This window comes from Biomphalaria glabrata, chromosome 7 (assembly GCF_947242115.1).
Source record: "Biomphalaria glabrata chromosome 7, xgBioGlab47.1, whole genome shotgun sequence".
NCBI lineage: Eukaryota > Metazoa > Mollusca > Gastropoda > Planorbidae > Biomphalaria > Biomphalaria glabrata.
The window spans coordinates 20,466,238-20,589,144 of NC_074717.1; the positions used below are offsets into that span (position 1 = coordinate 20,466,238).

Below are 122,907 nucleotides of genomic sequence, written 5' to 3' on the forward strand. Positions count from 1 at the left end.
GCGCAGACAGAAAATCATTCAACATTATAGATAATATTTGCATCTCCAAGCGATGAAAGTCATCTCTATTGGACGTGCACATATGACACAAAGACCCTAAAGACATTGTATTGTCGATTTCAGTGGAGCAAAGAGTTGATACGAAGCACCAATAAAGATAAACAAGGCAAAACTTTGCTAACGAAAGAACAGGATGCAAAATGGGTAGAGCACTTTGGAAAGTAGTTAGAGAATATGACATCCCTGAAAAATCCGTCAAGATCCTACATTTTACAAATAAACGTGATCATTTAAACTGTGGAAAGGGATAACTCTATTGAATAAACAAAAGTGGTACTAGAATCCCCCTATCAAAAATGTGTGTGTGTGGGTAAAGGAACTTTTAATATGAACAGTTCCATATAGAGTGGAAAAAAGTGTTCTGGTAAATTAATTAACATTAACTATTATAATGAATATATTATAAATATATATAATTTTTAATGAATGTTTAAAAAAAGACAACATTCTTTTTTTTAGTTTATTTTCGCTGTAATATAATTGTTTAGTGTTTTGTAGTCTTGGTTTCAATTGTTTGATATTCACACAAGTGAATGTTGACAGGTGTAAGCTTTCCAATATTACATTTGCAGTGAGAAAAAATTTTAAATGTTGGCAGGGTGTAAATGTTTGTATTTTGACCATTCAATCTAAAGAGGCGACTCAAAAACAAATCTGCACAACTTTGTATAAATTATTATGTAATGTATAATTGTGGTAAAGTTGTTCATTATTTTCTATACTCAAGTAAACTGTGTTGTTGTATCAATAAAACTTTTGCTCAATGTTTTATTCTAGCACAATAAAATCTAACATTTTCTGAATAGGTATTTATCTTATCTTGAAATTCTAAATACTAATATTAAATTTTGTTTTCAAAACATTTACAGATAATTAAAAAGAAAAGACAAAGAAAAAAAAACAAAAAAAAACTTTATTTACACAGCATCAACAATTGTTTCTAAACTAATTATCTTAAAAATCCAACTGGTTCCTCAATCTTAGCCTCCTCCTCTTTTAAAATGTTTAGCAAACATTTATTGAGTTCAATCCCAACGTTTTTGGCACTCTGTTTAGAAAAGAAAAATATTCTTGGTTAAAAGAAAACAAAATGAATTCAGTTGCAGGAAAAAGCAGAAAACTCTCAGCAGTGTTGCAAAAGTTAGGCGTGAGTGAGAGGTTATGGGAGAACTGAAACAATGCTTCATACTTGAAGGTCAAGTTCAATTAGAAAGTGGATCTATATTTATATTACTCTAAAACCTCTTTTTCAATGTGATCGTAGGCTCTTACATTGGTAGTAAAAATGTTATTAACTTCAATTCTAAAAATGAGTTCTTATAAATGTTTAAAAGTTTTTATCTGGCTTAAACACCTAGAATATCAGGTCTATCCACTTTCATTATAATGTTGACCTTATAAGATATCATCAGATGGAAGCTAAGTCAATTTTTTCTATTTTTTAAAAATAATTTTATTTAAAACTAAAATCTACCTTCAGCCAACAAAAAAAAAAAAAGATGATTTTTCAGCTGCTTTCACTACTGGTAGTAAACACATATGCACATAAAGCATTTTATTTTTTTGGACGAAGCCAATTACTAAATTTCATTTTACTCTCTTTGTTATTTTCCTTTCTAAATATTATATTTTACAGTGAAATGAATGGAACAGGACTATGAGGTAGTAGGGGATTTAGAGTGTTAAGGGTTAAGAAAGAAAAAATAAAACCAGTGAACTCTGATACTTCTGAAATGCATAAGTACAGCCTCGCCAGACATAATTGTTGTTATGTTAAAAAACAGCCAAACATTTACAAGATCTGGGGTATGATAAGCTAAGTGAAAGCCATGCCTTACTCCCCAAAGAAAAAATCCTGGTTAAATGAATGTATAAATCTTAATAGGCACAAAATGTTCCTAAAAATCTATCCATTAAACTCTTCAATGAATACAACTAATAAAGCCTAAATGCAGAAATACCAGAAGATGTATTGATAAATATTTTGAAGTTCTCTAGCCTTTTTATACTTTGAAAAATAAAATTGATAAGTGTCAAACTAGAGTTTTCCCAGTGTGGCCAACAAGCTAGTAATACTTTTCCCAACAATATAAATCAACTGTCAAATTGCTAGAAAAATTGTTAGAGCCGTTTTTGAGATTCCTGTCCACCCAATTTTGAGCCTACTCACTCAGAAGTGTTCAGTGTCCACGAAGGTATGAGTTGAATAGAGGTATTTAAGAAACATTAATGATTATTTTGATTCATTTAATTGGAAAATATAAATGAAAATTAATTATATTATTTCTACATTAGGAATAACAATCATATCAATTACTTCTTTGTACTATTATTGTATTATGGTTTCATAATCAAATCCCCTGTGGTAATGAATGAAATGCAAACTACATTTCCCCAAATTGCTTTACCTTATTCATTGTCTTTCCTAAAGATACATTTTCCTATCAAATAAATTACATCTATTCCTCTCACCCAAAAACTATTTTAGTAAGTTTTGAAGAACAACTCTCTTTATATCTTTGTCTTGTATCCCATATTAATATGCTATTTTCAATGATTTTAAAAATTCTATACCAAAATTGGCTCATTCTTTTACATTCAAAACCATTTTATTTTATCTGGATATACTTAAGGCTCCATCGTAACAGGACTTAAAAAAGTTAAATCACTAGAACTAGAGATTTTCATAAACTTTATTCAAATGAATCTTACCTCAATCATTTCTGAAATGCTCTCAGAATCTAAACTTCCAGACCCTTCTTTTTTCATTGCAGTAACAGTTCCCTTCTCTGTAATGCCCAGCATGACTCTAAGAATTAAAAAAAAATTGTTTAAAGCATATAAATTACCAGCATTTTGACTAATATTCCCCACATTCAAGGATTCAGTATTTACTACACCAAAGCAAGTGTAATATCTCAGAACAGTTAAAAAAAACAACAAATGCAAATTTACTTAGCTAAACTGCAGGCTTCCTCCTTTTCACTAGCATCTACAACATGTTGGTGACCTATCTAAATGAAAAGAAGATGAAAAATATTAAATGAAATTATGAGCAAATTAGCGCTATACAGGAATTAAATTTTATTTTTAGATTGTTTTAAAAATAGAATGAATATTTCCAATACTATCTATTATCTGAAATTTAAGCAATAGTAAAAAAATACTTTTAAAAATGCATTTTAATGTAAAAATTCCCCAAGAATAACCAGCACTAGAACATATCAGCTTTAAATTAGTTTACTGAAAGAAAAGAACATATAAATCAACATGTACATTTCTCTAATCAATGAGATGGTAATCATTTTCAAAAATCAACTGATTTAAAAAAAATGGAATTTAACTAGAAAAAGCAAGAAAGTATGATTGACTGAAAATGATCAAAACATTTTTTTTTTAAATTGCAACCTGCAAATGACAGGAACAAACAAAGTAAAAAAAAAAACTGTAAAAAAATGTTTGTTGACCTTGTTAACTGTGACAATAACTGGTGCACCACTGACGTCTAATCTTTTAAAGTCAAAGGGGTCATCTGAAACATCCAGTTCTATGCCACCTTCATCTTTTGTCATTGTGACATTAGGAATCCTTCAAGTATTAAAATCAATTTTAATAGCAAAATAAATTGTGAGTTAAATATGTCTTATCTTAAATATTACAGACATTACTTCAAAAAGGAAGATAATTATGTACTACGCATTTCATGTGTCAATCTAGTCATGCATGTTAATCAATTACTTAAACTCTGCTAAGTCGTTGGTTTATATGGCTGATTCAGGCAACCCATTCCATTCTCTTAGGCAATAGGGAAGAAGAAGCACTTGTAATAATTTGTTCTAGCATATGGAATAAGAAATGTGCCTCTATCTTTATGTCATTCTGAGTATTTCATTAGTGGTTTTCATTTCATTTAGGTTTTATTTTTCTATTGTAAATTATGGTTTAGTGTTTTATGTATTATAGCTACTTACTAAGTTTAGTGATTTTACTAATGGTGTTACTCTAATCAAATTTGAATATTTGTTATAAATCTCACTGCTCTATTTTGTATTTGTTCTAGTTTCTGTATGTTTTCTTAGTTAAGTTAAGTAGTTTTTATTTCTTTCAGTTTTTTGTTACTTTGTTACAACTGGCATTTTTATGGGTGGAAAGACATGCTCCAAGTTGATTCCCATTTCTGCAATTCATCCAATTCTTTTTGTAAAATTTCAGTATCTTGTGTTGTTTATATTTTTCTACAATGTATGTAATCGTCTGCTGATAATCTGACTTATGTTTCTAAACTAATGAAATTTGGTAGGACAAAATGTTAGAAACAGTTGTGGACCAAAGACTGTTCATTGAGATAGACCTGAGTTTACTAATATTGGTGTTCATTTGGAGTCATTTGTTATTACAGCTTGTTCTCTTCCTATTAGGAAATCCTGAATCCATTAATGCCAAAGTATTTTGTTTTCTTTTAATTAAGCAGGCTATGGTGGTGATGACCTTTGGTGAACTTTGTCAAATGCCTTAGAAAAGTCTAATAGAATTAAATCTATTTGCTCACTATTATCTAATCCCTTTGAAAAATCATCAATTAATCTTATTAGTTGAGTTTCACATGACCTATATTTCCGAAAGCAATGTTGGTATGGAGTGAGGACAATATCTTTATCTAAGTGGTTTATGATGTTGCTACATATTATGTGTTCTAGTATTTTACAAGTGATGATAAGTAGATACTGCTAGCATTATTCTCTGCATTTTAACAAGAGGTTTTGGAATAGTAAGGTTTAAGCCATTTCTGGAATTTCCTTTTTTGATTGATTGTGGTATATCTTTTATTTATTTTGGTATAAATTATTTAAATATATTTCATTTTCATATATTGAACTAAGTGTATTAAAATTTATTTCACACATAGCAAATAATTACCTGAGATTGAAAAGTGCTGCCTTCACTGCTATAGAAACAGCATCAAATAAATTTCCTCCACATTCTAGTAGCTGGTAACAAGCAAAATATAGAAATATTAAGAAAACAACAAAGCCGCAGCCAATCTAACCAAAAGAACTCTACATTTACAACTGCATCTATTAATAATGTAGAGGTTATTTCCTTTTTTATATCAAACAAAATGATTAATTACCAATAATTAATTGACTGGTTAATTTTTAAATTGATTCATGTCTTGTTCAGTACAACAAATGAATGTTTAAAGTTTCAACATGATCTGAGAATGGGTGTTGGAAAAATAATGAGTACAATTATCTATTATATAAGCCATATCTCTGAATAATGAATAATTACTTTCCCTTGTCTGTATCAAACAAAATGATTAATTACCAATAATTAATGACTAATTGTTTAATTGTTTTTATCAATTTATATATTGTCTTCCCCAAATGTATAATAAACAAAGTTTCTACTTGATCTCAGAATAGGTGTGAGAGAAATAATGTGTTCAAACTTTTTACCAGACAGATAGATAGAGTGAGTTGATATAAGCTTTGTGAAAAAGAATTAAAACTAAAATTATAATGAATTATCAGACTGACCAACAAAAACAACAATAAGAAAAGGTTAGAAGTAAATGTTACTTACAAGTATATCAATGTAGAGTAACCAACACTGCTGCCCAGGAAGTAAACACAGGGAAGTGTAATCGATGGCACTGAAGCAACTGTAAGAGCGTGTCAACATGGCAGTTATTTCTGAGGCAAGTCCTTCTCCTCCACGGCCTTCAAAAGCAGGCGTGGCATTGGCTGAGCTGTGATATATGCAGAAATATAGGTTAGACTTGTGTGTGTATATATATATATATATATATATATATATATATATATATATATATATATACATATTGTAATGAATCTCCCTATTCAGGCTCTCTGCAAACTGCATCACATAGCACCACCAACTTAAAGAACTTGACAATTCATGGCTCCAAATAACGTAATAGTTTAATGTCAAATAAATAACAGCCAATACTGTACAATTGGCAACACGTAACACAAGACTTTACAAACACCATAGCGCTTATCCACTCTTGCACTGGCCTCTCCGTTTTGTCCCGGACTTGTACTGAGCTGTCGTACTGAACCGCAGATCAGGAAGTTGTGACTGATTGGACTCTGATACATCCGCTCTTTATATGGGGTCCCTTGCTGGCCTTCTAAAACCGGACGGAACATTGTTCGACCATTCTGGTTAAATCACATAACCACATCCTTTGTGACGCCCCTGAGCTCTACTCACAAGATACATGTCACGGTTGAACGCTCATCTATCGCTGGCCTGGGGCGATTAGCGTCGGCTGTCTACACACACTACACCCATCTGTGTCACCACCAGGCGTATTACAATATATATATATATATATATATATATATATATATATATATATATATATATATATATATATATATATATACATATATATATATATATACATATATATATATATATACATATATATATATATATATATATATATATATATATATATATATATATATATATATATATATATATATATATATATATATATATATACACATATATATATATATATATATATATATATATATAGTAGTAAACAAATTCTTTTTTTTTTAAGTATTAGAAAATTAGTATTTTAATTTTAAAAGTTCTAATGAAGGATTAAGTAAATATTGCTGTAATATAAACACATGAGGCAATACCCCAGGTTGAGGCATTTTCCACAAATAATTTTATATTATATAATTGTGTTAATTAAATATAATTATTCTTTTAAGAATTAAATACTTAGTAATGATAAAAAAAATCACTTATAACAAAACGCAAACATATCTATAGTATAATAGTCTAAATTACCAATCTAAGAAGAATTCGATTCTCCCAACATTCGGTTTTTTAGGATCAACTGGTGTCAGCTGAACTTTTATTCCTACCAAAACATCTGTGCTTGCCTTAGGATGACAAAAAAAAAAAAGAAAATATTTTTTTTATTACTAAAAGTTTCGAAAAAAACAACAACACCAGTTTATTTTAAATATGTTATATAAGAAACATAAAATTTGCCCTACTATAATGATGTCCTGTTAGAGATTAAGCACCAGAAAGCATACTTTTCAAAATATTCTTCCTGTTAAAAAGGATCCCATCAATTAATTTGAAATTAATAAATACTAAAATGCATAGTCTTAAAAAGAAAAAGAATTGCAACAAAATGTAAGTTTGTGTTGTAGAAACTCAAAAGACTGTCCAAGTAAAACAGTTTTACATATACATTATGTAACATATCAATGCATCTATTAATGGTGACAAATCTTCACATAATAATCTTTATTATGGCTTATAACCAAAAGAATAAAAGAAATTTTTATTTATTAGTTTGGTTTGGTTTTGATTTTGGGCACATCGGCACAATTTAGGCCATGTCGTGCCTGCAGTCCCTCAAGGGCCATTCTCCCTCCACACAACAAGGGCCAAATTCCATACAGTCAAATCATTAAAATCAAGGTCTATTCACAGTTAAAATAGTAGAGGTAGTAAAAATTTAATAATTTGGTAAAAATCTAATGTAAATAGTACATGTTTACAAATTCATAAATCAGATCTTTGTAGACAACCCCACTTCCCGGATAAAGCCCAGTACCTTCCCAGGGTTGACATTATTGAATAGTGTTTTTAAATTAGTGGCTCTAAAATATTTCTCCCTGACATCCTGGTATCTGGGGCAGTCGATGAGGATATGTTCCACGGTGAGGCGAGAGTCACAATACTCACAAAGTGGGGGCTCTTCTCTCTTCAGCACAAAAGAGTGTGTGATGTAGGAGTGGCCAATCCTAAGTCTGGACATGGTCGTGCTACCACGCCTTGTCAGACCCTTAGATGTGGACCGCCACCTGACATCCGCCACAATCTGCCTGAGTTTATTGTGAGTCTCAGCCTCCCATCGGTCCTGCCACTCTTGATAGGTGGCAGAGGCAATACTTTGTCTCAGGTCCAAGCAGGGAATTTGGGTTCCTGACACCGCATGATTTAGGGCTCTCTTTGCTTCTCAGTCTACGGCTTCGTTTCCCTCAATGCCCACATGGGAGGGGACCCAGATGAAGGTGACATCCCTATGGATTTTGATTTTTTGATTTTTGATTTGAGGCACATCGGCACAATTAAGGCCATGTCGTGCCTGCAGTCCCTTAAGGACTACTCTCTCTCTAAACAACAAGGGCCAGATTCTATACAGTCATATAATTAAAATCAAGGTCTATTCACAGTTAAAATGGTAAAGGTAGTAAAAATTTAAATATTTGGTAAAAATCTAATGTAAATAGTGCATGTTCACAAATTCAGAAATCACATCTTCGTAGATAGCCCCACTTCCCGGATAAAGCCCAGTACCTTCCCAGGGTCGACATTATTAAATAGTGTTTTTAGATTAGTGGCTCTAAAATATTTCGCCCTGACATCCTGGTATCTGGGGCAATCAACGAGGATATGTTCCACGGTGAGGCGAGAGTCACAGTACTCGCAAAGTGGGGGCTCCTCTCTCTTCAGTACAAAAGAGTGCGTGATGTAGGTGTGGCCAATCCTAAGTCTGGACATGGTTGTGCTACCACGCCTTGTCAGACCCTTAGATGTGGGCCGCCACCTGACATCCGCCACAATCTGCCTGAGTTTACTGTGAGTCTCAGCCTCCCATCGGTTCTGCCACTCTCGATAGGTGGCAGAGGCAATACTTTGTCTCAGGTCCGAGTAGGGAATTTGGGTTCCTGACACCGCATGATTTAGGGCTCTCTTTGCTTCTCTGTCTGCGGCTTCGTTTCCCTCAATGCCAACATGGGAGGGGACCCAGATGAAGGTGACATGCCTACGGTCGGCTGTTATTTGGTCCAACAGCTTCAGGCTCTTATGTACCAATGGGATGTCAGTCTTCATCCGCCCCAAAGCTTGCAATGCAGATTTGGAGTCGGAGCAGATTATAAATTTACTCCTTTTTGATGCTTTTACGGCCATAAGTGCAAGCAATATTGCGTGCAATTCGGCCGTAAAGATGGAGCAGCCATCGGGGAGTCTACGGGAGATTGTTTTGTTCCGAAAGGAGCAGGCACACGCGACCTTTCCCTCCATTTTGGATCCGTCTGTGTAGATGGTGCCACAATCTCCGTAGCTCTCCTGCAGTTCCCTAAAGTGGACTTGTAGTATGCTTGGGTCTGTATTTTCTTTTTTGAAATTAAGGAGGGATAAATTTAATTTGGGTTTATTCATTAGCCAAGGAGGATTCTGAGGGGTTTCTATTTTAGAGATTTGGTCAATGGGTGGGGTTAAATTTTGGATGGGTTCTCTCATTCGAAGGCCCAACGGCTGTATGACGTTAGGCCTTTGATTGTATAATTCTACCTCTGTGGGGTTAAATATGGAGTCGAAAGCAGGGTTCGTGGGGTTGGATTTTAGCTTGACTATATACTGCATTGCAAGCTTTTTCATTCTTATATCCATGGGGAGTTCTCCAGCCTCCACATGGAGACTTGGGATAGGTGATGTACGAAACGCGCCAAGACAGAGACGCAGGGCAGCATTTTGTATTGGTTCCAGTGTTTTTAGGTACGACTTCCTTGCTGCTCCATATATTATGGATCCGTAGTCTAGCTTGGATCGAATTAGACTCCGATATAGCAGCAGCAAGGTATCTCTGTCAGCTCCCAAGTCCGTATGGCTGAGTACTCTTAGTATGTTTAATGACTTTTGGCATTTCTTCTTAAGTTCCTTAATGTGGGGGAGAAAATTAAATTTGGAATCTAGGGTGAGGCCTAAAAATTTTGTAGTTTTCACGACAGGGATCTTCTTTTTGTGTATAAATAGTTCAGGGTCTGGGTGGAGTCCCCTTAAATTACAAAAATGCATACTAACTGTTTTGGAGTCCGAAAATTTAAAACCATTATCGTTTGCCCAACCCTGAATTTTGTTTAAACAAAACTGTAATTTTCTTTCTAAGGTGTTCATGTTTTTCCCATAAGTAAAAATGACAAAGTCATCAACATACAAAGAGCACTCTATGCCAGGGGACAGAGCATTTATGATGCTATTTATTTTAATGTTGAACAGGGTGACTGACAGAATGCTGCCCTGGGTACACCCATTTCCTGGTCATGAGTGTCAGAAGCGGAGTTGCCCACTCGAACCTGATATTTTCGGTCTTTCAGGAATTCCCCCACAAAACGGGGGAGGTGTCCCTTAAGGCCCATAAGCTCCAGGTCACGTAGAATGCCATGTTTCCAGGTTGTGTCATAGGCCTTTTCTATATCGAAGAATACAGCTACTAGATGTTCTCTTCTGAGTAATGCATTTCTAATATAAGCTTCCAGCCTTACCAGGTGGTCAGTTGTTGTCCGCCCCTGCCGGAATCCACACTGGTAGTTGGAGATCACTTTATTCCTCTCCAGGTACCAGACCAGCCTACTGTTAATCATTCTTTCCATGGTTTTGCAGATGCAGCTTGTTAGTGCTATTGGTCGATAGTTAGCTGGGTCAGAGCCGTCTCTTCCCGGTTTAGGTATCGGTATTACTGTGGCTTTCCTCCAGCTGTTTGGGAAAGCGCCTGTTTGCCACACACAGTTATAGACCCCTAGCAGGACTGCCAATGAGGGTTCGGGAAGGTGCTTGAGGAACTGGTAAGGGATTTCGTCTTCTCCAGGCGCTGTGTCATGTGACTTGTCCAGCAATTCCCTCAGTTCCTCAAGCGAGAACGGTTTGTTGTAGTCTTCATTGTTCTCTGACCTGAAATCAATGGGGTGTCTTTCCTCCCTGGTTTTGACTTTTTGGAACTCTGGCGTGTAGTGTGCAGTGGATGATTTTTCTGCTATTGAGGATGCAAGGCAGTCAGCTATTTATCTGGGGGACCTGACAGTTCGTCCTTGGTTTTTCAGATGCCCTATTGCATTTGATTCTTTCCATTTGATTTGCCTTACTGCCTTCCAAACCGCTCTAGCAGAAGTTTTGGCATCCAGACTGCCGACAAACCTTCTCCAGGAATTCCTTTTGGCTGACCGTATGGTTTGTCTAGCCTTTGCTCTAGCTATCCTGAATAGCTTTAGGTTTTCCTGGGAAGGATTCTTTATAAATGCAGCCAGTCGTTTTTTCCTATCGCCAATAGCGCTTTTGCAAGCTGTATCAAACCATGGTTTGCTAGGCCGTTTTGGATTTGCGGAGGTTAGGGGGACAACTTTCCTGGCTATACTAAGTAGCTTGCTAGCAAAGGTATCAGCTGGGTTCGGTTCATCGAGGATATTTTCTGTGATATTCTCGGAGCATCTTTTTTTGAATTGTTCCCAATCGGCCTTATTCAGTTTCCACCGCTGAGGTCGTCCCAATGAGGGGAGATTGTTAGCAATGATGATCGGGAAGTGATCACTTCCCCGTAGATCATTGCTAACTGACCATTTAAAGTCATCCAGAAGTCCAGGGACGCATACAGTGAGGTCAATGCATGTGAGAGATCCAGTTCCTGGATGCAAGTAGGTCAGTGATGCATCATTAAGTATGCATAAATCATGTTGGAGGAAGATATCCTCCAGCATACGACCTCTTGTGTCGGTATTGTTGGATCCCCACATGGTGTTATGGGCATTGAAATCCCCAAGGATTATATAAGGCCGGGGGAGTTGTTTCAATAGGTCCTCCATGTCTGTTTGGTTTAATGGAGCACCTGGTGGTAGATACAGGCTGCAGCAAGTGATAACCTTGTGAAGGGTTATCCTAGCTGCTATGGCCTGTAGTGTGGTCTGTAGTTCTACCCTCTCATGGGGGATGCTATCCTTCACAAGGATACAGACTCCACCTGATGCTCTCTCTGCATCCTCAACGTTCTTGCTGTAAGCACTGTAGCTTCAGAAGCTGATGCTATCTTTCAGAAATGTTTCCTGTAAGCAGACAGCTACAGTAGTCTCAGAGTCCATCAGTAGCTGCATTTCCTCATAATTGGCCTTGAGGCCTCTACAATTCCACTGTACAATTCTGGAATCCATGGCTTATTCTAGATGACCTACTTGGAGCTATTTGGCCTTGGGAGGCCCCCGGAGGGGTTTCCCTTTATTCCACTGACCTTGGTATTTTTATTCTTTGGTTTCGATGGAGAGGAGGACAACCCCCTTTTGGGGGAAGTCTTTCTCTCTGGAGAGGGGAGATCCCTCTGGTTAGAGCGGAGGTTATTTCCTCACCTCGGGCATCTTCTCCGCTTTGATTTCTCCCCTTAGGGAGTTGGTCAACCTCTAATTCGGTAGAGGTTGGGGTGTCTGGCTGGGTTCTCTGAGGAGACCCTGTGTCAGACATGATGTCTCCAGGTTCTCCCGGAGTATTGGTTTTGACATGCAGCTCAGTCTCCATGCTCTCATCAGCGAGCACAGAGAACCTGTTCTTTAGCATGACAACAGGGCTTTCTTGTTTCTTCAGAGGTGTGTTCTTTGGCTGTGTTTTTTTCTGAGTTGGAGGAGGAGGAGGGGGTGGTGGGGTCAATGTGTCCGTCTGTGTGGCTATGGGTCTTCCTATCTTAGCAACAGCCTGGGCGTAGGTCTTTGTCAAGCCGAATTGGCCCTTGGGTAGGGCCAATACAGCCGATTTCGCCTGGCTGAAGGTACATCCATTTCTTGCCTTGTACTCCTGCACGGCAACCTCCTGTTTCCGCACAGGGCAGTCCTTGGAGTAGGCTGAGTGGCCAGCATGACAGTTTGGGCATTTGAACTGGGCTGTGCAGCCCTTGTCCTCATGACCCTCTCCAGCACATCTGGCACACACAGTGTTCCTCTTGCAGACTGCCACGCCGTGTCCATAACCCTGGCACTTGAAGCACCTCATGGGGTTCGGTAAGTAGGGCCTCACTGGAACTCATAGGTATCCTGCCTTCACATACTCTGGCGGTGTCCTAGTTCCAAATGTGAGGATAATGATTGATTTGATTTTTGATTTGAGGCATATCGGCACAATTTAGGCCATGTCGTGCCTGCAGTCCCCTAAGGATCCCTCTCTCTCTAAACAACAAGGGCCAGATTCTATACAGTCATATCATTAAAATCAAGGTCTATTCACAGTTAAAATAGTAAAGGTAGTAAAAATTTAAATATTTGGTAAAAATCGAATGTAAATAGTGCATGTTCACAAATTCATAAATCAGATCTTCGTAGATAGCCCCACTTCCCGGATAAAGCCCAGTACCTTCCCAGGGTCGACATTATCAAATAGTGTATTTAAATTAGTGACTCTAAAATATCTCGCCCTGACATCCTGGTATCTGGGGCAATCAACGAGGATATGTTCCACGGTGAGGCGAGAGTCACAGTACTCACAAAGTGGGGGCTCCTCTCTCTTCAGTACAAAAGAGTGTGTGATGTAGGTGTGGCCAATCCTAAGTCTGGACATGGTCGTGCTACCACGCCTTGTCAGACCCTTAGATGTGGGCCGCCACCTGACATCCGCCACAATCTGCCTGAGTTTACTGTGAGTCTCAGCCTCCCATCAGTTCTGCCACTCTTGATAGGTGGCAGGTGAGGATAATAGTGGCGGTTTTGACCTCCTCACCATCCCTGTGCCTGGTAATGCGCCGGGCATGGGTGACTCCTTCAATGCCCTCCACTATTTCCTTCTCGGAACATTCCAGTAGGTCCCTAGAGCTGATTACACCTCTGCTGGTGTTCAGACTCTTGTGTGGCATGACTTCCACTTGGAGATCACAGAGTCTTCTGCATCTTAAAAGCCCATAAGAGAGTGTCTTGCCATCTACTTCTACAAGAAGTTCCATTGATTTGTGTAGCTTAGACACACTCTTGGGCTCTCCCACTACTGACTTGAGTCCCTTATAGATAAGGAAAGGGCTCAGCTTTGTCAGGCTTTTCCCCTCCTCTGTGCACCTGACCACCAAAAATAATGGCCAGGTAGTACAGCTTTTTGTGGCCTCCTCCTTTTTTGCCTCAATACGGCGTCTCTTGCCCAGACTTAAATCTGGGGCAAGTAGTTTGTTAGGTTTTTTTTTGTCCATATATATTCTTGTTAGTTCGGCACCTGTGCTCCCCACCCGCCATCGAGTCCAACAAGGGAATGGGCCATTCGGAAGTCCAGAATGAGCCCGCCAGGGCTACACAGGTGCTATACTCAGTCAGCTGCTGCATCGGACATGTGTCCGATACAGCAGCTCCCTGATTGTCCCTCCAGCCACCGCTGGCTCGGCATGACCAGCCGGTTGACCCAGAGCGGGCCATCTGGGCCTCAGGTCTAGGGGAACATGGAGCCAAAGTATTGTGTTGTGGTGGTTTATCCTCAGATAGCCACCACTCAAACACCAGGATCTCTTTATCCCCCCTTACCCGTCGCAGTCTACGGCAAACGGACTGGTCTAGGACGTAGTGAGATATTTAGAGATAAGGAGACAGAGTGATGATCAATGAAGGCAGACTGAGGAAAAGAGGAGGCAGACACAATGATAGAAAAGAAGTAGGGCACTTTTGAGCTCCAAAAGTGCTAAGGAAAGAGGAGCGCAGTTTAACATCATGTCTCGGGACGATTTATTTATTAGTAAAAAATATCTAGCACAAACAATATAAACACAATCCATAGTAATATTTAAACATCAACGTAATGATTTAACTTAAAGGACAGAAATGATATACTTTACAAAAAATATTGTAAGCAATTAGATGATAGAACTCTGAATGTTAAAACTTATTAATTGGAACAAAAAGTGTTAACTCTTTCTCTCCTAATTAACGATATCATAATTGGTTTGACCTCATTAAATTAATTTTTTGTTTTATAATTTGTGTTAAATATAAAAAGAGCATGCATTCTCCAATAATTCTATAACAAAATTACGTTTTCTGATTACAAACAAAAATGTTATTAAAGTTTAATCATAACAGGGTAGAATGTACAAATGTGGAAAATGAACAATTCTGTCAGAACTGGAAAAATAATTACGGAGATAAAGAGTTAAAGACAGCAACTTTATTTTTTTTTTAAAGGTTCTACATACCAGTCTAACACGAGCAGAGCCATTTGTATTTGATATAAGTCCTGTTTCCACCTCCATATGACGAAAGTCTTCACAGCCTCGCCCATCCTCTCTCAAATTTTCCTATAATAAAACAAAATTTGTGTAATTTTTAAAATACATGAAAAATGACATTGAAATAAGTCATATGCATCCGGGCATCCTTTTTTAAAATCCCTATTTATTGTGCAATGGATGAATTTACAGACAGGGTACCATACTTTAAATTTTTTTCATAGTCTAACTATTACGGAGCTATAAAAATTCAATTAATTAATCATTACACTGTTGATTTATGTTTAATGGCTATAGCCTAAAGATCAAATAGCTAAAGTATTTAATAGATGCATTTTGTTTTTGTCTTTAATTAGCATCTTTTTCTAGCTTTTTAGTAGTGACAATGAGGCACAAAATACTAAAGAATTCATAATTTGTTACATTTTATGCATCATCTAAGACTTAAAATATATAGAATCTAGTAGTTGTAAGGTGTAGCTGTTGCATAGGCCTAGATATAATATATATAAATTAATTATTATATAAAACTAACCAGATATTACATGCAGGTCTTAATTTACATACATCACTGGTATAGTCACTGATATAGTGTATTAGAAACAATTAAACAAAATAATAATGTTATAAGTAGAGCGAAAGCATGAATATAAAAATATTAGAAATGGAGTCATGACGCCGTGATGCATTGCCTTGGTAAATAAGGTAGGTGATAAAAAATATTATATATATGCATAAATCTAATTGTTAAAATAACATTTGTAGTTTAATTTGTGTAGATCTAGATAAAGAATCTAAGAAATATAAATGTCACATGACTAAACATTATGAACTCATGTCGACCAACATCCAATGAAATCCGAAATAAAGACTTATAATTAAAGGCATAATATACTTGCAGACCTAGATTTAAATTAGATTCATTTGTTTAAATTAGGCAAAATACATCTACTTTCAGTGAACGTTCTTGATCTATTGGTTTAAGAGTGAATTGAAGGGCACAATAAGATTATTAATTAAATATTTTTTATGTTAGTATTATTAATATCCCCCATATAGCCTCATTTCAACTTATTGCAGCGCTAAATAATATTGGCGTCATCTTTCACAAGATCATATTGTGTTTATGAATCTATTAAAATACATGGGTAAATCTAGTCACAGTTATAGTGAACATATTGTTGTAAATATGTTTTTGAATCACAAATTTGAAGGTTAATTTTATTAAATTTAATCAAATAAATTGACTTTATTTTATAAATACATGCATAAAAAGAAAAAAAATTATCTAAAAACTTGCATTAAGTAGATATTAGAATTAGATTTAGCCTTGGCAAATCAAAAAGTCACGAGATGGTCTGCTCTGTGCATACGTGACCATGTGGTTGTATTACATGCAAACATGACTATTCGACCTAGATCCACAAAATTCTAATACTTTCATAGAGTTGGGCAACTTTTCTTTTTTAGTATCTTCAGTTTGTTGTAGGACTACTTTACAATGCTAGTTTAGTTAGTTAATGCAAAGTTTTATCAAGCGGTTTTGATTTAAAGTCAGGACATACATACGCCTAACTTTGTGATCTATATTACAGTTATAGAATTTTCCCTTTAATGATGATGCCTTCATCTTAGTTATTAACCATCCATTCTATTCTATAATTTTTTTAAAGTTTCAACTTGATCCGAGAATGGGTGTGGGAGAAATAACATGTGTTGTGCAAGTCATAAATTACCCAATGGGAAAACCGCCACATATTTAGCCATATCTGTGAATACTGATTAATTTCCTTTGTTGGTATCAAACAAAATAATTAATTACCAGCAATTAATTGACTAGATCTAAATCTAATTGGTTATTTTTTTCCTACAGATTAATTTCCATACATGTATTTATTAATTTATAATTCAAATTCTGCAGTTTCAACTTGATCCAAGCAAGAATCAGAATGGGTGTGGGAGAAATAGATATAACATTAAAATTTTTATGAGACAGAGTAATTTGATATTGATATAGTACTAGAATATTATATATATATACTAGTCGACCGGCGTCGTAGCATACGTTGCTATTTTTGTAGGGCGGGCCTTAGGCCACTGCAACCTATGCGTCAGCAGTGTGCCCCGCACTTTCATAGGACCCGCGCTAATTCTAGGTGTATAAATTATTAAATTAAACCATTTTCTAACTTATACCAGATTTCCTGCTGCCTCCTGATTTACCAGGAGCTCCTGGAAATCTGAAATTGCAAAATATACAAAAAAGTCCTGGAAATATCCAGAAATTATTAAAATCTTTTGAAAACTCATACAAATCTCCTGAAATATATAGACGAAAATTGCCATTTTGGGATGTCATTCAATATGGAAAATGCCAATCCTATGCGCCATAAAAAAAATGGCATTATGCATTACCCGTTATTAAAGAATCCAGTGAAAGAAGCTTCTCGCGCCTCAAACTAATGAAAAATTACTTGAAGTCAACAATTCTCAAAGATAGATTGAAACATTTGGTAATTCTTGCTATTGAGCATGATCTATGTAGGAAACATAATTCTTATGATATAATATATGACTTTGCTACCAGTGGCGTAACTAAAGGGGTGGGGGGTGGGGGTGGGGGGGGGGGAGAATTTTAAAATCCCCCCGGGGGGGGGCCCCCAAATGGGTGTCCGAAATTTATTGTAAATACATAAATTAATAAATTTGATTGACAAATAGTGTCAACGGGTGTCTTTTTTTTTTAACATTTATGGATTAAATTTATCACAAAGACTAAACCTAGATCTAGGTCTATCAGTACGTTGACTTTGTTGACATTTTAAAAATATTTTTTCCCACAGAGATCAAAGTTTTTTTTTAAAGTTGGTTTACATTTTAAACTTTGTTGCCACGAATAAAACTGCACGATATACAGCGAATTCCAGGTATCTTGTTACCTTTACTAATAATAGATCTAAATGTCGAGTATTTTATGGCTACACTAATTAACCTGGAATCAAAAAAATTTACAGAATCGAGTATAACAGATCCAAAAGTTATTCTTAATAATGCTAGAATAGTCCAGTATTCGGGTTTGGCGTCTATAATTTCAGAATTAAACTTCAGACTCGAGTTATTACCCCTCTATTCATCTTTCCTCAATCCAATGGAAACTCTATTTTTATTTCCATCTAATCCTTTTGCTTTCGCACAAAACATAAACAACAAACAATGACGTAATATCATATAATATTAGCACATCATTCCTTTAGAAGTTATTATCACACCCTTCCTTTTAAAGTTCTTAAAAGTGATAGCAGGGTCGCCCTAGCATTTGCGGGGCCCTATGCGAAACGGATCGCGCGGGGCCTAGTCTGGGTAGGGATGAGCATAATGTCAAAATTATTTTTTTTTTTGAACTAGAAAATAGGCCTACTTTCGTCTTTGCAATAAATTTTTATCAAATGAAAACTTGCAATACCACTTTTTATTTATTGGCACCCAAAAAGGTCAATTTCGTCTATTCTTCAGGAGATTTGAATAAATTAAAAAAAAAGTTCAGGACTTTATCGTCTATTTTGCCTTTCATGAGATTTCCAGGAGGCCCTGGAAAATCAGGAGGTCACAAAAACCCTGTTATTTTATATACGTTATAATGGTTTCATTTAATAATGTACACTTAGAATTAGCGCGGGTCTTATGAAAGCGCGGGGCACACTGTGACCGCATAGGTTGCAGTGGCCTAAGGCCGGCCCTGTCTACTAGGAACTTTAACAATTCGTCCACTTCTGGTTGTCTTGACTGGCACAACAAGTTCTCTAGACGTTGGTCTATAACTGTCTGTTTCGTTTGTTCCAACAGTTTGCAGTTCATTGTCTCCATCGGTATCACAGTACCCAGAGATGTCTTCATCGTAACTCTTATTCAAAAAACGTTGATTTCTTCTGTATGTTTTTCCGTTTGTCTTTATGATGTAAGATCTGGGTGCTGAATGTTTTTTTAATGACAACTGCTTTCTGCCATGTTTGACCTAGACGAACTCTCCGACAGAATAATCTTTAGGTAGTCTTGCTTTTGCATTGTATTTCACTTTGCTTTTCATCTGTCGTTCGTTGAGTAATGTCTCTGCATTTTCAGCTACCGATGGTTTCAATAGTTTGGGATCAGTTGGAATGATTCCCTGAGTCTTCTACTCGTCAGCAGTTGTGATGGTGAATACGGCAGTCCACTTATCGGAGTATTTCTATACTCGAGCATAACGAGATATGGATCTTCCCCACTTTTGTATTCTCTGAATCCTTTTTCTTGAGCACAAAACATAAACAACCAACAATGACGTAATACCATATAATATTAGCACAAAATCTTCTTCATGCAGTGGAAAATTAAGAATTTTTTGCCTATCTTGAATTCTGGTCAAAGCTCTTGCGCCCAATTAATATAGTTCAGAAGAAACTACAAAATTCTGGACTGCATTTACGGGAAGCTGCTAAAGAAATTAGCACCTTTTCATGCTTTCTGTAAAATGATGAGAAACTGACAAAAAACCAATCCATCGAAAAAGCAAAAGAAGGTAGTGAATACTATGGATTCCCTGTAATCAAAACAACCAGATGAAAGAAAAGACTTGATGGGAAGTTGAGTTATAATGTAGGAATGTCAATAGAACTGCAATTCAAACGTGTTGCGACAGAAGTGCTGGACAGATTTCATATGGAGATGATGAGCAGATTTCAAAGGTTGGGTTTCTTCTTGAACCAAGACACCTGTTAGATGAAGACCCGCTTATGACAAACTGCTACTTTTCCTGTTTGTATGATGAAATAAATGGCAAATCGCTTTTTCAATGATGTCATTGATGCACGAGCACTTTTCATCAACAAACCAGTAATACAACCACCAACAGACATATTGAGGAAACAGGCTTCATATGGTAATTACGTGTGCTCAAACTTTGCAACCTCCTCCGAATACTGCTAACTCGGGCCACTTCCATTACGTCATTTGAGAGATCATTCTCAAAGCTCAATTCATCAAAATCTATCTCAGGAGCACAATGACACAAGAAAGGCTTATCATGGCTTTAATGTTAGTGAAGTCACAAATACTAGAAAGTATCGATGTAGTGGATGTTATAGATGTCTTTGCTGCACAGAATGCACGACGTGAAGCGATATCAATTTAGATTTGTCACTTGTGCATTATTTAACTAATAAATAAAGGTACTATTCATTAAAAGAGTCTTGATTACTTTTTGTTAAGTTTACTGACATACTGAACCAATTGGATTTGGGGCGTATATATTTTTGCGTACATTATCCCATGTCATATGTCGAATGTCAAAATGTAAGGGGCCCCCAAAGAGGTCAATCCCCCCCGGGCCCCCAAATCCCTAGTTACGCCCCTGTTTGCTACACGCAAGGCTCATGTAGTAATTCTGTGTGTAGTAAAGAATTCATGAATAAAGTGCAAAGACGAATTTATTTTCTAATACAAATTCTTAATTTTCACTTATTATCCGTATCCCTACCCTAACTGGGCCCCGCGAAATCCCTTTCGCATTGGGCCCCACAATGGTTAAGTCCGGCCGTGCTATTTAGTGACAGGTGAATACAGAGTAGATTACTTGTTCTCTTTCCACGACTTCTTGGTCAAATGGTCCAGCCCTACTATTTAGTGACGGGTGAATACTACTTGTTCTCCCCCCCCCCCCTCTTTTTTTTTGCCTCTTATATTACGTGGGGAAACTCTAGTCCGTCCGACTTGCAGAAATAAAAGAGTGATCTTTCCATTACTTGGTGTCCAAACTCTTGAGCCATGAAGAGAATTATATTATATATATTATATATATATAATATAGATACTACAGAATATAGATTTAGTCTAAATCTATATTTTTTAGTCACATGAAACACAAGACAAAATGCTTAAAACAGTACTCAGTAGTGTCTAGATAGTAATAAAGTAATCATAAGATAAGTAATGTAATAAACAAACACTGCAGTTACTATGAGTTACTCAAGTTACTGTCACTAGTCTAGTCTAGTGTCATTGATTCTGAGTAATTTCGAATAGATCTCACTCAAATCTCAGACCTAATTCACTAATTCAAGTAATTCCTAATCTAACAATACTAATAGTAATTATTAGTAACAATCTGATTAATCTAAATAGTAAATCTAACCTAACCCTAACTCCACTGACTAACTGTGAGTACTGTGACTAACGGTGCCGCCTAAACTAGCTAAGTCTAAGTAACGGGGGTAACGGCCGCTAACCTGTACACTGTGCAATATGTACACTTTTTCTGGTTCGCTTAGATCAACATCTGCCATAACTTGACTTAGATTACCCTCTAGATCTATATTTTTTTTTTTATATGTATTTTCAAGATCTATATAGTAGGAGGAGTAGTAGATCTAGTATAGTCAAGTTCTAGTCTAGAGATCTCTGTGTTTATAAATTGTCTATTAAAAGCAGCGGAAGTCGAAAAACGTCATCAAAATTTGTTGACTAAAATTATTATTTTCTTTACAGGAGAGCTATTTAGAATTTATTTTGTTTTATTTTGTAGGCTAACTTCTCCTTGAGTTGAAAATGGCCTCACGAATATGCCAATTTATGCGACCGTTAGCTTATTCTGTAGCTAGAAAAAATGGTACACGCAGTTTTGATTAGTATAAATAATTTAGTCTATAGAGGAGAGTCTATATAAAATAATAATATAAAAAACGTTTACTTTATCATTTAGAATGCTATCATCAATCTATGTCATTTATGAATAAATCTCTAGTTACTAGTTTAATTAATTAATTAATAGTCTTAACTGTCTTAACTCATAACTCATATATATCAAACTGTGTTAACTCAACTCAGTCAACTGCTAACTACTCATTTAGAGTACATATTTACGAGTCTAGACAGCCATATTAACCTAGATATATGTTGTCTTATTACTAATTACTAGATCTAACTATTAATCTATTACTCAGTATTAGCATCCTTTTAAACATATCCTCCACCTTTCCTATATAGATCTACTAGACATATGTTACCCGCGACCCGCGGGTCTTTATTTGCGCATTACTGTCGATATAGTCACTGAGAGTGTTTTGTAAACAATTAAACGAAATAATAATGTAATAAGTAAAGCGAATGTGTCAATGTAAAAATAGTGTGAATGAAGCTATCAAATCAAAATAGCTAATTGGCTTAAATCCATTTTTTAAAATTAAAACATTTGCTTTTGAATAATCTAGTGGATTGGATTTAGATGTATGTTAAACGTAGCTAATGATCCTTTCACGTTATTTCTCTTTCGCTACGAAAATAAAATTAGTTTTGCGAAAATGGGTTTACCCAAAGTCGATACATTCTTATATATATAAAAAACGAAAAGAGCGATAGCTTTGTTAAATAAATGGGATTATAAAGTGAACAATTAAACGAAATAATTTTTAGTACGCGATTCATGAATGAATATAGATCTAGGCCTATCTCAACTCGGCTTCGCAGCTTTCGTAACATATGTGTTAAAGTATAAAACTATCTGTGCGAAGAGAAGTTTTATCATCTTAGAGTTGAATTAGAGTTTTAGATCTAGGGATGGGATTATAAAGTAAACAATTAAACGAATTAATTTTTAGTACGCGATTCATTACGGTATTGTCTAATGAAAGAATGTTCGTCAGGAAATCTGTAGTCACAGATATAAGGAACTAATTAATGTAAAAAATGCTTTTGAAACACAAAATTGAAGGTTAATTTTATTATATAATGAAATCAATGGATCTTCTTTTGTCTTTTCATGTGTCAAAGTAAAAAACTATCTGCGCAAAGTGTATTTCTTAAAATTAGATCTAGGTCTAAATCCTTTCTATCTTTTCTCATGTCAACATTGTAGACATGGCCTAGATCCATAAAATACTATAGCTTTAATAGAGTCGGACAACTTTATTTTTTTTGAGGGTCTTAAGTTTGTTTTAGGGCTACAATACATACACTACGGTCTAAGTTGGTACCCAAGGAACATTCCTGCCTAGTTTTATCAAGATTGGTCAAGCGGTTTTGATGTCTATAAGTAACATACATACATACATACCCCTCACATCCTACTTTATAATATAGATATTATATATTTGCAATGACTATGACACCAGAGACCTCTTCCTTTTTAGAATCTTTATAGAGTCTAGAATTCTAGAAGCATTTGTTATGTCTGAGGCCCCTAGCCTAATGATTTGTTAACAATTCCATTAGATTATTAATATTATATACTAATATAGTCCCACCCTCCCTTCATGGGAAAGGCTTTGAGAGTCAAGGGGGAAAATTAGGAGTCCGAGACCCTTAGGCTTTAGCCTAGGCGGCTTATTACTTATTAAAGGTAGGTTGCAGTACTCACTCAGTGCTACACCCTGGCAAAGCCTGCGATGCCGCTGATCCCAAAATGTATCAACATTTACCATATTTTGTTTATGTTTGAAAAATCTTTAAATAGCTGTGTATTGCTTGTTAGTCTTTGCTTCATTGAAAGTCATAGTAAAACAGTGACAGATCATAATCTTTGAAGATTGTTTTAAATCAAAATATCATTTTGCCTTTTTTTTTTTTTTTTTCCAGTTCTCAATTCAATACCTATAGTGTATCATAAGTTTCAAGTTAGGAATAATAGTGGTGCAGCCACTACAACACCAACAAAATACAGTAAGTAAAGAATGAGTAATAAGTAAGGAAGTAAACCAGTATTTAACAAAAACAACAATAAAAGGCACTTAATAAATAAAAAGATGAATTAGTTTTATTTCCAATGAATGCTTAATTCTAAAAAAAAAATGGAAAAGAAACTCTTGAGTTTTGGCTTGCCCTGATTGCAAGTTTTCCATGCACAGAAATAAAAATAAATCCAATTCTTTCGTCCAGAGTGTCAGGAGTTAGATTGTATAAATGTTGCATTAGTATATATATATAGCAATGAAGACAAGATTGAAACATGTGTAATCAAAATAAGTATGTGCCTTTATTCATGTTGTCTCATCAATCAAACTTTTTATCAGTTATTTCAATAGTTATAAATATATATATAGTGTTTAAAACAAAACTTGAAGAAATAGATTTACTCATTTTAAAAGAATCATAATACTTTGTCCTGTTGTATCATCATCATCATCTGTCCCTTGTCTTAGGGGTGCTGTGACAGTTCGTGTAACCAAAACCCTCTATTTCCCAGTTCTTAGTTGGATATGAAGAGAGAGGCCAATTCATTCTTTTACATTGTCTAGCCAGCTTTTCTTTGGATGACCTTTTCTTCATGCTCTCTCCACTGTACCTTGAAGGATGACTTTAGACAGTGAGTCATGTCTTACCATATGACCAAACCAGCTTACCTTATAAATGTCTTTTCATAGTATTGAGGAGTTCCTTCTTTTTGCCAATCAGAGTTTTGACTTGTAACAGTAGTCTTCTTTTCTTAGTATCTTATACCCAACATTTTTCTGTAGCATTTACTCTCAAAGGCTTGAATTCTTCTTTCAGCCTCAGCGTTCAGTGTCCAACTTTCACAACCATTTAGAAATACAGAGACCACGAGTGAAGAATACAGCTTTAATTTTACTTGAAAGCTGATGTTACTCTTGCAGATGTTCCACAATTTGCTCATGGCAGCAGATGCCAAGCGGGTTTTATCTCTTATATTGATCCTCCATCTTTTGCTATGATGTATTCATTTACAAAAATATTTGAATGACATTGACTTTACATTACTTTATATTACTATACAATAATTAAAAATATATTTTTGCTTCATTGCTTACCCAGGTACTATTGCTACTCGCAATGAAGCCATTAGACAACACTTGACTCAGTTTGGAGCCTATGTTGCTGAATGTTTGCCTAAATATGTGCAGAAAGTGGATGTCTACCATCATGATGAGCTAGAAGTTTGTTCTTTTGAAATATTATCTTTGAATTTGTTCTTTGATTAATTATGTTATTCAAAGTTAATCCTAGAGCCTAAAAACACACACTTGTCAGTTATGCTGTTCTACATTAATTTATAAAAGGACTTTTTAAATTATACTTATATAAGATATTTACTGGCTTACAAGCTACTAGAAACTGTTTTGAATGTAGTAATGCTTGAGTTAATTAGGCTTTGATTGGGTATAATGTTCTTTTTAAAACATTTTTGTTTACTGATAAGTAACTTGAGTCAATATCATCATCAGTCTCTTAGCCTTGATTATGTCAAGAAGTTTTAATATGGAGCATCATTTACCTTCATTATTTTTCATTTTCCTGTCCTTGTTTCCTTAAGTCTAAAACTTCCTTTCATTTTCTTTCTGCGTGAAGCTGTGTGTTAATATGCTTGTTTCTGTTTTCATCCTGAAGAAATTACTTAGATCTCGTTCTTCAAATCAATATAGAATTGAAATAAAAATATTGGCAACAGCCTCTTATTTGATTGATATTCAGCATAAGTAGGCTGTTAGAAATTAATAATATTTATTCAAAGTATTGTTTTGGAATATCATCAAGTCAACTTTGATCTTTTTTTTTTGTTCCAGATAATGATCCATCCTGATGGTGTCATCCCTGTGTTGACATTTCTCAAAGACCACACCAATGCCCAGTTTATGAACATTGTTGACATTGCTGGAGTAGACAAACCAAGTTTAGAAAATAGGTTTGAGGTAATTTATTTTTGGCTTCTATCAAGCTATTGATTCAGCTATAACATGATTGTACAAAAAAAAAAGAAATTGCAATTTGCAGTCAACTATTTTTCATTTTCAGACTAAGTATGGAATGCCAAAAAGAAAAAAAGTTATCTCAACAAAAGTTAAAAAATGAATCTTACACATTCTACAAGTAAAGTAAAGTTCCCCTTTCTGACCTTGTGATCATACAAATTCTACAAGTAAAGTTCCCCTTTCTGACCTTGTGATCATACACATTCTACAAGTAAAGTTCCCCTTTCTGACCTTGTGATCATACACATTCTACAAGTAAAGTAAAGTTCCCCTTTCTGACCTTGTGATCATACACAGTCTACAAGTAAAGTAAAGTTCCCCTTTCAGACCTTGTGATCATACACATTCTACAAGTAAAGTAAAGTTCCCCTTTCTGACCTTGTGATCATACACAGTCTACAAGTAAAGTTCCCCTTTCTGACCTTGTGATCATACAAATTCTACAAGTAAAGTTCCCCTTTCTGACCTTGTGATCATACACATTCTACAAGTAAAGTAAAGTTCCCCTTTCTGACCTTGTGATCATACACATTCTACAAGTAAAGTAAAGTTCCCCTTTCTGACCATGTGATCATACACAGTCTACAAGTAAAGTAAAGTTCCCCTTTCAGACCTTGTGATCATACACATTCTACAAGTAAAGTAAAGTTCCCCTTTCTGACCTTGTGATCATACACATTCTACAAGTAAAGTTCCCCTTTCAGACCTTGTGATCATACACAGTCTACAAGTAAAGTTCCCCTTTCAGACCTTGTGATCATACACATTCTACAAGTAAAGTTCCCCTTTCAGACCTTGTGATCATACACATTCTACAAGTAAAGTAAAGTTCCCCTTTCAGACCTTGTGATCATACACATTCTACAAGTAAAGTCCCCCTTTCTGACCTTGTGATCATACACAGTCTACAAGTAAAGTAAAGTTCCCCTTTCTGACCTCATGATCATACACATTCTACAAGTATAGTAAAGTTCCCCTTTTAGACCTTGTGATCATACACAATCTAATTCAGATAAATATCTGAGAGTTAAAATATTTGGTCTTTATATTGCATTGTCTAATTAGTATATGCATTGCTTTGTCAGAAGGCTATAGCCATGTGAATCAAATATATATAAGCTTAATAGCAATGATTATTTTTGTTGAGGCACCTAGTGACCTTAATGTAAAATAAATTTGACATGGAAGGAACAGAATGAAGTGACCCCAGAAGAATAATGTATTGTTAGAAGTTAATGTGATTCTGAGTATCCCATGCTTTTAAACCATAAACATTGACTGTTCATGTGACTGGAGCATTATCCTAATAAACTCTAAAGATTCTTTAAGGGAAAAAGATTGTCTCATGTCAGAGAAATATATTATAGTTCATTATAGATGAAATTAAGCCTTCAATGTTAGTAAGCCTATAACAGTTTAACAATTCATTTCAGATTGTGTATATGCTACAGTCCATCCAATTCAATTCACGTATCAGAGTCAAGACCTACACAGATGAACTGACTCCTATTGAGTCTGCATGTTCTGTGTATCCTGGAGCAAACTGGTATGAGAGAGAGGTATTCAAGGTTTCTTATTTTCAGAACAAAATGTACTCATCAAAAGCATTTTTTTTTTGGCTTTGGAATCAATAATTGCCAGACTTTTTTTTTTTTTGAGCGTCAGATTTTATTGAACTCTTTTGAGATAGGTTACTGAAATTATTGTTGCTAGATTCAGTGTGTCTGCGGCATCCTGAAATTCCAGGTTGTCCTGGAATCTCCTGGAATTAAAAAAAAAACTAAAAAAGTCCTGTAAATCTCTTGGAATTTTAAAATATCTCATTGAATGTCCTGGAATTTCGCCAATCAAAAAAAAAAAACAGCATTAAAAAAATTCGGCACCATTGCAGCGGATAGGCAGTCGTGCCAGAAATAAATTCAAAATTATCGTTTATGAGTTTGCGCAGAATGTGTTTACTGCTCTTTGAGAATAGATAGATCTAATCTAATCAGATTGATTTTTCAATGAACACTTTGATTTTCATCCTAATTGGAACTAGATCTATGTTACGTATCATTTTAGACTTAATTTTCCAGTTTCATTGTGTGCCCTTTTATATTACTTCTGTGCACTGACAATTTGATAAATACATCTAGTCTAGTGACCTAGATCTGTGTCCTAAATCTAGAATGATAGAATCTAGACTAGATCTATGTGTCTAGAATCTAGATCTAAATCTAATCTACAGATCTAGATGTAATCTTAGTTTCTTATTGTGTGTGGCACTGTGTTCAATCTAAGCTAGATCTAGAATCTAGTCTTATACAAGAATCGTAGATCTAAACTAGTTTTAAAAGACTTGATTGTTCCATTATTGGACTGTTCTTGAACACTAGATTTTGTATTAAAATACCTAGATTGCCCCTAGATATGAGACATCGTTAATGCACTGTGCCAGACTGTGGCTTGAAAAAGATGTAATCTAGATGTAGATCTATCTAGATTTCTAGATCTTCAAATCTTAGCTTCAAAAATCGTCCGTCAGTGATACTAAAGCTTTTAGAGTCTGTTAAATCAGATGGCTGCCATATTTGTCAAAAGGGCTGCCCCAGTCACAGTGACTGTCACTTATCCTACACCCACAGCTAAGCCAGTAACCCAACAAATTCATATAGTCTTAAATTACTGCTAAGAAGTTTAAAGAAGGCAATCAACACAAAGTCTATTGAGCACCTCAAAGGCTGTTTGCAAAAATTGAAAGCTTCCTCTCAATTGCAAAGGTTTTACAACCTTTTCTAAAAAAAAATATCAATCAGATGCACAATTGTTGGTTACTCTTTAATGTTTTGTGACCCAAGACCTTTTTAGCAAGCTTCAGTCATTTTAGCAAAGATTAATGACACCAGCTGTTTTCAAAGAATGTACCTCTGTTGCAGCACTGCTTATTGTAGATTTGACAGGCACCAAAAACTTTCTTAATTAAAACTAAAGCCAGCGCTAGGGATGTTTTAAATTACTAGATGGAAAGCAGAAAGTTTCTGCTGACAATTTTCAAACTCGTTAAAAAATCTCCATTGAAGAATGCTTTTCTCCAGAGTTTAAAATGGCAAAAGCCCAAATACCCTTTGCAAAATTTTGATAGCTACTTAAATGATTTATAGGTTTGAGCATCTTGGTTCTGCTTGGCTGTATCAGTGCAGACGACTTTGATAGCATTAAATCTGAATTTACACAATGGCACAATTCCATTTGAACCACAAGTTCTGCTGCCTCCCAGTTCTTCAGTCCTCTGATAGACTGGATACTTTCTTTGACCAGTTTTTGAACACTGAATTTTCTAACCTCTGAAAAGTGATGACAGGAATTTTGTATACCTTAAGTATGGTAATTTAATTTAATTATTAAACCTAAATAACATCAACTTTGACTATTGTTATATAATATTTTGGCGCAAATTTCCTGGAATTTTTAAATTTCTCCTGGAAAAGTCCTGTAAAACTCCTGGAATTTAATATTGACTTAGTGCAGAAACCTGTAAAGATTGGCAGTAATGTGTTAATTCTATTCCTATCTTGTCAAAAGTTAAATATTTTTAGTGCACATTTGATGATTTCCTGTTGAATGTTAATGATTAGAAAAAATTGTTGTAGAAAGGTCTTTTTATTCTTTAATGTTCCATTTTGTTTTATTTGGAAATTATTTTCAAAATTAACTTTAATCACCCAGATCTTAATCACCTTCAACTTTCATCGTATGGCCATCTAAAACTTTTTACTTTACACTTGTAAACAAGATCTTTATATTTTTGTTATAGATCTGGGACATGTTTGGAGTCTTTTTTGCTAATCATCCAGACTTGAGACGTATCCTGACCGATTATGGATTTGAAGGACATCCTTTTAGAAAAGATTTCCCACTTTCAGGCTATGTTGAGGTAATTTAAATATTACAATTTTTTAAGCATTGCATACATCGTTTGTTTTACTTAACATGTAACATAGTTTTAAAAAAACCTTTTCAAAGTTGATTTAATTTGATAATTCTTTTGATAGGTTCGTTATGATGATGAGGTCAAGCGTGTAGTTGTTGAGCCTCTAGAATTAGCTCAAGAGTTTCGTAAGTTTGAGGCCAACACACCTTGGGAAACTTTCCCTTCTCATAGACAGCTGGAAGGTAAATACCAGAAAACGACTAAACCAGAAGAGAAGAAATAAGCTGATAGCAGTTGTGTAAATATCAGTGTACTACAAGTTTTTTTGTTATCAGACTGATCTAAATGATAGCAACAGATCAAGATGAGATGTTCTTTAATGGTGAAGTCCATTTGGCAAAGTCTGTTTGAGAGCCTCTTTATTGAACAGTTTTTCTTCTGTTAGTTTAGGTGTGTAAATATAAGAAACAGATAAAAATAAATGGAATTTATAATATACAATTTTTCTAGTTTTTTTTTTTTTTTCTAGTAAAATAGAAAGAAAAGTTCATTTTTGTTCTTAAAGTACTGGGACCATATTTCATTGTTTACTTAGTGCTCTACCAAACAAGCAAAATACAAAAAAAAATACTTAAAAAAAAAAAACAAAGCTTATATTAAGTGTACTTGTATCAATTAGCTTGGATCAATCATGTAATTAAATTTGCAATAGATATAGACTAACAATAATAAATCTGTGTGATTAGAAATATTTTTATGGATTGTTTTTGTTTAGCGCAATTTCATGCTTTTAGCTTTGTCTGTGTGCTATGATCCTATTACTCGGAAAGGGGGGGGGGGGAGAGAAAGGGTTATCTTGTTGGTCACTCTTTAAATGTATTTATAAAAAAAATTAATTAAAACGACCTGAATTTGAACTTGTGGGCTCCTCAGGCTTCTTAATGCTGCGGAAAGCTTGTGAACATGGAAGATTGTATAGTTATCTATTGTTTCTATAGTCTCATCCTATTTGATGTTTGTGTTTACTGAGACTCAGATGACGACCTATAAAGGGGACTTTTTCAGCTTACACCACCACTTGAGTCAAGTACAATTTCTTTCCCTTGTTAATTCAACGTATACCATCACATCTGTAAAGTACTATTTCTTTCCCTTGTTCAATACCAAATACAAAATAATAATCAATAGTTAATTAACTAACTGGTTAATTTTATTTTTCTTGTGTTGTCAGGTAAAAGAATTGATTGTGCAAAATTTCAGCTTGATCCGAAATTGGGTCTAGGATAAAGATTTTTACAAACTTGTTACTAGACAGACAGAGTGAGTTGATATAAGCTTTGTAAATACTTAGTTAATAAAAAGTTCTACAATAAGAAATGAACTTAAAAATGTAGTGCAAGTGGGCAAGTTTAAATTAGTATAATCCTTACATCAATTGAGATGGCATAATGTATCTTGTTTAGAATTAAAAAAACAAAACAATAGAAAAAAGATCACTTTTAAAAAACAAAGCTTATTTAAGGGAAAGAACTGCTAATTACTGCAAATGGCAGGGTTTTACTCCCTGTCTGCTATATAAAGAAAATTAAATACTACTAATTGAATAATTTTTGGATTGGTTCATGTATTGTCATCGACAATGAATAATTATGCAACTTGAATCGAGAATGGGAAGTGGGAGAAAAAACGTGTCGAAATGTAATAAGGTAATTAAATCCATATATACATCTACATCTCTCATTAAGAAGAATTTATTCCCCTTATTTTGATATCAAACATAATAATTAATCACCATAATTAATGAACAAATTGGTAAATTTTTTTAACATTGTATCATGTATTGTCAGGTACAATGAATAACTGTGCAATGCTAACTTCATCCAAGAATGGGAAATGGGAGAAAAAACATCCAAACTTTTTACTAGACAGACAGTGAGTTGTTATAATATTTGTAAAAAAAAACCTCTGTTCTTAAAAAAATATATACTGATATAAAGGTGAATTAAAAAAAAATCCCCATGTAACACTATATGCTATATGTAGATTTTCCTAACATTACATCCCGGTAAAGTAAACATAAAAACCACACAATATTAGATATAAAAATAATTTTATTAATAAAGAATTAGTTCAATTTGAATTATAAGATCGTAGTAAAGATTGAATGTAAAAATTAAAAGGCTGTGTGTGACAAATATTTTGGCAAGAAAAAAAAATATATTCATAATATCAAGAGTTTGAACTGATTTAGTTTTACATTACATGATACAATAGAACTATGGTACAATGAAAACAAGGCACTTAGTAAAAAGAAATTTTTTTTTTTAGATGTTTAAGTTTAAAGATTTATTAGGTTTAATGAGGCACAAAGGAAGACTTTTTTTATAAGGTAAAAGTCTGAGGATGAATTAAGAAATTTCTGGGAAGCAAAACACAGGCCCCAGAGAGTAATCATATTATTATTTGGGCTTGTAAGGTTGTAACATATTTGTGCATGTTAATCTTAGATGTATGTGCACATAAAAAAAAATGTGTAAATAAAAGCCTTGTACATAAAAGCAAAGTGTTTAAAGTAACAAAAAAATTCTTTATAGCATTTGTATAGACTCCCTGGCAGACAACAGCTCTGTCTGCATAATGTGTGACAAAATATGCATGTTGGAATTGGGTCTACGTAGCCACATGAAATACTGAACCTATCTTATATATTAAGACATGAAGACAATGCCCAAATACATTGTAAAAACTAAAATGGACACCAGAAAGACTTTAACAAAGACAAAGTTCTTAGTAGCCTGCAGAAAAGTTTGTAACCAAAAGGTTAGTACATATGTATGCAAGGTGACAAGTAAAAAACTAATGAGATTAAATTATCTCGTTCTACATAGTGGATGATTGTTTTTTTTGCCATGCACTGTGCCAGATATAATAATAAACTGGCTAATTATTTCTAAAAACTACTGTTATAATTAGTGAATAGTTGTGTCAGTATGGAAGAAATATAATGGGAAATTCACGATAAGCTAATCAAAAGAGAACTATGGTGCCTGAGCACTAAAAAAAATGATAGTGCTACAAATGAATTTGTTATTTGTATGTTTAGCAAATTCTTTAACAAGAAAACAAAACCCCTGATGCAACATCAAACATTACTGAGTGCTCTATTTATTGTCGAGCAGAGTGTATGACTATGCTTAAGTGAATAAGAACAACGGAGAGGGCGTCGCCATAGTTATCCCAATGTTAGCAAACAAAGCTTACAGCGAAGTTTGAGAGCAACAGTTTTGTTGATGACATTTTTCCAGAAATATGCAACTGATAGAAATAAACAGTTACCTGATACAGGAATTTTGACTACATTGAAAGATCTGTTGACTCCACGAAATATATGTGAAGCGGTGGTCATGGTTAGGAAACAAAGGACAATCAAAGGGGCAAAATCAAAACAAAGGTACAGAAAAAACATGCAACTATTCTAATGACACCAGATATTGACATGTGTAAAAAATACACACGTAAATGTAGTCCAATATAGAACGTAAAGAGAAAGATTACTTGTTCTCCCCCCCCCCCCCCCTATTTTTTTCTGAGCCGTGCTCTCTGTAGCCACGAAAGTTACTTGGGGTAACTCTAGTTTATCTTGCAGAAATAAAAGAGTCATCTTTTCAAGACCCTTTTTATAATGGGGTTAGAGAGTCGGCGTGCGTGTGTGGTGTCCCACATGGTTGGGCGACGAAGAGAATTATATATATTGAATATATCTAATAATTTACTGAACAAAAGGACATTTTTTTTTGGATTTTTCATTAAAAAAAATGACAGAACAAGTTAAAAAAAAATCTAAAATAAACAATAAAAAGGCCTGAAGAAATACATTTTTTTTTAAAGATTGATTGTTAGAAGTTTGAAAAAAAAAATGTACCCTAGAGTAAAGTGCAAAGTTCGAGCAGCCCCGATTTGTCAAGAGGTTCGAACAGTTCACTTTTTATTGCTAAAACTTTTTTATTTGAATGTTTACCAAATTACTACTATATTGGTACTGCGCATGCACCTTTTTTCTTTACTTCCGACACATACTATTTCCTTTTCCTTGTAAAGGCTAAGTTCATGGTGAGGTCAAACTCAGGAGGTGTGGAATTATTCTTTTTTACTACCTGGTAGTGAAGGAAATGGGTAATGGGCTTAAGGCTATTTTTAAGTCTGATTGCTCATCAGCTTAAAGAGACTATTTGAAGTTGTGGAGGGTGAGAAATGGTGCAATGGATGGTGTTCTTGCGCTGGAGTAAAAAGAAAATGACTTTATAGTGAAAATTAAATATTAAAACATGTTTTTAGATATATTTTCTTTGATCTGTTCGAACCTTCCATCAACCCATTCGAGCTTACTAACTGGGGAAAAATCCGCTCGCGGTAAAGCACGCTTGGTGATACCTACCCTACACCTCTTTGAACTCATAATTAATTTTAACGAAGCCTAGTGATACATTAAATTCGATCTATTTTTATAGAAAAAAGGACGAGGAATTCAGAGATACCATCAGTTTTTTCATAGGTCAGACCGTTACGGTGCTATAAAAATCCAAACGTGAAAATTGCTGCCTGCGGGCTTAATAATTTCGAACTTTGCACTTTACTCTATATGTAAATGAAATTGTTGAATTGGATATATATATATATAAAATCAAAAATTAAATATACAAAAGATTTTGTAATGTTGCTACAATAGTTTGTATAGTAGCCTATTCACAAAACAATTATTAACAAATTTCTTCATAACAAAGGAAATGCTAAATTCATGAAAAAAAAAATATAATAAAAAAATGCAGCATGGAAAGTCCATTTATTTAGACATTTAAAACTGTCAACATCTAATTCATTGAGGACAATGCTCAGGTTTCAATGCCATCATGATTACAAAATTACTCTTTATATACATTGGCCACATTGGGAGATGATTCTTTTGGTCCTAATAACTCGCTGGTCTGTTTAAATGGAATCAACTGTATAAAAGGATTTGTTTTGGTACCGGTACTTTATGATTTGGTCCTAATAATCAAAAGTAAATTTTCCCTTTCAGACCATGTGGTCTATAGGGCAGATGATGTAAAGGTCATCTGTTTCTGTGGCCTACAGTTAACGAGGGTGTTATGTGGCCATCACAATGACCAACCGCCTTTATTTTTCCCCAATTAATGTCAGGTATCATTAGAGCTGAGTGGACTCAGAGGTGCCCAAAGATCCAAAAATTTAAAATCCCAGTCCACCAGGATTTGAATGCGGGGACCCCCAGTTGGGAAGCCAAGTGCTTTACCACTCTGCCACCGTGTCCCTTGGTCCTAATAAGAGGCTGGTCTAATTAACTACAATTGACTGTAGTATCAATTAAAGGTACAATATTTCTTTTAAGTTATGGCATAGTGTTTCATTAACTATATACACACAAAGCACTCAACTGTATGATTTTATTTCAGTACTGCTACATAAATACAAAGATACTCAACCTTAAGCCAAAAACAACTCAGAAACTTTATTTTCTTATTTATGATTTAAAACTAAACTAGAAACAAATTAAGAAAAATAAAAAAAAGTTTATTTTGCAGTCTAGTGATTAATAAACTGTCTGTACAATGTGCATAAGAAACTATTAAACTAAAGATATGGGCATTGCTGATAAAGATTATCAAATGTAGTGAAGTTAACTCTACACTGACTGTAAAAAATTAGTTCAGTTTTTTGACAGATGTGATGTGTTCTATAAATTTTGACATCCATTTTATAAATACATACATGTTAGACCTCTGTACTTATCAATTATAGCTGCTGTAAAAATGTGCAATAGATTCTAAATAAAGTTTAAAAAAAAACAAACTAATGAAAATTGCTAGATCTTCTTTAAGCAAGTAACAATAAACTTCAAAAATGTCCAATAAGAAATAGGAGCTCAGTAAGTCCCCATGATTCCTGACTGCTGAGAAGGATTTCTGTCAGCGGAAAGGTGTGAATTAGGAGCTCTTCACCTCTAGTCCTATCTGAAGGTTCCACAATGGATGAGACCATGACTGGGTTGGGTCACACTGTGGTCCAGGAGGGGCCTTATAAGAGTGACCAGAGACAGTGCAACTACAGGGAATTTCTATATATTCCTAGTAGGTGACCACCCTGTGAAGTGGAAGGACTGTCACTCTAGCTTACAGGTACAAAGAAAACCAGAACTTAATGTTTATTCCATCATATAAGAAATATATTTGTCTACAAGAGACATGTTTGCTTTCAGAGTTAAAAAAAAAAAAAGGAGGATTTACCTCATATTTACAAAATCTTGTAACAAATTTAAGATGCAGGAAAGAACAAGCAATAAGTAGACATAACTTTGATAAATCTATGAAAAAGAACAGGTTACTGCCCCTAGGTACTTACTATGCTTGGTTCTGGCAAATTTAGAATTCCCTTTGTGTCCCATTCCATTATGAGTTTCCTCAGAGTGTTAAAAGGAAATGTGTCTGCTGTATATTGTATGGAAGCTATGAAGTGATCAGCAGAGCCTCTTTCAAGGACAAGAAGATATAGACATTTTACACGGAAGCTAATTGTTCTTATCAGCTGGAAAAACGTTCCTATCCTATTTTGTTCTCTTTACTTGTGGCTAAAGCTATTTAATACAACTGAAGAAAATTTCAATCAAAAATTGGCGAATAATAATATGTGTAAATCATACAGAATATCTTTCTTCATATCTGTGCCACTGACAGTAAAATTAGCACAAGAACCGAATCTATTTACAAATAAAATGTATATCACATAAACAAATATACATGCAAAGAAAGCAAACATTTGAACAAATATATGATATGAGGAACATGATATTTGTTTGTTCCAGTAATATACAAACACTGGTAACAATATTTACACTTCACTGGCACTAAAGGGCCAACATTAAACAAAAATAAAATATAAAAAGGGTAGAATTATATATTTAAAACCAGGTCTGGTCATCAAACTTCCATCTTCATTTCAAGGACAAAAGAATTAATATATAGACATATTTTATTATTACTCGGTAATATATATTTTTGTGTGTGCAACATTTAGAAACAAACTAGCGGCATATGACCCGCAGCCAGAGAGCCTTAGTTTGGGTATTACTGATCTAGTGGATTAGATATATGTTACACATAGCCAATGTTCCCATCACATATTTTATTTAATTTTATCACGCAAATAAAAGCAGAGTGCACAAATGGGTTTAAACATTTAGATGACATATTCATTTCAAATATAAAATACTGGGAAAACAGGTTTACCAGATTTGTTAAAAAGTTAAATTTAGGTATTTTTTTATTTTTAGGGCCAACGGTTGTGGGAGGGATATTGAACATACACTACACTCTCTGCCATGATCTAAGGAACATTAATGCCAAGTTTGATCAAGATTGCTTTAACTGTTTTGATTTCTTTGCTGCGAGACATACATATATTCAATTATATATAATAGATATATCAACAAGCATGGCTATAAAATACTTAGTGTATATCACAGAAACAAAAGTAACTTGATAACAGTAGAACTTTGAGCAAAATAGTTTGAACATTTACAATTACCCCAATATCTTTCTTTTGCTTTTTAAAAAAATTAGCTAAAAAAAAATATCAAAAGTAAAAACATAAAGGTCTACAACTTCAAATATGAACATTGCATGGGAAAACAACTATGGGAAAAACATTTAGAATGCAACTTGTTTTCTGTTACAAAATAAAGCAAAAAAAAAAAAAAAGTTTTGATATGCATTGAATGGTACTAGTTAGTGCTTTTAAGTTCAACCTTAGATTCTAAAAGTTTATGTTTCATATGAATAAGTAACTCTTGTTTGTAGGAATTAAAGAAAGCTTTGGATTACCATTCAGCTCTGATGACAAAATCTGTTAATAATTTGACAATGGAAAATAAATTCAAAAATACAATTAGCAGAGTACTGAGTTACATCCCTTTATATACAAAAACAAGATTACTCCAATGGAGATATTTCACTAAAACTAATTTTAGTTCATCAAAATCACTAAGTCTATGTAGGTTTAGTGGCAATCTTTTTGTCTGAAATAAAGAAAATAAAGTTTAAACAATATTTCATCTCCTGAGAGGGTTATCATTTCATTGATTAGATTGCAGGAAAGCAGAAAAGGTTTTACAAAAAGTAATAATGAACAGTTATAAATAGAGTTATAATAAGCTTCATATCAATCTGATTCAGTCTTTTTTTTTTGTCAGTTCTTTTTACCTTCTATATATATTTTTTATGAGTAGAATCAATAATGTTTGTGATCAGTTAAGAGTGATCCGTTAACAGTGCTTTTAGCAGGAAAGAAAATAAACAAGAGAAAAAAACAACTAAGTTACATATTGGATAGAAAGAACCAATTTAGTGTAGCAACAGGGCTTGGCATTTTATTTGAACTAGACATCCAACAATACCTGGATTTTTGGGAACTACAGTTTTATAGTTTTAACATGATCTGACTTTAGATTCTCATAATAAAAGCAGAAACATAATAGCATAATACATATGATGCAGGTGCGTAGGACATAGAAGCTCATGCTTTATCTTTCAGCTTTCGGAAGTAGCATGCGTGTGTGGAAAGTCTTAGATTGGATTCCTTTCTCGCAATGCAAAAGACAGAAACAGTTCACATTCAACTCATTTAAAAGAGTTTTTTGATTTGTAAATGTGCTGCGTCTGTTACAGATAAAAGATAAGCTATCTGCGCCAAATTCTCTGAGCTCTGAGAAAGAAAAAAACAGCATACAAAAAACATAAAGTGATTTTTCAGAAATAGTTGCAAAAGCATTAAAATGTATAAGGCGTATTTTCATTAAATATAGAGCAGGGTGTGAAATATAAAACTGTGAGCAAGAAAAAAAATATAAGTATTTTAAAAATTATTCATGCCAATTACAGACCTGCCTACCGTTACGCAAAATGCGTATTCGTTACGCAAAATCTCCCAAAAATGACCGCCAGTACGCAAATACGAATTTAACCCGTCGCGTTACGCATTTTATATCCTTTGTTTTCCTCCTCTCCAGACTAGCTTACAAGCGGTCACGGAGGTCACGCTAAGCCCACCTGTGGGGAGAGGGGCGAAACAGAAAAATTGGGGTGAACACAATGTGCCCAGATCTATATGTTGATTGGTACTTAATAGCAATTAGATGTCTAGAAATGAAGAACGCGAGAGTGAGGGAGTGGCGGGTTGGTACCAGGTTGGTACTGTCAGTTAGCTGATACACCAACGTGACTTTTTTTTTGTAAGTTCATGAGTAGTAATTAATTATGTTGGTGCATTCCTGATTCCCGTATTCATTTGTATAGAAAAAAAAATCGAAGATCTATAGATTCAAAACACATTGAGTGACATTGTAGATATCTAGTCTAGATCTAGATCTGGATTCTAGATCTAGAATCTAGAAAACTTGTTATACAGGAATAGATCTAGCTAGAGTCTAGCTAGTCATTACTTTATGATTCTCTACATTACTCTACAGTCTAGTTATAGTATGATTGAGAATTTAGATTGACTAGATCTATATCGATAACATCTACTACCATCTAGTCTAGATCTAGACTAGATTCTTAGTCTTAGTCTTAGTATAGAATAGATCAAGGATGAAGGTAGGCCTACGAAAGTTTTAGAGTAGACCTACGTTTGTAGCGGATCCATGGCATCGGTAACACTTTTGAGCCCAGATCTAGAGTAGATTATATTCATTATTTAGACATAGATCCAGATCTAGTCTAGATATCATCTCTATTGATCTAGATTTAGATTGTAGATCTAATCATGACATCTAATATATATATATATATATATATATATATATATATATATATATGACAAAATAGTGGATCACGTAAGTGTTACGCATTCTGGTGCCAAAATACGCATTTTGACCGTAAGTGTTACGCATTTGGACTTTTTTTTGGTTGGCAGGTCTGCAATTACAATTTACCCTCCCCCTCCCCTCAAACAAACTTGGAGATAAAACAAAAATCATAATTACAATTATATAGTTATAATTATTTCAAAACTCACATCTCAAAATTTAAAACAAAATTATTGACCATTTGCTGTTTGATAAAAATCATAGCATTTTATTTAATACTGTGATTAATGTTGAGCTTGTTTTTTTTTTATTTCATTTCACTCAGTGATAAAAGATACAAACAGAAAAAAAAGATGAATGAATCTACAAGGATGTACAGTCAGTTAGATAGATAGGAAATATAGAGTTCAACTAGTCCAACAGCCAGCAAGGTGAAATGAGGCCAACATACTGACAAAACAGTTTTTATAGCACACTTGAGTAGAGGGTTCCTCAAATGCCAAGTTAAAACCCAGTGAAATTCAAACCCAACACCTTGACCTCAGTCACCTAGTACTCTATATCTCAATGCTCTTTGACTAGCAGCAACATTTGAAACATAAAACTTCTATTACATTCTAAAAGAATGTGTTTACTTCTTACAGAAACTATTCTAAAAGAATGTGTTTACTTCTTACAAAAAGAAACAATTTGATTTGACAACAACTTGAAAACAAGCTTTACCTACCTAATTTTAAAGTTGAAAAATTCCTACTTATTTATTCAGGGGTTTAAAAATTAAAATAAATTGGCTCATCATACCCAGTGTTTCTGCTGCGATTCAAATACTCAAGTAATTTCTTCTCTGTCTGTTGAAGCTGCTCCCTTCGACGCTCATCAACATCTGAGGAACTGAGCTCTTCATAGAGTTTTCGTGTTTCCTCTACTATGCGGAACACATTCTTCTCTTCCTCCTCCTGGAAATGGCCAGATAAGTGTTGAAGTACCAAAACTTAAATAATTAATGATGTAATCTTTTAACCTATAACTGTAAAAATCTAACAACCAAATACAAGCAGAAAGTTAGAATAGGAAATCAAATAAAGAGAGAACAAGTTTGACTGCAAAAAAAAAAAAAATACAGAAACAATAATTACTCAAAAATTAATAAAAGTAATAAGCTAAAATACAAATAAAAGCTAGAATCTAGTATAAAAAAAAACAGACAAAAAAATTAAGCTAGAGTCTAACAAAAAAATACAGAGTCATTAATCCATAACCTGAAAAAAAAAAAAGACAGAAAAAAAAACAACTTTTGTAACTGTCAGTCAATTTAAAAAACAACAATGCATTCTATAATGAAAATCTAACATTTATGTTTAAATCTTGGGAAATGTGGAAAAAAAATAATCATTAGTTTACCTTTGGATTTTTCATGTCAATGTAAACCAGTAAAGATGAGTGAGGAAATGGTTCACTGAAATTATTCAATAGCTGGACGGATCTGAAACCTTTAGATAATTACAAAAACACATATATACTAAATGTTGAGGCATTTTGGAAAAAAAGAACAAAAAAAAAAAAAAAAAAAAAAAACAATATAAACGATTCAAACATTAAAAAAACAAATGTCACCTGGTCGAATGCTCTTCAAATGAAACGTAGCTTGGGCCTGACAGATAGTCTCATTCAACTCTGTGCCAATCTCAAATCTGATGAAGGCCAAGTCAGGGCAAGAAATTTGGAAACTAAAGATTTCATTCTTCCATACAGGATTTAAACTATTTTTATCTAGGAAACAAAATACAAAAGCAAAGTATGAACCAAACAAAAATGGCATCAAGTTCAAGGTCATTGACATACATATTAAAGATAAGTATAGTGGAGGAAGCAGCTCACAGAACATTAACATTGAATCTTGGACCACCCGAACAAGTTTTCAACTCTCTGTTTAACATAAATAACACTTCCCATAAATTGTTGGTTAAAGAGAATTGTCTTGTAGGCCCTGTATGCTTAAACATGAAATTGGCCTAATAATTTATTTTTTTAAACATATTTTAGTAATTAATAGTTATCACTTCATAACTCCATAAAAACATCTTTCAACAAAAATAATTTAACATTAAAATGATAATTTAATTTACTAAATTTTTATTTAATTTACTAAACTTTTCACACCTTCTTGTACGTCCAATCTCATTTTAGTCAGAGATTACTTTGTTTAAATAGTTACAGAAGTTAACAATTTTACTTACTTTTGGGATCAAGTCACAACTTAACATTCAATTTGATTAAAAAAATCATTTAATTGTCAAATTTAGAAATCAAATGTTGACATTTCCTTGAGAATTCTTCAAAAGCAAAAACATCTTAATTAATTATGCAATTTAATAAATACACTCTCTTTTCTCAGGTAGCTGCTTACCATTTAACATTCTGGTTCTCTCTCTCTGACTGTCTAAAGGGAGGCCCAACACTTCCACCACAACATAAGGGTGCATAATCCCAACACCACTGTTCAGTACACTCAAGTTGCGCGCCCCTAATACATGCACTGTGAGTACCATACAATCCACATAGTTTCTTAAGGTTAGAAGGTCATTGGGGTTGTAAGAGGAATTGTTCATGAAACTAGGCTTTAGCACATAGCCACACCTGAAAAAAGAAAATTATACAAGAAAAATTCAGAACAACAAGGCTTTTGAACAATCTTGCATTGGTTGGCCTCCTTCAGTTGTAGAGCAAGGATGGTTCATCTAATTATCACATCTGTAACTACAAGGAATAAAAAAAAAACAATGGTTCTAAAACACAGCTTCATCTGTAGAAGAAGGCTATGCAAGTTATGAACTAGGTTTGAACACAATTTCACATTAGTGAAAAACAAATGTATATATGAGGCATTCTTCTTGAAACTTAACTTTGAAATTAATATATAATAACATAAAAAACAACAATTCAAAATCAGTTGGTAAGTTTTTATTTTTAAATTTCAAACATTAATATAAAAATAATTTTTTGTTTTATAAAAGTTGCTTTGAGCTATATAAAAAGGGCATGCATGCAAAAGTATAATAGAAGAATTTTTTTCACTCCGAAAGGGCAAAAAAACATTCCATCCAAATGTGGAACATAATTCTGGAGTCAAAGAGTTAAGAAAGTAGTGTCATGGGATAATGGGCTCAAGACAATCATTTCATGTGCTTTAAAAATGTGTCACATATAAAAGTTTGTGAAAATATAAATAAATACTGTAAAAAAAAAATTCTATTAATTTAGATTACAAAATATTTCCTAGAGCTGGAGCTGTTGACTTGTCCACAGTTGGTCAGTTTTCATTTTTTCCAATGGTAGTGACATGAATAATTAGCTCACAATTTCAATTTTATGAGTTTTAGATGAGTTTAAAGTTTAAAGAGTTTAAAGTTTTGTGATAATATGAATAAATATGATAAAATATATTTTTTTATGCAATCATAAAATTTTTCCTAGGTCTGGTGTAGACCTAGATTCTCAAGACTTTTCTGCAACCAGTAAATTTTCATTGCTTGAAAATTAATATTTAAATAGTAATTTTTTTTATAGAAATTAATTTGTGTTATTTAAAAAGGGCATGCATTCTTTGATTTTATATCTCAAGTTTCATTTTCTAAAAATGAACAATAATGTTTTATACTTTTAATAGAAGCATTTTTCGCATGCCGAAACGGTAAGATATTAATTCCGTCCGAATGTGAAAAATAATTCCAGAGTCAAAGAGTTAAGCATACAAAATTATTTACATTCCCTCTTGACCACTGACAAAGTTTTTTTCATTCATTTGTTTTTTTTAAATAACCGTAATTATTTCTGTTCAATACTATTTTGGCCAAAAGTTGTTTTTTTGGCTTCAAACTGATCAACAAACAAAAGTTAACAAGAGGCTTTTGAAATTATTGACATACCTTTTATTTTGTAAAAACATTCCTTGATTAAGCTGCATAGGCTTATCAGGAGTCTGGTAGTTCAAAGCCACCATCTGACACCCATAGTTCCATTTAGGTATTGGGTCAAAGTTTGTGGAAGTCCATCTTAAAAATTTAGGATATACTCGACTAATCTGGTATTGATTGTAGCTGAGGAAAAAATATTCAACATTTTAATCTGTAAACAAAAATCTAATGTGATACAGAAGATAAGAAATGTTTCAAAATGTTTTAGAAGCAGAAGCGTGTTTTTTTCCCTTTATATAGAAGATTTTAATGTCTATAAATCATTATAACAGTTGAAGATTATTATTCTTTGGCAAGAGACATAGAACCTTAGTTAGGTCAATGCAAATTAAAAATGTAAACTTTGGTTCTGACAAAAAAACTTTTAAAGGCTAAATAAATTTGTTACTTTAAGCATGAGCCAATTTGATAAAAAATTTTTTTTTAGCGACCTTTACAAAAGTTGAGTAGCTAAAAGAAAGTTATAAAATCAACAATGAAATGAAAATGATTTTAACAGAGGCCAAAACAAAACTGCACTAATATGAGGCTTCCTTGAAAGCAAGAAATGACAATCCCAAAACTCACCGGATAAGTTCTCTGTCATCTTTGCTAACACGCTCTTCACTAAATGAAGAGATTTCACTAAACTTGCCAGGTCCTGCATAATAACAAGTGAACAACTTTTTAACATATGGAAATGAAATCAAATATGTTTTGTGCAAGGCATAATGAACCATTTTATGTGATCCTTTTATATGTCCAAGTCAAGCACACACACACACCTTTATAGTTGTATCAAAATAAAAGAAAATTGATAACTGTTGCATTAAAAAATAAACCATACAAATAAACAGGAAAAATTAGACTGTTCTGTGAAGAAGTAACAAAGAGGAATTTCTAAATAAAGACAACTTGTTGAGGCTCTGATTTATCCCTGTGTTTTAATATACAAAATATAATTATGTAATAATAATATAATGTTTGTAATTAGTGTGGAAGGAGAGCACATTGATTCTGTAATTATATATACAGGGTTTCTGCACCAAAGTCAATATGAAATTCAAGGAGTTTTCCAGGACTTTTCCAGGAGAAATTTTAAAATTCCAGGACATAAAATTCGCGCAAAAATATAGTCAAAGTGGATTATTATTATTGCTCATTAATCTTCGGACTATAATATACATACATACATATATTTATATATATATATATACATATATATATATATACATACATACATACATATATATATATATATATGTGTAAGTTATCTTTTAATCTAGTAACAACTTGACTGTCATCCCAAAACCTCAAACAAACATTTTTCTTTTCAAAGATTTATTAAAGAACATTACAAATGTTTGCTATTTCATTTTTTAAAAAATAAGAAACATTCTTAGAGTTGCCTTCTCTGTGGTGGAAATGTAGGCTACATTTTTAGTTCCTATGTGTATGTAGGCCTAATGTTTTATTGTTTTATTAACTGTGCTTAAATCCTCCTCATAAACAGAGCCTGTAACATGCAGGCCTATTTGTGTGTTTAGTTGGCATTTGCTTACTAAATAATAATGACTTTTGGATTTTTTTTTTTTGGGGGGGGGGGTAATTAAACCCATTAGCGTTTTTTTTTCCAAGTACAATTTCTTTTTCAACTATGTAGTTTCCCTGTCTTTTACGACCGAAATAACTTTTACGGGCTTTCACAGCTGTGTGCGAAATATTTTGCTTAAATCTACAGTAGATCTAGAGTCTAGATTTCTAGATCTAAGTCAGAAAATTCGCGGACTTTTCACGGCTGTGAGTGAATTATCTTTACTAGATTCTATGATTTAGTGTAAAATTTAGAGTCAAGATCTAAATTTAAGACACTAAAATTCGCGACTTTTCACGGCTGTGTGAGAATTATCTTCACCTATCTACTGTAAATTTAGACTCTAGATCTAGGTGACTAAATCCGCGGATTTTTCGCGGCTGTGTGACAATTATGTTCCCTGAAACTACCGTAAATCAAGACTTTAGATCTAAGTCACAAAATTTCGCGGACTTTTCACGGATGTGTGACAATTATCTTCCCTTAATCTACCGTAAATCTAGACTCTAGATCTAAGTCACTAAAATTCGCGGACTTTTCACAGCTATGTGAGAATTATCTTCACCGAATCTAACGTAAATCCAGACTCAAGATCTAATTTAAGACACTAAAATTTGCGAATTTTTCTAGGCTTCACTACATTCTAGAGCTAGTGATTTAGCGTAAATCTAGAATCTAGCGTATTTCTAGAATAATCTAGACATTAGACTTAGATGTATCGAGATCATTAAATTGACTAAAATTCACGAAGTTTTCAAGTTAGGTTGTGAAGTATCTTCACTAGATCTAAATCTAAATACTATTTCTAGCTAGAGTCGAGATGATTTACGCAAAAACACTCTGTTACAACAAGATTTTAGGTTAGGGAGGGCCCTTCAGAAAAATAATCATTATAATGCCAGGTGAAATGCCCTTGCTTTTAGCCAAGGCCATCTTCAATCACGAGAACACGCTTCACATTCTGCGCAAACCTACTTGGTGGATTGACTAGCTATACCTACTTGATGGATTGACAAGCTAGACCTACTTGATGGATTGACTAGCTAGACCTACTTGATGGATTGACTAGCTAGACCTACTTGATGGATTGACTAGCTATACCTACTTGATGGATTGACTAGCTAGACCTACTTGATGGATTGACTAGCTAGACCTACTTGATGGATTGACTAACTATACCTACTTGATGGATTGACAAGCTAGACCTACATGATGGATTGACTAGCTAGACCTACTTGATGGATTGACTAGCTAGACCTACTTGATGGATTGACTAGCTTGACCTACTTGATGGATTGACTAACTATACCTACTTGATAGATTGACTAGCTAGACCTACTTGATGGATTGACTAACTATACCTACTTGATAGATTGACAAGCTAGACCTACTTGATAGATTGACAAGCTAGACCTACTTGATGGATTGACTAACTATACCTACTTGATGGATTGACTAGCTAGACCTACTTGATGGATTGACTAGCTAGACCTACTTGATGGATTGACTAACTATACCTACTTGATGGATTGACAAGCTAGACCTACTTGATGGATTGACTAGCTAGACCTACTTGATGGATTGACTAACTATACCTACTTGATGGATTGACTAACTATACCTACTTGATGGATTGACTAGCTAGACCTACTTGATGGATTGACTAGCTAGACCTACTTGATGGATTGACTAACTATACCTACTTGATGGATTGACTAGCTAGACCTACTTGATGGATTGACTAACTATACCTACTTGATAGATTGACAAGCTAGACCTACTTGATGGATTGACTAGCTAGACCTACTTGATAGATTGACTAACTATACCTACTTGATGGATTGACTAGCTAGACCTACTTGATGGATTGACTAGCGATACCTACTTGATGGATTGACAATCTAGACCTACTTGATAGATTGACTAGCTAGACCTACTTGATGGATTGACTAGCTAGACCTACTTGATGGATTGACTAGCTAGACCTACTTGATGGATTGACTAGCTAGACCTACTTGATGGATTGACTAACAATACCTACTTGATGGATTGACTAACTATACCTACTTGATGGATTGACTAGCTAGACCTACTTGATGGATTGACTAGCTAGACCTACTTGATGGATTGACTAACTATACCTACTTGATGGATTGACTAGCTAGACCTACTTGATGGATTGACTAAATATACCTACTTGATAGATTGACAAGCTAGACCTACTTGATGGATTGACTAGCTAGACCTACTTGATAGATTGACTAACTATACCTACTTGATAGATTGACAAGCTAGACCTACTTGATGGATTGACTAGCTAGACCTACTTGATGGATTGACTAACTATACCTACTTGATGGATTGACTAGCTATATCTACTTGATGGATTGACTAGCTAGACCTACTTGATGGATTGACAAGCTAGACCTACTTGATGGATTGACTAGCTAGACCTACTTGATGGATTGACTAGCGATACCTACTTGATGGATTGACAATCTAGACCTACTTGATAGATTGACTAGCTAGACCTACTTGATGGATTGACTAGCTAGACCTACTTGATGGATTGACTAGCTAGACCTACTTGATGGATTGACTAACTATACCTACTTGATGGATTGACTAGCTAGACCTACTTGATGGATTGACTAACTATACCTACTTGATAGATTGACAAGCTAGACCTACTTGATGGATTGACTAGCTAGACCTACTTGATAGATTGACTAACTATACCTACTTGATAGATTGACAAGCTAGACCTACTTGATGGATTGACTAACTATACCTACTTGATGGATTGACTAGCTATATCTACTTGATGGATTGACTAGCTAGACCTACTTGATGGATTGACAAGCTAGACCTACTTGATGGATTGACTAGCTAGACCTACTTGATGGATTGACTAGCGATACCTACTTGATGGATTGACAATCTAGACCTACTTGATAGATTGACTAGCTAGACCTACTTGATGGATTGACTAGCTAGACCTACTTGATGCATTGACTAGCTATACCTACTTGATGGATTGACAATCTAGACCTACTTGATGGATTGACTAGCTATACCTACTTGATAGATTGACTAGCTATACCTACTTGATGGATTGACTAGCTAGACCTACTTGATGGATTGACTAGCTAGACCTACTTGATGGATTGTATGGAACTGCCTGGCAATAAATGACAAGGTCAGATAATTCTTGTGCAATGTTTCGATTCTTTTCTTCTTTTTGTTTTTTTTCAAACTGAACAAAAGAAAAAATGAAATAATGAACATTATATTTTTAAAATACACAATAACAGAAATGTATAACTTCTGAACACAGTTCTTCCTAAACAAACCTCTTCTCCAATCTTAGCTTTGGATTCACACAGCAGACGATGCCAGTCATCAGCCTCTGCTTTGACTTTGGATCCAATGTAAACGTTAGAGACAAGGTTGGGGTTGATCAGAGTGAAGTAGTGCATGCCATCCCTGGAGTAAGTCGTGCTCTCATCTGAAATAGCCACAAATGAAATTCAGAAAGAGACTAAATGGGCCTTTAACCTAACTTACAATTAATTAACAGAATACAAATTATTATAATAATGCCTTAAACCTAACATACAATTAATAACAAATTATTATAATAATAATCTTTATTATCCATAAGGATTTGTCTTACAGTTTATGCACTACACCAAACAAAACATAACTATAGAAAACAAAATATACATTTACAAAAAAGTTACATGTGAAATGTTTATTTAGATTGTTTATTTAATGATTTCAACAATGGAGTTTTTTTTTCTGTTTGTCTTTGAACATTTTAAACCATGCAGTGGCAATTGCACTACTTTAAAGTTTGGATTTTTGTAGTCAAAAGTCAGCTATTCATATAAGTCAACAAAATATTGTTTTTAACATAAATCTAAATTAATTGTGGATAAAAAATAAGTACACATCTTTATGTCATTGCATAATGTTTTTACAAGGTGTAATGTTTCTAAAAGGTGTAATGTCTTATCAGTCGTAGGAAGAAACAAGAACTAAGCCTAAGAATTAAAAAAAAATACAAAACACATTATGGCAATTCATTTCTCTATACTGTAAAAAAACATGACCACTAGTTTAGTAACATGAAAATTTTGAAGATCTGAGATGCACAAAAAGCTTTAAAATAGTTGACCATGCATGCTCACCAAAATAACAGTCTGACAGTCGAAGAAACTCTTCTCCTGGCCCATCTGAGTCGACATTCTCTACACTCTGTTCATGGCCTAAGACCTGGACATAATTGGCAGGAAATAATTTATTAACATCTCCACCATGGTCCCCTCTCCACCTGTAAACAATGAGAGAGAAAGAAACTAAAATGCAAACTACATGAAATATTTTTTTATAAAAGCTGAATGAGGTAGAAGTCTAAAGATAAGGTCTAAGAATGTTATTAGTATTGACAATAAAAGAAATAATTTCTATAAATCAATTTACAATTTGTTAAATCGATCTATAGCCTTTTTATCAATAAATTAATTGACCGATAAGCTAAAATACATTATTAAAAAAATCTATTTTTAAGAAAAAAAATCATGTGCTGTGAACCATTGGTTAAAAATATAAATGTTTATTTTACCAGAGTTCATCAGCTATTAAGACATTGTTTATATGAGCTCCTCTTTTAAAGGACAATTCATCTGAATTACTGCCATGAAAATCGTACAGTGCTACCACAGTTGCCTGAAGAAGAACAAGCAAATATAAATTAACCAAGATCAAAGCTAAATCTTATAGTTTATAAAAACTTGCTTAAACCAATCAAACGTTGTAGTTTTTAACTCTACAGCATTACTCTCAGGGAGTAACTTTGCTAGTGTTGGTGAGTGTGGCATTACTCATTGCAAGTAACTTGGTAAATGATTCAATCAGTGTGAATCCAACAAAAAGAAATATTACATTTCAACATCCTATCTTCTATGAAAGGTTCTAGCTCCATTGGAAAAGTGCATTTGTACTCAGGACCAGGACAATCAATGTACTAAAGCCTTTGAGGAGAAAGACTAAATATAATCATATAGTCTAATAGAAAAATATAACAATAATAAAATGTGGCTACACAGTCTTGGCTGAGATCAACTGACCATGCCTGTGTAAGAGATCTACAGCTGTCACCTGTGAAAATATTTCCAGGCGCTCTCTTCTATGTCAGTTAAAGCAAGCTGCACTTGAGCTAGCATTTAAAGCATTTTCAGCAGGGGGTGTGGGGGTGGGGCAACCATCCTTCAGCTCATACAGTTGTTTCCACAGTATATACGCCCTATCCAGCATAACTGTCAAACAATAAGCAATGCCTGTACACATTCCATCACTATTTGTAATATTGTCTTGCCCGTGATGGAGCATAGACACTTTTGATAAAGAAGCCTTTGTTTTATTCTGTACAGGACTCAGGCCTCAGGGCTATGCAGACTAAAAATGGTATCCCTTTCATTCACTAAGAATGTCACTGCTTGTGAAGTCTAAAACATGAACTGACAGACTGACACAAGTATTATGGTCTAGGAAGTGTCTTGTAAATCAACATTAAGAGGCATGCCAAGATTTCGTTTGAAATAGAACAATCAAAGTAACAATATGACTCCAAACAAAATAGCTGCTGAGATTACTTTCACTGGTTATTGGTTTCAACCTGTTTAGTGGCAAGAAGAATTTTTATAAAGGACAGTCTAGGTGAGCTCTAGAACTTTCTCCTATTCCAAGTCAAAAGGATAAGTGTGAGACAATGACTCAATCTATGATGAAGGCATGTTTGTAATTTAGAAGATAAGAAAATGACTGATGACTTCTTGCCTATTAAGGTGAGTACTGATGTTTAACTCTGTGTCCTAGATGAGCTAAATATACTTTTTTGCTTAAGTTCATAAGCAGTTTTACTATTATTCTAGCTTGGAGCAAAACTTAACATGTTTTGTACCAGTCTTCATTGAGATTCGAACCCAGGTTAGGAAACAAAGTGTTGAACCACTCCATCATCATTTCTCCGATGTAGTTAAAAATTTAGGAATTCTTGAGATGAGATTTTTTTTCCATTTTTGACCTGTATTTGTATAAGAATTGTCTACTCTAAACTCAAGTTAGAGCTTTACATTTAAGTTATTGGATTAACATAGCTTCATGACTTGCTACTATTTGTAGACTTGTGTGTATAAAGTAGGACTGATTTCTATCTTGTTATATGCAAGCATTAAATTTCATCATATTATCCTTCAATATATCATATTGATAAAATTCATTCAAATCCCTTAATCTATTTACTATGAATGTAATTAAATATCCAGGCAAATCTTTATTGGACTAGTGACTAGCACTTCTAGTCATGGCTGCACACCTACTAGAAACTGGCAGCTGCCACTTTGTCTTACCAGCTTTTCTGATAAAGAGAGTTCTGAGTAATCCCCTGGCACATGATATAAGTCCTGAGGAATAAAATAGAATTATAAAATACATTACCATGATGTATTGTATGTAAGAAGTAAGCAAGCATCTCAATTTGTTGTTTCTGTATCATTAGTAGATAGAATTATACAGAAAAATAGTATTTTAAAAATAAAAAATTTGCAATAGAAAACGAATTAAAATTAATTCATTATTACATTTCTCTATTTTAAAAAAGATTAATTTTAATCCACAGAAAGGCATTTATAATGCGAGAGGCACTAATAGTAATATTTAATTTTGCAGCTTTCTATTAACTGCCCTTGTACACTCAGAGTAATTACCATAGATATTAGTGATAAAAATCAATTGATTATAGTCTTGATTTGTAAATATTTCTTAAAAATGGCCAAGTATCAATAAAGATGTAGGCCTTGAGCTTGATGCCTAGACAGGATTACTAGTCAAATTTGAAATAAAAGAAACTCTGAAACACTACAGACTGTTTCAACTAAGTTACTATTTATTATGATTCAATCATATTTCTACACTGGTGCTGTGAAACACTTTCCAAGTAAACTAGAAAGCTCTTTAAACGCTAAAAAAATACCTGAATGAATTCAGGTGTGTGATCCTTATCTAGCACTTAAGGTAAGACATAAAGTAAGTACCCTGAGAATGCAGAGACTTGTCCCTATATTTGATTTTATCACAGGATTTTTGTGTGTGCACATTAGCTGAAGAGACCATTGCCTTTTTTTTCAAAGCTTATATCAACTCACTCTGTCTGTCTGGTCAAAGGTTTTTACATGTTATTTCTACCACACCCAAACCGAATCAAGATGAAATTTCGCACAATTATTTCTTTTACCTGACAAAACAAAAAATCAATTAAAAAAAAATAAACAAAACACCCAATTTTTTAATTAACTATTGGTAATTAATTATTTTCTTTGGTACTGAACAAGGGAAAGAAATTGTACTTGACTGACCTGTGGTATAAGCTGAATTAGTCCCCTTATAGGTCACTGCTATTAAGTTTGAAACTTAAAATATATAATTATAAAACCTTCTATTTTCATAACCATTTCATTAGCACAGTGGTTAGCATGTCAGCATGAGCCTGGAGTTTGAATTCAGGTCATTCCAGACAAGTGATAGGATCATAGCGTATTGAGAAAGCTAAAAGCATGAAATAGCGCTAAACAAAAACAATTGGTAAAAATATTTCTAGATTTAATTTAATTACATGACTGATCTAAACTAATTGATAACTATTCTTAGTATAAGCTTTATTTAAAAAAAATTTTTAAAAATATTTTTCTAATTGTATAACTGAGACATGTGTTTATTATTATTTGTTTCTTTTTTTTCTAGCCACAAAGTTTATGTCAACTAGTGTCAACAATCTATTTGTACATTTTATGTCTATTCAAAGAGGTACTAACATCATCAGCTGTTTCTTCCATCTTGTCCATGGATGCTGGCAACTTCAGCCTGGCTGTCTTGTACAGTGGGTGCAAAGTGAAATACTCAATCAGTTTCTGCATTGTGGCAAAACGATATTTTCCTCCCAGTACAAACTTGTTTCTTTTGTATTCTATCTGATAGTGAGAGATTCTGCGATGATATCTGCAAATCAGAAACATACCAAAAAAAAAGACAATTCTATGAGCAATTTTTTTGACACTCAAACATTGAAATCAGCTACTTTTTAAAATAAGTTTTTAGATGCTGAGCTTTTAAATCTTCATTTGTTCCACACAAAAATAGCAGAAGATTGGGTTTTGGAGTTAAAAGTCATGAACTTCTTACTGTCAAAAGTTAACAGCCTCCTTTAGGGCAATGTACTGTAAGGTAAGGTTATATATATTATGGTTAAGTCTGGAACATTTACAGGGCTCCTCATTTATCTATTGATAGGTAGCCAGTACTATGAGCTCACTTGGTGGAATAGGTCTTCAGGCTGGCATTCTTTCACAGGAACAGCAATGACCTCTATTTAGCAAATTATATGAATTGTGTTTATGTCACATTTAGTTTCAAAGACAGGATGAACTAAGTGTTAGCAAAATAATAAGTGCTACCAAATTTAAGACAAGATATGTAATTATAGAAATAATTAAAATAAAGTAAGATACATTCTGCATTTTCTGCAAAGAAGTTGAAAAAAACCCAACAAATTAATGTTTCTTATGAATCAAACAATTAAAATTTGTTTATGAAACATTGCTTAAAAAGTTTGAATCACTCAAAATAAAAAATATACTGAGCTATAGACTTAAAGAAAGAATTAGGACACTGGCTAAGCAGAAAGTCAAAATAATGAGAACTGTTAATGGTTACATTATGTATCCAAGACAATGAAACAAATTTTATTTCAACATTTATTAATGAACTTATGTTGCTAATAGAAACTTTGTACAATTACCTTAATGTGAGAGAGAAACAACTATCTAATGAGCTTGGTCGTATTAGATAAACACCATCTTGTGGTATTCTTTTAAGGAAATCTTCAGCACTGGACCTATCAATGTATCTAAAGAACCAACTGAAAAGAAAAATTTTAAATATTTATGAATTATAAGTAAAATGCTTGCAATGATGCAAATAAATAAAGATACAAGCTGGATTTCACATTAAAACTGAAAAGAACATTCAAGAGCTATGTTCCCTTTAAGACCTAGGGGACTGTGAAGCAGGTGACTTAAAATATTATTGATTTCTAGTGATGTCGTGAAGTGAGCTACCCTACACTTTATGTTTGGTATCAATAAGCAAAGGATGAAAAATTCTAAAGAACTTTGTGGCATTTTATGTCTCAAGAGACAATCTCTTTCTCACATGAGTAAAGGTACACAGCTGCTGTCACAGAATGGGCATCACCAGATGCTGCAGCACCCTTCTTTTTACTTTTGATGTGTATGCCATCTGCTATCAAAGACTCTCCTAACTTTCTCTCCATGTTGATTTTGAAGAGCTTCATGTCAAGCATGCAAGCATTAAGAAACAAAATAAAAACACAAAATTTGGCCGAACTGCAGCTCTCATGCCTTCTATTAAATCACCACACAGAATATCTTACGAGAGTTGACCTAGAACATGGCCAAGCCAGCCAAAGCGTCTACTACTGATAACAGCCTGAATGTCTGTTTAAATAATATTACCATAAACATACAATGTAGAGAGATCTGGCTTTTCCATTTAGATAATAAGACTGCAGACAAATAAATGTGCATTGGCTGTTCTATACAATATCTAAAAAATTGACAGCAGTGTGTCAAATCCTTTCTTTGGATATGGTTTATGATGAAACTTAGTAGGGTGTATTTTATCACTATAATAATTAAATAATTATGGATTACTAAGTAAGAAATTCTTCCTTCATCAACAATCAGCACAATCCCATTTCCAATGAACTCAAACAGTATAAACCCTTACAATTTAAAGTAATACCAATGTTTTATTTAGATATTTTGATAAACCCTTACAATTTAAAGTAATACCAATGTTTTATTTAGATATTTTGATACACCATTACAATTTAAAGTAATACCAATGTTTTATTTAGATATTTTGATACACCATTACAATTTAAAGTAATACCAATGTTTTATTTAGATATTTTGATACACCATTACAATTTAAAGTAATACCAATGTTTTATTTAGATATTTTGATACACCATTACAATTTAAAGTAATACCAATGTTTTATTTAGATATTTTGATACACCATTACAATTTAAAGTAATACCAATGTTTTATTTAGATATTTTGATACACCATTACAATTTAAAGTAATACCAATGTTTTATTTAGATATTTTGATACACCATTACAATTTAAAGTAATACCAATGTTTTATATAGATATTTTGATAAACCCTTACAATTTAAAGCAATACCAATGTTTTATATAGATATTTTGATAAACCCTTACAATCTAATTTAAAAATATACAGTATATTGAATAATTCCAAGGAAGGCCAACAGTCACAAACTAAATTAACTATCATCATATTTATTTATGAAAAATATAAACTTAGTTGAGTGTTTTAAGTGTCATGCAAATATATTTCACATTTACAGCATTCCCAAAGAATCTTCACTGGATCCAGTTTCAGAGCAATACAATAAAAAACAAAACTTATTACCAATAGCTAATTAACTAATGAGTTAATTTATTTTTATTAATTCTTGTTTTGTCAGATAAAATAAATAATTGTGCAAAATTTCAGCTTGATCTGAGATTAGGTGTGGGAGAAATAATGTGTACAAACATTTTACCCAACAGACAGAGTGAGTTGATGTTTATATTGTAAAAAAAAAAACCAACATAAACACTTTAATTTGATTGTCATACTTACGTTTCATGTTCAAACCCTAATTCTTTATTGATTGGATAGCTCAACTTCAAACTGATTTTTTTATCTTTGTAGGTCAATTTGTGGTCTCGATAATATCGGATCATTTCATTGAGGCTGTTATGCCATATTTCATTTCCAATCAAATAACGCTTTTGTCCATCAGGTTTTTCATGGCACTGAATCTTGCTGTGTGTGACCTTTCCCTGCACACTAGAAAATGATTTATATGTTGTTGTTTTTATTTCTATCAATTCTAAAATAATAATTTAATTTATATAGCACTATTAATACTCATTAGGACTTTCACTACCTAGCTATATTATTTTTATTATAAAGTGTTTTCTACAAGAATACAAACATTATACAGCCTAATGAGATGATATTAGTTGTTACAATTTTGAAATGAAAGGAGAAAAATTCACTCAAATAAGGAACATATTGAAACATCTTGTTTCTTTTACATATTGTCAATGAAAAAATCAATTATTGAATGAAATTACAAAGTTATTTTTTTTCATTCTATTGATTGTTCATTAGATGACCATTACAAGTGTAAGTATACATATTTACAAGCATTAAAACACTTGACTATTTAGTAATGAAGTAAATGTTAGAACCATGAATAAATAAACCAGAATTAACCACAAAACCCCAAGTCCACTTTCTTTTTGAACTACTAAAATTGCTACATATTTTTATTAACCACTTCCACAGTAGTCTTAGTCCCTGATTAAACCAGATTAGAGGTCTCTTTGCCTTACAGGGGAAATAAGCATCACACGAAATGACTAATTTTTTTCTTCAATCCTGTTGACTCTGTAAATAAACTAACATTCAACTTCTACTCTATCTTCCTAGCATCACTCACAGGAAGCTCATTGCAAGGCCACCACTCTCACTTTCCCGAACCAGGAATGTTCCATCTCCATGAGACCTGTTTTCCATAAGCAAAATAGCAGCCATATCACGTTTGATTTTGCCATGATACCACATTAAAGAGCTAAAGTCTTCTGATTCATCTTCTTCGTCACTCTCAAAATCGTGCTGTTATATTAAAACAGAAAAAATGATTTGATAATTAGAAAAGATTAAAAGGATAATAATATTGGATATTAATGTGTTTACCTTTAGCTTTGAAATCTTTGTTCTGACAAAAGTTGGAGCTTTTTTATTCATCATCCTACTTTTGTCATATTTAAATAGTTTTTAATTTAGTTTTGAACATTAAATGTTAAATTTAGTATGGAATAAAAGAATGATGCATGACCCACACATTACTAATGCATGACCCACACATGACTAATGCATGACCCACACATAACTAATGCATGACCCACACATGACTAATGCATGACCCACACATAACTAATGCATGACCCACACATGACTAATGCATGACCTACACTTGACTAATGCATCACCATCTTAAAGCATAGATATTTATACAAAATGTTATAAATGAAAATGTCAAAAAATAATTAATGGCACAGGTTCAACATTTTTACTATTTTGGTTCTAATAAGTTATCTTATATATTACAGGTTGACCCGACAAAATAGCGTGTTCAAAATAGCACTGATAAAATAGTGCGAAATTTCCCAACAAAAAAGTGCAAGACAAAATAGCGCGGACTTATATATGATTGGTATAAAAGTACTGGATTATTAGTAACTAGTCAACCGGCGGCGTAGCATACGCTGCTATTTTGCAGGGCCTGCCTTAGGCAACTGCAACCTATGTGACCGCAGTCATCATCATCAAACTCCATTAGAGTGAGGGCTTGAGAGGCTCAAATCCTCTCTTGCAAAAGCCCTGGACAGAAACCCTGCTGTCTTGCGTAGTGCATAAATGTCGCCATACAGGTCGAGAATTTTGGGTTTCCCAGACCTGTCGAGACGGAGATCAGCAAGTCTGGGGCAGTCAAACAGAATATGAGGCACGGTTTCCTCTTCTTCCCCGCAGCGGGGGCACCGTGAATCAAAATTTGGCCATAGCCGCGAGAAATATGAGCCAACAGGACAGTGGCCTGTCCCGCACTGTGCTATAATAGCTTGCTCAGGCCTGGACAGCCTCCACCACGGGGAAGTGCGGTCAGGGCGCCTCATGTGCTCCCAGACTCCATGGGCTTTTTGGGAATTGTCCCAGCACTCAAACCACTTTTCCATTTCTGTTTTTTGTATTATAGCCAGGGCTTGATGAAAGCTTACAGCCTGATCAGTGGGTGGAATTTGCCCTCCCTGGTGGGCCAAAGAGTCTGCGATTATGTTGCCAGTAGGACCCGCACTTTCATAGAACCCGCGCTGTATAAATTATTAAGTTAAACCGTTTTATAACTTAAAACAGATTTCTCGCGCCCTCCTGTCAATTTACCAGGAGTTCCTGGAAAACTCCCGAAATTGCAAATACATGAAAAAGTCCTTAAAATATACAGAAATTTATAGACAAAAATTGTCATTTTGGGGTGTCATTCAATATGGAAAACGCAAATCCTACAAACGATAAATAAAAGCGGCATTATGCAATACCCTTAATTGTGGAATCTGGTGAAAGAAGCTTCTCAAGCCTCAAACTAATGAAGAATTACTTGAGGTCAACAATTCTCAAAGATAGATTGAAACATTTGGTAATTCTTGCTATTGAGCGTGATGTATGTAGGAAACAGAATTATTATGATATACTTATGGCTTCGCTACACGCAAGGCTCGTAAAGTAATTCTGTATGTAGTAAAGAATGAATAAAATGCATAAACTCAAAAAAAAACACAAAGCACCTGGCTCTGATGGACTTCCGTCTGAAATAATAAAAATGGGTGGTGTCGCCGTAACCGAGAGGTTAACAGACTTGTTCGCTCTATGCTGGAAAAAGTGTGTGGTCCCACCTGAACTAAGAGACTCCGTAATCATATCCCTGTACAAAAAGGGTAACAAGTCTAACTGCTCCAACCATCGAGGCATTACACTTCTGTCAGGCGCAACTTGCCTTGGTTGACATAGAAGAGAGCACCTGGTTGCATGCAGCCTCCGAACGAGACAGCTGGAGGTCACTCACAAAGGCCACGGGATACACATTTGAGACCAAAAGAAAATCTGCTGCCAAGGACAGATGCAGACGGTGCAAAAAAAATCTAAATCTGCCACCTGCAGACAATGGTTATGCTTGCCCTAAATGTGGCAAAATATGTAGGTCACAGCTGGAGCTGTGCAGCCATGGGAAATACTGCATTCCTCACTAATCTTCGGACTCGAAGACAAGCCTTATATAATAAGTATGATACAAGCATAAATGAAACCATAATGAGGTTGGTTTACTACAAGAGACACAAAGATAAAGCAACAATTCTTATTTCAAATGCTAGGACAAACTTTTACTAATTCTCCTTCTTCCATAATGCTATTAGAGCATGAAATGGGTTGCCTGAATCAGCCAGGAAAACAAATGAATTGCAGATTTTAAGTGACTATTAGCATGCATGACTAGACTGACACAGGGATTGACTATGTCACAGATGCCATTATAGATTTATTTGTATATTTCACTTTTAAAAGCTTATGTGTAAATAGAAATATAAACCCTTGACTGAGCCTCAGGAATTACCCCACAAATCTAGACCCTTGACAGCACCTCAGGTTTTACCCAAGACGTAATTATGATGTTGCAAATCTATTGGTTGATTTGAAAATAAATAAAGACATTTTTTTAAAAGAGTTAGCGCCAGAGAATTGACGAGGGAAAAAGAAGGCCAGTCGATGAAAGAATTCCGTAGTAGATAGTCACGTTTCTAAGAGCTCTGATTTAAAGCCTTTGTAATGTTATTTATACTTGTTGATCTGTAACTTGTACATAAGCTGTACTTACGTTTTATATTTAAATAAAGTTCCAGAGTTGTGTTTTAACAAAGAATCTTTTATTGTGATTCCTAGATCGTCATTTATTCAACTATTTTAATTCAAGTAAAATCCCCGGCACCACAACACAAGTTGTGACATCTTGTGTGTATTGTGACAATCTGGCACTCTCCGACTAATAAAAGTTTATGGACAACTTCTAACGAAATTTATTCAAGATCTAGGACCAATTTCTAAACTCTTCAAAGGAACTTCATTATTATTTAACGGAGGACAGAATTTCTGTGTTTAACAGGTCAGTTGGTTATCGATAATTCTTTTATAAAGATTTTCATTAGAGTTACGTCTAACTCACGAAATCTATTATTATATGTAATTGGCAAAAGGAATAAGACCAATATACATAATAACTGGCATTATTAAAAGACCAGTAAATCAAATAACTGGCATTATAAAAAAGACCAGTAAAGCAAATAACTGGCAATATAAAAGACCAGTAAAGCAAATAACTGGCATTATATTCATTACAAAGAAGACCAGTAAATAATCATTTGTCTGGCACAAAGTAAACAGAAGACCAGATTTAACCAACTGTTAAACCAGAAAAAAAAAAGTACTCGGCTCAATAGATCTATATATCGAAGCTTACGACTCCAGTAGTACTTCTACTGTAAAACAAAGTTATACTTCATAGCCAGTTACGGCATAACTAACATTGATTTGTTATATTCAAAACGTTACTATATTTCTACATTCCAAGTTGGTATATTTTTCAACATGTCTCCAAAGACAAGAACACAAAGATGGTTAGAATTATTTGACATAGCTAAAGAAAAACAAGTACCTAAACCAGATGAATGGGTTCATCGACAGGAAGAAAAAGAATATCAAGCAACAGAACATTGTAACATGACTTTAACAACAGACATAATAGGTGAAGCCATAGCTTTAGCAGAAAAACTCAATATTCCTTCACATGAACGAGAAAGATGGTTTGATAATAAATTAGCTGAGATAGACAGAGAAGATGACAAAAGACGGCAAGAAGAACTAAAACGAGAATTATTAAAATTGAAAAATACCGAATTCAAAGCTGAACAAAAGAATGATGCAACATTAACAAGAATATACCAGAAAGCTCAACTAAGAGAGCGTACAGCATATCTCGAAGATGGATTTCTCAAGAAGTATATTTTCCGCAAGTACAATGTAATTGAACAAATATATGTACCACAGAAGTACAGACAACAAATAATCAAAGCCAAGCATGAGTTTTATGAAACCATACATATGAGTGTAACAAGTACTAAGAAGAGAATTGCCAAAGAATATTATTGGCCTAGCTTGACCAAAGATGTCAAGAAATACATTAATAATTGTTCACATTGTCAACATGATTATTGTGAGAAGAAACAAACTCAAAAGAAAAGCAACATAACTAAAACAAAGAACAAAGAAGACTACAAAACCAGAATTGACAACAATGAATCTATGCATCATGACTCAAGTAAATCTACAGGGACATCACTGCCTACTACATGTCCATCCCTACCTGCTACTAGTTCTACATGTCCATCCCTACCTGACAATACAAGCCCGTCCCTACCAAGTACTTTCCCATCCCTAACCACTGATGATGACTTCATACATCAAGACTTGAACAAGACTGCATCTGCATCATTATCTACCAATACTATGGTATTCATTGAAAATTCTTGCTACAATCAAGACAAGTCTCAAAAACCAGAAGCAGAAACTAAAGAAACTTATACTCAATCAACTTTGGCTATACCAGACAAAAGAAAAACTATGCAACTTGACTCTAACACTCATACAAGTATTCCTCATTTGAAAGAATGTGAGTCAACTCAAGAAGCCATTACAACCATGAACATTGGAAGTCAAAGAATATTACATGAACACATGAAATCAAGATATTTTGCTCAAGGAGATCAAGTCAATTTACTGTTACCAGATTGGAGTAACAAGCTATTCTACAAATGGCAAGGTCCATTTACCATCACCAGAAAGATTTCCAATCTGTTTTATGAAATCAATGTCAACAAGTTTACCAGAGTATTTCATGTTCATATGTTTGAACATTACCATGAAACAGATAATGAAGACATCAAAGCAGAAGTTGAACATTTTACAAGCTTAGCAACTATTCCTGAAGAAGAAGAAGAAGAAACATCATCAACACCCATTCCTGAGATAGATGTTTCATTATCAAATCAAATTGACATTCCAAAGGTCATCACTCTGGATGATATATCAACATCAAATCAATTTGACATTCCCAAGGTCATCACTCTGGATGACATAGCACTACAAACAGAACATTAAAGTGTTTCCAGACCATGCAGATTTCTTTACCAGTGTTTCTGAAACATTTCCAGTACTGCAGTTTGAAAGCAACTCAGAGAGCAACAACATTGACAACACCAAGTTTCATCATCCGTCCACTCAAGGGGCAACTTTTCTTCAGAAAGGAACAAATGAACTTCTTCAACATTGCTGTATTGACCGATTGAACTCAGACATGTTCAGTCATTGCTCTATCGAACATTCTAACGCAAAGCATTCCGCTACCATTGTTCGACAGCGTCAACGTTCATCAACCAGAAAATTGAGTTTTGGTTTCGGACAGTTCCTATTTTCACCAAACTCAAACGCGGTTCAATCAGACATTATCTGTGAGATCAATATGACATGGAGACAACAGTTTCATAAACTGAAAGACCTTTTCTTCAAGTTTAGAAAACGCGTACACACATCCATGATGGCAACTCAGAAGGGTTCTGAACTTCACACTTACATTTTATATATGTACTATACCATATTTAGTGTCACTTGATCCATTATCATTCATACTCGTCAAGGAAGAACATTATCCAGTTATATTTAATTAATTAATTAATTTGTTTTCTCATTATTTCCACAGGAGTTTTACATCAGATTATGTTATATTTATTTCAGCAACAAGCAACCCACTGAGGAAGGTCACTCTTTCAAGATACTTTGTTTATTATGTTTCAGCATCAATGCATATGACATGCATTATTCATCTTAATTTTTAAATCATGAGCATTTTATTTCAGGTATTTTATTTCAGGTATATTATTATTGCATATATCCTATTATAATAGTACAGATACATGACTTATAATTGAAATTCTTCATTGCTTCACACATATTAAGATTTGTATTACATTTAGTATCATTATTCAGAAGATTGTCATGTATACATCAATTTTTTCTATGTCAATTTTTCATATGCAATATATTTTTCCATGTACACATTTTCACATTAGTACTAACCAAATGAATTATGTCATATTTTAATTTTATCATGAAGCACCATGAAGAGAAGTAACTCATTCAATTCAAGATTTAATTTATTCAAGTATTATGTTTTGTACAACTTTTGATATTGTCTCATTTTCATAACCACTTGAATAGTGAAACAGGTGTTCTAAGTCATCAATAATTTCGTTCTCATATACCTGACACTGCATTTACATTTTTTTTAATGTTATCTCCAAGTTGACTTTATTTTTCAGAGCATTGTCATATGTTACCTCAACCATTTTTCTATAATTTCATGTATGGTATCTTGTGTATATTTAAATATTTTTAATACATATGAGCATTTCTATTACCATACAAATGCTAAATGGAGGGGGGGGGGGGGGGGGGGGGTAATATGTCACAGATGCCATTATAGATTTATTTGTATATTTCACTTTTAAAAGCTTATGTGTAAATAGAAATATAAACCCTTGACTGAGCCTCAGGAATTACCCCACAAATCTAGACCCTTGACAGCACCTCACGTTTTACCCAAGACGTAATTATGATGTTGCAAATCTATTGGTTGATTTGAAAATAAATAAAGACATTTTTTTAAAAGAGTTAGCGCCAGAGAATTGACGAGGGAAAAAGAAGGCCAGTCGATGAAAGAATTCCATAGTAGATAGTCACGTTTCTAAGAGCTCTGATTTAAAGCCTTTGTAATGTTATTTATACTTGTTGATCTGTAACTTGTACATAAGCTGTACTTACGTTTTATATTTAAATAAAGTTCCAGAGTTGTGTTTTAACAAAGAATCTTTTATTGTGATTCCTAGATCGTCATTTATTCAACTATTTTAATTCAAGTAAAATCCCTGGCAACACAACACACGTTGTGACATCTTGTGTGTGTTGTGACAGACTACACTAACCCGCTGATGATGTAATCTCTTTTAAAGTAAATTATAAATTTGAAATCAATGAAAGGATAGTTGATCCAGAGACAAAGAGGTAAAGAAACTTTGGATGGAACATAAATGAATATAAGCAAGCTGATTGTATATTAAAAATTTCTCAGGGTGTTGATTGTGACAGTTCAAAAAGACTTACATCAATGAGATCCTCATCTATTTCTTCTACTGGCTGTTCCTCTTCCAAGCTTTGAATGTGAGGTGCAAAGCAAATGTGTGTGTCATTCAGCACTACAGCAAATTCTTTCCATTTCTACAAGATTAAGAGCAGGGTTCAAAGGTCAGTGTCAATTTTTAAATAATGCTTTTTTGTATGGAGGTGTGCTGCTTTGTAGACTTCAAGAACAAATTAATCAAATCTGAGCAAACAATTTTAATTTCATATTTGTTAGTGCCTTAGAAGTGACAGGCCTTAAAGTTCAAAACATAACCAATTGTCCCACTTTAGTTACTGAAAGGTCTTTAAAATACCAAAGGTAAATATGTAAGGGTTGGTCTCCAGTATTTTTAAATGAAGTAAAATACACCTCCCCACTATTTTCTGAATTCAACCAACCGTTTTTGTGGCATAGGTCATCATTAACAAAGCATGCTTCTTTTCATCCAACAGTTCACCTGGTCAGACATGAAACAACAAAATTAGAAAACAGTGAATAAATTGAATGAATGAAAAATGAAATCTGGTAAGCTAAGTTAAAGGAAAACTTGGTGGAGACATATTCAATTGACCAAACATTTACACTTTACACAGATTTTCTTTAAAATTTTTAGCTTAAGTTTCATTGTTTCTATAGCAAAACATAATTTGAAATGGTGGGAACAGATAGTGACTTAGAAATGAAATACATTCCTGAAATTCTATTACATTATTGCAATTAGTGTACCCAAAGCAGTGAACTAGTATTTTGAAGCAATCATTTGGACTTTTGTTTAGAATAATTTTATGAAATCTATTGATCATATGCACATTAAGAATTCTTTTTACCTAAGATTGTCTAAAGTTTTTACATCAGGAAAGAATGAATTTTGCAGAAGTATTCAAATAAACATTGTGTAAGAGTATATGAATTAAGAAAAATTAAATACTGTCCTCCCATAGCAGACTTTGACTATGAAATAAGGATTGTGAACTAAGTATTAATAAATAATAGTCATTGAAGTCTCAAATCTACACTTTTAATTGTACAAGCTTTGTCCAAGTACAACAATGTCTTTACTCTAAATGCTCCTTGTAATTTTTTATATGTTTTTTTAGAAGCAATTCAAGCTTACCAGCCAAACATTAAAATTCCAAGTAATAACTAAAAACATAGATCTAAATGAAAAGTCATGTATCTTATTACATTTTTTTTACATATATGACAAAATAAAATTATTACTATTACTATTACACTACATAAAATACTAACAGTTCTGAAGACATAAGACTTACTCATATCAACATAATTTCTATTATCATTCACACGACCAAGTTTTTTGTTCTGAAAAATGTTGAAAGCAAATACATTTGTAGTAGTTTACAAAGATGTAAGATAAAATCATAAAAAAATTATTTTTATATATGTATAGTTTTCAATGGTTTGGTCATGTCATAGCAATGGATTGGATTGGTTTTAATAGGTCATGGTGGCACAGAAAGATGAACTGGACAGATGACACCTGAAGAACAAGCTTAACTAAAGGGTGCTGGATCAGAGATGGTGTATACACCACAAGTAGGAGAAAACTGAAAATGCTGCAGGGTTTTGTGATTACAAATCTCAACCTGTGACTGCAGATGTATATCTATGGCCTTTTTAGTCGAATGAAGTTGCAAAGGGTAAAGATGATCTCTCAAGGCATATGAATGGAAACAGATATTTCAATATCTACAATAAAAAAACAAGGCCTCTTAGGGACAGATGTTTAATGTCAAAATGCAGGTCTTTCAATAAAAGAAACAACCATGTCTTAACAAGAAAAAAAAAATCTACAAAGAATGTTCAAGATAGACATAAATTACCTTAAGTATAATTTTTCTCATTAATTTTTTTGGGGAAGGAAGCTGAGTCTCATTCACATCTATTTGATCAGTTAACAAATCCTCTGAAAATGGAAAATTTTATATAGTATACACAGGTCTATGGTTTTATAATAAGCAACTTTCTAACTTTGATTTAGAAAAATCTGTAAAAATGACTGACACATACTTTTTACCAGCAGTAACATAGCCTATTGGAACAGGTGGTTACATGTTACACAATTTTGCTCTCCCCATAACACATGCATATTTCTATTTCAGTTGTAGCCTATAAGGACTAAACACTTTTGATTGGCCAATTCTGTAGCCCTAGTTTACATACAGAAAGACAAACTACTTTGGCCCCAATGTTCAAGCCTAATAAAATATCTTGCCATTCTTTTTTTTCAAAGGAACAGTTTGAGAAAAAGACCCCATTTTACAAAAGCCTCCTCCCTAAACATCGACACATTAAATACTTTTGCTTTACATTCACCAAGGGTATAGTCTTCCCTTGTAAATTAAGTTTGCTCACACACATATGGCTTCAGACACCTAACATTAGAATCCATGCTTCTAAAACAGGGAAATATCTATTTGCTTTGTTTTGTTTCCTTGTTGTAAAAGTTCTGGTTGTTCTTTCAGAATTAAAGATGGTTACATCACAGTCCAAGCCTTCTGCAGGATAGTGAGGGATGTTGGAGGGCAAAGTTCAGCCCAGAAACATCAAGATGACAATAAAAAAAATATTTGGTTGATACAAGCTAGTCATTGATAATTTTATTAAACAATTATCACAATGAGCAAGCTAGTAAAAAAAAAAAAAAATATCAAAGAGTTTCTTTAAGCCTAGACTCTTCTAATATACAGTAGCATTAGGCTACAAACTCAAGTAACCAGAAGGAAAATCTTGATAAGCTTTCTCAAGCTAAGTAAAATTAGACATGGTCACAGTATAAGATTTGACTGAAAATATGTAATTTTAAAGTTTTTAATAGAAACAACTGCAAGTACCTTTGAATACATCTTTTAACAGTTGGGCCATAATTCTCTGTTGTGAAAGATTACAGTGGTTCTCAATAGATAATATCAATGGGTATCTGTTCAAAGATTTAAAAAAATTAAAAGTACATTGTTAAATGCCCCCAAAATAATATTAATTACTAAAACTATTATTTATTTCAAATAGCAGGTATTTGAAAAATGTTTTATGAACATTTTCTCCAAATGTTTTATAAACAATCTGACCAAATGTTTGCCTCAAAAGAAACATTTCTTTTGTGTCACAGACTTAGAAGGAAAAATGCCAAAAAATTATACTTTAAATATTTATTGAATATTGCTATGCATTTAAAAAGATGTAAATCATCTTAATGGTAAAAAATAGAAGCTAAATATGTGAACTAAACTTACAGGCTACAGGAAACAAAAAAAAACCCAACTAAGTTTTAAACATGTAAACAAAGTCATAGAACTCTCTTGAAAGATGCTCTGAAAACCACATATACTTTAAAGACCATCACGGTATGAACAAGTTTAATCTTACTCTGAAGCAATCCATGCATGTTCTTTAATAGTTTGCAATACATCTGAAAATTTAATTTTTGTTGTAAAAGTCTTGCCATGTGTTATAATAGGTTTACCATCAGGTCCATCCCAGCAGTCCACTACAATAAATAAGACAAGTAAAAACATTAACTAAAACTTCTTTACATTGTATACATTTTTTACATACATTGTTTACATTAGTACACAGAACAATTAAATTGCAAATAGCAGAAATCTTAACAACCAAATTAAAGTAGTTAATTTTAAAGTTAATGTCTCACTTAATTTTCAAAACAATTTAAGCGCTATTAAAAGTCTTACTTTTCTCCCGCACCCAACTAACAAAAGATAATGATTTAACAATTTTGGATCAAGAAAAAACAGTTTTTACACATTAAAAAAAGTCTAAGTTTATAAACTTGTAGCAGGACCTCAGAGAAGAGTAAGCATGGTTGAAATAAAAGAGACTGAAATGTTTATAATGCAAGCAGTTAAGACCACCCATTTTGACGAGTTTTGTGTATCAAACATAATGATTAAACCAATTTACATTTTAAAAAAATAATTTATATTAGGTACCCATAAACGCCAGGTTGAAACATTCTGTAAGTAATTTCTTTCTCTTAGAAAATGTTGTATAGTCTCATTGAAAATGTTGTATAGAGTCTCATTGAAAATGTTGTATAGAGTCTCATAGAAAATGTTCTATAGTGTCTTAGAAAATGTTATTTAGAGTCTCTTAGAAAATGTTGTATAGTGTCTCATAGAAAATGTTGTATAGAGTCTCATATAAAATGTTGTATAAAGTCTCATTGAAAATGTTGTATAGAGTCTCATAGAAAATGTTGTATAGAGTCTCATAGAAAATGTTCTATAGTGTCTTAGAAAATGTTATTTAGAGCCGCTTAGAAAATGTTGTATAGTCTCTTAGAAAATGTTGTATAGAGTCTCATATAAAATGTTGTATAATGACCTTGCAGAATAAATTGATAAAGATTTCTCTTTTTTTAAAATTTTAATCTAATTCAAAACTAATTGAAATTTTATACAAGTACAAATTTAGTTGTAACCACTCTCATGACTAAGACTAAGACTAAGACTGCTTTATTGATCCTTACAGAAATTTGTTGTGATTACAAGGACTCTTTTCTCATATAAAGACAACACTTACATTCAAGACAGCGACAACCCATTTGTAGACTTCTGACGTAAGTTTCAACATGAGACTCACTTTTCCATTGGTCACCAGTCAAATATCTGTTTTAAGTTATCAAATAAGTTTGAAATGGACACAAAGAAAATGTAGATATCTGCCTATTCTGAACTACAACTAAAACTAAATGGGCAGGAAAAGGATATGTCCTAGTATTAGTATTCATTCCATCCATTTGTATTCCTTAATGCACACATTTGTTTGTTGTTTTTTTTAAATGCCTCTAACACATTTTTAAAAATAATTTTACTATTTATATATATAATCCTTTAGAACTTTTATCCATTTTGATTAGTTTCTATAAAAAAAGATGCTGTTTAAATAAACAAATACAATGAGAACTAACAAAAATTTTTTTAATCCACTAAGTCATCAAAGTTTCACAACTTTATATCCAGTTGCCTAATGAAGACTAGTTGGATGATTGTTTACGTTTTTGAAATTGAAAGAACAAAACACTTCAAGACACATTCTGAACCCTCAATGAAGCCCATTAAATCTAGAATAATGTTTATATATTATTACTAATTTGAGAAAAACAATAAATTTGTCTTAAATCCAGATACTTGTTTCAATTGTTAAAAAAATAGAGGTTTTTTTAGGCATCTTCCAGTATAATGCTTTATAATGCTTTGAAATACAGACAACAAGGAACAAGTTGCGACTAACGTGTTGTGTGATGAGGCAATCCAGTAACAGGAGAGAGGATAGTCCATGTCTTGGTGCACCTCCAGCTCTCTAGGATTCAGTAAAGAATTCATCTCAGAGTACAAGTAGTCCTCAAACTATACACCAGAGAAAAAAGAAATGTTTCAAAAAGAAAAAAAAAACAAGAAAAAAAATTAAATAATTAAAATGTAATTATTTATCACCATTTCAATTCTTAGCATTTCTATACAAGATTTTTTACCATTGGAAAAATTGTAAATAAAAATAAAATGATTCTGTATTCATTCGATTAATTTAAGAGACAAATATTGAAATACTTAGTATTTAAAAAAAAGAGTAAAAAAATGTTATCTTAATATCAGATGTAACTTAATCCCTTTTCCAACACAACTTCAAAAAAAAAAAAATCCTAACTAGCTAATGTGTACCATAACTCTATTACTGCCATAAACCCAGATGAATCTCTAGCACTATCTTTGGAATCGAAGACATTGCCATTGTTATTATCTCTGGCACTAAGCATGCTTCTTCAAGTTACAGACTGACAACTTAGATAACCAGTGATAAGCAATTATTGTTTTGTTCTCTTCTCCTTTCAATCAGTCCTAAACATTTAGATCTCAAAAGCTGAAATCCATTTTTAAAGTCTATTTTCACAATTGTCTTTGTCTTGCTTGCAATAGGTGCAAAGGTTACTTTTGTCTTTGTTTTTTAAATTGAAAATGTTGCATATTAGATGCAAATACATTTCCAAATCTAGAAGCAAAAGGCAGTTTGTGTCAATCAATAACTGAATGGGCTCTAAGTTGTCCTCAAATCAATAACTGAATGGGATCAAAGTTATCCTCAAATCAATAACTGAATGGGATCAAAGTTGTCTTCAAATCAATAACTGAATGGGATTTAAGTTGTCCTCAAATCAATAACTCAATATGAACAGAGTTATCCTCAAATCAATAACTGAATGGGATCAAAGTTGTCCTCAAATCAATAACTGAATGGGATCAAAGTTGTCCTCAAATCAATAACTCAATATGATCAAAGTTATCCTCATATCAAAAACTGAATGGGATTTAAGTTGTCCTCAAATCAATAACTGAATGGGATCTAAGATGTCCTCAAATCCAACAAGAAGCCGATACATTTCCTTATTTTTCACTTCACATTTTGTCCATAAAAATATTGGTCAATTCAAAGTCACACTTTCGTGAATGTGATTTCAATGTGAGTTTGTGTGTAATGTAACAGATCTGAAAGGGCTTCAAACTTTTTAAACTTTGATTTGGTCAACTTTTTTTCCCCCCTAATTCCAGATTCCAGAACATGCATCAAGTGTATAGTACAGACCTACAGTTTTGTTTAGAAGAACAAAGATCAGAACAATAAAATCTACACACACAAAAAATGTTATTCAAAAAGGAAAAGAGCTAATTAATAAATTAAGAGAAATGCATGGATCAAGAATAAGAGCCAATGATAAAACTGAAAATTGCTTATGAAATAAATCAAATAACAACCTCACGCTCAGAAAAGCTGAGCTCTCCATATATAGATTGGGCTGCTGGAGGCAGACATTTTAGCATTGTGGATTTTAGATTGTCTCTCACATCTTCCTGAAAATACAAATTGAAACAAATGAAAAGTTTTGTAAAGAACAAAGCAAAATTTTGTTTCTAAATGACTTCGTAATGAACATAGACTTGCTCTAATTAGAACCAGTTAATTTTTGTTTAAAAAATATCTAGAACACATATTCATTGCAAAGACAAATAAATAATCTACAATTTTATTTCTTTTATTTACAAATAAAAAAGAAGAGTAACATAAAGACTAAGCAATGTCTACACAATGCATATGAAATACTTGTTTAAAATGTACAATGACCAAATCAATCATCACAAAATGAGCTGGAATAACCATAAAACAGTAATTGAACAGTTAGCCATGTTTTAATTAGTTAGCTTAGCTAACCTTTTGCTCAGACTTTAAGAAAACTTGAAAACAGTCTGCAGACAATTTCCTGGTGACAAGAAAAAGATTAAATATTTTTATTGTTTTTATAAAACATATTGTGGACATTTTAGTACAACTTAACACACACACATTTTGATTCCCATGAAGTTGGCAGAGAGGTAAGAACCTTGACTTCAGAACAGAGGAATCTAAAGTTTACATTTCTATGAAATTCTACAATTTTGAAATGTGGATTTTAAGATTGTTACTTAGTCCAAATAATGCAGATACTTCACTCATAATGAAAAGGTAAATGTGATGGCTTAAGTGATGCCAGTGTCCACAAAACAGATTACTTTTACAACTGCTCTATGAACTGTTAACTAGAACAACTCATTTCTTTATTACTGACACAAATAATAGCACATTTGGATTTAAAATAGTGCCCAAAAGGCCTATTGAGAACAATGTTGTCATTAAGAAGAGCAGACAAAATAAAAGAATATTGCTTTTTTTAGCGGCCCCCGAAAGGGGGAAAAGACGCTATTAGTTTTGTGTGGTCTGTCTGCCCGTCTGTCCGGTTTAGATCAGTCGACACCATTTAGGGGTGACAACCAAGTTGGAAAAATTATAACTTGGCAAAAGCAGACACATTGAAAAAGATAATAATAAAATCTCGAGATATATCTGTGAGCAGTGGGTCACTAGGGTGATGGGGTGTGAGGGGTGCGGTCCGCACCAGTCAACACCATTTTGGGAGTGACAACCAAGTTGGAAAAATTATAGCATGGCAAAAACAGACACATGGGAAAAGATAATAATAAAATCTCGAGATATATGCCCAAATATGCCTTGACACATCTAGATGGTAGTTTAAGTGTAAATGATAGAGCACGTTATACCATTTAAAGTATAACAAAAGAAACCTGTTCATATAATTTTAATTAAATATTATTGTAAAATTTGCAATTACATTTGAATAAATGTAAAAAACATTGGGATTTTATATTTGAGTAAAAATCAATAAAAGTAGGTAATCAGCTCACTGTATTGGTTCAACAAAAAAAACAAATAGCAATAGTGTTCAATGGAACATATTTCAAGAAAGTTGATGGGGAGGGGTGACACCCTGAGCTACCACACTAGGTGCCACCGACACTGTATCAGGAGGTTTCCATGCTGATCTTAGGTCACTTAACGCTACTCTACTTATTCCAGAAGAGTCTTATCAAAGACATGTTGCACTGTTTGCTTTTATGTGAAAAATAATGCCAAATTTTTTAAATTTCTTTAAACAATCAAAACAAGAATATGGCTTGAATATATTTCCCGTCCATTGGTAAATTTGATGGGGGCTGCCTCTGAGTTTGTGTGATAACACAAACTCTCTTTGTAATCTTGTTTTTAAATTATTAGTTGGAGGCTTAGATAAAATTCACAACTAAGGTTCTTAGTTCAGCAAGGGTAATTCCTTATGTGTTGACCTCTTGCAATATGAGATGTGTAACACTATAGTATAAACTGCTTGGCTACACAAGGAGCACAGGTTGGAATCTCTGACGGAGACTTAAACATTATAATTATAATTTTCTACTGAGCATTAAAATTAGCAAGAAATCTTTTCCATTATAATCCCCTTCCCCAACCTTGTCCATAAAGAGATTGGACAGTGCTAAAAAGTGTGGAAATGCACTATACAAAAGGAACAGTTATAATAAGATGAAAACTGCTACACATTGCATAAACTCTACTACACAAACCATATGGACCTTGAAATAGAATTTTATTTTCTTAGACTATTTACAATGAATGTTTCCATTTAAAACTAACATACAAAGCAGATTTTTTTATTGTTTTCTATTGTTGCTGACGAGTCTACTAACTATTCTGATAATTCAAAATCTTGTTATTTATCCACATTACAAACATTAGTTTTGAAATCAGAAAAGTTAGTAGCTATGAGAAGCATGCAGGGGCCACCACTGGCTAAGTCCCATTAAAGAAGTTTTAATCATTAGATGATCTTTCTCTTCCTTGGGAGAAATTAGTGGGAGTGTCTACTATGGGAGCCACAAGTATGGTTAACAGCAAGAGTTATTGGAAAAGTTGAAGTCAAATGGAACCAAGCCTCTGAGGCTACACTGCATTATTCACAAAATCTATGTGGCAAGGTGTTCAGTTATGACCATGTGGTGATGCTCATGTTTAGATTGAACAAAGTTCATCTTTTCAAAACTCCATCTAAGCCAATATGTCAAAAGCCCAGACAGAGCTGCAATAGGAACTGATTGATTTAGAAAGCCAGACATCCCTGATTGAGAAATTTCAAGCGATGCAGACAATTAAATTATACTCTGTGTTGCTTGCAGAAACTTTTCTAAATCTGCAAAAACAAAATTTAAGGATGATCACAATTATTACAAGCACTTATTTGTGAGGATGTAATCACCTAACAAATGAACATCTAGACTTCTAGATTCAGTGCTCCAACTTGTGTCTCATTTAATCAGCTGGATATTTAAAAGTTCGTTTAGGAAAAACTTCTCATGAATTAATGATTCACAGGTTTCTAATAAAACTAGTTTATTATTTCCTATTTTTAAAAACTTTTTGTTGATGTGGCCCGGGACACTAGCGCCTAAAATTAAAATGGCCCACCATCCGAATAAGGTTGAGCACCACTGGGTTATTTAAAAATGATAACTCTTGTTTCAAAAGAATAAAAAAATAATACAAACCATTGACAATTTGGTAGAGTTTGCCCATACTCTTTTAGCAGTCGCTCAATCTAGAGAATTACAAAATGTATATCAGTGATAAAAAGCATTTCTTGAAAAATTTGTGACAGAGAAAAGAAACAAAGTAAAATAAAATAAAAATCGCTAACACTTTATTATTAAATAAAAACATAAGACTTATGCCTAATATACAGAAATACGCATGTACAGGTTTAGAGCATGATGCCAATTATTTAAGCTCTAGATTGAGCCTTTTTATATAGCCATTCCTTCTTTGCTAATACACTGAAATTAGTGCCATTTTTTTGGCTCTTCAGTTTTAGATCTAGTTTAGCTTTTAAAATAAGAGCTTTGCTTTGCATTCTCCAGTGGAAGGGCAATCCCTTAAACACTTGGAAATTAAGTCCACATTCAAGAAATCTATTTACTTTTATAATGTATTCTTTTTTTTAATTCTATTTACTCTTTAATAAAAAAACAAGCAGATGCCAAGCAGATAGACAGAGAGACTTGCCCTGAACCAAGACACTGAGGAAGCTGTTTGGTGGCCTATGACCCAGAGGGGACCACAGCCAAAAATAAGAGAGATGAGATGAAAAAAAAAATGAATACGAAATCATGATAGTAAGCAAATAAAAAAAGTTGGATTACAATTTCAAAACTAGAAGTAAAAAATCAAATACAACTTAAATTGAGAAGTTCAAACATTGAAGGCAGTTCCCAGTGCATTAAGGAATGTGAAAAGTGCTTAGTTATTCCAACAACATTTTAAGTTAAAACTGGTTAAAACAAATTTTTTAATCACCCAAATTGGGGGATGGGCTAGTGAGTTAAGGATTTGGATTTTATTTATGTTGATAAAGTTTATGGTTGAAAAAGATTGTTGTTTGCAATTTCTAATAATGATTACTTAAAATCAATATAAAATCTTGATGTTTATATTTTATTGAAATATGTTTACTTACAACAGGATTTGGTTTAAAGAGTTCATTCAGCAGAGCAGCAAAATGATGGATTTCTAAGGAGTCTGGTAGCTTGAGTTTCTGAAAGAAAAACAAATAGAATTTATAACAAAATATATGAGAACGAGTCTGATACTAGTATATCTTAAAAGTTTCTAAAAACCCTAACTTACTCATTACTAATTTTCCCACATTGCCGTGAATGAAAAAATATGAAAGTTTAACCTTTTATCACTTACCTTGGGACTACAAGATATTTCAAGATTAAAACCAGATAAAGTTTTTTTTTCAGGATCAATATTGTAAAGACACTCACTTTCCAGGGTCTCTGCAAACTGCACCACACACTACCAACTCAAAGAACTTCACAACTCAGGGGTTCAAAGTAAAATAACACTTTAATGTTCAATAAATCACAGCCAATACTGTACAATTGGCAACAGGTTATTCTGAATGTACAAATGTTCAATGGTGGATATCTAAACCGCTGTATTAATTCTGTACTGTTGTAACAAGAACTCTACTGGTTTGACCGTACCTTGATGAACTCTGTCATACCATACTGAATCATAGATCGGGAAGTTGTGACTTGGTCTCAACTCTGATACCTCCGCTTTTTATATAGGATCCCGAATGGCCTTTTAGAAACAGACGGAACATCACTCGATTCTTTCTTCTGGGTGGTTACCTGACTGTACCTGACGTGACTGGCTTGAGTAGTGTTCACTTTAGATCTTTCTTGAGACTTTGCCAGTCATTGCGGTTGACTGCCACCACTCGTCACGGTTGCTGGCCTGAGATGATGTGTGTCAGCTGGCTATACACTACTACCCCATCGCCAGAGTTATAACACTATTATTTCAATACTTATTCTGTTTTACAGAGAATAGTATTTATAATTTTTGTTGAGATAGTTTTAGTAGATGGAGTTTTAATAAAAATATAAGATTATGCAGAAAAGAAAATACTTACTGCTTTATTCAGTGCTAGATAGTGTCGCACTATTGTGTTAGTGTGATGTGAAAGCCAGGCTTGAAACTGCTTGATATTTATCCTGCAAACATTGAATAAATTACAGATTTTAAAAATATGATCATTTCAGATCAATTAAATTATTTCAATGTAGGACCACAAAGTGACAACATGGATGCAGAACTTGTTCATGTTTTTGGAATCAGATTAAAGCTTATTCACATAACAATAAAATTACTTTATTTATACTTGGTATATTGTTAACACATTACTTTTTGATACTGATAGACACTATGAAATCTAAAAAAAACAACACAAAATATTTTAACAACCAAGTCAGCTAAGATTTTAGAATGAAAATGTTCTTAAAATGATATGTTTAAAACAGAAGACTGCTCTATCAAAGAATTAGCACTCATATTCTAAGGAAAAAAACTAAAAAGCAAAAAAACTAACATTAATAAAAGAACATTTTTGTTAGATTTAAAAAGATATAAATAAATAATAAAAAAATAATCCTTTTGAAGATTTTTGAAGAATAATGAAAAATATTTAGAAAAATATGAACTAACTAAAAAGAAAAAGAAAACATAGTGTATAAGTCAAACTATTAAAATCATGACAATAAAATGAAATAAATGGGTTTAGAATACACATGACAACAAAATGCCATTAGTTTGAGAAAAACAAATAATTGATGGTATTTCTGAATGGAAAAGTCTCACTAACATTTTCAACTTTCAAAGAAATTGAAAGAAGAAAAAAAAAGTGAACTCATCAAAACAAGAAACAATTAAACATCAAGCCTCACAATGCAGATCTATTAGTCAACATGATTCACACATGAGTAATATACAAAATTGTTCTCCCAGATGCCCTCTCCCCCACGGGCCCCACCTCCCTCTGAATCTTTAAGTACTTCAGCAAACAAAATAAAAAATATTCTACGCAAGTCTGTTAAAAAAAAAGGGTTAAATGGAATAATAAAAAAATATTTGAACAAAATATTTGAAACAAAATGCACCATTCCCAAATATAACACAAATAAAAAAAAGAACAACAATTTATTATACACCAATGATACAACATGAATTTATCATTTACCTTTATTTATATATCAAACTGTGCACAAATGTCCATAGAGGAAGAAGAATATACTTGCAATTAAAACTACAGGACAGCAAATGGAAAAGAGATGGCATAGTAATGTATTGTTGGTAACTACCAAAGAAGAATAGTTTGATTTTAAGAAATACATATTCTATGAAAGTTCCATCACAGATGTTATAATAAGTTTGCCAAGAATAGAAAACATCCCACTCCTTCTTTTAAAATGCTATTTATACAATCTATGTGGTAAAGATGTTATGTTAGTTGGGTTTAATCAACAAAATGGTTATGTTATAAGACATCAACTCCAGTTGCCTACCTTAGATCTACCTCTTCTTTACTAAAATGATATTTCTTCCTAAATACATAGAATGGTCACAGAATGAGCAAAGCTTAAATAACAATGAGCTAAAAATATGTTTTGTTTTAGAAAAGCACTGGACACTACAAACAGAAATGAGGAAAAAGTGTTTTGATTTTGTTGCTCACTGGCATAGCAGGTCTAGTTCTGCAATTATTTGTTGAATAGCATTTTTAGGAATGCTCTTGACCTCACTGCATTCATGGACATGGGAGGGGGAGCAAGGGAAGAGTGAGAAGTTTATTGTTGCTTGTTAGGCACTGGAGAAGCATCATTTATACATGAAATTGAAAATAACATCCACCAACAGGATTTCAAGCATCACAGAGTGGCATTTTTTTTGTTTACCTGCCTCAAGAGTTTGGACTTATTGTGAGGTTCTTGATGTAAATGACACAGAAGAAAGTATTGAAAGTAATGCACATGATTATAAAAGCCAAGCTCTGAATATGAAAAAGCACTTGTTTACTTATATTAAGTGTATTACTATTGACAGTTAAAGCTAAGTATTAATTGTCTGACAATAATGGATTTGAAGTCACTGCTGTGAGTTTGATACAAGTGAGAGTTTGTGTGTATCAAAATTTATGAGCAAGTTTGACCTGCAGGTTCCACTGTGAGATTTTGCATAACCCTAACTATCTACACAATTGAGATGTAGCATCATTGCATCATTAAAAGTAGATTTTCACTATTACTTCCTAAGCAGCCCACAGAATGTCCCTAGGGTATGTCTATCCTAGTTTGAGAAATCCCATAGTAAATTTTATTTGGTGTAAAAATTATAATTACTATTAATTAAAACTATTTTATTATTCAAAAAATGATTTGGTTAAGGATTGAAAGTAATGAACAATCTTAGCTTTAAAATCATTTAAATAAATATACTTACTTTCCCTCTTTGTGGCTAGTTAACAAGCTTCTGTGTAATGTCTGAATTTTAGAAAATTCTCTATTCAGCCACCTATTTAAGAAAAAATTGAATAACATGTATTGTCCTATACAAATCCATTAAATCCTTAGTATGTCATTCCAATAACTCAGGCTATTAGCACATAATGGTTTCCAAATCATGTGTTCAAATATTGGATGTTACCAAGTACACTTTGAAGACAAGTCTGTTTGAAACTCTTTCTTTCATAATATAATAAACAAAATACTTAGCTCTGACTGAATTATCACTAATTATCCCATTAAACTTTCTAAAATATATCACTTTTCCCCAGTTCATCCTTGGATGAATCAGGTTAGTTGTCTTACTAGGACTAAGTCACAACTTTCAAAATTGTTTCTTCCTTTTTTTTTTTTAACATCTTTTTTAGGGGTAAATCCTAATCATGTATCATAATAATTTCATTCCTTCTCCTGTCTTTTTCTTAAAGCTTTAGGGCTAAAACTGATGGGTTTTAAAAAAAAGTGCCTGTATACCATCTGAATAGTGAAAGGGTTGTAAAGTTGTACTCTTAAACTGTTCCATGGGAGGAAACAAAGTTTAGATATTTTGTCTTTATTGAATGCAACAGACAGGGCAATGAAAAGTGAAAGGGTTTATTGAAATGATTAATGGGAGGAGCAAAAAAAATCATTCTTAAGGATTACGAGAATTAACATGCCAAAAAAATTGGGAAAGGGGGGGGGGGTGAAATTCTGTATTGGTAACAGCTTTTGGTAAAAAGAATCAACATGTATCAACTTTTTAAAATGTAGGTATCAGCTGATAAATAATTTGAGAATATTAAATTCACATACCTTTGTTTTGTTTCATAATAAGAATCTTCTTTCAATTTTCTATGTGAAGTTTGTAGAGCTAGTAATAAGCAACCAAAATCTTCAGAGTTTCTAGCTAGAAATAGAAAAGGTTTTTCCATAAGTCTGGGAAAAAATCAAATATGCACTAAGATGTCAAAAGATGAGAGAGGAATCATTATGAAATGTAGTGAACCATCAGACTAGAAACTGGAAAAAATATATATACCATATATATGTGATAAGATAATAATCTCAGAAACAAAATTGTTAAATGTTACAAAAAAGGAAATCCTATGCTGAACTGGGAGTCAACCAATTAATGAGATTGTGAGAGAGTGTTGCATGAGGTTTTCGGAACATGTTCTCCAACAAATTAATTACGCATGCGATGAAATGGAAACCAATAGAAGGAAAGTGCAAACAGGGACATCCTTAGAAAGGACACCTAGGTGGCAAGAGGCTTCAGACACTGACAGTGACAAACAAGTCTTTGTGGAGTCCGCTTGCCACCCAATGTGCCAAATAGCACAGGAGGATATAAGACTAAGTATAAATAAGCCTAAATCTTACCATAAAATCTTATACCATAACAAGACTCAGGAATAATTTGAAATTAACAAAAGACTTGTCAACCCAACAGACCAGTTGGAATCCAGCCAAAAAAACTTTGAGCTCAAAAAAAAGGTCTAACATTTCAATTTAACTCAAAACTTTCCAATCTAACAAATAAAGAAAAAAGGAACTTACCAACAAAAGTAATTATATTGACCATGTAGTTAGTACCATAGTACAAACTGAGACAAAGATCTGGATTCTCGTTGACCCATTCCTTAGATGTTTCCTCATACATCCGAGCGAGCCTGGGTTTAGGGTCTTTGACAATCCCCTTCACATGGTACAAATCAACTGAGGTTTAAAATGAAAAGTTGTTATTGTCTGTATTATGACATAACCATATTATTAGAACAGTGTTTTTGTTCTTTCATTACTTACATTTCATACTTTGAAAAATGGTCTAATGGTAGCAGAGGAGAGGAATTTCTTACTTGTTTTTTTATTGTTCCATCAAATGTTATTTAATTGATGAAAATAAAAACTTGAAAGCTATAATCCTACACAGTGATTCAACCTGTGTCTGGGGTATAATGGCTAGCCTCCAGTTGGTGTATTAAGTCTAGCTCCTCTAGTAAGCTTAATATTTAACCTCTTAACCTGTGTATTATCTATTTTATGTATATTAAGTTTAGCCTGTGTTTATAGCACTTTCATACCAAGGGGAGGGCAGGGGGGTAGATCCCCAGGCGCCAGAGAGTAGGGGGATGCCAAAATGGGTATCAAAGCAATATATAAAATATCATAAGCTGTTGCTACATTCTTTAATTTTGTTTACATTAAATTAAGTTTTGTACTGCTTACTATAAACACACTGAAGCTAACAACTTAGTCCTACACAAACCATCTAAAATAACTAAGTGTCATGCACCAGGTAACAAAACAAACTGCCAGAATAATAATATCCCGTTTCCTTTGAGGTTTTAAATCAATCATCAACACATCTAGGAAGTTGCAAGAAAGGCCTCATGGAAACTTTGCATTGTGCGGAAGCTGGCATCCACGAAGTGGGGAGCCCGAGCAGACATGCTCCGATCACTGTATTTAGGAGCAGTCCAATCACAGATAGACTACAGCCTACCTGTGCAAATTTATGGCGCTGGCCCTAGGACAGTTCTCGAACAACTTGATAAATTACAGTCCCAAGCACTAAGATTTGTCTGTGGAACCTTTAGGACAAGCCCAGTAAATGCAGCTGAAATAATGGCTAATGTAGGTCCACTAAACTTTAGGAGGGAAAGGTCAGTACTGACCTGCTTTGAGTGGTAGAAAAGGCTGGATGAATACCTCCCAGCTAAAAAACTAGTGGATGGTTGGAAATGCAGAAAATGTATCCAGATGCAGTCTTTTATGCATCATGCCACTAGACTATCTGATAAAGTTGGGATCTCCACCAACTGACATAACATTCAACGTTTTCATCCCCTTCCCCCTTGGTGTCGCCCAAACAACGCCAGATATACGCTTGAAACTAGAAGACCCTAATGCCACTAAGCTAAATCGTTCATCAAATGACCTTCAAATTCTAGCACTGGAGACCATTAATGTCTTCATAGCCCAGTGCTATTTTTGCATGTACTGATGGGTCGGCTTTGATAGAAGAACAGGCTATTGAGCCTACATCGACTTTCTTGGCTCTTACTCAGTAAAAATCTTTGGACCATATGGTAGTGTTTGCAGTTTTGAAGCGGAGACCATGGCAGTTTGTGAAGCCTTAAAAGTCATTGGGCCCTGACCGCACTTCCCCGTGGTGGAGGCTGTCCAGGCCTGAGCCAGCTATTATAGCACAGAGCAGGACAGGCATTTGTCCTGTTGGCTCATATTTTGATTCACGGTAACCCCGCTGCGGGGAAGAAGAGGAAACCGTGCTTGACTGCCCCAGACTTGATGATCTCCGTCTCAACAGGTCTGGGAAACCAAAAATTCTCGACCTGTATGGTGATGTGTATGCACTATGCAAGACAGCAGGGTTTCTGTCCAGGGCTTTTGCAAGAGAGGATTTAAGCCTCTCAAGCCCTCACTCAAATGGAGTTTGATGATGATGATGATCAAAGCCTTATAGCAAAATGTAAATAGGTCAGTGCTTCAGATTAACCGAATTGGAGTAAGTTTTTGGGCATCTATAAAAGTGCTTTTAGGATGCATTCTCTCTCCTGCTCTTTTTAACATATTTCTGTAGCATGTTATGATGGAAAATAGAAGGATTAACTCCTACGTTGGCCATATTTCCAATCTCCGGTTTGCAGATGATTTAGACCTCATTGGAAAAAATGTATACCAGGTACATGATACTTCAAAACTGGATGCTGCAGCTAAAGCAGTTGGCATGAAAATCAGTGCAGAAAAATAAAGCTAAATACTAGTTTGTGGTGGAGATAGTATGAGATGTTGCATACAGTTGAATGGCCAAACAATAGAACAAGTTAACTCATTGAAATACTGGCTGGATAACATAAAAGAACGGACTGGCCCCTATCTTGATATCCTGCTAGGAACAGTTGCTGACCAGTAAAAATGAGGGATTAAGTTACGCAAACTGTCACAGCACCCATATGAATGCTTACTGATGACTATTCCTTTGCAAATATTTACTTAAACCGAAGTGGTGGGCATAAAGTTACTATTTTAAGTAAGTACATTGACATGTGTAGAAAGTCTAACCTGAAGTTTTGTAATGTTTACTGCTTACACATTAATGCCTGTGTTTAAAAGTTAAGTTTTCAAAATACACTGAATCAACTCATAAACTTACAAACAAGGCTTTATTCCAATAAAACATGACTGATGTGTAGCACATACAATAGCATCATACCAGATGGACAGGTCAAGACCAACAGACTACCATATAAATACAAATACAATTACTAGCACGATTACAAACATAAGTAACACAGAAGTTCATTTCATGTCTGCATAGTGAGATTTCTAGCTTGTACATATCAGCCTAGACTGTTAATTGTATTGTCTTGGTTTAGTAAAGACACCTCAACACCTTATGGTCTCACCTGTATACAATGGCTTTCCACCCAAAGAATTGACACAAACCAACTCTGCTTGTTGTGAGCGTAGACACAGAGTGAGAATCTGTTTACGTTTTAAAGTAGAATAGACGGTCACAACCATTCCTGCCTCTAAGGCTAATACTGCTTTATCCTGTAGTTTCTGTAAAATAATTTAGCTCATTATCAACACTTGTAACTTGAAGATTTATTGTCTCAGAAATTTTTTATGATTGTGCATTTAATATAACATTACGTAATCAATAAGTGGACTTTAATTAAATACACATATTTTGTGTCATAAAAGGTGAAACAAAATCCATGACTTTTGCCAAGTATTTAAGTTGAAGGTTCCTTTTTGTGTGCTCAATTGCCAGCCCCATTAAGAAAATATAATAGTGTCACCCACAGAGTTTGAATTTTCCATATTCATGAAAACAGCAAGTAATTGCCTATCAAATGTATAATAGAGTATGCAAGCTGCTGCATTTAGCTTACATTGTCACTAATGTTAGATTGTTCAAATCTTTCTCATTTAAATTTCTTATTATATAAAACAAAATCTTTTAATATAGGGGCATCTTTAGTAGCAATATAATTTACCACAAAATCTAAGCAAAAAAAATCATTTCATACACTACATAATATTCTTTATATATAGGTTATATAGTTATTTATAGTTTTCTACAAACTTTTCTTTCTATAAATAAACAATTCAACTTATAACACCACATCAGTCAAGTACAATTTCTTTCCCTTTTTGAGATACCAAACTAAATAAATAATTACTAGTACTTATATATTATCTATATATAAAGAAATTGTTAAAAATTGAATATTACAATCAATAATAAAACAAAAACAGAAAATAAACATAACATATTTAAAAATGCTTTTTAAAAAAATTATTTACTGGGAAAAACTCCACACCTACAGCTATTTTTCTCAGTAATCTATACCTTTTTTCCCTTTTTATATAAAAAAAAATCAATTATCATTAAATAATTGTCTAATTAGTTAATGTTTTAATTGATTCATGTTTTATTAGATAAAATACATATCTAGCAATTTCTCTGAATACTGAAGGATTAATTTCCCTTGTTGGTATCAAACAAAAAAAAAATTAATTAAAAGGTTGTTTTTTTTAAATTGATTATGTATTGTATATGCCAATGAACAATTATGCAAAGTTTCAGATTGATCAGTGAATGGTTGTGGGAGATATAATGCGTTCAAAATTTTTACCAAATCGAGTGCGCTGATATAAGCTTTGTAAAAAAGAAAACACTAAAATAGCAGTGTAATTCTTACAGATTGCTGTATATTGTTGGTAGGTGGCTGTACAGGACTGCCATAGATATATCCTTGAGAGGTAACATCCTCTGGTCCTCTTGAATATTCATACATTTTAAATTATTATCTTTCTTTGATCCTTTAAGAAATTTGATCTCTAAAAGTTGGCATTTGCGGAAGTGTTAATTCTGACAATTCCTGTGTGAAGATTCAGATTCAAAACCACAGGAAGAAATCTGTATGAAACATAAATTTAATTTAAATTAGTTATAAACAAAAAAAAAAGAAGCAAATTAAAAAAAACAAAAAAGCCCACACATTCCAACCTCTTAGTTTTTATTATGTACCTCATTGAAATACTTTAGCCCCCCTCCCCTCCCCCACCCCTCAATAGAGACAGATAAAGTCATTCCCGCCGTAATAGATAGTAAAAGGTATTATTGCAGCACATATAGTACACCTAAATTTAAAGAACAAAAGCATATAAGCTAAAAGCTCAACTACAACAATAATATATTTTTCCTTCTACATTTAACAGTTGCATTCTGGTACAAATGGCAACAACACATTGTATAATAAGCCAGCACCAGCTTCTGCAAAGGGAATATAATATGTCTCCTGAGAGATAAAGTGCCACAAAACGTTGGACAAGGAAGAAAACCTACAACATCCTTGTCCAAAGTGGGAGGCAAGAGGAAGAGAAGAAAAAACACAACTATCATAATAATCATGATAATATCATTATTGTAAAGGGCAGAGAAAACTATGTGAAAAGTAGAATACATACATACACAGACATTTTTAAAAGTAATTTTAAACTGATAGCAAGCAAAATACCAAAAATATATTTTTTTTCGAAAACAATGCTTTTATTAAGTGTAACTGTATCAATTAAATTTGTGATAGATCTGAGCGATTAGAAATATTTTTACCAATTGTTTTGTTTAGTGCAATTTCATGCTATTAGATTTCTCAATATCTTATCTTATAATAATACAGACATTTCTTCAAAAAAGAAGATGATTACGTCCTACACCTCAAGCAATATTTTAAGTTCCAATCACTTGTCTGGACCAGCTGGAAAAGGGTAGGGGTGAGAAGGGTGATCACTTTTTCAATGTATATAAAAAAAGTGAGCAACCTGAATTTGAACTTGAGGGCTAAGGCCTCCTCAGCTCCTCAAGCCAATATGGTAACCACTGTCAGGGCTGGCCTTAGGCCACTGCAACCTATGCATTTTGGGTGTCTTTCAATATGGATTACGCCAATCCTACTCGCGATTTAAAAAAGAGTCAATGTCAGCTTTCATTTAATAAAAATATAATAATAGGGCGAATTTTAACCAAAACAAGAAGTTCTGGTACTTTATTTACTTTAATGTTTAATATTTTGCTAGTCGAGATAACCTAAATCTAAAAGGCAAATCTGAATTTCTATTGGCTTTTTGTTCGAAAACTACCATCTACTGTAGATAGCTCGTAAAGTTAATGTGACCTTGATTTTGTACTTAGTAAAGTATGAATAAAATGCAAAGATGAATTTATTTTCTAATATAAAATCTTAATTTTCACTTATTACCCTTATCCCTAACCAGACTGTTTCACATAGGGCCCTGCAATCTGTAGGACCGGCCCTGACCACTGTGCCAGGGGATCTGAAAATAGGTTATATAGTTATTTATAGTTTTTTACAAACTTTTCTTTCTATAAATAAACAATTCAACTTATCAGTCAAGTACAATTTCTTTCCCTTTTTGAGATACCAAACTAAATAAATAATTACTAGTACTTAATTGTTTTCTTTTATTGATTCTTGTTTTGTTAGGTTAAAGAAATAATTGTGCAAAATTTCACCCTTATCCAAGATTGGGTGTTGGAGAAATGTGTACAAACTTTTTACCAGACAGACAGAGTGAGTTGATATAAGCTTTGTGATAAAAAGTAATTTGATAACTTTGGCAATAAATGATAATTAAAAGTTGAAAAGAATAAAAATTATCATAAGACTAAAACACAAGATGATTTTACCTGCTAATAATGGAGGTGGAGACTTTTAAGTTTGGTTACACCAAGAAAAATATGAAAGAAATGATTGCCCAGAACAGGGCACTATTAGAGATTTGTTATTGGTGGGGCCCATACCATCAGGTAAGGGTTGTAAGTAATTTAATTGTAAGTAATTCTTTTAGGAGTCACGGTGGCTGAGCGGTAAAACACTTGACTTCCAAACTGGGGTCCGGATCCTGGGATTTTTAATTTCAGATCTTTGGGCGCCTCTGAGTCCACCCAGCTCTAATGGGTACCTGACATTTGTTGGGGAAAAGTAAAGGCGGTTGGTCTTTGTGCTGGCTACATGACATCCTCGTTAACCGTAAGCCACAGAATCAGATGACCTTAACATCATCTGCCCTATAGACCACAAGGTCTGAAAGGGGGAACTTTTAATTCTTTTATAAAGACTATTGTTTCATATTATAAGCAATCTGTGCAAATGGCTTTCATTATTTTCATATTTTAAATTTTATGTAGGTAGATATTTAAAAAAAACACTTTCTCATAGATAATTCAACTGATTTTCTATGACACTTTCTACTGCTATTTTCATTGCTCTTAAAAAATAAAGTATAAAATAGGAACTTATTTTAACTACCTTGAAAGTTTTACCAAAAGATTTTTAAAATACCCTAACAAAGAAAAGTTGGAATGATGTGTTTTTTTTAAACACACCTCTTCAAAGAAAAAAAGTGTTTTCTAAATTATTATCTAACCCACATCCCTGATATGTTTTTATGTGCATAGGCAATTAGCCCCTCAGGCTGCACCTACAAGGAAGTAAATTACAGAGATGTCATTGAGATGGACTCAATATTACCCTCAAGTGGGCTTCATTATTATATCAGCTTGACTCTGATTCACTCCATAGATCAGTGGATGATAACAAGCTATAAAGATAAATCAATGCATCTTGTATCCAGTATCTCTTTTCCATCTTTTTCATTTGTGAATGTAAGAACTACATATAGAAGCTTAAACAATTCTTACACTTATAATGTCATCAGCAATATAAAAGTTTGAGTATGGAAATGAGTGATTTCTATTGGAGGAGTCCCAAAAATTGTGAGATACTATTGTATTACTGGATGTTTCTATGAATATACAGAGGCCAAAAAATGTTTTGTTGGAGGAGGGTGTTTTTATAAAAAATAGTGTGTGTGTGAGGGGCTATTAAAATGGAGGCAAATAGGAAGGCTACAACAAATGGGTCTAAGAAGTGTTTGTGCATACTCCTTAATAGGGGTTTGTGGCCGTTTGATTGAAGGATGAGACAAAAATAAAGGGGACTTATAGAATTTAAGGGTTTAGAGAACTGTGTTAGGGTTAGAGTTAACTGAGGTAGCATTGTAATGCAGGCTGTTTTACTGATGAACCTTAAAGTGTTACAGGAATATATATCCAACTATTTCAACAGTAATGTAGCACCAGTATGAGGTATAGTTATTCGCTTTTAGAATTCAAGAACAACTAGGGGCGGACTGGACATATGGGCATCTGCCCTCTGGGCCAGTACACTAATGGGCCAGTGGGACTGCCAAATGGACCATCTTGAATTACAGCAACGTCCATTAATGTAATTTGCCATTGCTTTACCTTGTAATGACATGACCTTGCAATGCTGGAAACATATTCTATAATGGATTAGCCTTTACCTCTATACCATTCTTTTGGTAACCTTCAATCCAATCCTTTATTCATAATAAGCAAATAACCAAAAACATAGGACCTATTTTTTTTTTATAGTCTTAAAGACGTCGGGTTAGTGTGAACATAGTCAGGGCAATGTATAACAGGGCCCTGAAACTATAAATTAGTAGTCAAACTACTTATTTCCTGATGTTAAAAGTTAGTATTGTATGCAGTATTCTATTGGTAATGAAATTGAATCATATTAATAGGTTGATCAGTTCATTGCGAGATCCCAGGATTTCTCTGTCAAGAAGTAATTCAGATATTACATTTAAAATCTTAAACACTTGAACATGTGGCCAAACATGGATCAATAAAGAAGCATAAATAAGGAAAAGAAAAATTAAGAGATAAAAGCAAAAATTGCAGGAATCTTCCCAAAATATACAATAAAATTACTAATCTGTTAGTTGCCAGTTTGGAATAAACTACTGAAGAACCTCATTTAGTCTTATGATAATGTTTGAGAAGGAACATTCACAACACTATTTACACCCCCGGCAGACACAGCCACGTTAAGTGTTGAAGGAACACTAATGCATATTCACACAAATGGAGACATTAACTCCTTTAGTTCCAATGACTTTGAACAATTCAGTTGCTTGACGTCCGTGAAACAATAATTGGTAACCAATTGATGAATGCAGCAGATAAATTGAGCACTATGAATGCAAGTGCAGAAAACAAACAAACATGAACATGTTGATGATTATTGTGGCAATAGTTGTACAGAGTAGAAGCACTGAGAGCAGAATGTTATAACTGCAAAAAGCTGTTACTGAATTTTAAAGAGGTACAATCTATATGACAGGGTCATATTTTGTAATGATTGGCTTGGCTTACAGTGCAATTTACACAAGTAACTTAAAATGTGAACTTGTAAGGTTTCATGTAGAAGGTTGTTAATAAAGATGTTAAACAGGAAATTAATTTGGACACAATTATGAATGACCTATCAGCAATTAGTTTATTGATAGGAAATTGTATGCCTTGTATATTGATATGTATAATCATAGGGTAGAAAAAAATAAATGTTGAGTAAAGATGGAGGAATTGAATATTACTTTTATAATTAGCCTGTAACAAGAACTGGTTGGTTTTGTGTTATTTCACACAATTCTTGTTTGAAGCACAATTTTATTTATAGTATTAGCTTTTGCTAGAGGGTTATCTATTTCTTTCTACAATGATGTGTGGATGCATACTAAGCTGCCTAGATAAACAAAAGTATTTAACCTTTAAAGAGAATGATAATCATACTCAGTAATTTACGATTTTGTGATTGCTGATTAAGTTATATAGATTAAATACTAGGAAATTGCTGGAACAAGACTTTAATAGTTGATTCAAACAAAGCAACAGAGTTAGCAAACATGTTTTTATTGTTTTTCATCTCAAAATGTTTTTAAATCTCTTTTATCATGAGGATATAGCTTTTGTTTAACATCTTGGTTGTTAATTGTTTGTTATTATTGTTATCATTCATTCACTAGAAGGATCAAGGTTTATGCAAGGGAAACAAAAAAATATTATCATTAATAATAATTATTATGATTATAATATCTAAATTAAATTTGTATAAAGAGAGGGGGACATTTTAACGTTTTAAGCTAATGTTTTAAATCCTTTTCCACCATCTAGGATGCAATGTTATGTCAAGAGGAATTTTTTTATTACATCCTGCAAGTAAACATGGTGAAAGGATAGATATTGTGTAAAAATACTCTTCACAGGCCAGTGGCTATACAGCATCTTATTAATCTTTGGACTCAAAGACAAGCATTATTATATGAAAAAAAAAAAAAAACAAAAAACTCAAAAACTTTTTGCTGAGGTTCCCTTTCCTGACCCTCCTAGCCTGTGCATGCATTTTTACAGAACTACCAACTCAGATATCTGCCTTTTTACAAGCTATTTCTTTTAACACAGATAATTTAACTATTTGTATCTAGGAAGTAACTTATTCTAAATATAAGACTAAAGCATAAACAGTCACTAGAATCTATGAGCGTAGCCAAGAGGGGTTCTGAGCTTAATAAGCTCTCCAGAGGTTTTTGATTTTAACCCCCCCCCTCCTAGGGGTTTGAAGCTAAAAACCACCTCTTCAAAATAAAATCAAAGCAAACAACAGTCACAAAATTCTATGAGCCTAGCCAAGGGGGGTTTTGAGTTAAACCCCCTTCCAGAAGGTTTTATGTTTAAAAACCCCTCCAGATGGTTTAGAGTTTACCCCCCCCCCCCCCCAAGAGAGTTTTGATGTTGAAAACCCCCTCTTCAATATTATTCTAAAGCAAACTTCAGTCACCAAATTCTATGAACATAGCTAAGGGTGTTTTGAGTTTGTTTAAAAACACCCTCTATAGATTTTTTAGTTTAACCCACCCCCAGATGTTTTTGATGATAAAAGTTCCCTTTTCAATATAAAATCTTAAGCAAACTCTGCCCTGGGACCCGCTGGGGGATCTAACAGTGCCCCTCACCCAGCCCCCATGGCTGGCAAAGGCTGGGTACCTACAGTCTTTCAACTATCTCTAGGAAGAGCTTATTCTAGGCTACAATAAATGTCTTCCGAAAGAATGAATGAAGGATTGGAATGTAATAAAGATTAATTATGTACACACTCACAAACACACACACATTTATATGAGGGGGAGTAAAAAAAAATCTCCCACCCAAAAAAATCCTGTCTATGCCCATGGTGTGTATTACATACTACTTTAAGTAATTACTAGTAGATCTATACTCATAACACATCATTATTCATAATATTATGATATAGATCTAGATGTATAGAAATATTAATATATTATATAGGCCTATACTCAACTATACTACTATAGGAGTATAGCCTATATGGATAGTATATCAGTAAAACAATCATAATCATGATGATGATATTGATAATGCCAATAATGATATTATATATATATATATATATATATATATATATATATATATATATAAAATATAATATATATATTAAATTATTATTAATTATATTGTCTTTATAGAGTATAATATATATTATATATATAGTAAATAATGTATAGATTATAGTCTATTAAGTCTATATAGATCTAGATCTACTGTACTATCTAGAGAGAATATATATTACAATATTATATTTAATGTGTATATATTTATATAATTATACTTAATTATAGTTTATAGAATATTATAGATCTAGATTCTAGATATCTATTCTAACTCTAGACACTCTAGTCTAGATAACTAGATTCTAGAAATAGTTAGTACTACTCTACTATAGTATACTATACTATACTTATTAATTAATACTATTATACTAGATTTAGATCTGTAAAAAATGTTTTACATGATCTTGATCTATATAAATATAGTTAATAAGTTAATATAGTATCTAAGTATCTAGATCTAGACTCTAATAGTAGAATAACTTATAAATAACTAATTTACTAAACTTATAAGTCACAATATTATAACTATAAGTCCTAAATTATAATCGTGATGATTGTTTATATAGATCTAGAAAAGATCTAGATTCTAGTAATAAATACTAATATACTTATACCGGTACTAGAATCTAAAAAGTAAATTAAATATTATTTATTATATGATGATAAAATTAGATAATGATCATATATAATATATGATATGAATTATGACGTGAAAATATATGATTAATTATCATTATAGACTATTATTATAATCATGATCATCATCATCATACCCGCGACATATTTGATAATCATGTTTAAATTCGAAGTCGAAAGCTAATGCTAAGATATTAAATTTAAAGATTACTAGACTAGATCTAGATCTATAACTATAACTAAGAACACACTATAAGTATAATAATTAATATACGTCACTAGACTACTAGAGTCAGAGAGAGAAGCCCTTTTGAATCAACGTTTATGCACACATAGATCTAGATAAGAGTAAAATATCCTAGACACAATTATTTATTTCCTGTTTGCTAGTGTACCTCTGTAACTGTAAGACTAAGAGACTTGACATAAACTTACCTAGAACTAGAGATTTAGTATAGCTTGCACATTATTGTTGACATTCGCAAATTTACAAACAATTGCAAATTGTATTTATTCAAGTTAGGTCTATAGATGTATACTCATATAGATTTAGAATTTTAGATAGGTCTATACACTGGCGGATCCAGGGAGGGGGCGGTAGGGGCGATCGCCCCCCCCACTCGGCCGACTCTCCCCCCCCCCGAAGGGGGGGGGGGCGGACGAATTTTAGTATAGAATTCACACAATTTGTATACGAATTAATACTTATGTTAATAATATATACTAATTATTTATATTTCAACCTATTTTTAGATTATTTCGCCCCCCCCCTTCTAGTAATTTGGACGATTTGGTAGGGTCGGGAGGGGGCGATGGCATCAATCCGCCCCCCCCCCCACCATAAACTTTCGAGTGGGGGGGGGGTGGGTGGTCCTATTTATTTGTAGAAATCACAGCTTGCTAACAGAATCAATTAAATATCTATATGTTAAAACTTTTTATTGGTATTTTAACAGGTCTTTATATTATGTCGTTCATCTTTGGCCGATTGAAAGGGGGGGAGCGAATACCTCTACTGCCCTTCCCATCTAAAACCTTTGAGTGGGGGGGGGGCGGTCCTACTTTTATGGAGAAATCATAGTATGTGAACAAAATTAGTCGAATATCTATATAATATAAATAGGTGGAAGTGCGATACATTCAATCACCTTCACCCCCATCGGACAAACCAATACTTTTTCTTTTGGTATTACAGTAAGAAACTACAAAAAAAAAAAAAAAACTGTCACTAATATAATTTATATATGCTATAAAGTAAATTCTTATATCGAGTCGCCCAACCCCTATTCTTTAATGCAAAATGCAATCATTAGCAGAAATTATAAAAAGGAGGGAGGATTAATCGTTTTCATTTTACCGCCCTTCCCCTTTCCAGACAGAGTTTGTGTAATTTCACATGAGTATATCATAACTATTTTAAGAAAGACTTTGCTTTGGAAAAGTTATAATTCAAACGAAATTTTTCAATATATCAGTCACGGTTGAGATGAGTTCAAAAGCCAGATAATCTTTTCCTAGTCGACTTTTTCCAACCTTTACTCTATTTCATATTTTTCTAGTTAAATAAATTTAGGACTATAACTCACAATTTATGCTTACATTTTATTGAATATTATTAATCGAATTTTTTTTGTTTCGGCGACGATCCTCAAAGCCTTAATCTAAATATGTTGGGTATCTTATCTTTTCAAAGAACAAATCGGTTGTATTTGCAATGTATTAAGGGACTATAAATTCATATTAGAATATTTGAATATTTTTCCATATTATTCAAAAGGCCCTTTATAATAGAATGAATAATGAGCTGTAGGTCAGGAGAATGCGTTACTGCAGTGAAGAATGCCAAAAAAAACGCTTTTAGCGTTGAAGTTTCGCCCCGAACCTCACTGATGAATAATAAGCTGTAGATGTCAGGAGAATGCGTTTCTGCAGTGAAGAATGCAAGAAAACGCTTTTGGAGTTGGGGCGAACCCACTGATAAATAATGAGCTGTAGATGTCAGGAAAATGCGTTTCAGCCGTGAAAAATGCAAGGAAACGATTTTGGCGTCGGGGCTTCGCCCCGAACCCCACTAATAAGTAATAAGCTGTAGATGTCAGGAGAATGCGTTTCTGCAGTGAAAAATGCAAGAAAACGCTTTTTGCGTCGGGGCTTCGCCCCGAACCCCACTGATAAACAATAAGCTGTAGATGTCAGGAGAATGCGTTTCTGCAGTGAAAAATGGAAGAAAATGCTTTTTGCGTCGGGGCTTCGCCCCGAACCCCACTAATAAACAATAAGCTGTAGATGTCAGGAGAATGCGTTCCTGCAGTGAAAAATGCAAGAAAACGTCGGGGCTTCGCTCCGAACCCCACTAATAAGTAATAAGCTGTAGATGTCAGGAGAATGCGTTTCTGCAGTGAAGAATGCAAGAAAACGCTTTTGGAGTTGGGGCGAACCCACTGATAAATAATGAGCTGTAGATGTCAGGAAAATGCGTTTTAGCCGTGAAAAATGCAAGGAAACGATTTTGGCGTCGGGGCTTCGCCCCGAACCCCACTAATAAGTAATAAGCTGTAGATGTCAGGAGAATGCGTTTCTGCAGTGAAAAATGCAAGAAAACGCTTTTTGCGTCGGGGCTTCGCCCCGAACCCCACTAATAAACAATAAGCTGTAGATGTCAGGAGAATGCGTTCCTGCAGTGAAAAATGCAAGAAAACGTCGGGGCTTCGCCCCGAACCCCACTAATAAGTAATAAGCTGTAGATGTCAGGAGAATGCGTTTCTGTAGTGAAAAAGGCAAGAAACGCTTTTTGCGTCGGGGCTTCGCCCCGAACCCCACTGATAAATAATGAGCTGTAGATGTCAGGACAAAGCGTTTCTGCAGTGAAAAATGCAAGAAAGCACTTTTGATTGTCGGGGCTTCGCTCCGAACCCCACTGAGGAAACTTACAGCTCTTTCCCAGACCCCCAAGCGTGCAAGAGAAAGGCCTCAACATGACTGTTTTTTTTCCTGGTTTTTTTTTCGCCGAAGATTGAGAAACAGTCTTATTTTATTCTCATATATCGAATATATATATATATATATATATATATATATATATATATATATATATATATATATATATGTGCTGAACGCACGTTTATGCATAGGGTTAGGGTTCACTGGGCGTTAGGGTTAGGGTTTGGAAAAAAATCGCCCCCCCCCACTCCAAAGTTCTGGATCCGCCAGTGGGTCTATATAGATCTAGATCTAGTACTACTTTGAAAATATCTAATAAAAAGTATTACAAAAAAGGGAGGGTATCATTACTGCAACAGATCTAACTAGATCTATATATCTGTATCTAGATTTTGCTTCTATGATATGAATAATAAAAAAAAAAAAATTGGCAAAGGCGAAGTTTTGTTTCCCCCTCTTTAGTGCCAATATTGGGGAGAGAACTCTACTTTCGGTTCTGTTGAAACTTCGGTGTAACCTTCTGGCATTAAGTGATCTGGATATATAGATCTAGAATCTAGATCTAGATCTATTTATATATAAAAATCTATTATATAGGACTAGAGTCTATAGATCCCTATAAACAAATAAATAATAGATCAACTAGATCTAATATTGATACATTCAATGATTGACACTCAGTACAAATGTGCATTTCATTTCATCTTTTTTAAGTAACACTTAGACTTAGACGTAGGACGTAGGGTCTTAGCACTGACTAAGCTAGTGTACTGAGTCTAGTGACAGCTGCTTAAAATTAAAAATGTTAAAAATTATTAAAATAAAATTTATAAATGTCTTAAAAATTCAGTGTACTGTATAAAAAAATACTATAGATCTAATAATCTAATTAATCTAATTAATTTGCTAGAACTAGATCTAAATAATCTAAATTCTAATTCATGATCTAGAATCTAGTCTAGACTCTTCTAGTATTAAACTAGATTTTACTAGCTAACTAGGACTAGAGATCTAAATAATCAATTATATATTATAGATCTAATATATAATCTAATTCTAAAAGTCTGTCAAGATTGACTCAAGATCCTAAGTAGAATATAAACTATAAAGTATAATAACTTAAACTATTAACTATCATCTTATGATCTTAGTTATTATTATTTCATTGTATCATCTAGACGATTCTAGAAAATTGAACCATGTTTCGAAGTAGAATAAATCATTTATTAAGGTAATTCAACAGATACTGAGACAGATTTAGATTCTCTTTCTTTTAACTCTTTTATAGTGTTTTTAATTATATATAAATATATATTTATATATTATTTATATACTCATTTGATAGCATTGTCTTCATTTTTTTTTTCAATTCTGAAGATTATGCATAAGAAGTATTTAACCAGACCAAGCAAACCCAGTTGAGTTACAATATTTTGCCAAATCTAATGCAGATAAAGCAGTTGTCTGGATTTGAGGGCTTCTACTTAAAGTTGTCTTTTTGTCATCTTCAGCAAGGGCCTTTCCATGAGTCTCAAATGTATGTCCTACAACATTAGTGAGAGCTCTCAAGCTGTCTCTTTAAGCTTTTTAAGAGACATCTGCTTTCTTTTATGCCAGTGAGAGCAAAATGGTGCCTGATTTGATCATTATAGTACTATGGGCTGTAAGGGGGGTGGCACCTCTGTTATACTATCCTCTTTTTTTTAAAAGCTCTAAGTTTAGCTGTTTTAATAATAGTGTTACTCTATTCCAATCCTTGGCTATCCCTTGTCTGTTGGGGCACCATACAAGAACTGTCAACTGTCTTTCTCCATTCCTCTCTTTCCTTTGCCTTGGTGTATATAGTTTCATTTACTGACAGGCCTGTCCATTCTTTGATGTTGTCTTCCCATCACTTTCTCTGTCTTCCTCTTCTTCATCTTCCTGGTACTGTTCCCTGAAGGAAGGTCTTTGCTAGCCCTGAGAACCTTGTGATGTGGCCATAGAGTTTGAGTTTACATTTTTTACAGTGGTTGGCAGGTCATTATGGGGTCCAGTTGCTGTATTAATCCTGTTTCTTATCCCTTCATTTGTGTTGTAGTCTTTGTAAGTGACACCTAAGTTCTTTCTTAAGTATCTTAGTTCCATTGCTAGGATTCTCTTCTCAAGATCTGCAGTCAGTGCCCAAGATTCTCATTCATATAAGAATATGGCCGTGACCAGGGAGTGCATCAGTCTGATTTTAGGGTTGAGGGCTATGACTTTCTCGGTTCAGATTATTTTGAGTTTTTCAAGTGCTGCTGTAGACTGTGCAATTCTGGCCAATAGTTCAGGTTTTGTTCCTTCATTTTAGACAATAGTTCCAAGATATTTAAAGCTACTGACACTTGTCAAATGTGAATTTCTTATATTTTGCATCTGTCATAAATTTTTTCTTGTGGATCCCAAAACACATACATACACATATTGGTCTAACCATGGTAAAATTGTATTTTAGTTTTATGCTTTTTTTAATTTGTAAAAATGTATTTGAATAAACCCTAATATCCTTTTTCTTATTTCTTAAATATTTCATCATTATGGGGTTCCATGATAACTTCTGTTTTCATTTAAATTATAATGACACCTCTAGAGGTATTTTGTGCTTTCAGTCTGTGTAACTAGTTTACTGTTTGTTTCTCTTAATAGTTGGCCTTTTTGTTTTCCAGGGCTTACCCAAGTTTGAATCTTAGAGTTGAAGTACACAAAGATCAACACAAAGCTTTGGCCTTATTACCTGGGCTTCGATTTGACGATATCAGTCATACTGGTATCTATAGTCTTGTATTTGTTTGACTAGTCAGTTTAGGAAACACTTTAATCAATTTTTAATTTATCTTTTAAAGCATTTGTGCATTTGTGCATTTCACTTTTTTTTTTTTTTTTTTCAAAGAATTAAATTTGCCATCAGAGTTAGTTTTTGTCTTAAATTTATTTAATAATTGTAGGTCAACCAGATCTTCATCGATTAATGAACTTGATTGGTCGAGTAGAACATGCTGCCCTGTATGAGAATATCAACTCTTTCATTGACTATCAAAACTTAGTCCGTAAAGGTATAGGAAGTTATGCTAAAGCAGTTGTCATGGAAATTCGTAGACACTTTTATGAGACCACAACTCCCAAGTCTCCAATTCAGGTAATCAATTAGATAATAGCAATAAGAAAAAAAAATGAGCCAGTATTAATTTAAAACCTCTGTAGTAAAATCTTGTTTATGATTTTAAAGTTGGTCTGAAAGTCATGACTTTAGTCTTTGACATTCATATATGTTAAATTGGTAATCAGTTAAGTCTGAGTATTACTCGCCATAGAAATAAGTGAATTTCTTAATATAAGCTTAACTTTAGGATTCCTTTATTCCATGAGATTCTAACCCTAGTTATATGGTATCTACTTGATGGGTTATATACCCAAAGCCATGTTAACGTTTGACCTAAACAGTGCTTAGTAATCAAATGAACTGTTTTCATTAATGGTTCTATTGCAGACTTTTTTATGTTTCTTATATAAAGTATGCACTAGTTTGAAAGTTTGATATTTATTTATAATTATAAGTTTATTTGGTTTGACTTTCAGGTTTCTCTTAAATTAACCGGCATGATGGATACCATGTACACAGTCCGCAGCAGTGCTACTTTTGGTGGGCGGCAGCGTGCTTCCATTATGGTGAAGTCATGCAACTCCCTTGTTCACCGGGAATCTGGTTTGACAGAACAAATTCCAGACTGGTGGAGGCTAAAATTCCTGCGCCTGCTTCCTGAAATGCCTGACAATTACCGCCCAATCGTACCACCCGATTCTGTTGGGAAAACATTTTCTCACCACGTTCTTGTGCCCCTGCGAGACACTGATACCAGTGGCAGAACAAGGCATCCATCATACACGCGGTATTTTATAGACAACATAAGCATTGCTGCTAACCGAAATTTCTACCCCAATCTGGCCAACTTGTTACACGATTTTTACGTGATGAGAATTTCTGTTGTTCACTTTTCACCATCTGTGTGGGGTGATTCATTAGTTGTGGAAACCTTTCAAGACCCTGCTGATGATCTGAAAATTCATTGTTTTATAAGTAAAGATGGTGCCATTAAATGGTATGGCTGCTTGGAGTATTATGAAGCAATGTTTGAACCTGAAGTAGAGACTCCAGCCTACATGTTGAACTTTCCAACTTCTGAAAGATAATTATACATATATACATATATATTGTTTTTTTATATTTGGCTTAAATGTCTTAAAGGTTGAGGCTGTTATTCTGTACAAAATGTCTTGTTGGTATCACAGTTAAAATAAGATAATATGATAAAACTTGTCTTTTTTTGTCAATTATGTTGTATTTTTCTCATTTCAATAGGTTTATGTCATGACATTTAATTGATAGAGATGGCTGTCTGGTTGTGTAGTATGAGCTATAAACATCCCCAAATTGAACCCTGTCTCCTTCCATCCACTGCTGTCCTTTCTTAAACTGTTTGTTGTGTAAAATAATGAGAAAATAACTTTACACATTGGTAATGCCTTAAAGTTAGAAACTTAGAACTGAACTTACAGAAGTTAGGGCTAACCCTAACCCTCAAGATTTTAACTATTGGACAATGATTAGAATATAATTGCCAGTTGAGCTTGCAACATTTTAAAAATGCTGCTTGACAATATCTTCCCTATAAATTTGTTAAGAGAACTTCTGTTAAGTCTGTCTTGGTATAAGGGCTTAATTTTCTGATGCATCATGATAGGCGTTAACTTTTAAATCTCTATGTGCTAGAAAGGTTACAACTAAACAACATGACATCTGTGAATCTATCAAAGAGAAATGTCAATGATGTAAATAAAAACAAAATATTAAATTCTAATGTTAATAGTTAAAAATATATCTTGTAACATTTAGTCTCATTTTACAAGACACAGGATAACCAATATTGATATATATATGTATTTGTAATTTTGTCATATTTATGTATAATTGTAATATTTTTGCTGTCTAAAAAGAAATATAAAAAAATAAGATAAATTTGAGGTTAGTAACCTATCTTGCAACCAATATACAATTTTGATTAATTGAATTGATAAGTATTTGTATAGAATTGGTAACATATTTGACATAATTTGTACTGGGTTACAATTGCTATTATATACTCACTTGTATTTTAAAAAAATTAACAAACTAAAGATAAAAATATGATATCAAAGCATTCCAATCAATTTTCAACTTTCGGTTTGGTGGAAGCTGTGTCAGTTGATAGCATAAGTCTTGTAAGATATTTAAATGTCAATTTTTTGTTTATTACTTGTATACATGAAAAGATTTACTTACTACTTCTTTGAGAATTTTTTTTTTCACAAACAGCCTAAAACGTTTTTTAAAACATTTTCTTGTATAGAAATGAAACTAAACAGGAAATAAGTTCATGAATCTCAGGAAATATACTTGTATGTTTTACTTTTTAATTGTCTTTAAGGGATTTTATTCTCCTGTGCATTATGTCAAGCAAATCTAAACAAGATTCATAATGTTCACAATTTTACCAAACTTTTCTAAAGAGTATTAGAAATTTTTAATGATTACACAGGGATTGATGTTTTTCTATTAATAGTCCTTAATAAATAAATTGTAAAAAAAATACAACAAAGTGCTAAAAAAGATATTGGCATTTCTAACATTCACATTTTTAAAAACATTTCTTAGCTGTTTACATCTGAAATTATAATTCATGGGAAAGAAATAAAAGTCCAAATGTTTTTTTTATCCATATTAAAAATGAACTCAAAGAAAGTTCCTTTAAGCTATCTAGGCCAAACAAGAACATTTGGTGTATCAGAAAGTCATTGCAAATTTTTATAAATTATACTGGTAAGAAATAGATCTTTTTCTGCTTTGAGAGACATTGGTTTCTTGCAATTTTTTTAGTTTTACAATGGGATTCCTTTTTATTTTCTGGCTGTTTAAAAAGTTTAACTGCAGCCGATTAATATAATATATTTTTTTAAAGTTGAAACCTATGCAATGAATGTTACTTTGAAGTATTCTTGAACTACTGTGCATTTTTGAGAGATCATTTATTTGCATAAACTTATGTGCAATTAAATTCACGCCAAAGATATTAACTATTCAAGAAGAAAAAAGGGAAAGATAAATCATATTAATGAAAAGGACTAACAAAAAAAAAAAATGTTCACCATATGACTATAAATTTGTGTGTAATACAGACCCAATTATAAACAAAATGTTAATGATAGCATGTTTTTTTGTTTTTTTTTTGTATTGTTATTTAATAATGTTTTTTTTTTTTGCAAAGCTAATATCAACTCACTGTCTTTCTATCTATCGGGTAAAAAGTTTGTACAAGTTATTTCTCCCACACCCATTTTCTGATGAAGTTGAAAGTTTGCACTATTATTCATTGGAAAATACATGAATCAATGAAAATAATTTTTCATAATTTCATAATAGTGTTGAAACCCACAAAAGAAAAAGTTCCTCTTTCAGACCATGCAGCCTATAGGGCAGATGATGTAATGGTCATCTGTTTCTGTGGACCATGGTCAATAAGGGTGTCATGTGGCCAGCACAACGACCAACCGCCTTTACTTTTCTCTAACTAATGTCAGGTACCCATTAGAGCTGGGTGGACTCACAGGCGCCCTAAAAATCCCAGGATTCGAACCCGGGATCCTCAGGTTTAGAAGCCAAGCGCCTTACCACACATCCACCGCGCCTTCTGAAACCCACAAAGGCATTCAATAAATGTATTGTAATCTATACAGTTCGTCAAGGAAAAGAGTGAACGATGTACAGTTGATTTGACCAGCATTGTGACTTGACAACTACAGAGCTCCTCAAGTGCTAATCAGTTTCTCTAGGGAAAAAGTGTTATCGCTGATCAACGCATAATGCACCAAAGAGAAATTTACCCGACATCGACTCACAAAGTAAAATCGGAAGAAAATGTCATTCCATGAGCATGTTGGCGCGAATAATACAGTTCTGCGAAAGGTGTTGTTGTTGGTTTTTTTTTTGGAAAAAAAAAAAGAATATAATACTTAATTTAGCCATTTTTTACAGCCTTGTATTTAGCGATATGGTTCATAAATGAAAGTGTATTTAGCGATATGGTTCATAAATGGAAGTGTATTTAGCGATATGGTTCATAAATGAAAGTGTATTTAGCGATATGGTTCATAAATGGAAGTGTATTTAGCGATATGGTTCATAAATGAAAGTGTATTTAGCGATATGGTTCATAAATGGAAGTGTATTTAGCGATATGGTTCATAAATGGAAGTGTATTTAGCGATATGGTTCATAAATGGAAGTGTATTTAGCGATATGGTTCATAAATGAAAGTCTAAGCGTAGTTTTTAACGTTTATATGGTTGTTTTTTTTTGGTCCTCATTTTTATCCTGGTGCATGCAGGCGTCTGGTAACTCTAATCTATTGGTGTAGTAAAAGTTACACATGTATAAAATATTTCAATAATCACAGTCTGCAAAATACGAGTATTGCCTCACTTTTTTTTATTTCAGATTCATACCACTCTTAACAAAGTTATATACTATACTTTTAGTAGATCTTTAAGTCTCTGTCATCACGTAGTTAGATCTTTAAGTCTCTGTTATCACGTAGTATCTACTTCCTGTGTCACTCATCAATCCTTGTTTTGTCACATAGTCATAGAGGCTGCACTGCGAGGAAGCGTTGAGCTTTTTATAAGTCACTGATCGGCAATAGTTCACCTGCCGGCATCTGGAAGAACAGTCTACAAGCGACCTTGTTGGCATATCTTCGACTGATAGTTTAAGACCAACATCCGGTTTCAAATTTTCCGCCACCATCTTGAATTTTCCACGCTTCAAGCTTGTTGTTTTATTGCAAGGTGCTGCAATACAAAATATTCAGAATTATTATAGGCCTAAAGTTGGCCTATATATAGATTTAATGTCTAGCCGTGCTCTGGATCGAGATTCGTTCCATTGAAACATGATTCCTTGTATTTAGGGCCCCGAAGATGTCTTTGAGGTTACTAGACAGCGCATGTCACAATGCCGTATATTAGAAACTACTTAGACTGAAATAAGAATTTAAGCCTTTGAGAGTAAATGTTACAGAAAAATGTTGGGTATCAGATACCAGGAAAAGAAGACAATCGAGTTAGCACTGCTACAAGTCAATACTCTGGCTGGGGAAAAGTAAAAGCGGTTGATCGTTATGCTGGCCACCTGAGACCCTCGTTAACCTTGGGGGACAGAAACAGATGACCTTTACATTATCTGCCCCATAGACCGCATGGTAGGAACGGCGAACTTTTCCCTTGACAGTCTCCTTGCATTATTATCTAAGCTCAAGAATCACATAGAATATGTTCTTTTTTTCCCCATAGGTTTAATTTCACTCATTAAGAATTATTTTTACAGTTTGTTTTAAGAGCTCCTGAATGGATAAAGTTCGCCATTAGTTAATGTGGTCTGTCTGTCGGTATTTGGTCTGTACGGTATGTCATGTTTTTAGCCTATTGCAAAAACTAAAAGCGCTTTGGAAATTCGATTTCACTTTAGTTTGTAGCGTGGTAAAACTATTTAGGCCTACTTTGCTAAAACTATATGTCCTTATGCAACTTTTGGTCTCTTCAATGCAGGCCTTGCTGTAGTAAAATTAAATATGCAAACCTTTTTTTCCCCACAAATACACCCTTCTTAAAACAACAATTAAATACTGATAGGGCCTATAGACTTCTTTTCGTAATGGACCTCATCCACCAATCGTAAACAAACAACATTTAGTCATGGGATAATATTGATAAAACAACGAAAAAAAAAACTGCCACTGTGTATTAAAAATTAGATTGTAATTTGTATAGAAGAGATAGAGAATCACATGGCTAAATCTTGTTTGTTTACGATGGGTGAATCAGGTCCATTAATATTAATCAATATTTCTCTATCAAATTATGTTATTTTGTTTAAATAATGTTATCTACTATATATACGCGAAATATCACTGATTGATCGCCAACTCTCTTAAGCTGCTGTATGGCTTCGCATCTAAGTTCGTTTTACATCTTAGGTGCTCACTAAGAACCGTTTTTGACAGATTCGCAACCTCGTGTCCCCAATTCGCGAAAAACCGCAAGCTTTTTTTTTTCCCCAAAGTCTACTTATTTTTACTATGCCTTACGTGATTTCCGCTTCCTTTTAGACGCTTCCTAAATAAAATGAAATTAATCCTAGATAAACTTTTAAAACTAACCTTAGATGCTATTTATAGATTCAAAATCTGAAAAGTGTGCGGTAATCAATCGGAGGATCTTTTTAGAGGCTGACGAACTAAAAAAAAGTATCCTAATAGCATTAATAAAAGATAAATCTAGATTTATTGTCATTTCGCTGCATTGAATAGGGGTCAAATAAACGATTTCAATTAATAAAACCAAAATGATATTTCTTTGTATTTAGATAATAAAACACCGAAATAAATGTAAAAAGGGAAACTGAATGTGGCAATTGATTTGGGCCTTCGGATTTTGTAGTTCTCTGTAGGCTATGAAGAAATGGATACGGAGTCTAATACTTTACGTGGTTACTTTATTGTCAATACAAAGGGGGAAGGGCACGGTCGAAACATTAGATTAAATTGAGAAGCCGAAGTAATTCATAGTGGACGAAGTACGTTTTGTTAGGGGGGGGGGGGGAGAGTGAATAAGTAAAAGTGATACTAGAATTAACGGACCCAAAATATGAGTGCGTGTACGTGTCGGAGGCGCGTTATGAAGTAGGTCTTTCCAAATCAAGTGAAAATTCTCTATAACCTTGGAGACAATTAATGAGCCTAGCCGGTGTGTGCTGCTAGTATACACAGGGGATTAACTTATTTATGAGTTTTCGGGTTTTATAATTAGTTACTAACGGTACTATTATTTTTTGATGTCTCATAAGCCTCCGAAATTTTAAAGACGACCTGATCACCCTAAAAAAAAAACAAGTAAGGTCAACATTATCTGACAGATCAGTGTGTGTGTGCTTGCAGTTAATGAAGTAGGGCTCATATTGTTTAGCTCCTTCCACGTGATACTAAGCTCATGTGTTTCTATGGCCGACGTTTAACCAGGATGTCGTGTGGCCAGCATAACGGCCAACCGCCTAAATTTTCCGTACTAATGTCAGGCACCCATTACAGTTGGATGGATTCAAAATCTCAGTCTTCAAGTGATTTGACCTCGAGACTCCTGTGTGAAGCCATTCGCTTCACCTCTCAGTCGCAACGCGCCATGTTTAGTTCCTTAGGAGAGTATTTAATTTGATCAGCACAATGAATGACACATTCTACACTGCTTAACAAATTACAGGCGCCATAACAGATCTAGTGAAATTCCCATCTTTACAATCTACACCATGTTTGGAACATTGGACTTTAAGCTAGCCAGCAAATTACTATAGCACCCAGTAACCAGCACACCCGTTCAAGACTGTGTTCGATCAATTTATTAAATCAAACTATTAATTAACCTGGCGACTGTACATTATATTTGGTGTCTACTTTAAAGTTAATGTAGACTTTCTTTTTGCACCATTGTTAAGAACATCTGTTGATTTTCTCATGATACCAAAAATTCCTTTGCGAGATAGCTGTTATCTAATTACTAATTTAAACTGGCAACTATCTGGGTCACAGATAATGTAGACCTATAGATCTAATGATAATGTCTACTGTTACACATACATCTTTTCCTTATTAATTTGTTTAACAAGACCCACGTTTACTCATACAGAAAACAAAATTCATGATTTATAGGTCAGGCCTACTCAAGTATTCTATAGTGATTAGATCTACACAATGAAAGGTACCACCACAGGGATCAAAGTCTAACCAATACACATTTCGTGACATTCATTCCAAAGTTCCCCCTTTCCTTTATTTTTTTAACCATTTGTGATGTGCACTTTATTATACCTTTGACGACCATCCCATTATGAATTCTTGAAAGATATTCAAATGTCGAAAATCCCATTAGACATAGTAGACCATGATGTGAAGCTATAGTCTTTCCACGACGGGAGGCGACCAACAAACAACTAACAAGATAATGATATCTGCTCTGTGGACTCACGAAATTGAATTTAGCGGTTAGTTGGTTGAAATCTATTCTTCGTGGTTATTTTATCCTGTTATCATTGTATTGTAATGTTTAAAAAAATAAAAAAACTATCCAAAGAATTGGTGTTTAATTATTAATCAATAAATAAAAAAATAAAACTAGTAGGTTAATTACTGGTAATTAATTTTTTTTATACCAACAAGGGATATATCCTTTAGTATTCAAAAGTACGGCTAAATATGTACATTCCGTCCCCTTGGATTATTGAACACGTTATTTCTCCCACACCCATTCTCTGATCAAGTTGAAACTGTAAAAAATTATTTATTACAAAATTAACCAATTAATTACTGAATGAATTAACAATGAAGCCTTATATTGCCTCAGTCGTCTTGTTGGTCGATTTAAAAATCAATGACGCCCTACTCAACACTTATCGGGCATGAGATAGAACCAAAAGGCAGTTTAGAAAACAGCGCACTACAACGCCTAGAGCGTAAGTCACAAGTTTAGTAGTATCTATTTTTAATTGGGTTTTCTTAACTCTGTGGTTCGAGAGTCTAGTAGTGTAGAAGTTAAGCAACAAAATGTCTGACCTGCAGGGACAACGACTTTGTTTAGCGTGATACAGCGTTCCCTCGTCTTGGACATTGCCGAAGGGGCGTCCAGCACTCCTTGGAATATTGTCAGACATGCTGCGCTGCCATGGTAACCGGCGTCGTAAACAGAGCTGTTTTGACCTTGACCCAATGTGATTGTGCCATTTAAAGTTAGAGCTGAATACATAATTGAAAAATCCTATTTTGAGTTCTGGATTGATGAAAATACCTACAAACTTCACAATGTTTCAAAATAAAATCAACACACATGCAGAAACTTAAGCCTACGAAACTTAAGAATAGATAATGAGGCATTCCAATGGTGACTAAGACAAAAGAGGAAAAATCGATTCTATCAAAAACAAATGAAACTTTAAAATGCAATAAATTATCACTATGGTAATCGAGGAATTTAAAAAAAAAGATATCAGCAATAAGTCATTGGATCTCATTGTATGGCCTTGCCATTCAGATCTACTACTAAGTCCCTATTTGTACTACAATTGTAGCTCCACTCATGTTCACTACACAACTATCTCTAAATACTGAAGCCACCGCTTGCAAACAGCATCCTCTCCTGCAGCACCTACCTGAGCCTCGGCTACAGTTCAGGACGTTGCTGTTGCCGCTTTCGTTGACGTACAGAGCGACAGTGTTGATGGCTGTGGTGTAGACAAGCTGAACCAGCGACCAGTTGTTGGCGGGCACTGCTTGGGAATTAGTCAACGAAAGGCAGAGAGCTGGTCAAGGGAGAGAAGTGGAGGCACTTTTACCGAGTTACTTCTCTTTAGCATCAGCCTAATTTTATTGTTAGTACAAGTGAAATGAAAGATCCCTTATAATATAAAATCAATTAAATTTGCATTCGTAAGTCTTCTATTACTGAAACTAATTTTCTTTTTCAATAACAAAATCTTTCTTAAATGTACGATCGTTTTTTTCAGTAATGTTAAAGAGACAAACTTTAGTTTTTTATCAATATTATTAAAACGTTATTGACATGAATATTAAAGATTTGTTTTATATGTTACGGATGTTCCTTCAGAGTTGCAGATAGTTTACTTCCTAGTCCAAACCTCCCGCAGGACGACGGGGGATGGGAGCGGGCTGGGTTTGAACTCTCGACCGTCGAATAATCCGAATGACAGTCCAGCGATCAAATCGCACGACCAGGCAGCCGACTTCCGAAGACATATTGATTTAAATGTCAAGTTTGATCAAATGAAAACTACGTAGTCTTTCTTAAAACGTTTATATAGTTCTCAAAATGAAGTTCATCGTACATTTATGAAATAGAAAATGTTATTATTTGTGTAGCCATCTTCCTTTCCCATCCAACCAAAGACATACATAAACACACTGTCTTACAATAGTTAAAGGAACAATGAGAATCATGGGCGTAGCCAGGATTTTTTCTCGGGGGGGGGGGGGGGTCTTGATGGGTTTGAAACTTTTACAAAAGCCATCTGGAGGAGAGGGGTTGAAACTCAAAACCCCCATTGGCTTGGCTACGCTCAAAGAATTTTAGTGTGTAATTTGCTTTTTTTTTATATTGAAGAGGTATTTTTTTAGCATCAAACCCCCAGAAGGGAAATTTAAACTCAAAACACCCAATAAGCTTGGCTACGATCATAGCATTTTGATTGCGAAATTGGATTATTTTTATTTTGAAGATTTATTTTTTAGCTTCAAACCCCGCTGGCCGGGGGTTTAAACTAAAAACCCCTTTGGCTATGCTCATAGCATTTTGAGTGAGTAATTTGCTTTTTTTTTATATTGATATGGTATTTTTTAGCTCAAACCCAGCTGAAGAGGGGTTTAAACTCAAAACCCCTTTGGCTACGCTCATACAATTTTGAGTGTGTAATTTGGTTTTGTATTTTGAAGAGGGGTTTATCGTAAATTTGGAGAGGGGTTTAAAATCATAATCTTTCTTAGGTGTGCTCTTGGAATTTTGGGATTGTCGTTTGCATTTTTGTTTTATAGAAGAGGGGGATTTAAATGCAAAACCCCTTTGTAGGGGGTTTCAAACTCAAAACCCCTGGTAGGGGTTTTTAAACTCAAAACTCCTGGTAGGGGGTTTTAAACTCAAAACCCCTCTTAACCCCCTGGTAGGGGGTTTCCAACTCAAAACCCCCTGGTAGGGTTTTTTAAACTCAAAATCCCCTTGGCTGTACTAGGGCAAGTAATGGTTTAGTATTAAAATTTGACATAAAATAAACAATATTAAAGCAAAAGATCAGTCACTTAACTCCGACCCACCCCTCTACGGGGGTGGGGGATTTTATTTCGGGGGGGGGTTGAACCCCAACACCCCCCCCCCTGGCTACGCCCATGATGAGAATCAATCTTAGTTTAAGACTAATCGCTATTTAAATTAGCACTAAGTATGATAGTTAAAGGCCTTCTATAAAATAAATAAAATAGATAGCTGAGTAATTCTTAGGTCTACATTAGACAATATTGTTAAGCTATCAGTAACATTGTAATTGCTCTTTAGAAGTATTTTTTTTGAAAGTATTATACATGTAATTTGAAACTTTGTTTCTTTGTTATATTAGCCTACAATTCAAACAAATTCCTACTTATTACTAGCTGTAAACCCAGAGATATGATGAAAACTTTGCTGAATCAGGTCCAACATACAATCATATAATTCCCCATAATGCCTTCGGCTTTTTAAGATAAGACAGCAAAAGTTTCTTCATGGCTACAGAAATGAGACCGTGCGTATCTTCGCTTACAAAAGAGGAGACTACTTATTAAGAAAATTTATAGATGCCAGTTATACAGAACATGTTATTATTATATAAAATAATTATGGCCTCATTCTTTCGCGAAACGACTATGAATCATTTCGTAGAAATAAGACGAAAGCCTAGGCATTAGCTTGGATCAAAATTAGATTTTAATTACTTCGCCATTTTTATTACAAAGCTTATATCAATTCACTATGTTACTGTCTGTCTGGTAAAAAGTTATTTATTCCTAGCCCATTCTTGGTTCAAGTTGAAACTTCGCACAATTATTCAGTGGCATAGACAAAATATGAATAAAATGTTTTACCAATTTACTACTGGTAATTAATTATTTTGCTTGATACCAACAAGGGAAATTAATCTTACAGTATTCACAGATATGGCTAGAAATGTAGGGTTTGGTCCTCTTAGATACTTGTTATTTCTCTCACGCCCATTCTCGGATCAAACGTGAAACTTTCTACAATTATTTTTGGACCTAAAAACCACGAATCAATTTAAATTAGCCAATTTATCAATTAATCATTGGTAATTAATTATTTATTTTAATATCGAATAAGGGAAATAACAACTATATTATTAAGAGATATAATTGAAGTGCAAAGTTCTTCGCCTTAGATAAGCTTTTCTTTTTAAATACATTATTTTTTATATTTTGCTTGTTTTAAAGTAGAACTACATAATTAAGGACTTATTTGAACTTAATATATTGTCCACCATTCCACGTCAAGTATTTTATTTGGTGAAAAGAAAGCAATACAACGTACCCCCGTTATTGTACAAGTCTACCACTACCAGTCCGGAATCAAGTTTCATAGACATCTTGCTGATAACGTCAGGCTTCTGAGAATAGGAGTCGAATTCCAATACCAAACCCTCAACAGGAGGGTCCGGCCTGACAAAAATGGCAATCGTCAGGTCAGTGGCTATTGCTGGTTGACTAACAGGCAGAGTCAGGTATGAGAAGACTGAGCCATCTAGGTATCCAACAGAAGTATTTGTGTAATCAAATACATCTCTCGAACGGAAACACTGAAAGAAAATGTACATGGAAAGAAACATTTTCAAAGCAAGAGTAAATAATGAATAAGAGTGGGAAAAAATCTGGAGTGGGAAGAAGAGGCTGCACTATCTTGCTGTCTTCTAGCTGTCTTCTAGCTAAAGCGATGGTGTTAGGTGTGTCTGGTCTGTAAGGTGTGTCTGGTGGTCCAGATGATTTCTCTTCCCTGGTTTATCGTATTCTTTTAACGTAGATCCGAATACACATAGCCTATCATAAAAGAAATTTCCGCTCCAAACTTTGTCATTTTCCCTTTGCTTAATATAACAACATTGTTTATTGTATTGTTACTATAGACTGCTGCCATAGTCGCTTAATCTTGAAACTTAGATTTTCATAGTTTTTCGTTTTTCAAATTCAGTTTTCCTTTTATCGTGTTGGACAGTGGTACGTCAATGTCAGTCATGGTTGCGGATTTATTGTTGTTGTTGATAAACAGTAAATCTGGCGACTGAAATCCACCGCCATGTCGGTCAATACTGGGTAGTTATGTGAAACACTGTACTCATCCTTAATCTTCGGAATCCAAGACATTATATTGCTTTATTATTATTATTACTAATATTAATCTTTTAAATGTATATATTGTCATAGTGTATACTTACATTAAAATCTGGAGGTGCCAGAGGACCGCTTCCTTCTACCACGTCATAGGCAAAGCTAGAAGTGGGACCAGTTTGAAGGGGCCACAGCTTTACAACCGGCGGTCCCCTGTAATCCACGCCAAGAGGGCACGAACTTTTGACTCCTAGAGGGTAATGTAAGGTTAAAGTTGTCAAACATTCAAAACCTTAAAATATGCTATTGCATATTGGCATATTCGACTAGTAGGACTAAAGCAGGAGGCGTAACTTACGGTTTTAACACTAAAGCAGGAGGCGTAACTTACGGTTTTAACACTAAAGCAGGAGGCGTAACTTACGATTTTAACACTAAAGCAGGAGGCGTAACTTACGGTGTTAATCTCCCCGATATTATTTGGAAACAATTAATATCGGCGGTAGGTGTCCGATTAAACAAAACGGAATGAGGCCGGAATAACCAGAATGAAGCATGAAGCCCCCTCCTCCCCCCTCAAAAAAAAGTGACGTAAGCTCGGGAAATTTTTTAGTCGTTAGATGTTATACACTACCTAATGTAGTCTATAAATGCCTAGCTTATTGATGTATTCTTGTACAGAATGCGAATGATCTGTGTATTTTATAAAGCATATAATTATTTGGTGCACTTTTAAATTCTTTTTACATGTTTCTTCACAGTAAGATAATCTACTTCCTAGTCCAAACCTCCCGCAGGATGGTTTGGGGATGGGATCAGGAAGGGTATGAGCCCGGGGCCATCGAAAAGACCGAACGACAGTCCAGCGCGCATACCGCACGACCAGGCAGCCACCAAGAACTTCAGAATCAAATTTCTAATTTCAGCCACATCTAGCACAGAGTAATAATTCTTACAGAGTTGGAATGGTAATTATCTCAATAAAGCCTCCCTTGACATTGTTCATTTCAGCATGTCATTTCAAAACCTCTCATTCTCTATTTCTTTCTTACGTAATTCTTTAGGTTCCATCAAATCGATCCAACGTTTCTCAAAGTTTTTTAAACATTTTAAGAACTATTTCTTTTCAGTGTAAAACAATTCTTACTAATATAAAAGTAATTTTTCGTTAAAACAACGCTTCTATTCAAATGCACTAAAAGTGATTTCTTCACTCTCTCCTTGTTTTCCATGAATTGTTTTCTTTTTTCAATCGCCTAATTCTCAACAGGAGGCTAATCCTCCTCCTCATCTTAGCACATTATCTGTATACAAAAAAAAGGAATTGAATAATAACGACCAATTAATCAACTAATTGGTTGAGTTTTTGACTAATTTGTGTTTTGTCATAAAGCAAGAGCTTGTAGGCAAAATTTGGTGACTATTGAATGAGCAGAAGTAGTCGAAAAATCAATAGCAAAAATCCAAACATACAAGAAAGATACAGAGTGAGTTAAAAAAAAAGCGTTGTAGAAATATAAACAAAGAACTCTAGAGCAGTGATTCCCAAAGTGGTCTATATAGACCCCCAGGGGTCTACGAAGACCTCCAAGGGGTCTACGAAAGTGAAAAAATAAATTGGGGGTCTATGAGATGTCCACGGGGGTCTACGATATAAGTTTTCATTTAATCAGGTCGAGTTACTTTATTTTCACATTCCATTAATGTAATTATTTCATACACTAATATATGATTTGTACCTTCGTTAATCATTTATCTTGCAATTCAAATGAAAAATTGTTGTATTCAATTTCAATACTTATTTAAATAGCTTAATTTTGTCTACATGTAACTAATATTTAGAAAAAAAAGAAATGTACACATACAGCATTAATTATTTAAAATTGGGATTTCTTCCTTCCTTGTCAAACAAGCAGTGACTTTTTTATGACGATATGAACCAGTTACGCTGGAGAATCATCTGAGACAATGTCACCTTGACAAAAATTTGAAAACCTTCGAACACTCAAAGTTCAAAATAGACCCACAAAATTTCTGTTCGACAACATATAGAGAAGATGATGGTTTGTGAGAGTTTTACAAGATTTCTTTACATATAGCAAAATACGGAAAACAGCAAAGGTCAAACATTGATTCTACCAGCTGTTTTGCACAAACCTACATCTGTTATTATTAAAAGAATTTCTTTAAGCAACAATACAGTTCAAGGTCGCTTCGGTGGCATGAGTTATAAAATTAAAAGCTTCTTTTGTAAATCTTTGCAAAAGACATAAATACAGTTTGGTCTGACAAGGTGTAGCGCTGTATGCTACAAACTGTCTAATGGTCACCATCCCATCTCATCTATGCCTGAGGTTCCTTCTAGGTATAGGCCACCAACCAGGCATCTCGGTTCTGGGAGAATCTCTCCAACTGTCCCCACGTCTTGCACATCTGCTTGGCATCTGCTTCCAAATCGCGGAGACCTGGAGAACCATCATCACCAGCATGAAAAAAAATCCAGGTATTCATCAATATCTGCATGAGGAAGATTCTTATGATCCGCTGGCCAGACAAGATCTCGAATGAGGAACTGTGGCAAAGAACAAAGCAGCAGCCCATTGAAGTAGATATCCTTCAGAAACGCTGAAGATGGATATGTCAGACCCTTCGCAAGCCTGCATCCAACATAACAAGGCAAGCCCTAAACTGGAACCCCCAAGGAAAGAGAAAGAGGGGACGTCCCAGGAATACATGGCGCTAATGGTCACCGTCTCCTTATATTTCCTTAGGGTTGACCCACGAGACCTTTCCCATGTTTGGGTATAGTAGCAAGGCAGCAGAGGTTTGAATTCAGTTTTCCTTCTGCTAGGTGGATAGCAAGCCAAGGTTAATGAGCCCTTCCTGCTCGAAGCTTACTGGTTTAGGCGCCAGTTACTCGCCTTCGCCCTTTCTCGTGTTAATGAAAACAGTTCCGCAGTTCATTGCGAAACCTTTACAATGATACTTAAGGCATATTAATTAATTAATTAATATTTAAAGTTGGAAAGACTACTTAATAGAACGACTAATTCGTATATGAAACATAATATCCGTAGTTGTGTAGTTTTAAATTACTTTTTTGTTAATGAATTTGCAAAAATGTGCAAGTTGAGCAAGTTGCAAGTTGAGCAGGGGGTCTACCGTAAACCAGAAAACATAGCAAGGGGTCTACGAGACAAAAAAGTTTGGAAACCACTGCTCTAGAGTAACTTTCAAAACACGAGGCGCTTTTTATAGGCTACCTTATTATCACTATTAAAAAAAAAGTTTTTCAGAGCGCTCTATAGACTACTTTAACCACACTGCAAGCTTCCACTCCTTATGGCTACTTTAAAGATTGTTATTTGGCTACTGACAATGGGAAAAACAAAAGAAAACATTGCAAAGCCTGATCTCGTCTAAAATCCACAGAGAAAGAGAAAGGATGGAAGGCCGAAGCAAAGATAGAGGAGATCAGTAGACCAAGAAGCAAAGATAGAGGAGATCAGTAGACCAAGAAGCAAAGATAGAGGAGATCAGTAGACCAAGAAGCAAAGATAGAGGAGATCAGTAGACCAAGAAGCAAAGATAGAGGAGATCAGTAGACCAAGAAGCAAAGATAGAGGAGATCAGTAGACCAAGAAGCAAAGATAGAGGAGATCAGTAGACCAAGAAGCAAAGACGGCAGGATGGACATAGAACCAACTGAGGGAATTAACCAGCATAGTCCGATGGCAAAGTACGGTTGCGATCCTATGCTTCAGATAGAGTTAAAAAGACTAAGTCAAGTCATTCAGTTTTGTATAGGTGTACATGAAAAGTTTGATGATTGGATGAAGTATCAAGTTATCCTAAGACTAATGCTAGTTTATCACTGACATTCAACATTTGGCATGATACATTGGAGTAGGATGAGTGGCAACAGAATTACAAGTATGTCTATTTTCTAACCTGGTGCCTGTCCAGGCCAGTTGTTCTCTTTGAAGAGAGAGATAATGGTCTGAGGGTCAGTACCGATGGGGATCACGCTGGTGAACATTGCTAGACAGCAGAAGCGTCCTTGAAAAAATGTCTTCTTAGCGTCAGAAGTGTAGGACACGTAGAGCTTCCCATCATCATTGAAGGGCAAGGTCGTTGGAGCAGCTGTGAAGGAAAACAGAGAGTTAGTGACAGCGTCCAGTGGCTTAGCAGCAATGGCACGTAAGGGCTAATTTCATTCGGACCAATGAACACTAGGGGCCCACGAGGGTCATTGAAAGATAGCTGTTGATTTTTTTTTATTCAAAAGACGAGCTAGCATTGAAGGTCATTACATCAAAGACAAGCAAGCATTGAAGGTCATTACATCAAAGACGAGTAAGCATTGAAGGTCATTACATCAAAGACGAGCAAGCATTGAAGGTCATTACATCAAAGACGAGCAAGCATTGAAGGTCATTACATCAAAGACGAGCACGCATTGAAGGTCATTACATCAAAGACGAGCAAGCATTGAAGGTCATTACACTATTACTTGTAAGAAGTCTTAACTGAATTAAGTGTAAGGACACTATAGGACATTTTCATACATGACGGAAACACTGTAAATAGCTATCTTTTTGGTGTATCAGGTGTACAAACTAAACAGTGTTAACATGCTGTGTTTTTTTAAACGGTATAGTATAGAGTTCGTGCAATTTGAGCACTGCAAAACATGAACTTTTCCAGCCTTTCCGTTTGTAGCACAAAATAGTTTCAAAATGGGAGATTTTCATACATGGCGGAAAAACTTTAAATAGATAGTTCCATGGTGCATCCGGTGTACAAAATAAAGGAAGTATTGATAAGCTAGTGTTTTTTTTTTTTTAATCTGTGTTTTTTTATGCACGTTTTTGTGAAATGCAAAATCAAATTTTCTAGTCACTTCCGTTTGTATCCAAAAATAGTTTCAATATGGAACCAGTAACGAACTTCAAAACTAGGACTTTTAACTTATTTAAAAAACAAATGGGCAACTAACTAGTGGTAATTGAGGAGATCTGATAGAAAGAATAACTGCCTTGCATTGCGATAGTGTTCAGACTCTATTATTTTATTATTTCGTATTCAGTTGGCTACAGAGATGTTCAATTTAGCGTCCTAGACATTGTTTAGCCTATCATGAACATTTCCAATGACTTGTGAAAGAGGCTACGTCAATTGAAATGACTTTTACTAAATACAGTCCCACTAATACCTACAGGATGAGACTCATCCATTGGTTTCTTTTATTACATTGAACAATTTAGTGTTTAGGGGAGCGGGCTTATCATCCAAAGCATATTCTTAAATCTGGGCTCACTGAAACCTACCTACGCCTCTGACAGTGTCAATATAATCGTAAGTCTTCAATGGTATACGAGGAAGAAAGGAAAGATAAAACATTTTTCGGACTACAGCAAGTAGGATATTAGGTAACTACTTACTGGTGTTAATAACCTGAACAGAAAGTCCAACTTGTATGACTAGTTGTCCAGAACTCTTAGCCCTACTGATGGCCACTACAGCCCAACTCCAGAGCTCTATTCGAGTTCGGGATAATCCTACATCCTGAGTGCCGTCGTCGTAACCAATGGTGACCAGAATACAGTTGTTTTGTAGTTCAACAGTCACAGAGTTGACAGTATCTAGAATACCAGAAAATCAGAGTCTATGTAGGATATGGTACAAATCTGTAGCGATACTAGAACTTTGTAAAATTACGACTTTGAAATTACATGATGGTTGAAAGAACAAAACTAATTCTGCTTGAATAGACTGTTAGTCATTTGAATGTACATTTTTAAATCTATATCTATATTTTTTATACACTTGATGACATTTTGTCTTATTACATTATTAAATACCTTTTTTAACTTTTTCTGCAACATATTCTAGAATGACGCCTTGATTTGTTTCCGGCGAGATCCTGAAAACTAGGCCCAGATCATCCCATAGTCCAGTGTAAGACTTCATCCTGATGGTGGCAACATTTTTAGGGTCGTCGTCGAAAAGGAAAACATTGACTGGAAGTTCTGGTGGGCCAATCTACATTGAATGAAGAAGAGCTCTTCAGAAAATGTTTATTTCAAGTGTGTCACAGCAAACCAAGAGGCGGGAGTCAGAGATTTAGTGGCTGTTAATAATAATACTCAGACAACAATCTCAAAAGTTAGAATGTTAGTTTGCCTTTTTTTTGCCGTTGGTAAAATAGTTTGTACCTAAACCAAGTGTACTTGACAACTGGATCGACTAAGGATAGCCCCCCCCCCCCCCCAAAAAAAAAAAAAGAAGAAAAAATTGAGTCTTATTCAGTATTTGAACTGAGGCCATAGGTTCATAAAAAAAAGCACTTAACAGTAAATACCACTTTACTTATAACCTTAACAGACACAATAATCGGATTGACTTATTCAACATAGACGTTCTTTTTACAGCTTTTTTAAAAATGACAAATCCTCGTATTAGCTTTGAATATCGATTTTTTTTTTACAATACCTCTATTCATAACGTACCTTCATGGAAAAACCTTTTGGGTGGGTGGTAGAATCTGGACATGGCTCTCGAAAACGGCTCTAACGATTTTCCTAGAACTTTGACAATTGATGTTAATAGATTGAAAAAGAATTACTAGCGCGTTGGCCACACTGGAGAGACTCTAGTTTGACCGTTATAATTTTTCAAAATATAAAAGAAATTAATTTAAATTTGGCTAGAAAACCAGAAAATCTTTATGTTGAACAAACTTTAAGTCTTCGGGTATTTCCGCAAGTAGGCAGAGTTTTAAAAATAAATGTTCAGGAACATTTTGCGCACCGTCTACTGGTTAGATCTAAATGTCTACCATTAGAATAGTATAAAGTCTAGTAGATTTATAGGCTACATTGGTTTAACAAGGATTTTTTCCCAGGGAGGGGGAATGCGCTTGGGTAAAAAAAAATCCTTTAAATCTAATATTCATGAGTTATTAAGAGGAAAACAATTGCTCTGTAAATTGTATGAAGGCGGTATTGTCGTAAAAAAGAGACACAAATATGTTTTATGTTTGTCTTGTTTAAAAACTTGTTTGCATGTTATTTGTACTTAACAATTTTTTAATGTATCTTACATCCAGAAGAGGGCAGGATCCTTTCTTGGGTTTATCAGCATCGAACTGGTACTTTATCTCAAAGGCCATGGAGTCATTGCAGAATGGCCAGAAGTAAGTCAACGTGGACATAAGGTCAACATCGCTGTTAACCCTAAGGATGTCTGTTCATCAAGAAACAGGGTTAGGGTTAGGTTATCTATCTATCTATCTCACACACACACACACAAATATATATATATATCATGGGCGTAGCCAGTATTTTTTTCGGGGGGGGGGGGGGGTTTGAGGGGATTCCCCCCGCCCCCCCCCCCGGCGAAAAAAAAATATATGTGTGTGTGTACATAATTAATCTTTATTACATTTTGACCCTCGCAGCACTCCCCCAGCGCGGGGCGAAGCCCCGCCGCCGAGCACTATTTCTGGTATTGAAAGCCAACAAAATGCATATTCTGAGGTATTTACAGTGCATTATCTTGCTATTAAAAAGTTTTATTTCAAAAACATAATGTGCTATTCTTACTGACTTAGACCCTCTCGCACCTTTCGGCGCATTTTCCGGCAAGCTGTTTCCCAACTCTTATTTTGCGTAATTCATTTTGTCGGAGAACATGTCCCGCAAAACCTTATGCGACGCTCTGTCATAACCTTACTAAGGATTCGACTCCCAGTTCGGCATATGCTTTCTTTGATTTAGACCCGATCTCTATAACTGACTCCTAAAATCTGTCTTAGCCATCTTTGTTGAGCCACATTTAGTGTTTTTCAATTTTGGTAGAAGACTATTCACACTTTATTAATGGGGCCCAAGCCACTGGTAGAAATTTGTAACCTTTCTTGACTACGCTCTTGGAATTACATGCCTGTATTTCGCTTTAGATTTTTTATATCGAAAAGGAAAGTTTTTTCGTCAAATCATCTGTCGAGGGGTTTTAAACTAAAAAATCTCTGGAGTTTTTTTGTTTTTTAAAAATTCAAAACCCCATTTAGCTACGATCATAGAATTTGGTGACTGTAGTTTGCTTTAAAATAATATTGAAGAGAGAGGTTTTCAACTCTAAACGCTCTGTAGGGGAATTTTAAACTCAAAACCATCTGGAAAGGTTTTAAACTTTAAAGAAAAAGCCATCTGGAGGAGGGGGATTTAAACTTAAAACCCCTTTGGCTACGCTCATAGATTTTATAGTGTGTAATTTGCTTTTTTGTTATATTGAAGAGGTACTTTTTACCTTGAAACCCCAAGTGGAGGGGGGGGGGTTTAAACTCAAAACCGCTTTGGCTACACTCATAGAATTTTGAGTGTGTGATTTGCTTTTTTTTATATTGAAGAGGGGGTTTATCGTAAATTTTGGAGGGGGTTTTAAAATCAAAATCTTCCTTAACTGTGCAGTTGGAATTTGGAGATTGTTGCTTGCATTTTTTTGTTTTGTTTTATAGAAAAGGGAGATTTAGCTGCCAAAACCTCTGGTAGGGGGTTTAAACTCAAAACGTCCATGATATATATATATCAATATATATATATATATATATATATATATATATATATATATATATATATATATATATATATGCCTCTCTCCCTCTTTTCTTATTCTTTCTCTCTCTCTCTATGTCTATATATAGCCTATGCTGCCATATCATCTGTTATTAATCTAAGTGTAAGTCGATTCATGTTTTAAAAGGCTGCTCATTTTCATGTCTAAATAAATGCCTAAAAAACAAAATGGTTAAGAATATGTATTTATAGTTAACAGAAGATAAACAAAATAGTTCTATATCCAGTACTCACCGAGGCTGAATAGAAGCAATAATACTCTCAGGAAAATGTTGGCCATTAGTGTATATGATTCTAGAAAGTAGTTACTGTCACCCTATACAGTGTTACTAAAAGGTCACAATAAGACATTCACTCACAAGGTAGTAATTTAGACACTAATTCAACATGTGTAAATATTGGTTAAAGCTCTTTAGGCAACTTTGAAGCTTTGGATTTAATAAGAACTGAGAACTATTTTTCATTGTAAATGTGGCCCCACTCTAGTCTGACCAGACATCTGCACTAGCAAAGGGAGACAGAAGGAGAACCAAGCATGACAGCATTGGATGGCACAGAGGGGGAACACGTAAACTGTAAACAAGGTTTCAAATGGAATTGATAAAATGTCGATAAATCAAAGGCTGTTAAAGAACTATATCAGTGCTTCTAAACATTTACTCGTGACGCCTCTTTAACGAAAAGATTTACGTTTGCTCCTCCTTAGAGAGCCAGGAATTGTGGAGGTCTTTTGTCGGTGAGGTGGAAACCCGGCGGCCAAGAGTTTTCCTGCATAAAGAACTACAGAAATATATTCTACTGGCGTCTACAGAGCATTCTTCCTTCTAGTAAAAATAGAGCAGTTTGATTAAAATTTATTACTTACGACTAATTGATTTATAATTGGTTAATTTTTTGATTGATTCATGTGTTGTCATTTACAATAAATAATTGTACAAAGTTTCAACTTGATCAGAGCATGGAAAGTGTTAAACCTAACTGGTAAGGGATTCCACATATAGAGTGAGTTGAAATAACTGGTAAGGGATTCCACCCAGACAGAGTGAGTTGAAATAACTGGTAAGGGATTCCACCCAGACAGAGTGAGTTGAATTAACTGGTAAGGGATTCCACCCAGACAGAGTGAATTGAAATAACTGGTAAGGGATTCCACCCAGACAGAGTGAATTGAAATAACTGGTAAGGGATTCCACCCAGACAGAGTGAGTTGAAATAACTGGTAAGGGATTCCGCCCAGACAGAGTGAGTTGAAATAACTGGTAAGGGATTCCACCCAGACAGAGTGAGTTGAAATAACTGGTAAGGGATTCCACCCAGACAGAGTGAGTTGAATTAACTGGTAAGGGATTCCACCCAGACAGAGTGAATTGAAATAACTGGTAAGGGATTCCACCCAGACAGAGTGAATTGAAATAACTGGTAAGGGATTCCACCCAGACAGAGTGAATTGAAATAACTGGTAAGGGATTCCACCCAGACACAGTGAGTTGAAATAACTAGTAAGGGATTCCACCCAGACAGAGTGAGTTGAAATAACTGGTAAGGGATTCCACCCAGACAGAGTGAGTTGAAATAACTGGTAAGGGATTCCACCCAGACAGAGTGAGTTGAATTAACTGGTAAGGGATTCCACCCAGACAGAGTGAATTGAAATAACTGGTAAGGGATTCCACCCAGACAGAGTGAATTGAAATAACTGGTAAGGGATTCCACCCAGACAGAGTGAGTTGAAATAACTGGTAAGGGATTCCGCCCAGACAGAGTGAGTTAAAAATAAGCTTTGTAAACAAAACAAAAAAAAAGCAACACATGTCTCCATTTTCTATACTCTTGGTAGTCCTAATTCCTTTATCAAGTAATATGCTACAATCTAAGAAACATTATATTTGGTATCCTATATTGTGCAATGGTTTAGAAGTTTAGTTTATTGTTCTCATTAATATAGCTCTAAAATAGTTATTAAGTAATTTAAAACTTTATAAAATTGCTGTTTTATGAATTAATAAAAATTAATTACTCCATAAAATTGTACAGACAATTATATATAAATGTATTTTTTTTTAATCGAAAATATTATTTAAGGACAGAGTTACTTCCTGTCACGGATGCATGTGTAATAAGATGTACTTGAAGTATTTCTGACGAGTCTTGATTATACTCGATGTCTGCCCTACCTTGTAGGATGTATTATCATTGCGAGTTCACCACATCAACATCACGTGACTTATAAGGACACAGTTACTCCCTAATGGAAATCTATATATTAATTAATTAATGACAATATCTTCTAATGCGTAGATGAGTGCAGTGTTTCACATGACTACGAAAACCTATTGGCGACCCGCACATCTCTATATAAATAGTAAATAAAACCCATTCTTCAAGAAAATGTACACATAAGAAACAGGCGACCTAAGAGTGTATCATGATCCTTCTACTCCCAGAATGCAGCATTCAGCCATGACACTACATTCATTTATTAGATAAAGGTAATCAATAACTTCAATTTATAAATGACTACTTTTTTTTTTCTCTTTAAAAAAAGATATAATTTCCGATTAAGTGATTTGAATATTTCACCACACATAATCTTAGTATGAACGTCATAGGGGGAAAGAAAAAACAAACCAATACCAAACGTTTACATTGTAGAGAGACATTCCTGCCAGATGACTGATGAGCTTTTTCATTTAACCAAGGAGAGAGCAAACAATGAAGAGATGAATCTAGGAATCATTTCTAGTTGCTTTCATTTTTTGTTCACATAGTAACCTCTGGCACATTTTTATCATTCATGACAGATCTACCTTTGAAAAACAAACAAACAAATAAAACTATTACATATGATTTACTTTTTTTCCCTTTACCAGGTATATCGACTCTACGAGAAGTTGTAGAATCTAGACGTAGATCTATATATTTGAAATCAATTCGGCCAGTTTGTCTTTGTCTCCATTGAAATGTAAGAAACTCATCTTTAATTTTGTGTTTAATCGAACGTGTGATGGTATGTTCAAATATACTCCCTTGCAATCCAAAGAGACAGTCGACCATGGGCCGATAATCCACGATCAAGACGCCATCATGACTTCTTTCTTTTTTTTTTTTTTAAGCTAGGATTTTCAATAAATATTCACGGGGCTACAAAACCTATGACAATTTGTACAACTTTTATTGATCCATTACATATGCTTAATGATTTGTAGGTCTCTAGTGGGGAAAAGAAAATAGGCCAACATCTACTTTAGTGAGAAAAGTGTTAGATAATCAACTGGGCGATGTATAGCGAGAAGGCTATAAGAGTGGTCAAAGTACTCAGACAAAGAATAAGGGCCACAAGACACAACAGAGGAAAATTATGTAAATAGAATATAAACAAATTTCAATAATTTATTAGTATATTGTTTTTGCTTATATGTAATTTTTTTCATTAGGGGCCTAATTAAAAGAAAATAAAATGTTTGAAAAAAGGAGAATCCCAAAAAGAGATCAGAAGTCCTAAAAAAAGAGGTAGAAATCCAAAGCGAGGCAAATAAAGAAAAGGATGCCCAGAGCCCAAGGTCTATTTAAAGAAAACGCTAAATGATTGACAAAACTGCCTTGATTTGCAAAGAAAACAAAGTCTAATATAGTGAGAAATTAGAATCTTTCAAGTAACTTGGAACAGTAGATCCATCGTTTCAAAATAATAAGCTTATGATTTGCAATTATTTTTAAAAAAATCTCATAACAGCATACATTTACTAATAC

General features: G+C 33.9%; 5 protein-coding genes across 16 annotated transcripts; 2 read left to right on the plus strand and 3 right to left on the minus strand.

Annotated features, from left to right (window-relative positions):
* Positions 1-959: 959 nt before the first annotated feature.
* LOC106062669 (exosome complex exonuclease RRP42-like) lies at positions 960-21,481 on the minus strand. The gene is made up of 9 exons (XM_056037028.1): positions 21,340-21,481; positions 15,047-15,148; positions 6,901-6,995; positions 5,647-5,812; positions 4,978-5,048; positions 3,528-3,648; positions 3,016-3,074; positions 2,773-2,869; positions 960-1,108 (listed from the first exon to the last, which is right to left on the minus strand). The coding sequence occupies exons 1-9, from the start codon at positions 21,394-21,396 to the stop codon at positions 1,010-1,012; spliced, it is 867 nt and encodes a 288-aa protein (XP_055893003.1). The 5' UTR covers positions 21,397-21,481; the 3' UTR covers positions 960-1,009.
* Positions 21,482-21,566: 85 nt separating this feature from the next.
* LOC106070802 (NADH dehydrogenase [ubiquinone] iron-sulfur protein 3, mitochondrial-like) lies at positions 21,567-30,226 on the plus strand. Its single transcript, XM_056037029.1, has 7 exons — positions 21,567-21,719; positions 23,684-23,767; positions 24,878-24,999; positions 25,627-25,752; positions 27,246-27,371; positions 29,609-29,728; positions 29,847-30,226. The coding sequence occupies exons 1-7, from the start codon at positions 21,659-21,661 to the stop codon at positions 30,006-30,008; spliced, it is 801 nt and encodes a 266-aa protein (XP_055893004.1). The 5' UTR covers positions 21,567-21,658; the 3' UTR covers positions 30,009-30,226.
* A 1,314-nt stretch (positions 30,227-31,540) lies between these two features.
* LOC106070801 (1-phosphatidylinositol 4,5-bisphosphate phosphodiesterase gamma-1-like) lies at positions 31,541-92,119 on the minus strand. 9 transcript variants are annotated; one of them, XM_056037021.1, is made up of 36 exons: positions 91,983-92,119; positions 84,251-84,468; positions 82,946-83,102; positions 80,076-80,234; positions 79,329-79,422; positions 78,472-78,543; positions 77,538-77,576; positions 76,109-76,190; positions 75,140-75,217; positions 74,175-74,224; positions 71,455-71,503; positions 71,001-71,096; positions 69,484-69,599; positions 68,773-68,858; positions 67,600-67,720; positions 67,068-67,153; positions 66,057-66,139; positions 65,487-65,535; positions 64,611-64,669; positions 64,194-64,307; positions 56,812-56,987; positions 55,944-56,153; positions 54,007-54,126; positions 53,024-53,207; positions 51,563-51,616; positions 49,777-49,880; positions 49,343-49,485; positions 48,503-48,657; positions 48,309-48,405; positions 44,144-44,216; positions 43,529-43,699; positions 42,010-42,239; positions 41,217-41,372; positions 41,004-41,092; positions 40,404-40,558; positions 31,541-38,500 (listed from the first exon to the last, which is right to left on the minus strand). In XM_056037021.1, the coding sequence occupies exons 2-36, from the start codon at positions 84,344-84,346 to the stop codon at positions 38,476-38,478; spliced, it is 3,828 nt and encodes a 1,275-aa protein (XP_055892996.1). In that variant the 5' UTR covers positions 84,347-84,468; positions 91,983-92,119; the 3' UTR covers positions 31,541-38,475. The 9 variants fall into 9 exon arrangements, with proteins under 9 accessions (XP_055892996.1, XP_055893000.1, XP_055892995.1 ...); XM_056037025.1 differs by lacking the exon at positions 91,983-92,119 and adding an exon at positions 91,943-91,961; XM_056037020.1 differs by lacking the exon at positions 91,983-92,119 and adding an exon at positions 91,822-91,937.
* Positions 92,120-94,974: 2,855 nt separating this feature from the next.
* LOC106072633 (uncharacterized) lies at positions 94,975-100,747 on the plus strand. Of its 2 annotated transcripts, none has more exons than XM_056036136.1 (4): positions 94,975-95,200; positions 97,175-97,275; positions 97,454-97,644; positions 98,085-100,747. In XM_056036136.1, the coding sequence occupies exons 1-4, from the start codon at positions 95,154-95,156 to the stop codon at positions 98,694-98,696; spliced, it is 951 nt and encodes a 316-aa protein (XP_055892111.1). In that variant the 5' UTR covers positions 94,975-95,153; the 3' UTR covers positions 98,697-100,747. The 2 variants fall into 2 exon arrangements, with proteins under 2 accessions (XP_055892111.1, XP_055892112.1); XM_056036137.1 differs by lacking the exon at positions 94,975-95,200 and adding an exon at positions 95,427-95,718.
* Positions 100,748-101,813: 1,066 nt separating this feature from the next.
* LOC106070792 (uncharacterized) lies at positions 101,814-121,625 on the minus strand. Of its 3 annotated transcripts, XM_056036134.1 has the most exons (11): positions 121,570-121,625; positions 119,392-119,486; positions 117,624-117,766; positions 116,383-116,563; positions 115,963-116,163; positions 114,470-114,661; positions 110,626-110,768; positions 109,728-109,992; positions 106,792-106,941; positions 106,199-106,378; positions 101,815-102,389 (listed from the first exon to the last, which is right to left on the minus strand). In XM_056036134.1, the coding sequence occupies exons 2-11, from the start codon at positions 119,435-119,437 to the stop codon at positions 102,115-102,117; spliced, it is 1,776 nt and encodes a 591-aa protein (XP_055892109.1). In that variant the 5' UTR covers positions 119,438-119,486; positions 121,570-121,625; the 3' UTR covers positions 101,815-102,114. The 3 variants fall into 3 exon arrangements, with proteins under 3 accessions (XP_055892110.1, XP_055892109.1, XP_055892108.1); XM_056036133.1 differs by lacking the exon at positions 121,570-121,625 and having other exon boundaries at positions 119,392-119,896; XM_056036135.1 differs by lacking the exons at positions 106,199-106,378; positions 121,570-121,625 and having other exon boundaries at positions 101,814-102,389; positions 119,392-119,896.
* Positions 121,626-122,907: the final 1,282 nt, after the last annotated feature.

Coding starts and splice junctions, on each gene's coding strand:
- LOC106062669 (XM_056037028.1), bottom strand. CDS start 21,396: ATGGCAGATGTTGATCTAAGCGAACCAGAAAAAGTGTACATATTGCAC. Junction 6,996..15,046: donor GCTCTGCTCGTGTTAGACTG/GTATGTAGAACC, acceptor TGTCATCCTAAG/GCAAGCACAGATGTTTTGGT. Junction 3,075..3,527: donor TTATTGTCACAGTTAACAAG/GTCAACAAACAT, acceptor CTTTTCATTTAG/ATAGGTCACCAACATGTTGT.
- LOC106070792 (XM_056036134.1), bottom strand. CDS start 119,437: ATGGCCAACATTTTCCTGAGAGTATTATTGCTTCTATTCAGCCTCG. Junction 110,769..114,469: donor CTGGCCTGGACAGGCACCAG/GTTAGAAAATAG, acceptor ATTACCCTCTAG/GAGTCAAAAGTTCGTGCCCT. Junction 109,993..110,625: donor TGGCACCTCCAGATTTTAAT/GTAAGTATACAC, acceptor ATTTTCTTTCAG/TGTTTCCGTTCGAGAGATGT.
- LOC106070801 (XM_056037021.1), bottom strand. CDS start 84,346: ATGTATGAATATTCAAGAGGACCAGAGGATGTTACCTCTCAAGGATAT. Junction 67,721..68,772: donor GGGTTGTCGCTGTCTTGAAT/GTAAGTGTTGTC, acceptor TATTTATTGTAG/TGGACTGCTGGGATGGACCT. Junction 53,208..54,006: donor TGTTTCTCTCTCACATTAAG/GTAATTGTACAA, acceptor TCTGATTTGCAG/ATATCATCGCAGAATCTCTC.
- LOC106070802 (XM_056037029.1), top strand. CDS start 21,659: ATGGCCTCACGAATATGCCAATTTATGCGACCGTTAGCTTATTCTGTA. Junction 21,720..23,683: donor TTCTGTAGCTAGAAAAAATG/GTACACGCAGTT, acceptor TTTTTTTTCCAG/TTCTCAATTCAATACCTATA. Junction 23,768..24,877: donor TACAACACCAACAAAATACA/GTAAGTAAAGAA, acceptor TTGCTTACCCAG/GTACTATTGCTACTCGCAAT.
- LOC106072633 (XM_056036136.1), top strand. CDS start 95,154: ATGATTGACACTCAGTACAAATGTGCATTTCATTTCATCTTTTTTAA. Junction 95,201..97,174: donor TTTCATTTCATCTTTTTTAA/GTAACACTTAGA, acceptor TTTGTTTTCCAG/GGCTTACCCAAGTTTGAATC. Junction 97,645..98,084: donor CTCCCAAGTCTCCAATTCAG/GTAATCAATTAG, acceptor TTTGACTTTCAG/GTTTCTCTTAAATTAACCGG.